This window comes from Chlorocebus sabaeus, chromosome 10 (genome assembly GCF_047675955.1).
Source record: "Chlorocebus sabaeus isolate Y175 chromosome 10, mChlSab1.0.hap1, whole genome shotgun sequence".
Lineage (NCBI taxonomy): Eukaryota > Metazoa > Chordata > Mammalia > Primates > Cercopithecidae > Chlorocebus > Chlorocebus sabaeus.
The window spans coordinates 97,978,711-98,122,889 of record NC_132913.1 but is presented as its reverse complement, the minus strand read 5'-3'; the positions used below and the strand labels follow the sequence as shown (position 1 = coordinate 98,122,889).

The 144,179-nt window shown below is 35.7% G+C and overlaps 1 protein-coding gene across 1 annotated transcript; it reads right to left on the bottom strand.

The window, feature by feature from the left end:
* Window positions 1-24,071: 24,071 nt before the first annotated feature.
* On the bottom strand, window positions 24,072-143,713 carry CPS1 (carbamoyl-phosphate synthase 1). The gene is made up of 38 exons (XM_007966137.3): window positions 143,399-143,713; window positions 126,851-126,960; window positions 123,483-123,627; window positions 122,460-122,549; window positions 120,229-120,285; window positions 117,307-117,399; window positions 111,893-111,982; window positions 109,726-109,854; window positions 109,055-109,161; window positions 108,066-108,204; window positions 107,092-107,169; window positions 105,444-105,542; window positions 104,510-104,605; window positions 100,508-100,697; window positions 98,626-98,783; window positions 96,937-97,065; window positions 93,377-93,521; window positions 91,675-91,885; window positions 89,901-90,099; window positions 86,505-86,681; window positions 82,177-82,295; window positions 61,455-61,596; window positions 60,082-60,147; window positions 59,562-59,625; window positions 56,983-57,164; window positions 53,310-53,504; window positions 52,830-52,897; window positions 50,928-51,003; window positions 46,680-46,757; window positions 44,172-44,279; window positions 42,435-42,524; window positions 40,480-40,650; window positions 37,970-38,044; window positions 34,947-35,045; window positions 28,226-28,285; window positions 27,356-27,468; window positions 26,052-26,181; window positions 24,072-25,299 (listed from the first exon to the last, which is right to left on the bottom strand). The coding sequence occupies exons 1-38, from the start codon at window positions 143,522-143,524 to the stop codon at window positions 25,201-25,203; spliced, it is 4,503 nt and encodes a 1,500-aa protein (XP_007964328.1). The 5' UTR covers window positions 143,525-143,713; the 3' UTR covers window positions 24,072-25,200.
* Window positions 143,714-144,179: the final 466 nt, after the last annotated feature.

Here is a 144,179-nt window from a genome sequence, read left to right as displayed (position 1 = left end):
TAGCCTCTTACAGCTAAGCTTAGGACGTCATAAATTCCCTGAAGGAAAAACTATGTTCTATATTATTTAATCCATTGTGCCTACCACACAGGCATTTCAGTATTTTAAAAAGCACTACATATTGAATATTAAGTAGAGAATGGAGGCAAATGACTAATTTTGAAAGACATATTAATTTCTTACTCTCAAATCCGCTTGTTGGCCTTTCCAATCATTGTTGTGAGGGATATCTTATTTAAGAGAATAGGATCACCTTAGTTGGAGCATCTACCAGAAAAGTAGAAAAATTTCTTCAACTAAGCAACAAAAGGTATGATGTTCTACAGAGATCAAACTAACTTCCCATGGTCAGGTCTTAATTATGTCAGAAACAGAGAGCACAGAAACTTTCTCCACCAAGCTGAGATGCCAGATTCATACCTTTTAATCTACTTCAGATGGCTACAAATTCCTGGAGAAAAATAATACAATGGAATATACTTGTGTTCACACAATTCATCAAGGCCACCCTCAAGATTGCCTGACTTGTTTTGTAACACCCTAAAAGGATGATTTCAGGTCTTCTGTATTATCCTCACTCTCTGACCTTTCTCCATCCTCTGCCATTTCAGAGAATGATCCTCTATTCTATCTTATTCTGCTGATAAATTAGAAACATCAGAGAAACATCTACAACTCTTATGACTAATTATGCATACCTACTCACACAGGCACTCAGATTCACCCATTTTCCTACTTTGAAAATGGAGGAAGTATCCCTCCTCCTGTCTTTCTTACTTCTAGCCTGTCATCAACTTCATGGCTGGAGATGATCTTCCCCTGCCTCCTACGCTGCATCTCTCCTCTACCAGATTCTATCTCTTAGCACTTAAGTATACCTTAATCCTTCCCTTAGAAAAAAAGAAATAAAGTCCTTAGATCCCACATTCTCCTAAGCTACTCTTCTATGGCTTTTGTGCCCTTCACTCTTAAAAAGAATTCTCTACCTTCACTGTCTCTACCTTCAGCTGACTCTTCAACCCATCCAGTGTGCTTCTGCTACACCACGCAGGAAAACAATATTCAATAAAGTCAATAACATTTGTGACTCAAAGTTTTGCTTCTTCATTTTATAAGACTTTTTAACAGCATTTGACAATGTTGAACTATCAGTCCTTTTTAAAACGGTTTTCCTTGGGCAGTAGCGCTCCAGATTTTTCTTCTTTTCCTCCCTCTTCACTATGACCAGCCTGTCTCAGTCTCCCTCATCTTCCTTTACTCAGCCTTTAAATGTAGGCAGGGGTGGGGAATGAAATCCGTGGTTCTCCACAGTGCTTTTCTTCTCCCTTGAAACTGTTACAAACTCATCTTATCCCCTCCTACAGCTTCAATTACCTTCTATATGATAGTAACATCCAAAATTATGTCTCCTACTCAGAACTCCCTTAGGAAGCTCAGATTGTTTATCTCACTGTTGAACTGAGGTCTGCACTTGGATAGCTCCTAGGTACATGAAACTCCATATGCCAAAACTAAACTTATGATTTTTATTCCCAAACCTACACCTTATCCAGTGTTTTCTGTGTAACCTGAGCCCTATATTCTTTATCTTATAGGGAGAAGGTATGACAATTATGAACAATAAACACTTTTCTGGACTAGTAACTTTTGCCCACTGACAAAATGTATGTATCTACTGCTGGTAGATCAGGGAGGCTTATGAAGTATGGCCTGCTCTCTTCCACATATTGTCAAATACACATACACACACACACACACACACACATGGCTCCCAGATTCCAAATAAGTTTGTGTTTCTTGAGGTTGAAGTAAGGACTGAGAAATGGTGAACTTAGTTTATCTTACCCAAGCACTGTGTACTCACCTCTGTACTTTTAGGGATAACCAACAAGGTCATACCCCCTTCATCTGCATGGAGAACATATCTTCTCTCCTGTCTAAGGCATTAGCCCTTTTAATATCTACTCACCATAAGGTCCGAACATTCACTTACATCACATCCTCTAGCATAATTGAGCCATTCACTGTTCTACCCCTTTCTACTGCTAGATGGAAAAGAGAGAGAAATTTAGTTCACAAAGTAGGAGGATATGTAGGAGCATTTCATCAACTTGTTTATACCTGGGAAATATACAAAATGTTTAGCCATATCCTACTCAAGGTTATAATCTTATTTTCTTACCTTCTAATCAAATTTATGTTTTTTTTAAAGTGTTACTTAATGTTACTTTAATGTTATTTTTAAAATTGCTATTTCCTTAAGTATGAGGAGCATAAGCCTCAAGAAGGAGTCTGAAGATGAGTTCATTTTTGTGAAACAACTTTCTTAGTAAATGGAATCACTATCCATATAGTTGCTCATGCTAGAAATGTGGAAGTTATCCATATTTTTTTCTACCTCACTCATCATCAACCAGTCAACCAAGTCCTGCTAAACATGTTATATATTTTAGAATTCATACACTTGTCACCATTTTTTTACAATCACCACCTAAATACAAGTCATTATCATCTATCACCTAGAATACTACAACAATCTTCCAGAAGTCTTCATGTCCAGTCCTGTGTTTTTGTAAATCATTGTCATACTCTAGTCAGAGTGATAAATTATTAACCTCAACTTCTTAGAAATCACCCAGTATAGCAAGAAACAAAATTCCAAAATTTACCTTTAATGAAATTCTTAAAAATCCATTAAAACAATGAAGAAGTCACCAAGTGCAGTGAAGATAAAACAAGAATGCAAAAGTACACCAAGGGGAAAAAAAAGTATTTCAGACGGTTTACCATGTTTTGTCTAAAATAACCAGCTAGTCTAAAATAACCAGCTAGTCTAAAATAGAAGTTAACCCCTGAAATTCAAAACCAAATGTACTTAAAAGCTTGATGTTGGGTTTGCTCCTGCAGATCCACTCTACACCTATTCCAAACTGTTCTGTCCTGCAGTTAGCTGACCTCTGTGGACTGCCAGGTGCCTCTGCCTTTAGCTTCCCATTAGCTTTGGTTAATAAAAATCATCTCAGAAGATGATAGAGTAGGAAGATAGTATGATTGAAATATTTATCCACCAGATTTTTTTTTCCTATTGAGCCACAAGTTTGGCAGAGGCCATGTTTCTTTACAAAAGGGACACAGACCCAATTAGGTGGCCAACAGGATCTTTCCCCATACCACCAACTCCATCTCCTATACCCTTGTCCTTCAGAGATTCTGGCTCCCTGTTGTTAGTCTTATGGTACCTTATCATCTCTTAGTGGTCTCCCTACGTAAGACTATACTCTTACAAGCAAACTCTATATTAAATTCTCCTCAGTTACTCCATTTAGATAGACCACTTGCTTTCTGTTGAGATCCTGCTTGGGAACATTGTTTAGAACAATAGGAAGAGAGTATATGGATGGAGGTGTGGACTTTCTCGAGAATAAATTTGGCATCACAGAATAAGAACATAGACACACCATCTTTACAAAAAGTAGTCCACAGATGAGTCTAGGGTGAGGCTGAATTATAGCCATTTTTGGTTGCTGAAAAGACAATTGTTGATGTGAGGATGGGACGGCAAATAAAGGCTGAACAACTCACATACAAATAAATCTCTGCCAGTTATAATATTGCCTAGGCACTGCCTCACATAGACTTTGTGCAAATGGGTGGCTCAAATGTGATTAGTCACCTCAATAAAAATGTGTTATAATAGAAAAAGAACACTGCACAGAATCATTTAAAAATACTTTTAAGAAGAAAGGAGCAGGGAAAACAAATGGTAGACCTAAAATACAATAACTGGAAAAAAATATTGCCACCAAGTAGATGGCAATGTGCCTGGCCATGATTTTCATGAATTCAAAATAACTAAGTGAATTAATCAAAGACTTCAAAGAAGAACTACAAGAACTCAGGGAAAAAAAGTAGAGAACAGAGGGAGATGAAACATAGTCTTACACAGCTCAGAAAAAAGTGAATTAGAATCACAAAAACAAAATCCATCAGAGAAGAAACAAAAAGGAGACAATACTGCTAAAAACACAGTAATTGATATAGAAAAGAGGTTTGGGAAAATTAATTGGAAATAATAGAAGTTGTAAAAAGGAGAGAGAGGCATGTAACACTAATATCCTCAATTTCATACACAGAATAGAAAATACATTATTTAAACTTAGTAAATCAAGTAAGGGATGTAAGTTTTTAAAGGAGGTAATCAATAGAGAACCTTATAAAAATAATGTTATCCATGGAAATCATTTCATAAGGAGAAGGGGATCAAAAGAAGAAAATATATACCAATTTTATTCATTCTGAAAAGTGATGGATAAAAACTAAAGATGTATTAATAAAAGATATCTATGACTTAACATGATATAAATGTGTCTATGTCCCTCTATGTGCAGGAATATAGGTGTAGATATAGATGTATTATTTTTAAAAAACTAGAAAAAGGGGGAAACCCAACCAATAGAAACTTGCCAAACTGAAAAGCAAGGAGAAAAAAAGAATAATATAGAAGAGAACAGAACATTCAAGACCTGTGGAACAATTTCAAAGGTAAAACACATGCAAAATTGGAATTACAAAAGAAAATTTTTAAAATAATTATAGCCTAGAATTTTCCAAAATTTGTGTTAGATAACAAAGCAAAGATCCAGGAAGTTCAGAGAACATCAAGCAGGCAGAATAAGTGCCACAGTCTATACCTAAGTATATCATATTCAAATTTCAGAAATTTAAACACAAAAAGAAAATTCTGAAAGAATGTAGAAAAAAATGCCTTTATCAATAGAAAAAGAATAATAATCACAATAAACTCATCAAAAATCATTTAAGCAAGAAATATAATGAAGTGTTGAAAGGAAAAAAAAAAATAACACCTAGAAATGTACTTCCAGCCAAATATCCTTCACAAGTGTAGGAGAAATAAAAAACTTTCCAAACAAAAACTGAAAGAACTCATTGCCACGAGACATGCTGTGAAACAAACATTAAAAGGACTTTTTCACGAATAGGTGTTAACCTAATAGCAAACAAATCAAGGAATTATAAAGAAGGAATCTACAGACCAATAATCCTCATGAACCTAGATACAAAATCCTCAATAAATTATTACCAAATCAAATCTAATGATGTATAAAAATTATACACCACAGCCAAGTGGAATTTGGACCCATTTGATATGCAACACTGGTTCAACATTTGAAAATTTATCATTGTAAATCCACCATTTTAATAGTTTCTTACATAGCTAAACACAGTCTTACCACATAATCTAGCAATTGTGCTTCTAGGTACTTATACAGCTATTTTAAATATGTATGTCCACAAGGAAACTTGCATGTCAATATTTATAGCCGCCAATTCTCTCTACTGAGGACTGGCAGCAACCAAGATATATTTCAATAAGTAAATGGAAAAAAAAACTGTGCTATATTAATCTAGTGGCTATTCAGTGACTGAAAAGAAATGAGGTATCTGTGTTAGCTTGCTAGGACTGCTATAACAAAATGCCACAAACTGGGTTGCTTAGAAAATAAATTGATTTTCTTATAGTTCTGGAGGATGGAAGTCCAAGGTCAATGTGTCTGTAGATTTGTCTTTCAACAAAAGCCATTCCTTGGTTTGCAGATGGCCACCTTCTCACTGTGTCATCACATGGTGCTTCTTTGTGTATGCATCCGTAGTGTCTCTCTGCTTGTCCAAATTTTATCTTCTTATAAAGAAACCAGTCATATTGGATAAGAGCCCAATCTAATGGCCTCATCTTAACTTAATTACCCCCTTTCAAGGACCTATATCCAAATAATCACATTCTGAGTTACTGTTGGTTTAGGGCTTAATATAGCTGTTAATATAACTCCATTAATATAGCTTAATATAGATACAGATGGCTATATATAACAATATTTATACATTTGTGTATATGCATACGTTAGCATGCACACAGATATTCCCTTGCTCTCTCAACTGAGAGGGCCAAGAAACAACGACACCCCATTAGTAATGATTACATAGCACGCAGATGTTGGTTTCTAATACTACTGTCCACAAAAAGTAATCAGGGCCCCTTGAAGAAATCGCTGATTCTAGGATTTTGTCAAGAAATATACCAGCTGAACATGGAGCATCTTCTAATCTTGTAGAGTCAGAAAGTAAGAAGTGCTTAGAAAAGGAAAAATCACAACAATAGGAATAGGTCAAAGAGAAAGGAATCAAATGAGAGAGTGCCCGATGGTCAATGCTGGAGTGATTTGAACAACGAAAGAAAGTTGTATTGAATTAAAAACCATTGTAAAAAATAGATATCCATGAGCCCATACTGATGTAAATAAATGGCAAATAAATTTTGGAGAAAAGGGACATCTTCAGTGCAGACCCTCTGCACTCAAAGGGAATGGAACTTAACTCCACGCTCAAGTGCGGGCTGCACATCCTGGTTTTCTTCCAAAGAAGATAGCACAGAATAGGGAAAGTAAGTAATTTTCTAAGGCAGATGTGATGAAAATGACATTTCACCTTTGTGGTCTTCCTCCCCATAACACATAATCTCATCTAATCATGAAGACAATTTCATAGAAATACAAAATCATATTAAAATTAAAACAGAATCTAAACAGAATGATTATGAGTTAACTAATTTTCAAAAGTCATCTTCTCAACAAAAAGCACTAATCCTAGAAGACTTCAAAGGGATTGATATCATGGCTTTAATTTTTAAAGTCCTAATATACCACAGGTGTGAAACCAGACTGAAATAAACCAAAAAAGAGCAAAACAGACTGATTTTTCATTTAAGAATATGGACATACATATTCTAAATACAATAAGAGGAACTGATGGATATTTTCTTAACATGATTATGTTTTATGGAAACACGCCTAGAAGTATCTGCTTAAGATTAGAAACACAACAAATATATCACCTATCACTAATATTAATATTTATAATTCTTTCGGAACAATCAGCTGAAAGAAAGTTGAGTGAAAAGTAGAAGTAAAAATTTCTACAAAAAAAAGAGAAAAATCACTATTTGCAGATTAAATCTTAGAGAACCCAAGAGAAACCATTGAAAATAATAACACTAAAAGACTTCAGTAAAATTGCTGCATACAAAATCAATATACAAAAATAATAGCCTCAATATATACAAATAAAAACCTGTTAGACGATATAATGGAAGAAAATATGTCATTTATAGACATAATTTTGAAAAATAACATAACTAGGAATAAGCCTGGGAAATGTACATATTTATGTAGAAAACATTAAAGTGTTACTGAAAAACCCAAGTAAGACTAGAATAAATGGAAAAGCAATCTCTGTTCTTGAATGTCAATGTTCCATAAATTAATGTATAAATTTAAAGTGACCCCAATACACTAAAAACAAGCAGTATAGTGAAGAAAGTATAGTCTTTTCAATGAACAAGACTGGGAAAGCAATGAATCTTACCTCTTACTTCACACCTCTAGATGGATTGCAAATGTAAATGTGAAAGGGAAAACTGTAATCAAATTAAAAACATAAATGAGCACATCATGACATTTGAATAGGACAAAAAATTTCTGTTTATATAATCAAAGCAGGCACAACTAATTTATGGTGTTAGAAACAGAATAATGGTTACCTTTGTGAGGAGGTAGAGATGAAAAGGGGCTTCTAGGGAACTGGTTCTATTCTGTTATTTGATCTGGGTGGTAATTACATGGGTGTGTTCACTATACAAAAATATCAAGCTGTGTATTTATGATATGTGCACTTTTCTGCATAGAATTATTTCGAAAACAAAGTTTACTAAAGCAAATTTTTGGAACAAAATAAGATAAACTTCATATAGAAAAATTAATAGCGTGAATTAAGTGGGAGCTTATGAAAGTTGAGTAATAATGACAAGGCACCAGCCTTTTAACAAATCATTTTAAAATTATGATAGTTAAAATCGTAGAATAAACTGGTCATTGTCTATTTTCTTCTCTAGAACCATCATCTGCCTTTCTCTACCCTGATTTGAGCCCCTGGGGGACTGAACCTCTGTGGATTTATCATCAGACATGCTAATGGTTGGATTCTACAATGGCAGGCACTAGCAGGAGAGATTTAGAGGGAAGGGAAGAGAAGGAAGTCAGGTTATGTATTTTCTTGGCTCGTGCTCCTCTTATGCTGGGGCTGTAATTGTGAAAGTGGTTGGAATCTTCTATGGCCACAGCCCCTTTTGGTCCAGTCTTTTCAATGGCTGCAGGCCTTCCTGGGTTATGGCAACAGTGATTCCTTTTGTGGTTCTCCAGGGCTGCAGGTATTAATGTCTTCCTATCGTTGCTACTCCCTGCTACTCAATATCCTTGTTAATTCCCTTAACTTTGCCCACTCCTGTGTATATAGTATGTTTCATTCTCTTCAAATAACCCTTTGAATGTCCACCGATCTCCTATGAGAGCCCTGACTAACATATACTAGAAACATTGCTTTTATAAATAGACAAATAGATTATTGGCGCAGATAAAGATGCTCAGAAACATACAGGAATGTAGTATATGGTAAATGTGACAAACATATAATAAGAGGAAATAAGAATTATTCACTAAATAGTTTCAGGGTATCTAGATAAACTTCCAAATTTAAAAAGAGAACTAATAATGGCTGCTTCTCTCTCTCCTAAATCGCCAAGTGGATCAAATACATTTTTAAAAAATGTTTTTCCGTAAGTAGTAATCTCAGACAGACAAAATCTGAACTGTACGTAAAACCCTTATTATATGAATTTGACAACTTAAAAGTAGCTGTTCTTTCTAGTCAGAGAAATAAATAAAATAAAAACCTACCATAGATGAAGTCAAGTGAAAAAACAACAAAAATCAAATGGAAAAAAATAATTGAGATATAAATAATGAACAAAGGCCCAATTTCCTCTATATATTAAAGCTTCTGCAAGTTAATTTTTCAAAGTACATGAAACTGTACATCAAGAAGGAAAATGGCATGTAAACATTCCCATTGACAGGTGAGGTCTCTTTCCGCACCTTAAGCAGAGTTTGGCTGTGTGGCTGGTTTGCTCAATGGGATTCTAGCAAACATAATGCATGCAAAAGCTCAACATGCGCTTGCTCATCAGGGCTTCCATTTTTTCTTGCTTTTAGAAACCAGCCACCATTTGGACACAGCACAGGCTAGCCTGTAAGCTACTAAGAACTTAGAACTCTATCACTTCCTTTAATCTAGCAACCTCCAGACATGGGAATGAACACATCTAGGACTAATCAGCCACCAGCTGACAGCAGCCACATGGAGGAATGCTCGAAAGACCATCAAAACTGCCCAGTTGAGCCCATCCTGACTGCCAGTCTACAGAATGTGAGTTAATAAAAGACTCTTGTTTTTTGCCAATAATTGGGGAGGTGGCTTGTTACACCACAAAGGCTAATTGATACAAATAGAGAACTGTTAGAAAGGGAAATTTTCAATAGCTATCAAAAATAAAAATGTACGTTCACTTTGATCCAGTAATATCATTTATGGGAAATTATTTTCTACATGTGGGTGGGGTATACCCATCTGTGTACAAATAGTTATTTCTACATTGTTTATAATAGCAAAATATTAAAAATGACCTACAAGTTCATCACTATAGGAATAATTAAATATGATCTATCTGACTTGTTTATACAATGATATTTTATGAAATAATTTAAAAGAATGGGGCAACTCTCAGTGTAATGATGTGGGAAAATCTCTGAAATGTGTTCTTAAGTGAAAAAAGTAATGAGTGGGACAGTATGCTGTAATTAGAGTTTAAAAGGTGTATTGTGGTATGTGTGTACTTTTGAATATTTTCATAAAAGTAGCTGCTCTGGAGAAGAGAAATGACTACCTGGGGGGCAGTTGTGAAAGGATGAGATTTGTTTTCATTGTATACTCTGTTTACATTTTGAATTTTGAACCATGTGCACAAATTACTTTAAAATTTTTTTAATTCATGATCTTTTAAAACAGTTCAATATTTTCCCATTGCTCTTGGGATATGATCTAAAATTCTATTACGACCCTGCCTGATCTGTCCTCCAACAAATTCTCCAGCCTCCTTGTAAGTTCCTTTTTACTTCCTGTATGTCAATCACACTGGCCTTTGTTAATACCTTTGTACGGGCCTTGCTTCTACCTGCCTCACGACTTTTACCCATGACTCTTGACTTTGTTTTCTTTCTTCTTCTTCCCCTTACAAACTCCATCATTCACCCCTTATCATTTCCTGATTAACTCTATTTTGGGTTTCAACATTAATATTACTTTCTCATGAAAGTCTTTTTGGATTCCTCAAATCAGCCTAACCCCTCCATATGTATTTTTTAGCATGCTTATATTGTTACATTCTAGTCATTTTCTAACAACGAATTATAAAACTTATTTGGTATATGTTGTCCCTGGTGGATTATAAACTCCATAAGGACAGTTAAGAAAATCATTTTTATCATTGAATCCTCAATAATAATGTTTGAAAAAGGTAGGCACTCAATAAGAACTTATTGAGGTAATAAATTAATAATGGCACACACCCTTATAGGCCAATCACTAATAAGCTTACCCTTGAGCAAGTTGTATAATTCACATAAGTCTTAATTTTCCCATTTCTAAAAGTTTTTTGAGAGACCTCTCCAAAGTACCTCTTCTCTCTGCTTCAAAATTTTATCAGTCTAAAAAATACTGTAAGATGGTGTGTTGCTTCCTCAAATCAGACTGAGATGAGTGGCCGAATCTAGACCAGAAATACGTTGTATTATTGACTCTTTCAGAAATGTGGCTGCCTCTTCACAAAATAAACATAAAAGCCAGACCTGGACCATTTTAGACTATGTCTTTGGACCTATGTAGTTAATATTTTTCATCTTCTCAACTGGTTTGGTGAGGTTGTCCAGTAGCTCAAATTCTCTCATCTGTTGAAAAACCTTAGCTAGACTAGAATAATTATCAAATTCTCACTCCCAAGGCAGCCGACTACCTAGAAGTCCCAAGAACCCAGGTTAGAGAAAGCAGACTTTCTATTGGCTGACTTGACTGATGAGAAAATTCCTTGTCTCTACCCCAGGCAAAAGACCCAAAGGGAGGGGAAGAATGGCTGTATGAGCCAATCACGTATTTCACTGTCATCAACTAGGAGTGGCCTCAGTGGATAACTGATCCTGTCACCTAATTACTGTCAGAAAGTATGGCTTAATGACACCCACTCTAAAGCTTTAATAATCATTTTGGCAGACCTCCAAAGATTAATTGGCTTATAGTTAACAACTTTATATCACAGGTCAATTCATTTAGTTACCTAGGGGTATATTTTTATAACCACTTTATCTTGGAGATGTACCAGGAAAATGTCTTTGATTAATATTAGGCATTCTGATGTTACCTTATTGATACGTTTATGGCTACCACGAATGATTTGAAACACCCGCTTTGACTTTTTTGTTTTTTTCAGAAGAAAATTATTATGACCATATTGTGTAAGTTTTATGCCAAATTTCACTTTGGCACACGATTTTGGGAACTTGAGTGTCCTTTTATTAATCTGTTGGAATAGACCTGACACTTAAAAATGCTCTGGAATCATATGGCTTGTCAAACATTGTACTCAAATTCAGATGGCAATTGCAATGAGAGGTGAGGAACCTGACATTCACTGATTTTCTTACTTTCAGGTTCCTGCCAGAAAAGATATTTTCAAATTATCTAATGTTCAATTTTTAAAAGTGTTTGACAAGTGGTGGAACTCAAAGAGGATTTCAGTTACCCATTTTTCCAGATATTCTAAATTGTTTGACCTGTTTCCCATTGCCCTTAGAATAAAATCAACATGTTTCACCATCAGTTACTATGACTTCTTATAATCGCATCTCAACTTCTCTTCATCTCACTCACTATGCTCTAGCCACACCAGCTTCCCTGTTATTTTTCCAACTCACCAATATTGTTTCCTCTTCTGAGGTCTCACAATTGCTGTTCTCTATACTTGCAATATCTTTCCTTCTAACCTTGTCATGATTGGTTTCTTGTCATTTAAATGTCCTCAAGTATCATCTTTCAGAGAGGTCTTTCTTATCTTCCTAGTTACTCCCCATCACATAATCCTGTTGTATCATCTTCATAACACTTATCATCATTTGAACCGAGTTTAATGATTCACCTATTCTCCCAACAGTATGTCATCTCTGATACCTTATCTGTCTTGTTCACCACTTTATCTTCAGTGCTCAGAACAGTGTCCAGCAAATTGCAAGTTCTCAATAAATATTTTAAATATTTCTTAGTTGAATGAATAAACAAAGCTGTGTTATGAAAGGAGCAACCTACACTGAGGAACACACAGCCATGAAATCTAGCTTTGATATTATATAAACAGCTTTGAGATTTAATACATTATATCCTTCAGTATTCCTCTTCAGAATTTATAAGAGATATTTATCTTGGGTATTTATATACAGGACTAACTAGCAACTCAAGTGCTAGCTAAGATAGTATTTCTCTTACACCCAATCTTGTTTCTATTCCTGGCTGCCAAGAAACTCAGGGCTAAATCTGAGACCCATCTCCAAAAATCAGACAGAAACTTATAGTGCATATTTGGAATCCTGAGCTCACCCCTGGAGTTATTGCATAGTGTTACATTTATTTATCTCTTTACTTTTGATCACAATGTACTGTGTACATTTCTGTAAGTTGTCTCAAATCCTATTTAGAATGAGATGAGCTGAAAAACAAAACACATAAATTATGCATGTCCATTTAATACCTGTGGGCAACTCCGGACCCCCCTCTGCAAATCCTTCAAGTGCCTATCCCTCTCGGAACTAAGATGGCCTTTCAAGTTCATTGGTTACAACTCAATATTTGATTAAATGCTGTTTTATAGTATGTTTTTGTCATTTCATAACTTAGAGGCCATAAGATGTTCAAGTTCTTGTGTATTTATATGTTCTTCATAGCACCTAGACTAGTACCTGCCACATAACAGGTGTTCAACAGACATTTGTTCAGTGAATGAATGTGCAAATGGCTTAATATGCTGTGTTACTCAATGAAGGGATACAACTACTTTTAAAACCTCTAGGGAAAAACAAAATAAGTTCAATCGCTGAAATATTTTGGAATTATACCTATCAAAGCAATGGAAAATTGGGGAAATTTTGTTTAACAGGTTTCTTACAAGAACAAAGAATTGATGATGTTTAACTATATAAATATTAACAGTCTAAGCCATGTTTTCAGGATGCAAAATTTTCCTAGACATAGATCATCAACTATGCCATGCCTTTGTATTGATTCTAAAGTGGTTTTTAGATGAAATGTAAAAGCCATTTGCTGAGTGTGAGATTTTGCAGGCTTGGGATTGTCAATAAATATGTTTTGCTATAATTAATAATGATATGTTCTTGCACCTGTGGAGAAGATGAAGCATCATTCTAATTTCATGTTCAGCAATAAACATGAGCAACTGTCTGCACGATTCCTCTTTTGATTCCAGCTGCCAACAGCTTGGAATAGTTTGAGTCCAGCTAACTCTACATTCTCTCATTAACTGGTGTCCCCATTTATTTTTCTGCCTAAATGGGTAGAGAAGTCATTTTGTTTAGCTCATTCGGATCTATTGAGAAAGATACCAGCAAATCAACACCTGTCACTTTTCAGTAAATCCTAAGAGGAACTGGGCTTTGTGGCAGATTTGCCTTGGCAGGAAACAAAATACTCTAGGATTGCAGTAAATGACTGAATTCTATGAAACTGTTATCTCCTCCCCTAAAGTGGGGAATGAGCATCAGTCTATTATGGGCGTAATTAATCCAAATCACTTATAAGACAATAAAATTTAATTATGGGTTCTTAGAAACTAATAACCCACCAATTATTGTTAATAGGCTTTTTCTTAATTGTAGCTAGTGAGTCAAATTTGTTGAGGCTATTTTTCCAACAGTTAATTTTTTTAAAATAAAATCACTATATTTTTAGCTAAGTAGCTATGATGTAACATTGCCTTGTAGTGGTAGACAAAATACTCCACTGACCTCAGTTTAGTTTTTGTATTTTAGAAAATAATTATTTAAGAACTAAATTCCTGGATGTGTTTTTATATGTTTGGCATTTATTGTACCTTAGAAACTTTCCATCTTTATTATCTGTTAAAAGAAGCATTTCCAGGCAGCTGGATATCTATCTCTACATTGATTTTCAGGTACCTTTGTGTTCAGGAGTGAAAACATGGAAAATATTTAAAAGTTCATTATTATTTTATCGGATCCTATGGTGGGTCAATTGTTGCATCCCTTGAATGTTTAGTAACAAAGACATTACGGATGTAATGATCCTTTTATCTACAAAGGGTTAAGCTGTCCCCAGCGATCAGTAATTTATTTTTAAAAGGGACTTTTTAAGAACTAGTATTTATTGAGCTTTTGCTATGTGGCATGTACTTTTCTATTGCAGTCTTCATGGATCATTTTATTTACCTACTTTACAATTCTATAAACTAGCTACTATTACTTCTGTCACTTCATCAATGAGTAGACTGAAGCACAGGGCGCTGAGATAGCTTGCCCAAAGTTAGGCAGCAAGTCAGCGGCGGAGACAGACTTTAAACCCAAGAAGGCTTGATTTTAACCATTATACTCTACTACTCTTTGTTGGCTAGAGGGTAAAAGGATGTGTATACATACACATGCACTAATTTCTTTAAAACCTATCATGTGCTTACTAAGTTGCAAAGAATTTTAATTGATACCAAAAAAAATCCCACATGTGTGCATGCTATGTATGGGTGCCTTGTTAGAAAAGTCTGTCCAAAGTAATGGTTAGAGCCAAGCAGACGTTATCTGTTATCTATTTCTAGCTATGCTACTATGTCAAAAATGTGTGCCTATAACTCTTCTAAACCTCATCCAAATCTTTCAGGCAATGATTCTGTTTTGCTTTAGAGTCAGTCAAAATTACTATCATTATAGACCTTGACCTGAATTGACTTTAAAGTATCACCTAGCCTTCAACAACAAAATATTATTTTCTGCTATTGGGAGATAGACATGTCTTCAAATGAAAAAGAAATGCTGTCCATACACTGATAAGATTTGTGCGCTGAATAGTGCTTACAGCTGTCATGGTGACCTGTGCACAGAAAACTTCAGAGTTTTGAATCAATTAAATTATTTGCAAGTCGTCTAATTGGAGTTAAAAGTATATGATTAAGTATATATGGCTGTAAATTCTTTGCTACTCCTTCCATTGAGAAATAGAGTTTAATTTTCCTCTCCTTGAATATGAGCTGACTCAGGGTTGTGTTTGACCAACAGAGTGCAGGGAAAGTGACATTCTGGAAGGTCTAAGGCTAGGTCATAATAAGACTTCCCACTTCTACTAAGGTCTCTCCAAATGCTCACTTTAGGAGGAGCCAACTGGCTTGAGACTTCCACATTAGAGAGGTCAAGTGAAGGCACCCTGGTCAAAGCCTCACCGAGGCCCATGCCCCCAATCATTCTGCCCAAGGCACTATACATGTGAGTGAAGCTGTCTTGGACCTTCAAGACTACCCAGAATACCAGCTGAGTACACCAAATGACATCAGCCAATGTCACAAGAGCAGAGGAATTATACAAGTCTGGTCCAAATTTCTAACCAAATAATTATGAAATACAATAAAAGGGTTATTTTAACTCACTAAGTTTTAGGGTAGCTTGTTATACAGCAATGATAACCAAAAGAGTATCATATGTGACTCTGCCACAAGGAAATCACACCTGACATTGTGATTCTATTATCACAACCCCAAAGCCCTTGGGCCCCAAAGGAGTCACTTCACACTTATAACCAGATTTCACTTTCATATTTGGATCCATCTAAAGAAACATAGGGCTCTGACTCTCCCTTGTAACTGGGCCATCAGTGTTTCCAGTGTGAGATGGTTTAGCTATGTGTCCCCACGCAAATATCATGTTGAATTATAATTCCCAGGGTTGGGGGAGGGACCTGGTAGGAGGTGATTGAATTATGGGGTTAGATTTCCCTCGTGCTGTTCTCATGATAGTGAGTGAGGTCTCATGAGATCTGATGCTTTAAAAGTGTCTGGCACTTGACCCTTCACTGTCTCCCTCTCCTGCTCTGCCAGGTGAAGAACATGCTAGCTTCCCCTTTGCCCTTCTGCCATGATTGTAAGTTTCCTGAGGCCTACCCAACCATGCTTCCTGTACAGCCTGCAGAACCGTGAGTCAATTAAACCTCTTTTCTTCATAATTACCCAGTCTCAGGTAGTTCTTTATAGCAACGTGAGAATGGACAAATACTGCATTCAGGAATGAGTCTGGACAAGCTGGCTACTCTCTGGGAACATTTCTCTATCCTCTGGGTCCACTGAAAGGCCTCTAGCTCCCAATGCTTCTGAGTGTAGCTCACATTTTCACTGACATCTTCAAAAGGATCCAAAATTCAGTTTGTGTGACTGAATGAGTATTCAGACATCATCCATTCCTTCCTGATTTGTCCATCCCTCCTTCCCACTTCTCTCTACTCCTTTGATCTCCCTCCTGCTCTTGTTTACTCTTTCCCCTGCTGCCGCAGACTCATTGCTTTTCTACGCCTCCCTTCACCTTCTGTGTGACCTCAGGTGGCTGCTTCACCTCTCTAAACCTCAGCTTCACATCTATAAATTTAGGGATGCTGTAAGCATTAAAATGAGATCACATAATTAAAGCATTAGCATAGCTCATAATAGAGTAAGTGCTGAAAACATGTTCATTATTAATATCACTATCATACTTCAGCACTTTTCCATCAAAATCTGAATTTCCTTGAGCTCATTCAAGTCTACCTCTACCATAATCAGAATGTCTCAGTAAAAGTAACCACACTGCCCAGAAAATCACAGCATCACATGCTGTGAAGAAGAATATCCAGCCCCATCACACAGAGACACTGCCTACCAAACTGTCACTGAAGCCATTCCAGAAATCCAAATTTGTGCCAACTAAATTATGCTTTATAATTTTATGATTATGCTCAAAAAAGCTATATTACTTCTGATGAACACATTAACGTTATTTAAAATTGGGTCTATTTTAGAATATTAAAACTTGCTATGGTACTGACATATATATTTAATGTTCAACCAAAAGTAATAATTTTTAGTTTTGTATTTCTAGAAGTTTTTTAAATTCAAGAATCTCTAAACATCTTAACATTGAATCAATTTCACTTTTACATTGTTAAGGAGTCAGTGATGACTATTAGGACTTTCTGTTTTAGGGGTCAAAGTTTCTCAAAATATAATATTTGGTAAGATATGTACTTATAACCAAAAGCTTTCCAATTTTTAAAACTAAGTATACAACTGCCTACTAGATATCTCTGTTTGGACATTCCATAGAAATAATAACAATAATAATGGCTAACACTTACCGTAGCACTTGGTCTGTACCCAGTGATATTCAAAGTGCCTAACTCACATTTTCTCAATCCAATCCTCATAATAACATTATGGGCAGGTATTATTATTCTCACATGAGAGAAGGGAAGCTGAGATATGGGGAATTTAAGCAACCTACTTAAGATTATGCAGCTACTGTCAGAGCCTGGACAACTCAAGAAGACTAGCTCTAATGTCTGGCTTTTAATCACTGACTGGATATTATTGTTATTCTACCTCTCATAGACACCTGAAGTTCACATGTTGGAAACAGAACTTACCATTTTCAGCCTTTTCTCACTCCCAGGTTCTCTGGGGCCAATAAAATCAGGTGACTTCTCACTGTTTTCCCAAGCCAGAAATGTGTAACTCTGAATCTGAGTACCTCCTCTCACTCATCCAAATACATTATAACAGTTCTTTCTCCCAAAAATATCATTCCTCAAATTGGTTTCTCTTTCCTACTCTAGTCCAAGCAATCTCTCTCTATCCTCTCCTCCCTTTCTCTCTTTCTCTCCCTCTCTCTTTCTCCCCTTCTTTCTTCCTCCTGTATCATGATAATGGCTTCCTAACTAGTCTCTCTGCCTCTAATCCTAGTTTATTTCATTCATTCTTCATTCTGTAGTCAAATTGAATTTTCCCAAAATGCAAAAGTAATTGTCACCTTCTAACTTAAAATGCTTCAACAGCTTCTTCTTACCCTTAGCAAAGTGTTCACACTCAACATGGTTTACAAGGCTCCATGATTTCCCTACCGTCATCATCAAACCTGTATGCACAATGCTCCAGTTATGCTCAGCTTCCTTCAATTCTTCAAACACAGGATGTTTTTCTTGCCTTGGGTCTTCATCCGCATTGTTGTCACTGTATAGAACACATCCACACTTCTTGACCTGGCAAATTTTTATTTATCCCTTGGGTTTCAGCTTAGATGTTACTTTCTCATGGAAGCCTGCCTTGATCTGCCCCATCATTTATTAACATAGCCCCCTAAAGTTTCCTTACAATCTCTAAAATCCCTTAAAACCAAGCTCTATTGTAATGGGTTTTTTTTTTTTCCTCTCTGTATTCATCACTAGGCTATAAGCTTTGTAAGTCCAAAAATATTCTATTTTATTAAAGGTACTCAATAAGTATTTGTGAACTTAATGAATGAAGGTTAAGACACAAAGAAGCTTAGAAAAGTGATGCATGAAATGACACACTCCTAAATTGTCTATTTTCTATAAAAATATAGATTTAAGTGAATATACTGTATGAAATATTCTATAAATTGAAATTAAAAAGTAAAAGGAACAGTAAGTGGTCATGAGCAAACCATAATGGAGAAAGAATAAGGGAAAATATAAATACATTTTTAGAGATCATAAGTACCTATTTAATACTATGGGCACAGAGATATACATCAGTCTTCATTAAATGACTGGAACAATAACTAAGATTGAAGATAACAGATCTATTTGTAGTATCAAATAGATTAAATATTTGCAACAATTAAGGTTTATCAATGTTTCCTACATAAGGGCACATAAACTGCGCTAGTTTCTTGAGTACCTACAGAGCAAGGCTGAGGCTGAAGGCTTAACACAAACTGGTTTGAGATCCCTGCAGTCAAGAGAGGACATAAGAACTTGGAACTAAAAGAGAGGACCAAACACATCTCCCTACAATCATTTTCTAGTATCAAAATTTTGTAGATTCAATAGTTTTTGACATCAACTATATTTAAGTTCTGGGAACACAACAGTCAATAAAATAAATACGTCCTTACCTTCTATAGATTTGAATTATGTACCAGAGACTCATGATTATCTCTTAGCTTGTAAGTATCAGGCTGAAGAGATGCTTAAATGATGTGGAATGATTTATAGTGGCAACCTTAATGGACCAAAGAAAACCACCATTGATTAAAACCCACCTCATCACATCAATGTTAGTACAATGAGTACAACAACCAAAGCAGCTTTGCATTTCTTTTATTCTTGAGAATATCAGCCTTCCAGAGGTTAGCATAGCAAAACCCGATAAGGTGAATAAGCCAGGGACCATACGAGGAGGAGTCAGTCCGCCATGTACCATCCATTTGCGTTAAGAAGTCCCTGGGGCTCCACAGATCCACAGATTTCAGCAGCACCAGGGCACTAGAGTTAGTGAGGTACCTCCGAAGCAAGCAGGGCTTTGCTCAGGATTCTAACGCACGTAATGATAGATGTGGCACAAATAATTATTTGCCCTGGAGGCATCCTCAATGTTGAGAAAGTTAACTCCGTGTTGCCTTATCTTATTCCAACCCAATTAATAAAACGTGAGCCTAATTCACATCAAATGCTTAGGCCTCATAGTTATTAAAAATCTCTACAGGGCCGTGCGTGGTGGCTCACGCCTGTAATCCCAGCACTTTAGGAGGCTGAGGCCGGCGGATCACGAGGTCAGGAGATCGAGACAATCCTGGATAACATGGTGAAACCTCCTCTCTACTAAAAATACAAAAAGTTAGCCAGGTGCAAACTAGCCGGGCGAGGCGCCTGTAGTCCCAGCTACTCAGGAGGCTGAGGCAGGAGAATGGCGTGAACCCGGGAGGCGGAGCTTGCAGTGAGCCGAGATTGCGCCACTGTACCCCAGCCTGGGCGACTGAACGAGACTCCATCTCAAAAAAAAAAAAAAAAAAAAACTCTACAAACTCCTACTCACTTTTTAACTACAACAATACTATTTTTCCCCTCCAGCTCCCTATATATTTTAGTTATGAGTGGGAAAGGAAGTATATCGAACCTGGAAAATAATATTGTGTCCTCAGTTTAATTAGAAAACATTTTTTAAAAAGGATCCATATGTAATTCGTCTTGAATGGGGAGTTCAGCGAATTTTACAGTCTGATTATATTATTCCATATACATTTCATTTGCAGTATTCTATGAGGAAATTTCTAGAGTTATGGAAAACACTTAGCAAGATACTTCTTTTATGACAGAGTCCTCAAACTCCTGCCATATTTCAACCTTCGAGGACTTGCATAGGCAGAGAGAAGAAAGAGCACTAAAGAGATTACTGAATGCCTTTAAATTTCAGACAGGAAAACATAGTTGTCTGGGCCCTGGATATTAGAATGTATCCTTTATTAGTAAAACACATTTTCAAGTGATTTATGTCCTTTAATAACATTTTGATCTTGTTGAATTCTCACTCCTTTCTAAATGTTGATCATATTTTGTCTGTCCTCACTATGGCTGCCCCACAATACCGAGCTTTGTGTGCGAAATTATCATTTGGGGACACACACACATCTTTCCTCCTTTTTTTGTGAGGCTGCTGGTGTTGCTTCTTCTGAACAAAAGCTCCTCACTGTGGTGTGTGTGATTCTAATAGGGAACACCTTAGCAAAATAATTAGGTAGGCTGGTCGTTTCAGGAGAAAGTAGACCTTTAGTCCTACTGGAAAACCCTATTTTGTTTGTTTGTTTTGGTCAACAATCAATGGTTTTCTTTGTGGATGTAAGTCCTTTATAAAATGAAAGTTGTAAAGACTCAAAAATGATCTTTAAGCAACAAGAAGCAGACACAAATGGTGCTAATTTTGACTTGCTGAGCCTTTTTTTCATAGCTGCATTGATCTCAACAGCTGTAGGTACTTAAATTCTCTTTCTGGAACCCTTGCACCCTACATTATGCACAAGAAAAGAAGTAGGAACGATTATTACCAATTTTTCCCAGAGCCCAGGGAGCCACTCAGGGAGGAAAGACATTCTTCCTACCACCACATTACCTTCACACTCGCCAATTGTAACAGCTTCTCATGAAATAGCACAGTAATATTAATTAGGAAAAATGGAATTTTTATATATAAGAACAAAGAGAAATAACTAAACTTGAGCTAGTCTTTTTTAAGTTAAGGGTGTCTCAAATGATATGTAATGAAAGGTCTTTGTGGATTTGATTGGGTGTGTGTGAGCATTTATGGCACCTGTGCCCACAGGAGACTACACCAGCCGCCAAATGGCAACACTGGCGTGTAATTACAGAGCACTTAACTGCATTCAGCCATGGTTTGTTTCTCTGATAATTTCCACGTTCATTGTTCAAGAGGCTGTGGACATTGTGGAAGCTGAGGTTCAAGTACCTGCAGCTGTTGAGATAAATGACTGTTATAGTTGTTTTTAAAAGTTTCCAGTAGGAATTCTGTTTAAGAGGAAAGTTTGACAGAAGTAAAGTTAAAGTATTATACTTACCTTTCCAAAGCTATAAAATCCTAAATCTATAAATGGATCATTCTTTATTCCTCTTAATTTCAAAAGCTGGCTGAGCTCCTTTTCTCCCTCTTCAATAGAACCCATCCTTCTTACATGCTATTAAATTATCAGTATGGAAAGTTACTTAGATTTGCTATTCAGCTCTACAGACATAGACCCTGTGTTGTCTGAACTTGTGATATATAATAGATTTGGATATTTAAAACTGTGTTAACATGTTTATATGAAATAATATGTTCCAAAAGGACAAAGCCTTGCCAAATCCGAACACAAATGTTTCCAATTTTTGCATTTCTCTCCTCCAACCAAAGCTCTTAAATGTGTTATTTATCTGTAGTTAAGTCTTTTTAAAGTTTGGAATGTTGGAAAACAGAAAGGCAACCAAAACAAAAATTAATGTAATTCCATTTTTAGCACCATGAGGTCTATCCTGTCTTCTGGTTTTCCAAAGGCCTTTTGTCAACCAAAAACATAGAGTTTATATAGACACAATGCTAAATTAATTATTATTAATTTAACCATATTTAACCAATTATTATTAATTTAACCAAATTTTACCATATCTTACAAATATCCAACTCACATTAATATAAAAATTAGGACCCTTTATTAAATTCTCACAACACAATAATTAACTCATTGAGTTTTTGATAGTTTCAGCAAACAATTGTTTATTTAAGACATTGAGTTAGATATCTAAATTGGTCACTAACAGCCTGCTCATTTTTAGTCAACATGTAATTTTTATCTTCCTCTGTGAATATATACGTGTGTGCAAGTGTGTTTAGATAGACAAATAGATGATTGATAGAGTAGAATAAAGCAAATGAAGTAAAATATTACCAATAGGTAAATCTGGGGATTTTTTTTACTTTTAAAATTTAAATCCAAAATTATTTCCAAATAAAAAGTTTTAAAACTTCTACCTAGTTTAAACATCCATCATTAAGAGTCCAGTCTCAGCTAAAGCTACTAGCTCTTTCCCTGCACACATACCCTGAGCTCCAGTCATAACAACGTCCTTGTCATTTTCTTAAATGTCCTTACCTTCTAGTCTTCCTTGGGAACTACAAGACATTATTCAAGACAACACATGAATTCATCTCCTTAAAATGCCCTTCCCTGATCTCTGCAGGCAAATTTAGTATTTTCTTCACTGTGAGGAATGATTTCTTTTTACATGTCTACCTTCACCAGAATATGATACAAAAAAGTGAGACTGCATTTTGTGTGACCTTGAGCATATTACTTAACTTCGGTATGCCTATGTTTTCTTATTTATAATATGGAGATAACAGCACCTAGTCATAGGGATATTTTGTGGATTAACCAGGTTAACTCATGTAAAGTACTTACAAATGCCTGAAAAATAGTATGGACTCCATAATGTTAATTATTATGGTGATGGTGGTTGTGGTGCTGGTGATATGTAACAGAAACATGCTAGAATAACAGGAGTAGGAGAGACTGTGATATATTCTACATGAAACATGGAAGAAACTCATTAAATATTTTCAGGTGAATGAATCAAAGTGATCAGGGATTACACAATTATAAGATTACAGGGGACCAGCCTGCCCAACATGGCGAAACCCCGTCTCTATTAAAAATACAAAATATTAGCCAGGCATGTTGGCTGGTGCCTGTAATCTCAGCTACTCAGGAGGCTGAGGCAGGAGAATCGCTTGAACCCGGGAGGTGGAAGTTGCAGTGAACTGAGATCGCACCACTGCACTCCAGCCTGGGTGACAAGAGAGAAACTCCATCTCAAAAAAAAAAAGATTACAGGGAAGAAGTAATGAAAGTCTTGACCACAGGAAGAACAAGGAAGAGAGAGAAAGAAAAGATGAATCTTAAAACATTCATATAGAGCTATACAAAGTGGTAATCAATTGACTGTGAGGTAACAAGGAAGAAATAAAAGCTGTTATAGCATAATTATCTTAGGACCTTCACAAAGCCATAGTTTCTGTGGTAAATTGGGGATATGGCATCAATGTGATCATTGGCACTATTTCCATTAGACAATGTTGGTCAGCCTCTGATGGGGTTAAGTTACTTTTCTGAGTTATGTAAGACATTTGTTTGAAAGTTGACTATACATTTGTGGCAATCTTTAATCAGTATGTGGTTGTACTTATACATTAGAAAGGATCCGGGTCAAAGATGGTTTATAGCCATATAACCACATAATGTTATGATGAGACTTAAAAGTAAGGGGGGGGACAAGAAAAAATGAAACGTAACAGCTGAAACTTATTTTTAATGTTAATTTTCTCATACCCTATATGGGTTTGCATGGAAAAAATTAATAAGCAATGCAATCCTGGCCCAAAACTCTGTTTAATCATAGAAGTAAACTGATTTTTGTACATTAATGTAAAATAAAAACAGATACAACTGCATTACCTCTTAATAGTATTTTATTTAAAAGTTCACAATTAGCGCACTTGTAATAACAGAAAACATTTAAAGGTAACAAAGGCTGCCCTTCGGGAAAGACTTTTTTCTTATATGTAGAAGGAATGGTGTCTTTGCCCTTACAGTAGGTGGAATTCATAGTGCAGTGTGGGACCCCACAGTTAACAGAATCCATCATCTTAAGGGAATGAACCTTACTTCCAAGTTATTCCAAAACGGGGGGAGAGTGTGAATGATAGAAATCTGATTGTTTCACTTGGGCCAAGTTGAAATCCAGTGACGAAAACAACAACAAATCTACATAAACACTGTCTACCATCTGCTGATACAGTCCAGAAAACAAAACCAATATTCCTTAAAGAAATCCATACTCTAAAGCAGGAGAATCGCTTGAACCTGGGAGACAGAGATTGCAGTCAGCCGAGATCATGCCACTGTACTCCAGCCTGGAGACAGAGTGAGACTTCTATCTCAAAAAAAAAAAAAAAAAAAAAAAAAGGAAAGAAAAGAAAAGAAATCCATACTCTAAACACCTCTGTCACATTTCTCAACTTCAATATCATGGGAAGGGATAATAATATTCCTGGATTAGCCAAATGGGTGAGAATGAGGATCAAAAAAGAAGAAATACACAAACATCATGATGGAAGGTTCATAAGTTAAATCTATATTTCATTTTAGCAAGTTTTTAGAGTATTCTGCTCTGTTAAAGTGTCCTGAGTTTGCAGATACTGTTTTAAAAATAGAGTATCTTAAAGTATAGAAAGAATTCAGAAGATAGGACAGCAACTTCTCCTACCTTGATCACCATTAATCAGCACCATAAAATGTAAAAAGCTACAAATAAGCACATAGGCAAGCCTAGTCCACCAAAAATACGGTATTAGTAAATGGATGAAATCTCATGAAGAGTAAGTAACTTACAAAGGACTGTAAGGTTTTGAAGAAGTGACTGACACTTTAATTGCAAAAGATACAGAATATTAAGGCATAACAAAGTAAACTGAAATAAAGTTTAGGTATCGATATTCATCTCTGGGAAAACCAAGTTGTGAATCAGTTCCTTTCGATAACATGTGGCTCAGGTGGATTTAACAGTGGGGCTGTGGTGTCTGCATCTCTATGCCGCTTTTCCAGCACTGTACTGCCTGTAGTGGAAAAGACTCTTGGAGTCCACCTTGCGAGATTTCTGCACGGCTTCAGCAAAAAGTTTGGTCACCTGAAAATATAATGGTAGGAATCAGCAACCTCCATGAGATGAAAGTGAATTTTTAATGAATCAAGACTGAGAAGTCACAAGTGTCTGTCCCCAGTTTTCAAAGGGGTATGGGATAAAAGGCATAAAATTTTCTTATTTGATGGAGACTTTCTCCCGCATCTCAGACCTCACCATGGGAAATCTCTTTCATATCTCGGACGTCACTGTGAATAAGCTTGTTTCTCCTCCCGTAGGGATTAAAACTGATTTTGGATAAAAAATAAATATGATGGGCAGAAAGTTAATGGGTCTCCACTCTGTTTCTCCCTGTGATAAATTTGATGGGTCATGTCCAAGTGAAACTGAACATACCTCATGCAATCATTTTTTGTGAATTGAACAAGCACTTGTGCTACATCTGGACCACCATTAACCTGTTGCTTTTATGTGGTGGCTTTCATTTATAAACAATGAAATAAAAGTCTGTATCTTTATTCCATGTCATGCTGTCACTTTTTATTCAAAGGATAATTGTAAGGAGAGAGCCATGGCCATTCATAGCCTTTGATTATCTCAATTGCTTGATCACCAACTGTCCCATTTAAGCCAGGACCTACCATGTTAGCATCATTATTTTAGATTACTAAAAATTCCTCTCTACTCTGAAAATTACAAAGAGGGGAAAAGAGAGATGTGCATCTACTGATTACACTCTTAAGGGAGGCACAGAAATAAAATTCCCATCCAGTCTATATCCAAGGAAAATATTATACCTGAAAATTAGTGAGGAGAGGGATTCCACTATCAACAGCTGTCCTCCGAATCACATAATTATCATGGACAAATTTAGTGTTGTTGTTAGGAAGGTTAATCACTAGGTCAATGCTGCCATCTCTAATCAATCTGGAAAAATAAACAAATAAAAACTTATAGATGACAAGGCATATTTTATAGTTTATAAAATACCAACATAAATTGCTGTCTTAGCCATTCAAGTCAATGCCATTCTGAGTTGACTGCCATCTGCCCTCCTCTATTGCTAAGTCAATGTTTAAATTATACTTACACAGGGATTATAATTTTTATTGTGTTCTTGAAGGAATTCTGGTGCAAGTCTAATGGAATGCAGATGTTTGTTTCTGTTTAAAATGCTATCTGTTCACTCATTAAGAATTGGTAATTTGATAGATATTTACTTATTTTTTAAAAAGAGGTGATCCCTCCACCACTGAATGCCCTTTCACCCCCATGCTCCCACTCTCACATTAAGTCTATTGCCTCCTAAGTAGTGCTAATTATTGTTTTACAATGCCCCAAACAAGGAGCTATTACATCCTTGGAAGCCTGCTAAGGTTTGAACACAATGCCATTATTTTATTAAAGTGATAATAATTTATGTGTTGGCTTCTCAAGACCACTAACAGATAATATATTGCATAGAATGGCACAGCCATTCTGTAGACTGTAATATCTTAAAATAGTCGAGAATTATCTCCCATGCACTTATGCCACATAGATCTTTAAGGGCTGATGCAATGGTATTCCTGCAGATTCACACAATCCACTGAAATAAAATATCTTATAAAATCTATAGTGATGACATGGTCTAAGGCATAAAAACCTGGTCAAGGAATGACCAATTAGGTAATCCAATGGATGACATCATCATAACACTCAACATAGGTTCCTGTATGTAGTAAGTGCTCAACAAATTGATTTATTATGCACAACCTTAGTGAAATATAGCTGGTCATCTTATACTTGATATGCATATGTATACACAATATAAGTTTGACATGAAATATAAAGTGCTGCATTACATTCTTCATGCTCTCACTTGTTTCCATCAAGGAAGCATCTTTTTACTAAGAAGTATTTTGAAACACGTTTCATATAACCACGTACACATGATGTTATATATTCCATAGTAATGGAGAGTGAAGCTTTACGATCATCCACAAATGTGTTCATTTTAAAATTTGTTTTAAAAGACTTGCAACCAAGTAAGGTGAAATATTCATGTACTGGTTCTGAAATCCTCTAAATTATTTCAGAAAACAGTATGCCTAGTTCTTACTTTCTGATGGAAGAGAGGCTGGGATTCTGTCCGTCTTGAGACGGCCATGCCACTGGGGTGGCGGGGACATTGTTGGCGTTGAGCCAGTCTGATGTGGCTTCCGTGGCAAAGAGCTGCATTTAAAATGAAAAGATCAATTACTGTATCACAGTGATTTCTTATTTTTATAGAACATGTAATTTACAACAGAAGAAGAAATTACTGAACATGAGGAGTAGTATAATGCCATGGATAGAGACTTGGACTCAGAGTCCAGAGGCATAGGCACTTTAAATATTTTTTTATATATTTGCAGTGATTTAAAAAACTTAACCTCAATTTTATTTGCTTTTGCATTTTAATAATTATACATTTAATTTGAATTTAATAATTCAATGACAATTTCTCATACATTTAATAATTTCTCAATTATTCATGGCTAATTCCTTGTTATCAGGTCAACAAATCCCCATGGCCACAGGCCCATCATAAGCCTTGAAAATAATTTGTTTTACTCAACCAGGCTTTGTGTGGAGGTATTCACTGCAAGAAGTTTTGCCTGTAAATGTCACACTAGAATCTATAACCTCATATGAAAACAAAAAAAGGAAAAACATATGGAAATGTATTGGAACTTTATCTCAATTGTGCTTAAGCTAAACTTCCTCAGTTTTTAGCTGGCAACGTCTATTGAATTTGTGGTAATTTTGTTAAAAGTTAAAACCAGTCTTTTCAATGATTTTACTCTAAGTTTTGAAACTACCAAGTTAGTTAAAGCTTTCATATCAAAAGGACATATTTTGGGCTATTTCTTTTCCAATATCCTGCAATATTTTCTTTTGTGGACTGATTCCATGCTGACAGAAAACAACTTAAAACTAATGAATGTACCTTGAAACCTTCATTGTGTAATTGTTCAGCCACACCAAGGAATCTTGGCCGGAATGATTGCTGAAAAGGAATTTCACAAAATTCACTTTCTGGATATACATGTTCTTCATTTAGTCATATACAACATGGTATTTCCTTACAACATCTTAAAAGACAATGCCACCTGCTTCCAGATGCTTTATATTCAAAAATGACACGTTTTATCCTTTTATCCTTCTATGGTGGGTATGAGTTTTAGCTATATCCCAATGTCAATGAAATTCCATCCACATTATCTTGATCTCCGCTTTTCACCTTGTTTTTAACTCCCTTTATTCTCTATTTAATCCACTTGGTCTTTGTAAGTTCAGATCCACCCCAGTTCTACAAGGACCCTTTTCCTGGTCAGGGAGGACTTAAAAGACACGTGGGTTAGGAGCCAGTACCGAGTCAGGCTAGCTGTTTTACCTATTCGACCTGCTCTTCTTCTTCTTCTTCTTCTTCTTCTTCTTCTTCTTCTTCTTCTTCTTCTTTTTTTTTTTTGAGATGGGGTTGCTTGCTCTTGTTGCCCAGGCTGGAGTGCAATGGCATGATCTCGGCTCACTGCAACCTCCGCCTCCTGGGTTCAAGCGATTCTCCTGCCTCAGACTCCCGAGTAGCGGGGATTACAGGCATCCACCACCAGGCCCAGCTAATTTTGTATTTTTAGTAGACGGGCTGTTTCCATGTTGGTCAAGCTGCTCTCAAATGCCCGACCTCATGTGATCCGCCCGCCTTGGCCTCCCAAAGTGCTGGGATTACAGGCGTGAGCCACTGCGCCCGGCCTCAACCTGCTCTTATTTCTAAATTCTAATTTTGTACTGCTCTTCAATAACTAGGCCATTTTCCTACTAGCTCATGTACAAGTCCCTGCAATAATTCAATCATTGGAACTTATTTTTTCATTTACTAGGAGGCAATAAAAAGTTGTAGCTAAAGTATGAGCTCTAAAGTCAGTTAGCTGCATTTCAAATCTTGGCTTTCATCATTCACTAGTGGTGTGTGCTTCAAAATGTTAATGACTTTGGTCTTCATTTCTTCATTTCTAAAACAGTGATGATAATAGTAGTATTTCTACTTTTTGAGGCTCCACACCTTATTAAACTGACCTTGAACATCTTACTTAACAAATCTACGATGCAGTTTCCTCATCTGTTACACAGGAATAGTAACAGTTCTTACATTAGTATGAGTGTTCAATAAACTAATTTAGAAGTAAGCACTACATAAGTGTTAGTACTATAATTTCTCACAGTTTTTTGCCTATTAATAGTTCTTAATAAATATTAATATAATTAAAATAATTGTTTTTTCAGCCCCCCTAAAGACTAGATTCCTGCCCTTACATCCGAGTTTCCAAGCATGGGTTCCTTTACCCACGATTACACTTACACCCAAACTGACTGCCCCCTCATTTATATGCATTTCATTTCCACACAGGCTTCTCTAATGCTCCATCTCACTGCTCAGATATTTTCCTACAGTCCATTGCTGTGTCCTTCCTAGGAACCCAGGTGGACCTGTCTAGTGTCCAGCCCTACCTTCCCTGGATTCCTGACCATTACCATCAGGGGTTCCCTAGTTCTGAATATACTTTCTGTGATCAAGAGCTAGTGCTTGCAAAGTAGTGGTCAGAATGAAAGAAAACAACACTAGGTGACCTACCCAAAGATCAAACCCTGACCTTGACTTCATTAACATGAGTGTCTGAGTAACTGAGCTGGCATATTTAAAATCATATACTGTTAAAAACATATCCATTCTTCTTTAAATAGGAACATTCTTGTTGGTTTCCCTTGTATAAAGGTTTTAAACAGATGACATAAGCTGGTTACTTCAGCAAATGTCTTGTAATCTGTTTACAAACCATATTAGCGATGGCTGGAAAAAATCAAATGATCTTATTTCAGAGTCAGAAACTAAGAACTGTGACAATAAAACACATATGATCCTTGCACAATTTTGATAATGTTTAGCCCATAACACCCTCTAATATTTACTTGCAGAGGCTTTCTGAGCATGGATCTAAATCCTAAGAAAAGACCCCAAAGACTATGTTCAAATATAAAATTCTTTCAGATTCTGGCCCTCTCAATCCCAGAACTGCAGTTTTATAAGAGGAAACTATTGGCAAATAGAAAAGATAAATGCAACTGGATGAATTTCAGCTGAGGCAGGCTGAGGGGTTATTCATGACTGCCTTATAGAACATGAATTGTAACCATGCCCAGGACGGTAGCTTTTCATTTCCACTTAGGGCCAAACAGAAAAAATGAGCTTAGGTGCAAGAAGCTCATGGTTAGATATTAAAAAAACAAAACAAAACAAAAAAAGTAAAAAATTAAATAACTTTTAGTGACATCAAGACAATTGGTTAGACAGAAGAATAAGACAATTCAAGTTTGATTCTCCTCAGAAAAGTCAAAGGGCTAAATTTGATGGCATATAAAATTTTTTTCATGTTTTAAGATTCCTTGGTATATAACAAATATATATATGAAATGTCTCTATATGAAATGTCCAAAATGAACTTCTGAATGTTGTTAAATTCCCCTAATATGGAACATTACATTGTGAGCCTCTGCTAAACACAGAATAGACTTCAGTAAGTACCAAATCACATTAGAAGGCTTAGCATAATGATCTCCAACGCTTACTACTTGATACATTAATCATGCACTCAACTTTTCTCAATCTTTTATACTTTCCCCTAGCAAAAATTCCCTGATAACATGTTTGACAATAATAAGTGCTAACATAACTTTTAACTAGGTTTCTAAAGTACCATTGCTCAAGTAGAGTGGTTCTCAAATTGTGGTCCCTGGGAGAGCAGCATCAGCATTACCTGGGAATTTATTAAAAATATGAAAATTTGAACCCCACCCCAGATCTATTGAATCAGGAACTCTGGGAGTGCATCCTAGCCATTTGTTGTTTTACAAACCCTCCAGGTGATTTTGATGCATACTTAAGTTTAAGAAAGGGGGGAATAGGAGATAGGAAGACTATCCTCCACTCATTGTGTAATATGAGGTCAAGATTGCATTAACCTTGGCTAAAATCACCATGAAAACCATTGAGGGAGGAGTACTAGAATGTAATTTTTTTTTTGCCATTTTAAAGTAAAATAAGTCAGCAAGTCCTCTAAGACCTGCAGACACCAGGCAGAACCTCATTATGGAGCTGTTTCAGTGTTGTCCCCCAGGTGGAAAAGATAAATATCCAACATGACAGTATTGACAGTTCCCAGCCAGGGAACCACTCTACCTTCTGGTCTGGGTGTTGGCTTCCATAGGCACATTATAAACTTCTATCAAACATGTATTGAACACTTGTGACACATAAAACAGCCTCTCTACAAAAAGAAATTATAGCTGTCAGCTTGCATCTGAGTAGCCTCAGATTTAAAGGCTGATTGAAAATACCTGTGTAAGAAACCATTTGTTACTAAAGGTGAAAAGTACAACCTGATTTATTTTCTTGGAAATGTTTATAAAGAAGACAGTCCTTTAAAAGGGAAAAATGTATATATATTTCCTCCAATGATCATTTTCACATTTATCCAATGCCTGGCTACAGAAAAGAAAGCCAAGCTAATACTATGTGATGCCTGTGGATTCTCCGGGGACCTCGGGACTGGCAACTCTATGGTTGTTCCTAATGATTCCATATTAAAGATAAAAGGTTATTCATGCCACTTGGAGTTGTCTTTTCAGATAAAATGCTTGCTTTGTGTTTCTGAGCGATGCTGAAGCGCAGATGTCAGATTGGTGCTTGCCACTCCACAAGCATCACTGAATAGCCCAATCAGAGAGGAAAACACTGAGTGCTCTTGATCTACTCTAGAGTAAATCATTTATTGTTAAAGGGTCTTCCAGAAAACTTCAAAACAAGGCAGATTGCCTATTCACGGCAACTAAAAATAAATCCTAATGCAATGAAAGGTGGCTAGAAATATTACAGGAAAATCAAAGATGATTTTTGTTGCCACATAAACCTCTATTATGCCTGTCTTATGTTAGAAATGCCTTGGTAGAGACACAGGGCATGTAATAGATTTACAAGAATCCTTTGACAAAATCTACATCTTGATTCTTTTATTCTAAGTCCTAGGTATAAGATTGATGTTATGAATATTTTAAACTTCCCAGGTACTTTGACCCATCAGATTTAACTTTGGAAGACCAGAAACGGAGAGTCGGTATGTGTTAAGGAGTAGGGTGGAAAATAGAAAAGAAATTTAAAAGTTAGAAAGACTGCCATATAACAAGTTCTCCTGGAACTTCGTAAGATAACTGACCTTCAACTAGATGCCTTCCATTGGATTTACTATCCCTAACCCCCATTTATATATTAGCAGTCCTTTTTTGTGCTATTTTCAGTTCTAACTTCAGATATCCAAAGTGTTTATACGAGTTCTTCTGACCAAGTGGGATCACGTTAAATAAAATGTTTTTTAAAAGTACAATGTATCCTAAAATATGGAACCCTAATTACTTTGTCTGCAATTGGCTATAAAGCTGCAGTAAGAAGTTGAGATTAGATTTGGCCCCATTCTAAGAAGTAGTCCAGTAAGTTTTATAGCTATTAACTCTCTATTTAGTATATTCTGTCATGCTTTTTCAGTTTATTAGACTAAGCATTTTTAAAAACATCATTAATGAAAATTCTTCATGTAGTAATGAAGAAACTATGCATTAGCTGATCAATTTTACCATGGCTGTACATATTTTCATAAGTATAATTTTAAGTATTCTTTAAATACTTTTTAATATATTTTTAAGTCTGTGTCTGTATGCTCTCATGTACAGAAAGTTCTTCTCAACAACTCATGTAGCTGCTAGAACATTTATTTATTTAAAAAGAAAAGCATTGAAAGGTAGACTTTCAACAGACAGCACTCACTGCTTTAAGAAAACATTATTTTTTCTAACAAACCCTTTTTTCCCCTACAAAGCAAAATTCTGTCCACTAATGCCCAAATTATGCAAATACTTCATAGGGATCAAATTAATTTTTGCTTCACATTTCCCTGCAGCACTAGAACCAAACAAGGCACAATTTTATACATCACTGCCTTCTTAAGCTGGCATTTTAAGATGTTAGCACTATTATGATTAGATGTGAAGATGTGGACTAAGGGCATGGTCTCCTCTGAATGCCCCCAGGTCTCACATTAAACTTTAAGCCATAACTGGAAGTTGGGCAAATATTCTCCTACTTGGGACTTAATAATACTTAATATCCATTTATAACGTGATGAGTCTATCATATGGTGTGATTTGTCTCTAAACTGCCATTAAGCTTCACAATTGCAAGTCATCTTGTTAGCCTCTGCTCTAACTATTCACCATTGTCCTTCTGGTACCTTCATAAAGCAAAATCCCAAGTTACTCTTTGCAGAAACTTCTCCAAAGCCACTACCTGTATAGTCTCCAGAGTCTAATTTGCTAATATTAAGACACCCTAATGAGATGGAATCTAAAATAATCACCCACTGGCTTGAGAATACCTGGTACTGTTCTAATTATATTTTTATTGATTTTTATGTAGCCATGCAGAGTTTGAGCTTATTAAAAGCACAGCGGGGATATTATATGACCATTTGTTGTTTTTTTATAGGAGCCAAGAATTACTAATCTCAAATAAAAATGAATGACCAGTTGGGAAGCCTCTAGTATTTTTTCAGGAAATTTATAAACAGGACAGTTTGTACACACTTGCAATTAGTAATAGTAACAGAAGTAGTTCCAAATAGTAATAAAAAGCATTCCAAATAGTAATAGAAGTTTCCTATCATTTTGCCCTAAGATTTATATTTAACTTACATCAGTAAATTGATAATGCCTTTTTTTATTGCATAAAGATATCCATTTCACCCTACTTTGACCTAGAAGGCTTACCAATGAATAATATTTCAAGAACTTCCACAGTATACTATGAAATAAGCTGACTGTATCAGGCCCAGTAAATCACTACCCTTCAAAAATTTTCAATCTGGAGTGTTAAGTTGAGAAATTTTATTAAATCACGTCCATGTATTCAACTTCGAATCCTTGGCATTTGATAGTGATTGAAATGTGAAGGACTGAATGAATGAAAGGAAGGAAGGGGAGATGGTCAGGAGAGAACAGATATGATTTCAGTTTGAGAAAAGTTGGATTTGAGATATTCAAGTGGAGGTATGCAGCAGATTGTTGGAAATATGGGATGGCTGAGGATGTAAATTTACAGGTGGTAGTTATAGATAGAAGAGTACTATAGACGTGGATAAGTTGGCAAGGGGGAAAATCAAGAGACAGAGAGATATCAAGAGAAACAAACAGGAAGTGAGACCCAACCTCATTATAATGCCTATGTTCAGGAACTAAGGATGAAGAGCTAAGAGGAAAACATATAGAAAAGACAAAACCAAAGAATAAGAGATTCATTTTTTAAGGTACCTTGCATCCCATTTAGAATAAATATCCCTTCACTAGAAACATTTTCTTTCTGTCTGTATTTTATTTTTGCATGGACTGATGCAACAGAAGGCAAAATCAAGAAGCAAATAGAGAACAAATGTCCCTTCTTCCTGTAAGTTGCCATAAATGGAAACGTAAAACAAATCTCCCTTCTTCTATACCACAATTAACATTCTACCCTGCTTCTCCCCAATTACCGTGTATGACCATGGGCAAGCACACAGCCACAAACCACTTACCTGGATGCCAATCAGGATGCCTTTCTGAGGTATCTTAAATCCTGTGGAAAGCATTGCCTTTAGGAAGGCTGTATGAATACCTTCACCAAAGCAAGCCACCTGTTTAGAATAAATAAAACATTAAAATAGAGGATGCAAAGAATAGTCAACCCCTCCTACCAGAAATTAAAATTAAAATACACACACATACACACACACACACACACAAATGGAAAGTACTTTACTCACAGACGCTTTCTGTAGATTTTATTAATGTTGCCCAAAGACCATGCAATCTGAATCCAGGGATTAAAAGGCTGGCCAGGGCAGATGTATCTTATGTTTTTAATTAAGCATAATGAATGAATAAGCAATTCTTTCTCTATCCAACAACACTCAATGGAGAAACATAACTGGATTCTACTGTGAGTTATTTGGATACAAATCACAGCTTCTGGTCCATAATGTGGTAAGTTTCCAAATGTTAATATGACTTACTGTTTAAATAACAGTATGTGTCATATATACTATGCAGCCGTGCATGAATTTACTGGTCAGTAGCTGAAATGCATAACTGCTGAATTGGTTTGGAGTCATTTCATAGAGCTTATGAGACAGCCTTCCGAGAAATTTAATAACTCCATGAAAACCTCAAAGGAACTTGTTTTTTTTTTTTAAAAAAAAATCATTTTTATAAAATGAGCCAAAATATCCTGCTACTAGTCCTGAATACCACAGTCATATGGGGAAAAAACAATTCCAAACAAACTAATATATATAGTAATGTTAGAGTATACAGAAGTTTCATTTAGGTTTACGGTAATTGTGCTACAGTATAACTACAAGTCAAATAGCCAATGTAATTATAGAACAAGTGGTATATTTGAACCTGATAGGAGTCAATTCTGCCATGTATATCATCATTTGGCACAGGTACGGAACCACCATTAGAGTAAATACCACTGATGGCTAAATTCATTTCTTAAGCAAATTACCATTTCTGTGCAAGAAAAGTTCTTATGACTATAACCTTCAGTCGGTCACCAGTACGTACAACTGCTGCTTTTCTCTCCAGAGCAAACATTTTGCTCAGTCAAGTACTGGGCAACTAACTTAAATAAGGTCAACCTAAGTTAATGAGTCTCAAATTCTACTGAAAAGAATTGGGTAATCCCATCATAAGTGCAGATGCTTCAACACAGACAAGGTTTTAAAAATTGTCTACAGAACCACAGAAAATATTTAAATGTGCCATTAAAGATCAGGACTAACATCCCCACTTTACCACTAGGAACATAAAATGTCCCTTACTTATATCAGTAGCTAGATGTTTAATCCTACAACAAGCCATTTGGACACTGAAAATGTCTCTTTGAAGCATAATTGAGATTTTACTAAGCTAGAATTCTGATTTCAGTAATAAAACAGACCTCGTAATATTTTACTTTATGACACTTGGAAATATGACCCTTTCAAATAATGGAAGAACTCTCTTTATACTTGAGAAACACATATAACAAAGGGGAGCTGAATTTCTCATTCTTTTCCTATTTTTATATTTCAATAACTCCCATAATGTATGTGTGGATGCAGAATGAACATAAGCAGTGAAAACAAATTTGCCATGCTAAAGAAAACAGCAAGGACCGGGCGCGGTGGCTCATGTCTGTCGCGGGCGGATCACCTTAGGTCGGGAGTTTGAGACCAGCCTGACCCACATGGAGAAACCTCGTCTCTACTAAAAATACAAAATTAGCCAGGCATAGTGGCACGTGCCTGTAATCCCAGCTACTCAGGAGGTGAGGCAGGAGAATCGCTTGAACCCAGGAGGCGGAGGTTGCAGTGAACCGAGATCGCACCACTGCACTCCAGCCTGGGCAACAAGAGCGAAACTCCGTTTCAAAAAAAAGGGAGGAAAGAAAACAGTATTAGGGAAAATACGTCTTTCTCTCTGATCTGAACCCTGGGCCAGCTAAATCAGCATTACTAGTAGTAGTGACCATGGGATCAAGAAGAACCTGAAGACTGTCTCCTTAAACCGACTGGAGATGTAACATTCATAGCGCCTTCTTTTAAAAGTAAGGGGTTTTTTGCCCTTAAATTAAAAGAAGCAACAAAGAGGCAAATAGTCCCCTTTCTAAGAGTCGAAATACAAACAGGACAGCCATTTATTCCTGACTGCCTGCCTTCTTGTTTCACTTGGTTTCTCACCACAAATCTTGCTTGTAACCAGGCAACCATATAAAACATCACATACTTTGTTGCAATTAAGTATCTTCTCCTTTTAGGTTTTCCTTAATACCAAGAGGAAACAATGATTGCTTCCAGTCTGATATTGCCACTCGGATGTGCACTGATGAGAATCTGAAGGTTGTATCTAGTAAGTCTGTCAAGGGCTAGGTGATTCACAAAATGTCCTGACACTGACATCGAGAGAACTTTCTAGAATCTGACAGCTCTTTATAAGAAACACATTTCACAATCCTAAAGAAACCTTCAGCTGACACAGCCTCAACACAAGTGAAGAGGGACATCCAGTGGCCAATTCCATTATAGTTTTTAGATAATCCCCAGGAGGTTAAAAGTAGTCCTGAAATTTTGTATGTATCTGCAGATTCCACAATGTTTAGGTCTATGATCTTTACAATGCTGTCATTCTCCATATTACTAGTAAAAATCAAATGATCTAATTTTGGCAGTGAGGCAGGGAATGAGGTGCTATTACAGAGAGACCTGAGAACCTTTAAATAAAAAGACATAGAAGATACTTACTTGGATGTCTAGATAAATACTTGGAAGATGTTCTCATGTGAAAATGAATTAGGAACACGTGTATTATATTCCCATGTTAAAATAGAAATAAGAATTTAGACCCTATTCCAAATAGAAGTAAAATATTTTTCAAATTCAAAATTCATAAGCCCTCTGAGTCTTACTCTGATGGCAGAAGTTTTTATTCCCTTTATTTTACTGTATTCAAATCGTAAAACCTTAGATTTCAAAGTAGATTTAATGAACGCGTCCATGGATTATTAACTAGTTACCTCTCCAGTGGAAGCCATTTCACATCTCAGAATGGGGTCAGCATCCCTCAACCGGGGCCAGGAAAACATGGGAGCCTGTCGGAAAAAAAACAGGGAGAAAAATTATGTGAGGGAAAAGCAGAAAATGAATAAGAGAGGATAAATATATTTAGCGAATCATCTCTCACAGGGTTCACTTAGGCTACAGTAGACATGTAAAAAATCTCTTGGGTCCAAGCATCTGACTTGAAAAATAGCTTTAAAACTCCATTCCAAGAATTTCTTGAGCTCTTGGCCAAAACTTTAGGTTAAATAATCACAAATTAATTCTGTAAATAGGGCCCCTGAGACCAGTCGGGACCAGTGTTTCTAATCTGGCCCATGCATATTCCTATTGGAATGATTTCAAAGTCCACTGGGCATTGGTCTCTCCAGACAGAGTTCAAACACATTTTTTCTCTTTGATAGGCTTTGGAAACATTCCTCTTCTTGTTCTGATCATTTGAACTTGCAACAAGCCACCTTGCCAGAAATGACTGTCTGTAAGCCAGCTTCTGAGACATTAAACTGTTGTTGACACCTCTTAAAGGCTTTGAAAAACATTCTGCTTGGAAACACTTTTGTGCAGAACATTCATATGAACTAAAATATAGGAGTGCCTCCTTTTCATTTATTTTGATGAAATTCATGAAGAACCAAGTTTTCGTTTCTTGCTATATATCCATTTATCTGGTACATGGAGGAATTTTATCAATTTCTCCATCGATTCTGGCACCCAATCTAAATTACGATGGGAATTCTAGCTTGGGAGTCATTTCACTAGATCATCTTGGTCAAGTTACATATTTCTGCACTTCAGCTTCCATATTTCCCCATCTGTTGATACCCACTAGCCTCACTAGGCTATTAAGATTGACAATGAATAAGTAATTTGAAAAAACTTAAGATTTATATACAATGCTAACTAGGGAATGAGTAAGCTGGAAGACACAGTGCATTTAAAAAGTGCGTATCTACCTGTAATCCCAGTACTTTGGGAGGCCGAGGCAGGTGGATTACCAGAGTTCAGGAGTTTAAGACCAGCCTTGCCAAAATGGCAACACCCTATCTCTACTAAAAATATAAAAATTAGCTAGTTGTGGTGGCATATGCCTGTAATCCCAGTTACTTGGGGGGCTGAGGAGGGAGATTCACTTGTACCTGGAAGGTAGAGGTTACAGTGAGCTGAGATCATGGCACTGCACTCCAGCCAGGGTGACAGAGTGAGACTCCATCTCAAAACAAAACCAAAAAAAAATGCGTATCTATCCATCAATATTATTTTTAGTTAAAAATTCATTTATCAATTTACTAAAATATATAAGCATACTCCTATAACTATGAATAAAGAAACATGAACTTAAAATCCATATATAGAATCTCCAGTGGAAAAAAATTTTTTCTCTGTTTTTCTACTAAAAGATTTAACGATATATTTGTGTCATAGTCTCCAGGAATAAAATGCCACCCCTCCTCCCAACATAAAAAGTCACATTCCATCTCAATGCACTATAAAATTCAAGGCATCCTACATTATCAGCTTAAGCAAGATTAATACAGATTTTTAAATTCACAGCTTCAACTTAAAGTTCCCATCATAAAAATCAAAAGTCCAAGTCTGAGCTTAACACAATTATGGCTGAGGTCACTAGCACATATAGGAACAGAAACCTTTTGAAAACATCAGAAATTTGTCAATTTTACATAAATATATCAATATTAATGTTACATAAATATTAATTTCATTGTGCTCTTCATCTACGTAATTCAAATACGTTTATATATCACCAATCCTTATTCCTGTCCAGCCAAGTAGTTAAAGGTCATAGTTCTGTGCACAATCATAATGATGCAGCTAGAAGATCACAATGGCATTATTAAGGTATTACTTAAAATACACATACGTACTGGAAATTTGTGAACAAACTTTAAATTTTCCTGGTTACTCTTTATAAAGGTGTCATCAATTTCAACAACCTCACAGCACCATATACAGCAACAGCTGTCTCAATTTTTCAAATGGAAAAATCACACCACTGAAGAAAATATGTACTAAGCAAAGGTGGTCAATGTGGTAGGAATTTAGCCAACCCCCACAGGGTAACCCTCTTTACAAAGGTCATGTAAGACTGGGCACAATTCAAGCTTTATCCTAACAAAGTATGTCCTGGATTTCTATTTACCAGCTAAACTAGCATCATCATGTGTCAGCTGCATAAAAAGCTGATAATTCACTCAGTTACTTGGTTTTGAAGTTATACAATTCTAGATGGTTTGTAAAAAATTTTTGAAATGTACAATAGTTCACATAAAGTTGCCTATAGTACAACTGCAGTACATTATCGAAAGGAAACATAAATCTCTAGTCCAACCCTTTAGTTAGGTTTTAAAAGTAACAAGATTTTTGATGACAAATTGTTCCTTTAATTTCACTAGAACTCATAAAATGACTAATACATTTCAAAAATGACTAACATTTTTGAAAATGTTACCTTAATTGCAACATAGTCAGCAGGAATTATGGGATGGTCCAATGTTGGAAGAGGTTTCTCATCAACATTCTCTCCAATCATCACCTTGGTGGCCACATCAATGAAGTCAACCCCGAGAGTCTTGGAAACAAAGGGGAAGGATCGAGAAGCTCTCAAGTTACACTCAATCACCTGAAGAGATAAAGTTCAAAATGAGAAAGAGGACATTGAGAGCCAGTAACAACAATATTAATATTCTCTCTACCACTGGTTTCCAGCTGTTATTAACTGGGGACCAGCTCTTGTTTTGCTAATCTTATCTCTTTTATCCTCACTGCTTAGATTTTTCCTGATACTTTCAGTCAGTATCTCTGAACTCTGACTTTTCTCATGCCTTTTTCCAGATTGCATTCCCATGCACTGCTGATGGGTTTCGTTTAATGCAGAGCTCAAATAATGCTATACCCCTCCTGAAAACCTTCGCTGGATGTCCACTGGCATCAGATTAAAGTCTAATCCCTGAAGGGCTTCTGTCCTCTTGCTTCAATGCACCTCACTATCTTTATCTTATACTACTCTCCTGGACTCAATCTTACTTTCCCAGTTCATTCGTTTTACTCAGTAAAATCATCTGATTCAACTGAACTATTTACTGTCTCTAAATATGCTCTTTTTTCACCTTTACAGATGATGTTCTATCTCTATGTAATAATCTCTCTACCATCCTTAACTTGTCAAAATTCCAACCATTTTGCAAGATCCAGTTCTACAAAATCTACCCTGAAGTCTTTTATAATCTACTCCTAACCAAGCATAGGATGCTCAAATACATGTTCATGCACACACACACTGGTGAATATGCCCTCTCTGCTCTATAAGTCCAATACCATTTTATTTGTACATCCCCCCTAGCAACTATGATACTGTACTTTAACGTTTTCTACAAATTTATCTTCTTCCAAACATTCACTAAATTACAGGATTTTTGAGAGCAGAGGCTTGCCTAATACAGTTTTGCAGCCACCATATGACTGCGAGTAGGAGGTAAATCAATGTTGGTTACTACTGTGGTTTGGATGTGGTTTGGTCCCCATCAAAACTCGTGTTGCAATTTGGTCCCCAATGTGGCTGTGATGGAAACTGGAGCCTAGTGGGAGGTTTTTGGGTCACAGGGGTGGATTTTTCATGAATAAATTAATGCTCTCCTGTTGGGGTGAGTTCTCAGTCTGGTAGGAGTAAATTAATTCTCGTAACAGTGGGCTGTTAAAAAGTATGGTTTCTTCAGTTTCTCTCCCTCACTTTCTCCCTCACCATCTGATTTCCCTTTCCACTCTCCACCATGAATGGAAGCAGCCTGAGACCCTTACCAGATGCAGCTTTCCAATCTTAGACTTTCTAGCCACCAGAATCATAAGCCAAGTAAACCCCTTTTCTCTGTAAGTTATACCCAGACTCAGGTATTCTGTTATAGCAACACAAAACAGACTAAGGTAGTTACTGATTAGCTAAACTAAGTAGACTAAATTAATTAGGACTAATCTAGTTCATTTATCTTTTTTTTTTTTTTTTTTTTTTTTTTTTTTTTTTTTTTTTTGCAAATGGTATCATCTCTGGGTAAGGAGTAAAGGAGAATTTCAGTACATGTAATTTATGACTACTCTACACATTCAGTATATTTATGATAGTCTGTCTCACCGTATCCATCTATACTATACTGTAGGTGCCATACAGTGACCTTCCCAATGGATCAGTGTGCTTTACAAAGCTGTAACTGACTTATCAGTGCCACCAAGAGCCTGGGCCTTCAAATAAGGTAGACGTTATATGCTATGCATCATTCCACACTCATACACAAACAGATCCAGGGGTCTCGGTTGCTCTTTGTCTGGTGTTCACAGAGAAGATTACCAGAGAGATGCAAACCAACATGAGTAACATAGTGGTGGTGTCCTCTCAGGCACCTTGGCATTTCTTACCAAGACATCATTTCCTTTGACAAGAAATTGGACGTTGAATGGACCAGAGATGGCAAAAGCCTTTGCAATCTTCCGGGTAGCATCCTTCACCTAAATTAAAAAGGATAATCATATAGTGTGCTAAAGAGCATATCTCAGTTTTTGAAAACGTTCTAAAAGGCACAGTACCTTAAATTTGGATATCTTTAATTTCTCTTTACAGAGAGCTATATATCTACATTAATAATTATAATGGAGGGCACTATTAGGCTTCTATTAACAAAATAATATGCAATAAATACACACCAAATAATAGGAAGGAAAAGAACAAATAATTTTACATGATTATCTCTCTGCCAAATTCCCCTATCTGCCTACAATTATATAACCTGGTTTTACATTGAGGGCTAAATGGAATCCTTTCAGTCTCATTGCTTTAGCACCAGAAACTGCAGACCAGCCTCTATATCAATGTAATGACCTACCTGCTGGGAGGTACAGGCCCTGAAATTACATGGTACTGCAAAGAGACCAGAGAGATTTCTTTTATGTTGCTTTTCTGTTGCCCTGGACTCTACAAGGTTAGATATTATGTTCGGAAGGAAACAGGGTTTCCCTGCAGGGAGGCCCTGCATGTCACATACAGGAATCCCTGTATTCAACCAGAGCCAGAATGTCCCCATGCCAAGAGGGGGCATTGATTACAAAAAGCAAGAGCTCCTCTCTCATTATGCTCACAAGAGTGGTTCAGCAATGTAATTGGGTATAAAAGGAAGTAGAGTCTACGACACGTTGAGCTCTGAGAGATTTCGAAAATCCTGAGTTCTGAGGATCATTTATCCTGACATGAGAAACTGCCGTGTATTTGAGATCCAAGGATTTCTTTTCTTTCATGCCTCTGCTATTACAAAGTATCCTGCTACCTGTACCTTCTAGAACAAAGACCTTCAGAATCCAGCCCAATGTACAACCAGAGAGACGGGTCTGCCTGGATTCTGATGGCAGGGTCACTGGAAAAGCTCACTAAAAGGAGCTGAGCCTGATCTAATATACCTAAAGACTAATGGGACCACCTCAAAGGTTATTTAAGATGATAGGTTCTAAATGTACACCTAGCAGTGCATATTGGGAACTAAGGCAGAGTCATTATTTTTGGGACGTTCTTTATAAGACTGGCTCTCAAAGAAAGCTCAAACGAGATATCAGAAAGTGCTGTTTGGAGGTGAAATCAAGGGTGAGGAGGGAAAACATAGATTCCAGAAAGTTCTCAAGTGACTGGTCCACACCTGTTTCCCCACTCCTAACTGAGAAGCATTGCTTCACATGCTGCTCACCTGTGTGTGGCCCTGAAACATTAGAATTGCCAGGAGCAGCAGTTCTCTATCATCCCCAGACTAGCAGCGATAGCGTCACCTTAGGACTTGTGAGAAACGCAAATTCTGGGGCCTGATCCAGAAATATGAAATCAGAAACTGGGGGATGGAGTCCAGCAGTGTGTTTAACAAGCTCTCCAGGTGTCTGTGATGCACATTCAAGTTTGACAAGCCCTGTACTCACATACAACCAAAGGGGCTCAAAAGGACAGTGAAGAAAATTGTTATCTTTAGAATACCCAGATGACTCAGAGCAAGGAAGTTAGCCTCATCATTAAATTTAACCTGCAGCATATCTTACATTGCTATCTAGCTTAAAAAAAAAAATAGGTGTTATTTTTTCCTCATTGTTGCCTTTTCCCTTCCACTTTTATTTATAAATGACCTTTTCAATGGCCCCTTGGCTGATGGTTTGTGTGGGCAGCATCAGAGTGGCATCTCCCGAGTGGACACCTGCATCTTCAACATGTTCGGAGATGGCATGAGAGATAACCTGGCCAAAAAAAAGAAAAGCATTTTAGAAAGAGTTTTCAGGTACCTCCTTCAAGAATGCTATTCCCTCATCCTCCCCTTTGGTCCTAACAGATGCACTGAGCATGGACCAGTTCCCTTGCTGCATTCCTGATGAGAGCAGTAGAAAGTGCTGCCTCCTTGTGCAGTAACAGATTGCCTCTAGAGGCAGCTAAGAGTGGCTGAGAGCCTACCTCCCTCATCTACTGATTAGCATTGGTATAAGTAATAGGAAAAGAGTACAACTAAACAAATTCATATTGACGTTTAAGAATGGGATAGGAAACTAAAGCATTTGAAAAGCACTGAAAATATCTTTATCTTTTAGGCACTGGGAAAGAAAAGAAGGTGGGAGAGCTCAATATCTATCTAGGTAAATGGCACAACTTAGGTGGACTAAAAATAAGTCTCAAAGATCTCATCAAGAGATCATTAAATGGAAGTTTGAAAGAGGAAGGAGTTGAAAGGAAAATATTTTAGTTCTTTTTTAGAAGTAAGGAAACAAAAGCAATGTAATAATAAATAACCCAGGTTCATGTGACTGGTATGTGACTAAGTTAGGATTTTGAATCTTATCTGTCAGATTCCAAAGTCTATGGTCTCAATCACTATAACCCACGTGTTAATAATATGTGTGTCCTTGGGAAATGGCGAAGCTGAGAGTAAGGGAGAATAATTGGGTGGGTATAAAAGACTTAAGCAAATCTCTTATGTAATTTATTTATCAGATTTATAAACGTCTTAAAACAGAGTGACATTTGAGTTTCCATCCTTCTGTTCTGTGACCTGGGCAAAGTGCTTTACTTGCTTACCGTTGGTTTATGATAAGATAGGAATAACCTGCTCATAGCATGTTGGTGAGGATAAAAGAGACCACATATAAGTAAGAGCTCATTTTTTACAAGAGCTTATTTATAAAATAATAAGAGCTCCTTTTTGGTGAAGTGTCTAGAAAAGGGGAGGCATTCACCCCACCGAGCTCAGCAACAATCATAATAGACCTGCAGTTCTATGTCCATTTCTTAGCATGGCAATTTTAAAACTATGTGAATAACCTGCAACATTTCCAAACCAGGGAGTACAGGACTATATGCAATAGTTGATATCTGAGAAAACCTTAGGGAAAGCACATATCCTGGCAACCTAGAGCCAAATAAAGACAACAGACCAGCCTTATTTTACTAGTACAGTATTTGAAAAAGTACAAATGTCTCCAGGCCAGTCTTACATTCTCCACTTCCATATATAGGTATCACATTCCTCTTATTTTATATCTCAACCTTCAAATACTTAAGACGTTGAAAAGGAAAGAGATAAGGTTTTTGCTCTGAAACTCAGAAAATCAGGGATAAGAGTCCCAAGGAAACAGGACTTAGTTCAAGATAACGAATACCTGAGATGTCAAAAAAAAAAAAAAGTGACCACAGTATGTAATCCTACAATGTGTTGTGTTTTGTATCACCAAAGTGCTTAAAAGAAAACATATGACCACCTTCCAGGGATGCTGTAAAGAAAATTTCAGACTTGGAGGGTGGAGGGCTGGGAAAAATTCTCTCTAAGGGTGTTTCAACTCAAGATTATGTGATTCTGTTGTAAGTACATACCATTACCATTTCTATTAACAAGATCTACTCTGAACTGCTAATCTGGAAGGAAAAGAAGAAAAGATTTAACATCTTCAGTAGTGTTTTGAAGTATTTGCAAAGCAAAAGATGAACGCCAACTTCGTATTTTTCCTTAAAGCAAGTAAAATGGCATAGACTCCCTACAACATAACTTACTACATTTTAAGAGAAGTCACAAATGCATTATTAATACAACCATAAAACTAAAGTAAAACATTCCTCATATTTTCATTTCTCCTTGAAGTTGGAGGTATTCATTGTATTAGAAATACAAGATGTGATATGGTAAGCCAATTTCATATTATTATCCTTATCCACTTTGTTTGACTTTGCCTTTATTAACCCAATAAAAAGGGAGGAGAGAAATGAAGAAAGAAGAAAAACCAGGATTCAATTGGGAACTTCAGAAAGAAAAGTATTAGATGTTTTCATAATATCCATTGAAATATAAAAGGAAAGCCACAGACAAAAGAAAATGAGAGAGAAAATCTATTCGAAAGGAATGATGAGTACAGGATGATAATTACTTTTGAATATCATCAGAGAAATTCTAACAGTATGAAACATAGGAAATATTATACCCATGACACCTCAACTGAATTGTCAGAGAATTTGATTTTTTTAACAGGTTCTCCACTATTACTGGAGATCTATTTTATAGATATCATGAATTCTAACTTGTCAATATTTCAAGATTGTTAAAGAAAAAAAAAATGATCAGAAGGCAGGAATGAAGGAGATGAGAATAAAGCACTTACCCTTCCATCTTTGCCAACAGCATCCATTTCTACTTCTCGGGCCCCTTCAATAAATTTCGTCAGCACCACTGGGTGCTCCTGTCACGAAGGAAAACAGAGGAGCAGAATATTTAGCTAACAGTATGTATATAGTGTCAATAAACCATGTATCTTAAGTATTATAAGTATCAGGGCAATACTTGCAAAACACTCAAGGTTGAACATACTACATAAACTCATTACCTAATCTGTGCTGTAAGAACAAGGTTGTTGTCTGCTTACAGTGAGGCAGAGGGTCTTTCTCCGACTTTGAGCGCTCAGCAAACTGACCATGAATCCTCAAGTATAGGCATCCAGGCCAATTAGAGAAAAGAGGGGACTAAGGAGGAAGCAGAATATGGCTTCTTTCTCTGCTACCAGAATCATGAATATTTCTCTACTTTATTATTATATAGTATTATTGTTCAGAATATTTCTTTTTATTATTATTATTATACTTTGAGTTCTAGGGTACATGTGCATAACGTGCAGGTTTGTTACATATGTATACTTGTGCCATGTTGGTGTGCTGCAGCCATCATCTCGTCAGCACCCATCAACTCGTCATTTACATCAGGTATAACTCCCAGTGCAATCCCTCGCCCCTCCCCCCTCCCCATGATAGGCCCCGGTGTGTGATGTTCCCCTTCCCGAGTCCAAGTGATCTCATTGTTCAGTTCCCACCTATGAGTGAGAACATGCGGTGTTTGGTTTTCTGTTCTTGTGATAGTTTGCTAAGAATGATGGTTTCCAGCTGCATCCATGTCCCTACAAAGGACACAAACTCATCCTTTTTTATGGCTGCAAAGTATTCCATGGTGTATATGTGCCACATTTTCTTAATCCAGTCTGTCACTGATGGACATTTGGGTTGATTCCAAGTCTTTGCTATTGTGAATAGTGCCGCAATAAACATACGTGTGCATGTGTCTTTATAGCAGCATGATTTAGAATCCTTTGGGTATATACCCAGTAATGGGATGGCTGGGTCATATGGTACATCTAGTTCTAGATCCTTGAGGAATCGCCATACTGTTTTCCATAATGGTTGAACTAGTTTACAATCCCACCAACCCTTATCTTTTCTAAGCACTACAACTCCCAAATCAGATCTCTCTTTGAGAATTGTGGGAGAACTCAGAATGAGAGTTTCCTTTTGGTCTTATTGGGCCAAAGATGAAATCCTTTACCTCGAGTTGATTTGTCTTATGCCACTTCTAGAGTATGACATTTGGAACTGTAAAACCAAGTATTTTTATTTACTAATCTTAAAACATCCTTCCTTTCTTGGCTGTTTCAGACCCTTCTCATCCCGAAGTACTTCCCACACTCAGTTCCTCCATGTTAGGGTTGGGATGCCCTCCACAACCTAACCCGCACTTGCTTTTCTCCAGACTAAATGAAGAGGTTGAGGGAAGATCTCCAGGGTTTAGATATCTTCTCCTCTGTGCCATAGGCTAAAACAACCTGGGCCACTGTCTTCTTACCAGGCCCTGTATTCATTTGCTTCCATGAGTCTCTTCCCCACATGCATTCTATCTTTTCTCCTCAGCTTCATCTTTCAAATCTCAACTCACCCTTCAAGGCCTAGGTCATACGCCATCTCCTCCCTGAATCCTTCTCTGAATATCCCTTTTTCCTCTGAACACAAACCCCTTCTGACCACTATCATGAAATACAGCATTATACAAGGCTGGCCTTCAGAAAAAAACACTTTCTTCCTTTGGTATCTGTAAACTACATTTTTGGGCTTCTTTCTTCAGCTCATCTGTGGTTCTTTCTTCTCCTCTCTGCCTTAAATGCCAGTATTCCTCTGGTGTCTGTCTTAGCTGTTCCTTTTCTTCTATACTCTCTCCCTCAGTGATTGCTTTCATTTTCTAATCTTCAATTAAAATGATATGCTATTTATTTCAAAATCTATATTTACTTCTCTATCTCTAGCCATGATCTTGGCACTCAATTCCAAACCTATTATAATAACCCTTGCGTTTAAATCATCTCCACTTGGATTCCTCACAGGCAGTTCATATTCAAAAGGTTAAAAAATAAATATATAATTCCTCCCTCTAGACTTTTCTCCTTCCTCAGTGTTCCCTATCTCAATAAATGGCATCACTGTCTACCCCGTTATCCAAGGCAGAAGACTCAGGAGTTATCCTTTATCCTCTTTCACCCTCCTCCTCCATTCATTCACTAATTCTTTTCAATGCACATTCTTATCATTTCTCTCCATCTTTAGTGTCATTACTCTTATCCCAGGCACTGTCATCTCTACCCTGAGCTATACCAACAACTCACTCACCTCTTTCCATGAATTTGGTCTTCCCCATAATTCACTCTGTGTACTACAGCACACTAATGTTTTTAAAATTAAAAATATGACTAAAATTCAAACTCATTATAATGACCAATAAAGTCTACTTTATCTGGTCCCTGACTACTTCTACACCATCATTAATAATCAGCATCACGTTTGATGTCCTAGCCGTATAAAGAATGCTTTATCAGTTTTGAGAAACTCCCTACTGTTTCTCCCCTTCAGGCCTTCAAACATGCTGTTCCTTTCTTCCTCCTACTCCCACAATGTAAGCCATTTGCCCAGTTAATTCTGAATCAACCATTAGGTATCAATTAAAAGTCCCTTCCTCAGGGACTAGAGCCCAAGACTTTCACACTCTCCCTCAACATCCTGTATTTTTTCTATTGCAACGTTCATTGCTCATCATATTTAATTGTAATTATTTGAAGTTTGTTGAGCCTAGCAAAAAGAAGTCCTATGTGACAGTAAAGACCGTATCTTTCTTTACATGAGTATAATTCCTGATACTGAGATCAAGGCCACCATATAACAGGTGTTATAAATAAATGAATGCATACATAGATTAGTGATTGATTGGGGCTGGTTTTACTCTAGAGTCATTTAATTTAGTATCCCAGATGCTGCTGTAGTTTGACAGGGAACATTGAGCTATATTCAATCACAACATCTCTATTATTAAACTTTGGTCCCCTGTGGATTCTATCCATATGCTAATGAAAAAATACTTTAAAAATATTGTACTGAGATCCTATGAGGAGTGTTCGAGGCAGACAAGACGGGACACCTGCCTCATCACTCATGTGAGACCAGCTGAGTACAGTAGTCAGTCCCTGAAAAGGGCCACATGGCAGGACCCCTGACCAGGAATAAAATAGAGGAGAAGACAATTGATGTCTCACTCCATTAATGAAAACTGGCCCATTGGAAAGATTCCCTTCTCAGCTATCTGATTTGCACACAAACATGAATTCAAAATCTACCTGGTTTTCTTTTTTTACACTCTTTGCCTTTTCTCACTCTTTATTCTTATCTACTCTCTTACCACCCAAACATCCTTGGGAGCAGCTATCATACACAGAAGAGGGATCCAGTGTCATGTGTGCAGAAACAGTCCATGCACTTTATTCCTCTTTGAAGTGCTCCTGATTTCACTCTTCCTCCCTCCAAATTCCACTTGCCTAACATCAAACTCCTCTCTATGAATTGTTCCTCCCCTTTAAAAAAAAAAAAAAAAAAAAAAAAAAAAAAAAGCCCCAACAAGCTTTTGAAAGCTTTTAAAAGGAAAACATTACTTTTATCCTCTACAATACAAGATCAATAACCCCACTGGGTAAATCTTAAATGGATCATGCTGAGGTAATACTGAAGGAGAAAGTAAAGGTTGAGAGGAAGTGGAGGAAGGCGGTTGAGTTGCCACAAAATAAGAAATGTTTGTATTAACTCACAAATTGAATGTGCCAACATGAAAAAATAAAAAATAGTTGAGTGAGGGACTATTAAAATTGCATGTTTGACTAAGGCAAAGTTCCCAGATGTGAAAATTAAAAATCAGGAAAGCTTTCACTTGTTAATGGTGAGCAGGGTTGAGCAGCCCTTGAGACTGGGAATTCCAGAAATACCCTGACCAGCATCTAATTCATGAGAAGAACAAAAATCATTGTCCTTTTAGACTCCTGGAGTCTAAAATCTGTTTTGATTAAAATATGTACAGGTATTCCTCTTTTTCCACCAACCTTAAAAATCTAGTTATAATTTAATACCTTCAAGTTTACTCATTCTTATATATAGGAGACTAGAGGGTAGAAGAGGAAAAAAAGAAAACTCATTCTAACACATTGTGTGAAAAGAAAACATACAAAGTAAGGTTGCATTTAAGACACAAAAGTCACTACAAAGAAATCGGACACTACCTGAGAAACTCTAGTGGCCTCTTCTAGGAATTTTTTCATCTCATCCTCAGAGAATACCACATTCATAGCAGACCCACTGGAAAAGGAGGGGGAAAAAAAAGCAGGTCAGGTTTATGATAATATTAGATTTAACTGGTTCTCAGAACAGTTCCAGACAACTTTTAGTTCCAGTCCGGGCAGAATAACAAGGTGCCTCTTGCTAAATTGAGACTTTTCTCCATTTAATCACCAGGACAATCAACCAAAGTATAAAACTGACAAAGTCGAGGATAGAAGAAGGTAAAGTGTTGGGGTCGGTAAATCTGTATTAATTCCCAAAGGGAATCCTGGTAGCTCCAGTAATTATACTTCTCCAAGGTTTTCCCTTTCTGATTTACTATATTAACACTCTGCTGGTTCCAGGGAATTCTTAAGCCTTAGCAGGATTCAGCCCAGAACCTGATTTCCCCAACCTGTTTCTTCAGAGTTCATTATCAACAGCTGATCTAGGCCCACTGCTCTGTTGTCAAAGCAGGTTATGCTACTCCCTCAACCAGATTGCAGATGAATCAATTTTTAAAGTATTATTTGCTAACATAATGTACAGTATCTTAATAAAATATTTTCAACTATATCCTTTCTTTTTACATACTTGAGAAAAAATTCTATCTGAAACCAACTTACTCTGAATTTCAACATTTTCAAAATGGGTTGGGAGGGGAGGAGAGGAGGAGTAACAGAAAGCAAAAAAAAAAGGAAAAAGAAAAATATTACTTTGCTTTTAAACAGAAGCATTTACCTCCTTTACACTACTACAAATTTCTCTTTTAAAGTTAAAATATATTTTTAATTGGCAAATAGTAATTGCATATATTTATGAGGTATTATGTGATGTTTTGATCTATGTTTTGACATTATCGAAAGTCAATCAAGTTATTTATATATCCATCACCTCACCAGTTTATCATCCTATTACAAATTTCTGCCTAAAGGGCTTTCAATTGCTTCATTTGTTTAAGAGAGGAAGGCTAGAGCAATAATGCTTATCATTCAGAGTATATGAAACTGGAACAAAAATATAGATTGCAAAAAGGGAAAAGAAGTGTGATAGTCAAAGCTGTTTTTTTAATCCTTCCTTAAATGTGTGCATGTTTAAATTAATTTACATTAACTCCTCAAAGAGGTAGTATTATTAGACTATGGTTTACACATAATGATATTTAAATAAAAAGATTTCCACCTCATTTGAAATTTTTCATTTTCATCATTTTAAAGGAACCCATATCAAATTCCATTTACACTTTCAAATTGTGCAGAGCAAATTGTGTTTCTTTTATTATCCCCTGTTTAGTGAAGTCATTCCTTACATGTGGTAACATCTGAAGAAAGTAAGTGATAATTCACAACTTCTCCTTTCATGATAAAACTTTGTTTTAAAGTTTAATATAAAAGATCCTAACTGTCCCTGTTCCTCACCATTATAATTTATCTATTAAACACTCTTATCTCAAAAACTTAAAATTTTAAAACAAAGGCACTATCAGAAGGTGCTGACAATAGTGAAAGATAAGCTGTCGTTACTGGGTATCAGAAAACATGCTGGTGAGAGATACCTCAATTTGTGTGTGTCTTTTTTTAATTGTCCTGTTCTTTAATATAAAGCTACCCTCTCTGGTAAGGGGATGCCTTCCACTACACTTCTAGATGAAGAACTGTAGTCTCTTCCTATGGCCACTCCCTGAAAGGAAAGCATTAAACTAGAAGACCACACATTGGTCCTACAACTGGCTGTGATGGTTTGGAAATTGTCAATGGATTTATAAATTACTACATATAGAACCCTAGTGTTATTAGCATACAGCATGCATTTCTGTATCTCCCAATTTTTGAATCATTGTTTTGAAAAACAATATACAGTGTTACCTCAAAACATAGGAAGGCCTCAACAAGCAGGGGTAGTCCACAGACTTTGCAAATTCCAGTGCTTCATTCTAATTAATAGAAACAACAACAAAAATGTATGAATAGTTTAAAATACACAATAAAATTATAGAATGTATCATTAGCTCAAGTGGTAACCCAGCTTCTTTATTCTCTAAAAGACACCATTAAAATGTAAATTGGACACTGAAATACATAAAATTCCTAGCTTTTGATTCTAAATATCAAATCTTGTTCAAAACTGGTTTGAAATTATTTTCATTGTCTGAATCTTAATGAGAATACTGCTATCAATTCATAATCACCATTTAACTGCAATCATGGATATACAACAACTTTAAAGAAAATTCACTAAGTGTATGCATTCTATCAGCCCTATAGTTAACATATCCAATAGTCAACATTCAGGTTACAGCTCTTCAAAATAGAACGTTAAAAACAGATACTTGTTTCTCTCCTTACCAAAGTATTAACAGCTTTCCAAGGTGCCTGAGCCACCTTCAGCTCATCCAAGACGGCTGAGAAGATGGAGCGATCCTCAGCCCTGTCAATCTGCAGGGGGCTTGTGCCCATGATCTTGACACCATTCTTGTATAGAGGAACTGCCAGGTTGTTTGGAATCTGGCCTCCAACTGATATGATGCAGCCACCACATGCCTGAAAAAGACACGCACAATATCAGCCATTGGAGTAACTTCATTATGAATGGACAACTATGCTAATATTGCATCTATTTTCTTACTGATAATTCTTAACCTGATTGTGATATTTACATCTCTCCTACCAATTAATACTGTTAAATGATGCCACAAAGTTTTGACTTTCCAGGCACTTAGATGCTAATATCTGTGCCAGATTTCCATACAAGTACACATGAATATCATTTGTGACATTCATATGTGTGGCAAATGGAAAGGAAAATCAAGCCAATAAATGTTTGCCACGTACTCTATGCTATAATCAATTAATTCCCGGACTACTGCTGGAATTTCCTAACTGAATACAGATTTCTCCTTTTAACACTCCCTTCTCCTGCACACCTGCACCCCAGCACTTCACATTAAGATTAAGCAAGACTGCTTCATCAAATTGCTCCTACACTCAGAGTTCTCCAAAGGTTTCCATTGCCTAGAGAATAAAGTATAAACTTTTGACCCCCAGGGCACTTAAGACTTTCCAATCTTATCTATTATCACCCCTCTCAGCCTCAAAAAGACTACTCATTAGCCCCAACTACCTACTTTCCCACTAGCAAATTCTTTGCACCACTGAAACTTCCCTGGCTGTTGTTTCCTTTCTCTTCTCTTCCAGCTTATCTAACCTTTAGCTACCCCTTAGGTCCAGCCTAGATCTCAGGTCCCACTTTGATGACCTTCCGCTTTGATGACCTTCCACCTTCCCCTCTCCTTTGCTGCAGCCTTAGTACCTGTCCACAGTACCTAGTGACTGATTTTAGTTCCTACTGCCTTACTACTTGCTTTACAAACAGTGCCAGAATCTTTAGCCTTATTCAGATGTTGTTTTGGATAAGATTTTCTTACATAAGCCCAAAGCTCCTATTAGCAGTGTGATGGTGTCGTGCAGGTCTTGCCCACACAGCAAAAGGAATTCAGTATGAGAACATATTTGTAAGATGTTAATATAGCATAGTTTTATGGAATAATCCAATCTTAAATTGATCCAACACCAAATATCACGGGACCTGTAGGAACATAGGGATGAGACCCTGGTAACCCACACAGGTAAATCATCATCCTTATCCTAGCCATTATGCCTGAATAGTTTCAAGAAACCTACTGAAATAAAATCTTCTAACTTTTGAATATTGTTTAGTAGATTTCTAAAATATTTAGGCCCAAAATTCCATTAAGCTCCCCAAATTCCATTAATCATACCTAGATCTGTTTGCATCCTTTTTACCCATGTTAGTTTTCTGTTTTTTTAAACCTGATAGCACTAACCTACCACAGCACAAGAATATTTCTGAAACAATATCCAAGTTGCAACCATACCAGAAACATATTTTCAATAGAAAAACATTAAAAGGAAATACTTCAAGTTTATTTGAGAATATCTTAACTTATCCCGGCCACTAATCACTTTGGTTAGTCCTTATTTTTATGCACAAATTAGATGTATTATAGAAAGAATGCAACGTGAGAAAATTTATCTTTCTAACAGAAATAGTATTTGCCTCATTACAAACGGCCCTGGTTTTTGGAATGTTATGAATTATCTCCAATTTATAAAATTCTATCTGTACACCTGCCAATGAGAAGGATGATGCTTTGTATTGTACTAATTTATATTTTAGTAAAAGATGTTTTATAGTTTAGGCAGTATTTTAGGATTACATTAATTACAATTAAACCAAATGCTATAAATGAACCTCAATTCTGTCTTGAGTCATGCGTTCTCTAATGGGTTTTGCCTATCACTAATTAATGTCTGTCATTAATCCATTCATTTAACTTGTTTTGTGACAGAAGTACCATTGTCTACATTTACATATGTACATCATATTATGTCCTCTAGCATATTTTAAATTACCTCCTAATATATAGTAATACTATATTTTAAATACAAATTAGTTTCAAAGAAGGCCCAACTTAATTCTTTCTGTAACACTGACTTCAGTTTTAGTAAACAAATCTCATTAAGAGCCATGTATAAGTGTATCCAAAAGCAGTCACAGAGGTTTCTCATCTTTCTTTAAACCATTTCATGAGGACATAATTAATTATATGCAAAAATGCCTGCTGCTATCATCTGTAATGTTTTTTAATATTTTTAAATTAGTATTTGATTTTTCACATTTATATCACAGATACTAGTTTTATTGTTAATGTCTTGAACCTGTTTTTTTAGCTGTCTATCATACTGAACCTGGATTTACAAAACATTCAAGAAATATTTGTAGGGTACACTTATTTTGATGCCCACCTGTCTCTGAAATGAATATTAAGGAGTGATTTAAAAACAACCATGTCAGAGATAGGTCTAAAAAATGCTGTATATTCTATTTAATGGATCAATTTTATGAAAGGATTAGTAGGCCAGGCCCAAGTAGACAACTATAATTATACATCCTTCCTAAACTTGTCTACTTTCTTTTGTAATAGTAAAATAATAGCATTATTCTAGCACTATACTTCATACTTTACAATCTGACTTCAGCCATAAACTCTATGTTAACTTCACAGTATTTGCAAGTGGCATGTGTTTATACTCATATGATTCATTTAAAATAAAGATAAAGCACAGAGAATTTATGTAACTTAAAGAAATCAATGAGGTTGTCAGTCAAAACTAAATTTTAAGTATTTTGGCTCCAATTTAGTAATTTTTTCCCTCTAATTGACCATATTTTCAACACAGAGATGATTTTCTGTTAAAAAGTAATAATAGTAACTATAATAATATCAAAGGCCTAACTACTGAACATCACTGTAAAATTTTCCAGTAGTTTTTAATTATAAGATAATTTAATTTGTGCTGCAGTCTTATAGTAATCTGCAATCCCATGAATTCACAGTGAAGATACTCAGTAATATTGGGATGGGAATGGAGGAGCAACTGTAAATGAAAGCTATAAAAGAAGCAAAATTATTCACAATGAACTCATTGATCTTAAACTGAAGACTAATGGCTTCATCTGATGGAACAAGGAATTAACTGGTCTTTTGTGAACAACTGACTATTTTCAGTGAACTGTTCATCATTAAACCACATCACACAAACTAGAAAGAGGCTGTTTATTGTATGTGTAGATGACCAATTAAATCACTCTGCAAGATATTTATGAGGGATCATCTTGCATTAGTTAGTATGTATCTGGCACATGTTACCAAGTAGAGTTTTCAATCTAGCTGAAACTCTTAGAAAGAAAAAGTAAACTTTATGTGAAAAATAATCACTCTGTGCCAGGGGCTCAAAAATATAAGAATGGAGTGATTTTTTTTTTTTTTTTTTTTTAGAGTTTTACTACAAAATAAGACAATGGATGCCACTGGCAGTTCTTTCTTCTAAGGGGAATTATAATATATATCTACATACCTGAATGCATATATATAAAGTGTATACTGCATATAGCTATCTTCTTTTTTTCTTTTTTTTTCTGTTTTTCTTTTCTTACCTCCTGATGGTAGATGTCTAGGATTCTCTCCAAGGACAACTCTTCAAAGTACAGTTTGTCACACTCATCAAAGTCTGTGCTCACAGTCTCAGGATTGCAATTCACCACCACCGTCTTCTTGCCAAGTTGACGCAGTGTGCGGATACTAGAGACAGCACACCAATCAAATTCCACACTGCTGCCTGCAGAGACAATGAGATTGGCAAAAGGGGTAAGAGAAGCACAAAGTTACAATACAAAAAGAAGCAGAAATGTATCACCCGTCAGTCCAGGCTAAGGAAGCTAATGACTTTCAATTCAATGTTTAAACTCCAAAATATAAATTTCAAATCCATGATGAATGCTATATTAGTAGTAGGAGAAACAGGTACAAATTAAACAGCAAGGAAATATTGGCTTGTCATATATGCTAAATTCTGCAATAGAAAATCTAAATATTTGAAATATTTAGAACTTCAATGTTAATGGCAGGTAATTTTAATGATAAAAATAACCCTCACCTACTGAAAAGGAATTCAAAGTGAATATATTGACCTCAATACACAAAAATAGTTAATCCAGTGATCAGGATACTTGAGCTCTTTTTTCAGCCTTTCCATTTAATCTACTGTCTGAGGGCTGAACCTAATGATCCCTGAGGTGCCTTGCAGCTCTGACATATCCTGATTGATAGAAGAGTCCTATCCTTTCCAAGCATATCCTTTTAAACTTGGCAAGGCCACCCATGCAGAGTGAGTGACCTTCTATAAAGAAATCTGAAGTGTAATAATGGCCTAAACACCTCGAAATATCACGTCTACTGGGATGCCATAGAATTGAAAGTGCACAGACTTGTACTAATTCTTTGCATTAAGATATTGTCTTCTAAAAATTCTTGTGAAAATACGTTATTCAAATATACTGGCATATTAATGCTAAGTAAGCACACACTTGATTATTAGCTTGATTAGTCTTTGGATCCTGATATAATGAAGAATTACTGCATAAATAGGTAAAATTTGAAAAGGAAGAAAAAGTACTCCAGAGAGTAGACAGGTAGATGCTGGTGAAATGGTCAGGCTATTTAGCCATAAGATAACTGCCATGGTCTAAACATGTCCCCTGAAATCCATGTGTTGGAACACTTAGTCACCAGTGCAACAGTGCTGGGAGGTGGGGCCTTGTAGGAGGGTTTTAGTTCGTAAGTGCAGATCCCTCATGAATAGATTAATTCCATTATAGAAAGCTTGCTGGACATAGTGGCTCCTGCCTGTAATACCAGCACTTTGGGAGGCTGAGGCAGGAGGATCTCATGAGTCCAGAAGTGTGAGACTAGCCTGGTCAACACAGAAAAATTCCATCTCTACAAAAAATAAAAATAAAAATAAATTAGCCAAGCATGATGGCACACGCCTACAGGCCCAGCTTCTAAGGAGGCTGAGGTGGGAGGAGTGCTTGAGCCTAGGACATCAAGGCTACAGTGAACCATGATCATACCACTGCATTCCAGCCCAGGTGACACAGTAAGACCTTGTCTCAGAAAAAACTGGGGGTGAGGGTTTGATGGAGGGAACTTGTTCCCTTTGTGCTCCTGTACCTTCTGCCATGTAAAGACAGCATTCCTTGTGGGGAGCACAAGTGCCATCTTAGAAGCAGAAACCTATGTCTTACCAGACAACTGAACTGCCTGGCACTCGATTTTGGACTTCCCAGCCCCTATAACTGTGAGAATTTATTGATAAATTACCCAATCTCAGGTATTTTGTTACAGCAGCACAAATGGACTAAGACAATGACTAGGGTGGTAAAGATAAACATTTTTGTCCTACTTCAAGATTTGTCCAATGATTGGTAAACTAACATATCCTGAACCTCTTAGTTCATTGTAAAAACTAAAGTAAACTATGCTTAAAGTAATAGAGTAAGACTTACATATATTTAAACCATAGATTCTATCATTTCCATATTACAATGCTTTGTGGAGATTAAATATTAAATCCATATGTTGACTAATATCACTGTCCATTAAAATACATACTTGCATTTGTAATCATCTTTAGTGGTTATTTAATTGGCTGGAGAGAAATGTCATAATTTCTGGTGATTATGTTTTAATTTGCCTATATAATGCTCTACCTGTGCACCAAAGAAACAAGATTTTTGCATTTGATGTAAACAAAAGTCATATATGTTACATAGGATGAGGTCAGAGATGGTATCTGTGATATAATTTCTGGCTAATGTATAAAGTTCTTGAGTAAATGTAGATCCTTATGAAAACTATGCTAGAAGATAAAAGATCAATGTCTAATCCAATCCCAACTCCAGTGAGAGGCTCAATTCAGTTAAAAAGGGTGAAAATGAAGTTGCACAGTGAAATGAGAGGAGATAGAATTTGTAGTTGAGACCTGCATTTGAATCCCACTCTACTACTAAATAGCTGTATATATTTGGGTTTTATTTTTCTGAACCCCAGTTTCCTAATGTGCAAAACATATAGCATTTATTTGACACAGTTCTTGGAATAATGAAATTAACATACATGAATAAAACTATATAAATTGTGTAAAGTCCTATATACATATAATTTATTATTTTACCAATGTGATATGGACCACAGCCTAGCACCATCATTCCATGGTCATCAAAATTGATATCATGCTCCTGAGAAAATAAGAAAAGGAAGATGTGGAAATCATTATGTGTTATTATTCCATTTAATTAAACTATTTGTCCTATCATTAAGTATGTATTTCTCATTCTTCCTCTTGTTAACGTGTATTCTCTATTAGTCTCTGGAAACCCATAAGTATAAAGTTATACAAGCCCTACTTATTTATAAAAAATAGATATGGCACAATATTTTAAAATTAAATAGTCATGAGAACATGGCATAATTGTATGATCACATAGTCATTGTCCTTAATTTTTCACTTGTTTGATTTCATTATCTTAAGGCAGTTCTTAAAAGACTGAGTACAGGAACATATAATCATATCTCACACATGATGCCATTTTTTATTACCTAGATATCGAAAGAGGTAAAAAATATATATTCCCTAGTGTGAACTGTCTACCAAATCTAGTGCTTTCTGGATATGCCAGTTTGCCCATTCCTACCTGACCATTGTAGGTAACATAGAGATAGTTTGTTACTGACGGGTATTCTGCAGCCAGTGTATCAATCTGTAAGAGAAAACAAATAAACAAGAATGTTATTATAATTTGTTCAAGACTAAATGTTTTTTGCTTTATATATGTATATATTCCTTTAATTCCTATTACTGTAAAGTATGCAGACAAGAAAATGTATGACCCATGGAATTGCTTTCTAATTCTGAAAATAAGAGAGAGATAATAGTGATATGATCTAGTTATCACTTGAGAAACACGGCGTTGGATCACTAGTAGTAGTAGTAGTATCTCTCATGAACATCGCAAAGTGGTCCTATAGTCAACTGGTTACTAGGAAGACTTACCCCACCAGCTCTCTAAAAGCAGCTGTATATGAAATCTAAAATCTGAGTAAAATAACCTTTATGTAAGGATCTCTTTGGTTTGCAAATTAATGCGCAGGATTTAAGTTGCCTGTGGCACTAAGTGTTCGGATGACACAAATAACATAAAGCCATAGGGGATGAACAGGGGGGAGAACAAGATCTCATTGAACATATTTGGAAATCAATTCCACTCTCAAAGGCCAGTAACTCAGCTTAGTGAGCAAGAATTTGGGGCCGACAGGGCAAGTTGGTGTAAAGCAGGTGACAAGGAAGAAAGATAATCGCTGAGTGGAAAATATTTAGCATCAAGCTTGAGACCTAAGGGTATGCATGTGCCCCTTGAGCATGCAGAGACAAGTCAATGATTTTAAAGGACAAAAACCAGCTGGTAGTACTTTAAACCAAGACATACCTTCCATTAAAGGCCAAAGGAAAAAAAAATCACAACAGCACACCTATGAATGTTCATGCGTGATTGTCATGAATACTAGATGAGCTCATTATGCCCAGCCCTATCACAATGAACACTAAATGAACCATAATGATGGGGCACTTAATATAAAGTATTACCCTGTAAAAAGTTAGTGCCAAAGGAGATAACTATTATTTTCAAGAGGGTCAGCCACCACGCTAGGAAATTTCAAGTCCTTCTATTACACTAAGGATTTCTTAACTACTTACATATTTGAACACAGGTCAAAAAGCAGAGGAGAGAGAGTTTAAATTTTTGTTCTGTTTTGTTCAGTTAGGCCAAGAAAATCAGGTACTCACTCTTATCTTTACAACCTAGTGCCCTTTCCTTCTTTCCCTTTTAGGTAAAAATTAATCATGTGCTCAATAAAATTGGTGACATTATGAGCATCAACCAGATGAGTAGTGTCACTTCTTAATCCCACTCCTCTTTTTATTGACAATGGCCTTTTGAATGGGTGCCTACATTTTACCACAGAAATCCTGTTGGTGCGGGTTGGAGGGAAAGGGAAACTCTTTTACCTGTTTAACCCAAGGGTGGATGTTTTTCTTTAGCCTCAGCTCCCTCGTCTGGGCCTCAGTTAGCCCAAGGCATTTGGAAATCTGCTTATCTGAGAACCCAATCTCCTTTGCTCTTTTCAGGGTTTCTTCGGTAATGGACTCACTAGGATTTAATAGAAAAGAGAGATTCAAGTTTAGACCAAACACAATAAAAAGCAGTGACAAGTTCAATTTCAAAAACACCAAGGCTTCTTATTTTCCACCTTCAAACATATTTAAGTCCTGTTGTCTTTTAAAAATACACAAATAATGACGAACCCACTCAATCTTCCAGCCTCTATGAAGTCTTCTATTTGCAAAGCTGACAATCTCTGATCGCCTGCTTTCACACTCTATGTGACCTCTTCCCTGCTGCTTTTATAAAAAATGGCAAGTGCATTTACTGTTCTAATAAATGTGCTCATTAGTAATAATCGGAGACCTCACTCTCTAAATCCAGGAGCCCTTTCTCAGTTTTCATTTTCCTCAACCTGTTATCACAAGACCCTTTTGATTATTTATTTTTTAAAAAGATATTCTGGCTTCTACTAAGTGACTCCTCACTCTACTTTATTACTCACAACTACCATTTACTAGTTTGGGTTTCCCCCACCAGGGCTCTACTCTTTGTTACCTGCTTTTGTCTTCCCTCTCTCCCTCTCTAAATTCAGCCACTGTCATGGGTGCAAGTTGCACGGTTGGTTGGCGATTCCCAAATCCATGGCCTATTCTCCAACATGTAACCTGTGCTCCAGGTCTTTATGCATATGAGCTTTGAGAATCATCTCCACCTAGGCGTCCCAACATTGCATCAGGTTGGATATCCTCTCCATAAATTACCTCTACTTACTAATATCACCCATCGGTCTACGTTGAGAAGATAGTTTTGTCATTTTATAATTGTTTTCTGCTCAAACTAGATTTGTCTTATTTTCCCCCTGCTCCTGTCCATAGCGTAGACTTTATTTGTATTGCTTCTCTCATCTGTAACACCTTTGACATTCCTTTTACCTTCTCAACTTCTCCCCGACCCTCAGCAGCCCTTTAAAGTCCAACCAAAGCCAAGCTTCATTTGTGAAGCCTTTTGGTTTGCTCTCATCCATGCTGAACTTCTTGTGCTTTTGACTGCCTCTTTTGCTTGCAGCGATGGACACAGAACCATACAGTTTAGCATGTCCGTTATCACCTGATACTTTTAATGTCTCTTAACTTTTATTCATCAATCAGGCTTTTTCCTGCTAGATTTAAGTTCCATAAAGGTAAAGAAGACATTTGGCTTATTTACCAGATTACTCCCCAAATCGACCACATTATCTGGCCCACAGAGAGTATTCAATAAACATTGATGAAAATAAATAAATGAAGGATAAATATAAGTAATATAAACACAAATAAAATGCATATATTTTATAAATTATAAATATAATTTATGAATATAAATAAATGAAGGATAAATATAAAAACTTCAATTCCCTAGGTTTTTATGTTATAGAAAAGACAAAGAAGTGATTGAAATTAGCTCATAACTAGATTTCAAAATGCATGCAAAAATAATTTGTAAAGAACTAAGGGAAAGAAAAATAAAATACTACTGTAAAAGGATCTTTAACCACATACCTGTGGGCCAGCTATTTCATGTAATAGTTAATACAATACAATTCAATTATAATAGTTTGATAGTCAATACAATGAAATTAAAATAGTGTATTGCCAGAAGAACTAACTTGCATTAAGAAAACATTTTCATGAAATGCTGTTAATAAAATGTAATTGGATTAAATCTATTGCATTTTGTTCATTCTAATCATTAATCTGCTTTAATTAATTCATATTGTGAGTTTGGAGAAGAAAAATCAAGCTGGCGTATATAATGGCTATTTCTCTGACTTTCCAGTGTCAGTATTAGTTTAAATTTTTGCAGCTACAGTTCTTCCTAGTCAATTTTCTTTTCCTATTGCACCTAAATTCCCTTCTGTCTCAAATCAGTGTGTTAAATCTCCCATTGAATTTAATTTCTTCTCTTTTTATTCTTATTTTGAATTTAGTTTTCCCAAGTATTTGATAAGCATTCTCTCAGAGCAATACATTTTCCTGTTAAATTCTTGAATGCAATCCAATATTAAGTATTATTGCTGACTTAGTATGTGTGCCAAGCCCTGTGCTTTGGAACTGTGCCATCCAACATAGCAGCCCCTAGCCACATGTGGTTATTTAAATTGAAAAGTTAATTAAATCTTTTACAACTAAAAATTTAGATCTACAGTCACCAAAGCCAGGTTTCAAGTGCTCAATAGCCACACATGGTCAGTGGCTCCAGTGTCAGGCAGTGCAGATTACAGAATATTTCATCATCCCAGAAATTTCTACTGAACAGTGCTGCCCCAGAAGATACGGGAGCAATATTTGAGACAATGAAATGATAGTGATTCAAAACACTTTATGGAGGGATAAGCTATGTGGTGCTACGTGAGCCCAGAGAAAGATAATCGTGTGTAAGACTGTACTTGAGAAATGCTATGGCAGTGGAGGGATGAGAACAGATCTATAAAGAAAGTTCCATTCGGCCGGGTGCGGTGGCTCACACCTGTAATCCCAGCACTTTGGGAGGCCGAGGCGGGCAAATCACAAGGTCAGGAGTTTGAGACCAGCCTGGCCAACATGGTGAAACCCCATCCCTACTAAAAACACAAAAAATTAGCTGGGCATTGTGGCAGGTATCTGTTAATCCCAGCTACTTGAGAGGCTGAGGCAAAAGAATCACTTGAACCCAGGAGGTGGGGGTTGCAGTGAGCTGAGATCACGCCACTGCACTGCAACCCAGACAATGGAGTGAGACTCCACCTCAAAAAAAAAAGAAAAAAGAAAGTTCAACTATATATAGATAAAAGAGTTGACAGATGTACAATAGACAATGGCAATAGTATTGGCTATTGTTTGAGAGCAACAGTGGACATGGCACGTATGGGAAACATACTGAGGATTTGTAGTTGGAAAGAGTGTACAGGAAAGTGGATGGTGAGGGTAGAGCCACATTCATTATCATTCTTTCATTAGTGCTTTAACATTTAGTGAATATGTGCTCTGTATCAGACCTGTGCTGCCTATATTAATGATGGAAGATGAAATATTGTATTCTTACATTTAGGAGGTCAGAGTATGTTAGGAAGCACAAATAGCCATTGATATGTCTACATCATGAGAGGTGCCATGAGAGAAGTGTGCACAAGTTGATGTCGTGGCTTACGGCAGGGGCCCCCAGCTTCCAATGGGGAAGTCTGGAAAGGCTTTACCCCAGAGGGGACTTTTGAGCTTCAGAGAGCCTTGGAAACACCAAAGTTTGTGGTTACTTTTAGTTTCGGGAAAAAAAAAAAAAGAGAGAGATAAATTAATTTTAAAAGTAGAGGAAAGATTTTCTTTTTTTTGTTATTGTTGCTATTTGTTTTAGAAGCGTATGTTTCTACTTCCCTTGCCAAGAATATGCTCCCAAACCAATTACTCATTTGTTTATGTGCAAGTATGCACTCAGCCTTTCAGTGGAAGTGCTTGACAAATAAGCTATTTTTCTAAATTAGAACAATAACCACTTTTACTTAATGACTAAAATCCTAACTCTGAAGAACAGTCATCTAGATACACGTAAGACACATGCCTTGAAAAGAACCATCACATCTATAATTGTGACCATGGGCGAACACAGCAGCACCACAAGTGCAGGTTCTTCAAGTGCTAAGATAACCAGAAGTCATGTAGTTATCTTTAGCTTTTTCAGTCAGGTTTTTCTATTTGTTTGTTGTGATAATTTTTAGGGGGTCTTTAGTTATTTGTTTGCATTCATTCTTACATGGAATATCAGTCAGTTCTTCAAAGGTCGCTATGTTGTTTAAAATGAAAATTACAAGTAATGGTATTAAATAAGAAAAATTTAGATTCTTCACATTTCTATTAGGGATGCAATAAATTTGCATTTATTTCATCTACATTCAGCAATGCAGTATTTTCATGCAGGAATGTAGTACTTTCACTTCTGGAATACACATAATTTCTCTTGTTCTTTTTCACCACAAGAGTCTAACAGAATATATGTAGACAACTCTAGAAAATATACAAAGTCTTCCTCCTCTACCTACTAAATAAAACTGGACACACTTACCAGCAAAGAAATAAAAATAATAAGAAAGAAGGGACAACGAGAAAGAAAAGAAAAGTTTGATAAGAATTGGCCTTGTGCATTAAAAAGTGAAGTGAGTTAATTTTGTACTCAGCTCTGGTGACGAAAAAAAAAGTCATCTGTAAATCAGACTAACTCAATTGTTACTGCTCCCCCATCCATAGCATTTCCCACACCAGAGAGTTTTCATAATTTAAAGGAAATGTCTGAGAAGAGTAACAGTAACACAAAATAATGATTGTGAATGATACTTCAGAATGGGAGTGAAAACTTTCTACATAGCCATCCCCTTAAATCATACCAGGTGAGAATTTTGAAACAGATGTACCAAGCTAGACCTGCACATTGCATATTTTAATCTCACTAGTTGATTCTTAGGACATTTTCTTGGCGAGCCAAAAACTGCCTTAACATCTGCCCAATTTTCAAATAACTAGATCAATAACATAATACGATATTTTAAAATGTCTTGAAAATTAGAATTATTAAATTGAAATGGTATATTAGTACATTCATGTTCATCTACCTTAACTTGAATACAGATATTGGGTATGTGTGATCATTGGATGTTCAAAGTGATATAATTTCTATAGTATTCATGGTCTCTCTGGTTATTTCTGCTCTTTAGAAATAGTGCAAAGTACTTAGCAATCCTCCTCACTGAGAAATCATTGTTGATCCTGACCCACCACGGCCATTAGAGAGGCACAGACAAGTTAGATCCCTTCCCACAGTCTGTGCTGCCTAGTTCCACAAGGTACTCCTAACGCCAAGACAGGAAGCCGGTCAATTCTCTGTATTGTCCTCACCTTTCCTCTCCTTTGTTTTCTCTCTTCTGTGTAACACCAGGCTGGCTGATATGTCATTACACACAGAAGAAAATTCACTTTAGTCCCAGCTTGTTCTGATACAAAATTTTATTTTGTGTCCCATTATAATCAAAGAAAAAAAAAGACAGTTCAAAGACACAATTCATTAGTTGTGGGGCAGTGATTTAGATCAGGTAAAATCTCCCCAGAGTCAGATACAAGATGAATAATCTTAAGCAAACACAAAGCTCATTTAATAATGTGGAGACTCAGATAGATGCTCCTCATCTTTATCTGCCCACATTGTGCTCCCTCCATTTTGTTTGCCAAAAAGAATTTCCATCACGGTGGGTTTTTGTTTTTGTTTTTTAAATTAAGCTAGGTAAAAGCTTATTTTTGAAACAAGGCTATAACATTTTTATTTTTCTGAAGGAAAAATAAAAACCTTAATTTGAAACAAACTCAAAACAGAATAATTACTAAAGGAAATATAAATACTGAATTTCTAATTCAACACTGCTTTTTGAAACCTCAATAGGGAATACTCCGTTTATATTATGTTGTAAATCAAGACAGCTTTATGCCCAGCTAGAAATGTGATCAGCTGAAGAAAGCATATTGCACAAAAGCACACAATTTTAAAATATGCATAATAAATTATCCTTCTGTTATTTTATATGTGTTTGTATGTACTAGTATTTTATGTTTATTTTTACTCTTTTGAACATGTACACATTAAATCTGTATTTCAGAACAATGTCCTCTAAAATATGCTATTATATACACAACTTTTCTTTCCCTTGCCAGTTTGCTTTGCTTTGAGAGTTCAAGGACAAACTTTACAAAAGGTTAGACTTTCATCATTGCATAATAGAATGTATACAATAAAACAACACACCAAATGGCTGTGATGCTGGCCTTTTCATAATCTTCAGTTTCTTTCTACTTAGCAGCACCAAATGACAGTTTGAAATTTTAGAAGGGGAAAAAAATGTCTTAAACCCAGACCATCAGACTTTTACACACTCTGCCATAATCTTCAAATGGTGAGACAGCATGGTTCGGCTTCTACAGCAAGAAGTCTCTGGTGTGTTCTCTGGTTTACAAACAATACAAGTCTTTCTCTTCGCTCTCTAAGACTTCCAATGTAGATACTGTTGTTGTTGTTGTTTAAAATTCCTCCCTGTCATCTCTGAAACTTCCTCCACTCACAGTCTTCAATAATAAATGATAAAAGGAAATGGAATAAATTCCCCTTAATGAGGAAATTTTCACCTGGCACAGAGGAGCTGGGGAAATCTATTAGCTGACTGGAGGAACGCCTGCAGCATTCTAATTATCAGGGGAGCCGGCGCACTTCACACAGTCCTCTCTTCCACTTGACTGGCTTTTATCTGATCCACCAACTCACAAGTAATACTAAACCAAATTTCCCTCCAGATTGCACAAGCTCTAATGTGAAAATGAGCACTCCACCTGGCCTACAATTATGGGATGGGTTTGCAATTTTATTATTATCCTCTTTAAAAAGAAAAAAATAAACACTCCAAAATGGCAGAAAAAAACTAAGCCTGATGTTCAGTAATGACATCTGCTTTAATAAGAGAATTGAGTAAGATATATGTTCTCTGCCTCATGAACCCTCACTAGCCTCTCTTGAGTTTTTTACTGCTTCACTTATTATTTTTGGCATTTCATAGGTTCAAGACCATGCCACAATCACGATAATGCTATCAGTGGAGAAATTATTTGCCACCTCTCTTCATTCAGGGAGACAAGTTACTATGTATTTCCTTAAGAGAAATGCAAAAGACAATTTTCAAAAATAGGAGTGGCATTTAGAAAAGCAAAGTATACAAACCCAGGCAATTGGGTAGACACTACTATTTTGTCTTAATTTTTGAGTACCACAGCTGTTTCTATACAGGAATGAGGTCTTTGAAGAAATTTAAGAAGACCTGAATCTTTAAATTTCTTGTACAGAGCAAACAATATCTAGATCCAATGTTCACATGAAAATATGGCAACGAGAAAATTATCTAATAGTGCTAAGTGGACCCAGATTCTATCACAATAAGGCTAAAATGTTATAAGTAATAGTTTTCAAAAAATGGCATACATAAAACTATATTTCACCTTAAAGGCTAGTAATAATAACAGCAAAATCAACATTAAGAAGGAAACCTTATGAGAAACTGATAAAGTAGACATCTTTAAATAGGCAAGTTTTAATTTTCTGAATTTCATCTTCTTTTTTGCTAATCTTTAATGACCCTAATAATCCAGAAATATCATAATATTACTTTTAATGTGGTAAAGCCACTCATTTAGTATTAAATATAATGTCATAATTATGCTCTATGAATAAAAGGAATAATGATGGAAAAAAAAGCTTAATGTGGGTTAATTGCAATTTTTGAGCCTTAATAAACCACATTTTGTTTTTTCATGGTTTTTTTTTTTTTTTTTTTTTTTGAAATAGAGTCTCGCTCTGTTGCCCAGGCTAGAGTGCAGTGGCATGATCTCTGCTCACTGCAAGCTCTGCCTCCTGGGTTCATGCCATTCTCCTGCCTTAGCCTCCCGAGTAGCTGGGACTACAGGCGCCCGCCACCACGCCCAGCTAATTTTTTTTTTTTTTTTTTTTTGTATATTTAGTAGAGATGGGGTTTCACCATGTTAGCCAGGATGGTCTCAATCTCCTGACCTCATGATCCACCCGCCTTGGCCTCCCAAAGTGCTGGGATTACAGGCGTGAACCACCACCCCTGGGCCACGGCTCTTAATTTAAGATGCAGTGACTCTCTCTCTGCCCTTGATTTTACCAAATTTGAATTTTACCTTTCATCTTTACCAAAATGAAAAACAAATGGAAACCGCCTAACCAAAGCAGTAAGTTATGTCAATTCATAGATAAGAAAGTGTTCTGTTATATTCAAAAGAAGCATGCTGATACCAATCAAATAGCTTTTGCTTGAGCTAACTGGACTAAAGGGTTAAGTCCATACTATGAAATATTGTTTCTGTTATTTCTGATGAATACATTTATTTATAATTTTAAATCTATTCAATGTATGCCTTCCCCAAAATAAAGATGTATTCAGTAAGCAAAAGTCTTGATTTTCCCCTGAATATAAGATTTTTATGAGTACAGAATTTAAATCTAGCAGATAAAAAGAAACACTTTATAAGGTCTCATAGAAAATAGGGATTGAATGGGCACTCTTTGATGTTTTACAATTTGTTATTGCAAATACATTTATTCGAAAGTCCTATATTTTAAAACATCTCTATCATCTTTGTTTAAATCATCATGTTTCCACAGAGCAGTTTTCCAAACATCACGTAGGTTGTACCAAGCAGCAACTACATAAATATAACTTTGAATATATCTTTCTTTGACTTCTAGAAAGAATTCCTTAGAGCCTTGTTAAAATAAATAACTTTTTTTTTTTTTTTTTTTTGAGATAGAGTCTCGTTCTGTTCCCCACATTGGAGTGCAGTGGTGTGATCTCAGCTCACTGCAATCTCGGCCTCCCCAGTTCAGGCGATTCTCCTGCCTCAGCCTCCCAAGTAGCTGGGACTACAGGCGCCCGCCACCATGCCCAGCTAATTTTTGTATTTTTAGTAGAGACAGGGTTTCACTATGTTGACCAAGCTGGTCTCAAACTCCTGACCTTGTGATCCGCCTGTTTTGGCCTCCCAAAAACTTAACAGAAGCCTATTTACTAATAACTACTGCATATTTTTTTCCTAGAAAAATGTAACATACATAAGAATAATTTTTGACTACATTTTTCTAGTTCTTGAAGGAAAAAATGTAAGCCATTTTTAGAAAGGAGGAAAAGGAGAAGTTATTTTTAGGAGGATATGGGAAAATTCTAGAATTAAATTCCCAGTGACATGTCACATTCAATCAATGTTGATATGAGGCTTACTACCTACATGGAAAGCAGATACCTTTATTATCTGGGGTTTTTCATAAGAAGACATATAAAATACACATTAATATCCATGAGAGCAAAAATTATCCACTTGGCACTACAACTATATACTCATCAGTTTATCAGCTGAAGAGTGGGTAGAAGGGGAGGGGTAGAAGAAGTAGCTGCAATTTGATACTGCCAGATGGATATTGCTGTGATGGCCATTACATTATCATCAGTATAGTTATGCAGGCAAATAGTGTCAAAATGCCTACTTCAACCTCAGAAAGGCTAATACCTTTGCCCAAAACCTGCAGTCATGCTCCACCATCCTGAGAAAAAGACTCATCAGTCAGATAAAATAATAAATGTGGTAAGTGTTCAGCACAACACCAAGAAGGTAATAAGTGCTTAATAGATGCAATTGCTGGAGGAAAAGGAAGAAGGGAAAGAAACAGACCAACAGGGAGGAGAAAGAGGAAGAGGAAGAAGAGAAGAAGCAGGAGAAGTTTAGCAGAGCAAAACTAGCAAGTCACCTACATTTGGCCCAGCACCTCAGCTCTCTTTGTTTTCTTTCCTCTCCTGTGGAGTATTTCTGTACTCACACCTTGAGGTGGTGAGGGGCCATCATACTTTTGACTCCCTGCAAATCAAAATTGATCTTCTGGAGAGAAAGCACTCTCCAGAAGGCATTTACTCCACTGTTGGGAGGCGTGGTCGCTGCCTTATACTCTTTGGATACGAAATGGGTGACTATCTGAAGGTCAGACTCAAAGGTTTTATGCCCCATAAAGGCATCTCAAGTATAAATTACTAGGTGAAGAAATTCTGGGGTCAGCAACTAATTATCCAGCTTCTGTAATTATAGCTCTGGCAGCCTATTTTGTGTAAATTTAATTTCCATTCTACGCTCAAGAGTTGTTTTACTCATACCTGCCTAAACATGGAAGACAAGGTACTTGTATTTTAAAGAAAATCTATCTATAGACTTATATTGTGTATAAATATATGCAATCTTTTATTACAAATAAAGTAAAACTTAAAAAGAAAATTCTCATCCTGGGTCTTTGTACCCTTGAAAATACTGTTTACATTTTTCAAAGGTGACTTGCTGGGGCTTTCTCCCTGCCAGACTTCCTGTGTTTTCCCCCAAGAGTTTTGGAAAAGGGCAAATTCCTCACAATGTTTCCCCTCTAAGTGGGGTCAACAATGCAGGCAGCTCACAACTTGACAGCTAAGGAGGAACTGATCTCCAGCTGTCTGATTTAAAAGTCATATCTCGAAAAAGAAGCTTTTGAAAAGCGTTAGTGACTAAAACTGAAACTGAGAGCCGTGGGCTAGATTCCTTGCTTTCCTGTGACTGGTGAGACATAAAGTATGACACACACCTCGTGTGATTCAGTTTCACCATCCAGAAAAATAGTATAGTGATATTTTTCACCTTTATTATAATAGAAATGTACTTTAACATCACCAGAGAAATACAGTAGATATCTGTATTTTAAATAAGTATTTATTTTTGCCTTAACCTTCTTCACTGGTTAATAAAATAATATCCTTTCATATAGTTGAAAATGTCTATGAATACTTCTCACAAAAACTTCTCAGAAAATGCAAAAATTTGAAAACGTGGATAATTTTTGAAGATCAAGAGTACACAAACACTGGTTAGTTCTCACCAAGAATTACAGATTTCACAATATACCTATAATGCCTACATGTATATAATCTTTGACAATATAAAACAATTAGATAAATCTACTTTTATTAAAAAACAGTTTATTCAGAGCCTTCCTAGCTAATTAGTAGATACATAACTACTTTAAAAAATTAAAACCTAGAGATGTTTGTTTACAATATTTCCCAACACAGTCAGTAAGGTTTATATATTGGGCTATGTATTTTCTAATTAATAATTTTGTGAATTTTGTGAATTCAATCCCTTTGAACAACCAGGAATCATCTGCATTTTGCTCCACTACAATTCTCCCTCCTTTCCCATCACTAAGAAATGATGATTTTCACTTTCTACCAAGAATATTTATTTGTTTTATTATCATACAAATATTTTTGATGTTTATACAAAGCACCATATATCAATTCCCAAGAAAATATATGGTAAATAATGAATTGGAAACCATTTGTATCTGTTTCAGAAATTATGACTTATACCTTATGCCACAGTGAACTCTATTCTGCACTCATACAAATTAACAAAATTTCTTGCTAAGAAAGACCTATAATAAAAGTATATTAAGATATTATGGTATTGGGTACTTTCCCTAATGAAAATTACAACTTAATTGGGGGATGATATTAGTATATATGCAATATTTACAGAACAATGAAGTAAGACTGTGTGGCACCCACTGTTTCACCCAATGAACAAACAGGTAGCTAATATCCAACTTAATTTTTCTTCTTATATTATCTTAATTTCCTCATAGTCAGATTTTCACTGTTATGAAAAATAGCATAAATAAGATAAAGAGCAAACACAAATTGTCAGTTCCTGAGTAGAATTCATACCTTTACCTACTTCTTCTTTCTCACTATATATTTGGTCCTGATAGTCTAGCTTCCACTCCTACCTACCCAACATCAAACGAGGACTTAATTCTGTTTCTCTCTTCTCTCTCTAAACCATACAATCCTCTTGAAACTGTCCTCCTATTTCATTTATTTTAAATTCTCTCTTCCTTTGGCTCCTATGACAGTGGGATATATTGAAGGAAAGAATATTGTCCTTGGATTGAGAAATTCCTGATCTTAAAATCCGGCTCCAACATGTACTACCTGTAAAACTTTGGAGAATTTATTTGAACATTCTGAGTCATCATTTCTTTCATAAAATATGGGATAGAGACACATACCTTCTAAAAACTATACATTGAGACTTGTATGAGATAACATGTGTAAGTTAGCTCAGAGCTTTTGTTTCTAACCTCCACTAAACTTTCATGAATTCACATTTCTGCTTCTCACATGTCCATTAATCTGTCCTGTTTATGTGTAGCTATTTGCATAGGTTATAAACCTATACTATAGGTTCAATGACTAGTGATTATTCATCAACAAATGGCTTTGGAACTAGCACATAGTAGGTACCCAATAAATAATGACTGAATAGAAGAACAAATACCATTTGGTCTAATAACTAGTGATTATTCACCAACAAATGGCTTTGGAACTAGCACAAAACCTTACACATAGTAGGTACCCAGTACATAATGACTGAATAGAAGAACAAACACCATTTGGTCTAATAACAGTTCCTAATAAAAATAAATGGCATCAAGTAAATATATATCCCATCATGCTTAGTTCAGAGATATTAACATAGGAATAATGTATTAATTATTGACTATAGATATATATACACATATTCTGAGTATGTGCTATTTTAAATCAACTTAAAATTTTTAAGTTCTATACTCTTATGAACTATCAAACATACAATAATTAATATACAGAAACATAATAGGCACTTTATGAGTCATCTGAATATTACTCTGAAAACCTTTTAAGCAAAACATTCATCTTGTCCATGCCAGACTCGTAAGTACTCTCTCACACATTCAAAAATGCACAATTATTTGCCAAAACTATGAAAACACTATTTAAATAACAAATGAAGACTCTCAGACCATTAAATATTTGATGTAAAATGTTACATCTATCTCAATAAATTATTACTTTAAAAATTAATGGAGTCCTATCAAACCTATGACATCACCTAAAAGATCTTTTTATTACATGGAACATAGAAGCAAATTAAAAATAAAATGTATTTTTGGCATTGGTTCACAGAGTTATAAAATTTCCCATGGTAATACTCTTCTCTTACAAATAAATAAGTACTTGTATATGTACGCCCCAATTTTTAGCATTCCTGAAGAGGTTTATTATATAAATGGCTTGCAGTATGAAGACTGAAAGCATAGAATGGTAATATGTAGTAACTGGTAAGATTGTTTTTCTTTAAAGTTTGTTACTTTACATATAGTATATATTCAGCTAGCTGCATGACTGACCAGTAAAATAAGAAGGGAGTTTTTGTTGTTTCCTTTTGTTTTGTTTTCACTAGGGTGAAACTGAGGCTTAGACTATTGTATGAGTTAGTAGTAACATGAGAAGACATAAGACCATTTTCTGCAAGTCAAATTAATGGGTTCCATTAAAGTGTTCAATCATCTCCATTCTCATTTCTATATCCAAAATAATAGATGCTACCACAAAAATATGTCATAGTAAAGTACCACAAACATTATAATGTAATTATATGTTATATTATCTTTCTCTAAATTACTTGTATATTTAGTAGTTTAAGATGAAAATTGTTGATTTTTTTTCTACCAGAAAGTACACATTGTCATCAGAAAGTGCTGACCCTTCTGTTCCTTATATCTAAGTTCTAACAACTCTTAGGTGACACTTTTCCCCCAGAAGCTTCAATCAAGCATAAGCACAAAACATTCTTGCCCAATTTTTGCCATGCCTCGTGAGCAAGTTAAATAAAAAGTCAATAGAAGCTAGCATGTGTAGGAGAGGACATTCAAAGGGAGTGTTCCAGCTAAGGTGACACCTGCATTATTACATCTGCCAGAAGTTTGTGGCTGCAGGGAAATGGCCAACTTTACTGAGCTCAATTTAGCACTTGAATGCCCAAGTGGAACTCACCAGGGTTGTCCTAGATTGTTTTCCTAAGCAATAGGCACACCTATGATTTTTCACCACTCACCAATGGACATAGTTTATCACACTGAACGTAGTGATTTCGGATGGAAATTGGACCCTTCAAAAGTGCACTTTACTCTTTTTTCTTTAACTACATTGACTATAAGCAGTAAAGAGGAAAGAGAATATTAAAGTTATTAGAGTGAGGATAGCAAAAAAAAAAAAAAAAACCATGAAACCTATAGAATATTACACAAAAGCAATATCTGGATAATTTGTAAATAAATCCATAGTAAAGTTTATGTCAACAATAGGGAAACAAATACAAATCTTAGCTTCCAATACTTATATGGTATAAATTGTATCACAATGTTTATATCTCCTACTTTTGAACATGTAAAATGAATGAAAATAGATGTTTTTTAAGTAGTCATCTACAACATTGCTAACATAAATAGCAGCATTGTACATAAAAACCAGAGAGCAAAATGGACCATTCCAGGAAAATTGCCCAAAATGAATGGAATGCACAAGAACAAACAATCATCATAAATGGTGGAAAACCTTCACTTTGATAATTTAACATGGTATAGCACAAGCAGAGGCTGGCCGTCTCCTTTAAGCTCATCACTTGAAGCAAGGATTCAAAACTTAATTCAGCTTAGTTTTAACCAGTAAAAGAACAAAATTATACAATTTAGGCAGGTATAATAAAATCCCCAAGCTGGATATGTCAGTCAGAAATAGCTAAAGAACCCCCCCGAAAAAAATAAGGAAATAAAAAATTTAAAAAGAGTTACAGCCAGAGGGAGAAGCAGATGCTTAAAGCTGGTAATTAGTACTCTCACTTTTTTTTCTTGCCTGTTCATGTGTCTTATTTTTTAAGTATCATGATTGTCTTTCAATATAAAATTGCCAATCCAGATTGGTATTATAAATAATAATTTTGGGGTGTAAAGTCCTGAAATAGTTCTTTCTCACAAGCTCTATTATAGTTGAATTCCTTACATACTTATAGTAAGAGGGTTCCAACGGAAGGATGTTTGTACCTGTGCTTATTTATTAATAATATAATAGAAACCTTCATTTTATATGCTGGTTCTACCATGATAGGACTATAACCCCTTTATTGACTACTGTTCCTATACTGAAGGTGTCTGTTTTAGGTTGTCTTATTTCTTATTTCCTCTAGATGTCATCTACACCCCTAAACAAATCTGTTTCTATACCCCTAAGCAAACCTGTTCCTGTGTGTATATATATACTTACGTTTACATGTATTTAATATATTTACATGCATATTTATATACCATATACTTGATATGTAAGTATATAAGCATGTACATATATATAAAAGTATTATTTTTAAGCAGTCATCTATCATATATAGAAATACAAATATATTGTATTTGATATGTAAGTATGTAAGTATATACTTACATGTAAGTAAGTATTCTTAAGCATCATCTACAACATTGCTCACATAAATAGCAACATTGTACATAAAAACAATGTTTCCTTTTTAATAAAAAAAGTAAAAAGTATATAAGTATGTACTTAGATATCAAATACAAGGGGTTAAATAGTAAGTATCCTGGGCTCTGGAGTCCTACCTAGGCTTGATCCCAATTCTGACACTTATTAGTACGTGATGTAGAGGAAACTGCTGAATCTCTCAGTGCCTCAGTTTACTATCAATAAAATTAGGATGATCACGGATTTCTTAATGTTGTGTTAGGAATTAAACAAACTAATGTGCTTAGAACAGTGTTTAATATGTAGTCCAAAAATTTGGTGATTATTATCTTTACTTGGAAGGCATTCAGAATTATTAAAATAAATCAAAATTCAAGTTTCAGTATTAAGAGTTATAAATTCATTATTTGGTTACAGTAGGGAATTGGCTATATTAGAAGAACCTAGTTGGTGAAGACATTTGACATCTTTATTTGATTTATCATACCTGCACTTCCTCTCTCCAGGCAGGAGATCTTTATATGACCAAAATTGAATTTATGCACTAATGGGAAAAAAAGAACTAGAGGTGAGATTTTTATAATTTCTAACAGATCAGTGTAAAGATATTTTTCTTTTAGTATTTATTAAAATGCTACATGGGAAGGGCACAATGAGTGAAAGAGTCGGCAGTGGGAGACTGAGTATGGGAAAAATAGACTAAAATCTGAGTAGTTTAGCAGTGAAGGCTAATGGACAGAGATTATGCACATGTTGTGGTTCCACTAAAAATTTATATAGACTTAACTTTCCTCAAACTCCTTGCAGGGTGATCTGACAATGTGAAGTTAAAAGACCTCTGGTGACCATTAAACATCTAAATTCCAAAGCATACACATAACAAGTATTCGAATCCTACATGATACAACTTATATCACATTGAGTGAAAAGAAACTTCTCAAATCCTAAAGAAATCCACTGTAAATATGCTATCACCCTAGGTCAGTGAATGCTACTACACCAGCCTATAAATCTGGGGAACTGCCTACAACAGTCAGCTTCCCTAGCATACCCTTGGGTAGCAATAAGCAGTTTAAGTGGAAAAGGAGAAAGTCAGTGAGCGTAAGTGGGAAAGAGATTTTTTTTTGGCTAAAGCTGTCTAAATAATGGTTATTACCTAAGCTGGAAAGGATAGATATTGCTTCAGAAGTCTTGCGAGGGTTGCCATTGCTACTATATTCAGGTATTAAAGACAGCATACTGAGTTCTGAGGGGGCAAGCACTCAAAGCTAGGATGCTGAGTTGATTATTCTGATACCTATTATAGATTTTGTGTTTGTCCCCGCCCCAAATCTCAGATTGATATTTAATCCCCAGTGTTGGAGATGGGGACTGGTGGGAGGTGACTGGATTATGGGAGCAGATTTCTCATGAATGATTTAGCACCATCCCCTTGGTGCTCTCCTGGCAATAGTGAGTGAATTCTTGCATAATCTGGTTATATAAAAGTATGTGGCATCTCCCCCACCGACTCTCTCTCTCTGGCTGGCTCCTGCTTTTTCCATAGGACACAGCTGCTTTCCTTTTGCCTTCCACGATGAATGTAAGATTTCTGAGGCCTCCCTAGAAGCCAAGCAGATGCTAGCACCACGCTTCCTGTAAAGTTTACAGAATCGTGAGCTGATTAAACCTCTTCATAAACTACCCAGTCTCCGATATTTCTTTATAGCAATGCAAGAATGGCCTAATATACGTATCCCTCTGGTCTCATCACCCTGCAGAAAGATGAGACTTCACACATCACCACCAGCATGAATCATGTTTATCTCTCCCCTTCAAGGAGGGGATTTCTCATTGTGATTTCTACTGTCTCACAGACATAGAAAACTCATCAGTTATTTCCATGATGCCTACCTAGTTACAATCATTCTTTTGTTTTCCCTATCTCAATCTGTGAATATTTATATATACTAAATATGTGAGTATATTCATTTTTACTATTTTCCCTTGTATTTTATTTTAAAATACACTGTTTGAAGTTATTGCTTAAATAAGTGCATTTATTGTTTACATTTCAAACATAAAACCCTATGTTCTTGTTTTTATATTTCTTTTTTTATATTATTATATTTTAAGTTTTGGGATACATGTACAGAACGTGCAGGCTTGTTACATAGGTATACACGTGCCATGGTGGTTTGCTGCACCCATCAACCCGTCATCTACATTAGGTATTTCTCCTAATACTATCCCTCCCCTAGCCCCCCACCCCCCGACAGGCCCCGTTGTGTGATGTTCCCCTCCCTATGTCCATGTGTGGGTATATTCTATTTTGGACTCAAATTCTGAACTTCATTTCAGATGACTATATGTAAACACAAGTCAGAGGCTGACCATCAATTTAGCGACATGCTCATCCTCTGCTACTAAATGTGTTTATCGGACTTTAGAATTTGAGCTTGATTAACAACTGTAGAGTAGGAATTTTTATTCATTAGCATAAAGGAGTGCTATTTATCTTTTGATAAGAATAGCATTTGCATCAGTAGCTATCATTAATTGCTTCCTTTAAAAAACAGGTCTGATATTAAAATAAGTGATGCATCATAAAGGAAAATAAGAAATGATACATTGCAAAATATATAAGCAAATGAAAATTGTGAGTCTGAAAATGAATCTTTAAATATCTATCATATCTACGTATCTAAAATCATAATACATAATACATATCTAAAATCATAAAGTTACCTTTATTATAACAAATAGTACTTTTTATTTTCAGGGGAAAAGAAAAATTTTCTTGGGCCCTCACAATATGTCAGATGTCGTTTATACTTACATAAATTAGGCTTAACAAAGAAAACTAGAAGTAGAGATTAAGAGAAAGAACATGAAGCTGGAGAAATGAAAGAGGTAATGTACATCTGATTCTATAGTGGGGAGGACTGCGCACCAATCTCTCTGGCTCTGTAGTCTGCTCCTTCCAGTGCACAAGGATGGAACCAGAAAACCCACGTCTAGCATTCTTACTTTTCTCTTAAGTTACTTCTCTTTTCCCAAGTGAGATCCCCACTGCCTGTCTTCCCAAGGATCTATATGAAAAGTACAAAGGGAGTGTGGCACATTGGCACCAGAGATGGATGATGAGGCAGGAGAATTCTTGAGTTCTCTCAACACACAACAAATGAATCACTAGCTCCTAGGTCTACAGCTAAAGACAGCTATTCTAACACAGAAGCAGTTGAGATCTTCAAAGTAAACCATAAATAAATACAAATGAAAAAGAACAACTAATCTTCTCAGCCCTTCTCCAAACTGGCAATATGTAAGTCAGCTGCAGATCATTAATAGGGAGCTCTTATTACTGTTGGAGCAGTACATACCTTGATGATTAAGCCTCCCTGGATATTGAGGGGCTGAGAAAAAGCAGAGCACTTATGACCCAGACTAATGGTGAGTATAATTAAAATACGGCAAGGAAACTCAAGACCTACATACTTAATATTCCATCAGCTGTCATATCCTTTCAACTTCAGACCCCTATGTGCCACGAAATGATTGAGACAGGTAGCTTTAGTGGCCATCTATTCTTGTTATTTATCTAATACCACTACATAACAATCATTATCAAATTGCTGTGTGTGAATCAATGACACTTCAAAAAGAAAGGAATTAAACCATAAAGTGACACTCAGATAATGAGCTCAGGGTTTAGGTTTGCTAATGCCATGGATCATCTGTGAGGTCCACTCCAGGTTTACTTTAGCTTTTGCTATATAATAGACACTTCAACCTCCTTGGATCAAAAACAAATTTATACCGTAGAGATGGTTTTAAGTATATGGTTTTTTTTTTTATTTTTGAAATGATATAAAGCTTTTCATAAAGAGTTTTAAATGTAGATCATTATGAACAATAGAAAATATCTCTATTTACAAATATATTTATGCCAGAAAAATGAAGATTGAAAATGTCAAATTGCAGGCAAATAAATGCAACAGAATGTGGAAGTCAGAAAAATATTGTAAGTGATCTGTAACAGTGTGTTGTTTTAATCCTCCAAGGACCTTTTTCACTATCAATATACCCTTATTTATGCTTAGTTAGAATCTCAACCTGCCTTCTGGTTGTAACGAAAACTATTCAATTAAAACATTGAATTTGTCCAAAAATCAGAACGTATATCAAGTGGAAATTTAAATCACAATAACATCTGTTATTTTCCACCCCAGGTCTTTTCCACTGCTGTGACTGGCATACTGTAAGTTTCTAGCACCCCCATGTGGCTTAACTGGAGTGGTTTCATAAGCATTTGAACTCAGTTGCTTGAAACTGAGAACAGTGGAAGAGACTATAATTCAAGACAGAAGTTCTGCTGGCATCATAAACCAAGAAAGAAAACTTAAGTCAGCAAAATTGTAAGATAAATGTATAGGCTCAATTCCTAACTTATTTGCTATCTACTGTTCATTTTATGTGATGACTAGAAAGGATGATTTACAAGCAACAATAGCTAGTTTCATCTTCGTCAGGTAGAATTCCTCAGTTTTCAAAACCAAGCATTTGACATGGGCAATAATTAAATAGATGAAAAAGAACCTAATTTTTCTCAAGAAGAAAAGCAAGTGCTTTATTGCCCAGTTTGTCCACATATTGATCAGGCAAATACAGCAACCCAATTATATGTTGCAATTGCTGAATAGTTGAGCAATCCAGGTTTTGAGATCTTCCACTGTCCTCAAAGATATTTTAAGTGATTAAAGTATCTACATTTTGTCAAATCATTTGAGAACAATTTTTATACAAACAAAATTTTTCCTTCTCTAAGCACATCCTTAGTTTGCAGGTGAGACGTCTTTTCAATAGTAGTGTGTTTCAGAGTGCTTTTAGAGGGAAGAAGTTCAAGAAGACTATCTTGTCTTTCTTAATCTGCTAATAAATGCTCCTCTTATCGAAGATAGATGTTTAAAACTGATCCATGATTTCATCAGCGTAAGGTGCCCCAGCAAACAGTTTTCTCATGAAAAATTTAAAAGCAGATTTTAAGGCACCTACATTATCAAAATATTCTCAACATAAAGTGAAGTTTAAAAATAATTGGCCCTGATGGAGGTAAAAATGTAAATGAGTCAGAAGTAAAGCGTCTGTTGAGAGAAACCTGAATGTGGCTTATTTGTATGCTGAACTGAATGTCCTAATTTAAAAATAATAGAACACAAAAGGAATACATTTTCTCCTCAATATACAGCAATGTATAGATTGATATTAAAAGGGGAAAACAGACTTCAGAATGTAGAAGAAAATTTTTAGAAAACAGAAATATTCATTTAATTGATTAATAAAATCTAAATCTAGACAGTATTTCATAATTAAATAATACTCGTTCATAAATGTATACCAATTTCGTGCATTCAAGAGACCTTCTTACTATGTCTGATGACAAGGGTGGGAATAGAAGATGATTAAAATGATTAATGGATACATTTCTAAAGATAAACATCTAAAAAAAAAAAAACTGCGATTTGTCTCCTGGCTGCAGGTACTATTTTCCAACATTGGCACTGTCTACCTCATTGAATCACAATGTTGACCAAATGCTTAAAAGTAGGAAGAATACTCTTCAAAAACTGCACTGAAGGTGTCTGGCATGAATGAGAGCAACACTGCCTTACCTGTTGAGCCCTTTCAGTGTCTTTTCCATGTTTAAAATGTCACGCATCTTATACAAAAACCACTTGTCAATGTATGTGAGCTTCTCAATCTCATCAAGGGACATGTTGTCATCAATGGCCTGCCAAGAGGAGAAGAGATACTTTCTTTGGCAAACATTTTTCTAAATGTCTTACTTGGTTGAAAACACATAGCAGTCATGCCTCTGTGTGTTATTTAGAGAGCCTGAGACTACAGACTGAGTTACGAAACATGAAACTGACATCATTGACATTCCTTCCAATAAACATAAAGATGGTGCCAACTATATCCACAAATGGCATACATTGGAGGTGCCTGCCTTGAGTTATCAGAGCAGTGTGTTCTCAGAAAAATCGCCTCACAGGTTTTGACTCACTCCTCTTTATTTGATCGTGTTACCCATTATACCCTAAATTTGGTACATCTCTTCGGAACTAAAGAGAGCCTCCTGAAACTACAGTTAAGCCAAATTGGTAAGAAAAACTAGAATTACTATAATGATCACTTAACTTGTATTGTTGGTAGTTACCCTGTAGGAGATAGCATATTTTTATCACCTCACTCCACATTCACACAAACATACAACAGTCAGTGAGAATTTATGGGTCAGATCTGGCTTGGCATTATTCCTCCAGAATATTTCCTCACGGATGGCTTCAAACAAAAAATTGTTTTGAATCAGTCACTGTGATTTTTGCACTAAGGCAGGCATTTTTAAAAATCCTAATATATTCCAAAACAATGTAGTAATAACTTCTGTTCTGATAGGCAGCTCAGCCTCTTCCTCAAGCTCACTTTAGCAATTTCTCAAAAGTAAAACTACAACTATGGGTCATTAAGCTGAGTAGAAATTTCAACTGCAAGAAGAGATAAACTCTCAAAACCAAAATCTTTGTACTAAAAGATGTCTATTTTTATTCTTGTATGTATGTATGTGTATATGTACATATACCCAGCGAAAAAAATCAGAAAATATTCCAGGAAAACATATTTTAGAATAGCACACTGCGTTTTTAAGATCCATTAATATTATGTAACTAGTAACTCTGCCATTATAATTCAGCCCAGGGAGCTTACTTTTCTTACAGCTTTTACATAATTGTAGTATCAGAGAGACCATGATTATAATTGTTGAGCTATGGCATGGCTCATAATTTTGTTGACTAGAGTAAGATGACATTTAATAGAAATACTCAAAGCCATGTTCATTTCCTAAGTCAATTGATGTTTCTTTTGTTTAATTCTCCCTGTAATTACAGTCAGGTTCCCAAAGACTTAACATTCTGTCTTACTTTCTAAGCGATTAAAGGCACAATTAGCTGTTGGCCATCAACACTGTGAGGTAGAGAGAACCTTAAGTTACTGAAACTTTTAACAGATCAAAGGAGATTTTCACACAAGCACATACAGTGAGGGAGGGCCTAGAATCCTGTAGTCATTTCACTGGAAGGAAGGAAAGGACAACTACAGTCAAATTCATGATTTCTTTCATGAATATATATTTCTTTCATATATATATATAGAGAGAGAGAGAGATCTGGGATACATGTGCAGGAGGTGCAGGTTTGTTACATAGGTTTACACGTGCCATGATGGTTTACTGCACCCATCAACCCGTCATCTACATTAGGTATTTCTCCTAATGCTATCCCTCCCCTACCTCCACACTTGCCAACAGGCCCCAGTGTGTGATGTTCCCCTCCTGTGCTCATATGTTCTCATTGTTCCCCTCCCACTTATGAGTGAGAACATGCGGTGTTTGGTTTTCTGTTCCTGTGTTAATTTGCTGTGAATGGTGGTTTCCAGCTTCATCCATGTCCCTGTAAAGGACATGAACTCATCCTTTTTATGGCTGCATAGTATTCCATGGTGTATATGTGCCACATTTAAAAGTTCATCATCACTGGTCATTAGAGAAATGCAAATCAAAATCACAATGAGATACCATGTAATGCCAGTGAGAATGGCAATCATTAAAAACTCAGTAAACAACAGATGCTGGAGAGGATGTTGAGAAATAGGAATGCTTTTACACTGCTGGTAGGAGTGTAAATTAGTTCAACCATTGTGAAAGACTGTGTGGCGATTCCTCAAGGATCTAGAACCAGAAATACCATTTGACCCAGCAATCCCATTACTGGGTATATACCCAAAGGATTATAAATCATTCTACTATAGAAACAAATACATACATATGTTTATTACAGCACTTTTCGTGATAGCAAAGACTTAGAACCAACCCAGATGCCCATCAATGATAGACTGGATAAAAAAAATCCATGATTTCTAACAGCAAGCAAGAGCCTGCCAGTCCTAAGACCTCATCTCCAAGCACTGCAGCTTTGCTATATAACACCGCTGTAATGAAGTCTATAATGACCCCAAACAAGTTTAAGGTTACTTTAATGTTCCAAAAATCAAAAATAATGCCCTGCATTCTGCCCAAATTAAAAGAGGTGATGATCCAGTCATCCTGAAATAAGACTGCTGTAAAAATCAGACCTCAGAGCAAGTTGCTCTTTTCTAAGAATCATGAAAGCAAGCAAAGATTTACACACTCCCTTCATTCTTTTTCCCCTTCAGCCCTCCACGGTCCTTACACTCTTTGTCAAAATCACCAAGTTCCTGGTTGCTGTGGAAATGAACAGTAATGATGACCTCTAACAAACAGAAATCAGTTCCTTCTCCCAGCACTCCAACAGATCATAATTTATACGCAGACCCGCAGACCCTGTACTTCTTGTTCATACATAGGGTACCCTGTGAACGAAAGAACCTCCACACGTTTTTCCCAGATTCTCATCCTTTATAAGTCTGTTAGAAAAGAATGAGAGATTTGCTTGAGTTTTACAGATTAGCTGGGAACTTGGAAATGCTTTCCTTTTTCATCTCCTTCAAAGTGGCAGAAATATGATTGCTAGACATAAGGAAAAAATCTATTTACTGTCCTTTGAGAAAAAATTATTTGCATATGTACACACACACACACACAAACACACACACATATGAATGTCATGAGCTGCTTAAGTAAAAGACTGAAATAGGGGCAATAAATGATGAAGGTGAAATGGTTTTCTAAAATAACTTCTTATCACTGCTATCCCACCCACCAGCACCAGAGAAAAATTCTAATTACCTTGAAACTCAACATGGGAAAATGCCCATTAAGAGATAATAGCAACTCCCAGAATTTCAGTAGGGTTTAAATATTTTCCATTTAGAAACCATAAAAGTGAGGAGAATATGCATTGGAGGCAATGAAGGAAATATCCCTTCCTCTCCTTCTGGTCTCTTAAGGACTCAAAATATGGACATAAAAGTTGCAACGAGTTGAAAATCACTAACAGCATTTTTCTGTTTCTCCACAGGCAAATCACAAAGATGGGAATCCCTTTAAAGAGAAAGTTCATGTTTTCATCTACTCATTCCACATGCACGCACACACACACTGACATACATACACACACACACACACACACACACACACACACACACACACACAATGGTCAGTGGAGCTTTGTAGAACCAGTGCAGTTTGATACTGTTGGAGGATTAATGCTTGCGCTTCTTTAAATGTCAAAAAGCCTTTCAGGGATTTCTGACCAGACAGATTCCAGCTGCCCAAGTCACCTTTTATAAAATCAGATGAGCTGAAACTTCAAAACTCTAAGCACAGTAAATATGAAAGGAGATTAACATGGCATTTAATTTACATGAGAAGCAAGTAGTGGAGGGAAGTGAGAAATGTAGAGCCTTTTTTCCTGAAAGTAAGACCAATAAAATAATTACATGGAAAACCCTATAATCATGGGGCCCTTTATAGTCTGTTGCTGTTTTTTAAACACAGAAAGAGAAGCAAATAAATTAAGATTATTCTAGACTCAAGTAGCACATACTAAGGGACATTATTGTATGCACCTTCCTTTCTACAATACAATTTTACACATTCAAGGAACATGTAATAAAGTTAATAGGAAAGGACAAGTCAACATTATCAAATCTATTTAAGAGTAATAGTACTAAGTATACTTAAAAGGGGGGACATTTTATCTATTTAATCATCCTTTAAAACTGCAATGTGCCCTTAAATCCAGGCTTAAAGTCAAATAAAAAATGATAATTTATAATTAATTGTAGAAGACCCTAATGAAATCTATAGACATTTCCAGTTTAATAATATAAAAGAATTAAAATTTTTCCAAAAATCCCTGATTTAAAACCACTTTGTGATTCAGTTTTATTTGCATGTCCAGACTGACTACATTCTGGAAAAACAACTAGTAGCTCTGGGCCCCTTGTAACATCTTACCTTGGCAATGGCATAGATACGGGTGCTGCTTGGTTCAGACAACTCTTTTCTAACATCTAAGTTAGATGGCCATTCTTTGTTCATTGGGAGACGGGGAGTGAAACCTTCTATAGATGGGTGGCACATCCGTAAAGCTTTCTGGAAACTCTCCTCAAAGGTACGACCAATAGCCATGACCTGTAAAACATATTTAAGATCTCATACTGAAAGAAAGAGCTTATTTAATTTGTAACTGAACTGGATGTAAAATATGTTTCATAAGACAAGAACAAAAAATATATCATAACGCCTCTCAAAAAAAGGTGATCCTTTTTTTCTTCCTCGTTCACTTTCTCCACGGTTTTGGTATAATGCATCTTCATTAGGTCAGTCTTTTACCACTCAGGGAGTTCAGCTGTATTTGCGGAGATTGATGAGGAAATCACCTGTATCTGCTCTGGACCATAGTATTAAAATAAGAAATTCAAAGTTGAAGATAGAGACCTTTTCTTAGTAAGATCTTGCTTTATGCATATGTTCTTTAGAATGGAAGGCAAATAAAGAGAAACCAGAAATATATTAACACAAAAACAGACCTATTCGTAAATGAGTATCAGTCAGTATTCAAGACAGGCTGGCTTTCCTTATAGCTAAGCATTAATATTAATAGAACCTTGAGAGTCATAACAAATACTGATGATTATGATTTTGAACATAGGAGGAGACTAAACTTCCTATGACAAATTCAATGTGTCTTTCCGCAATCTTTACAGCTCATCTTACACTAATCAATTAGAAAAATTATGTGGTGATTTAGTTTGGACAAGTTGCATGTCAGAACTAAACTTAAATTGATCTTGCAACCTACCCAGTTATTTTCACTGGATAAATATTGTCTTTGAATCTTTTCATAGAATAGTAGATTGCTATGCATTTTTGGTCTCCAACTTAAAACAACAGCAGTCATAATGCTATCTTCGGTAAACTTTTGTGATTCCTCAAATAGACTCAAATTACTACTAATGTCAGTTTAGGAAATCTTCATGTCAATTATGTGACAAGATACATATTCAGTGATCACTAAAGCCAAACAGATAACCTTTTCACACTGTTCCAAATTTAATTAGAAATAAGGGAAAATTCACAAGAGCAGGAATAAACAACCTGTTAACGCAATTCAGATATGCAATTTGCAAGTCATAGTGGTATCTTGAAGAGTTAGACAATATGTTTATAGATTGTCTAGCCTGGGCATGGAAAAGACTGCCGGAAATCAGACATTTTATGGTTCTGTAAAATTAAGGAAATATTTTGGGTATATTTAAGAAAATTTGAGGTATTACATATTTAAAATTTGGCTGAAATTAGTTATATAAGTAACTCTCCGTATATTTTTATTATTCTTAAGCAATTCTATATAATGATACATGGGATCCATTAAAAAAGATACTTATATAATAAAGGAATATATAACTATAAATGTTTGCTCACAAATTGTGCTTTTCAATACTCTCTCTATATATTTTTGCTTTTTGAAACAGGTTCTCACTCTGTTACCCAGGCTGGAGTGTAGTGGCACCATAGAGCTCACTATAGGCTGGACCCCCTGGGCTCAAGTCATCCTCCCACCACATTTGCCCTAAACTATTAAAATGCACCTTCCTTGAGTGACTATTCCACATTTTTCAGTGGAATGACTGTAATGAGCTTCCTCAACCCTATTCTACTATATTCTCATAGCACCTATATATAAATACTATCTTTTAATATTTACCAGAGATTAATAATCATCATATATTTGTGTGAGTTTAGATATTCTGAATATACCAATTGCAGACAATGTATCTCAATTACCTATAATCTATTCTTTCTTTATCCTCAGTGTCTTGCATGTAGTAAGAATTCAGGAAATGTTTGCTCACTTTTTGAACTAAATGTAAGGTGTTAGACAACAAAACTCCACCTGACCTTTTATTTTTTGTTTGATGACAAAATTATTTTAAAATCTTTCATTAGTATCTTACAAATTAAGGAAGACAAAATGTAATAATTCTGCCTTTCATGTGTGAATATGACTGACCAGTAAAATATTTCTTTTTCTTTTTCCCTGTATTGGTGACAGATTTAATCTATATTTTCTGTGATTAGTGACATGCATTTCTGAAATGGCTGGCCTGGGTTTAGCCTATCATCTGTGTTATGGGACAAATAAAGAACAATATGGAACAATATGTCATAAGCCTTTTACTCTGTACTCTAACCAGCTTAGATACATAGACTAAAAGCTTCCACACTGGCCACAACAGAAACAGAGATGAGATACAGATAAACTAAGATAAATGGTAGATAGACAAACAATAGAGAAAGACTGAGATTTGTTCATACTTCCGCACTTAAAACCTCTACCCCTATGCAACATTTATGAATACTAATTTAATAACAACAATAATGATGGATTACATTTATTAAGGGGGGTATTATAAGAATCTTGCAAGGTAGGTATTATTATTTCTATTTTGTAGGTGTAGATCCTGAAACTCAGTGTCTTGCCTGAGAGTCTGTAGCTAATAAGTGGCAATGCCAAGAGTAATATCCAAGTCAAGCTGGTTTTGAGGTTCACGTTTTCTCCCCTATCCCAAACCTTCTGGATGCATACAATGATCAGGACTTGGTGGAAGGAGGCAAGGGAGTGAATCTCAGCAAAGATATGAATTCCTTTCTTTCCTCCCACACAGAAGAACACTGCATCTTTGAAGATGCAATAATCAAAGGCTAACTTTAATTTCAAATAGTATAACACAGCACATTCTAAAAAATCTTCTAAAGATGTTAAAAGCTTAGAACTTTTTAGTATAATTAAAGGGGGCTTAATAATCCACTATGCTCGTATCAATTTAGAATTTTAGAGCTAGAAGGACCTTGAGAGATGATCTGGTCCAGCCTATTCTTTTATAGATGTGGGAAATGAGGTCTCAGGAAGTTAAAGCCACAGTTTGCATGAATGGACTAAAGTTGAATTCTTAAACTCAGTTCAGTGGTCTTTTTAAATATATTATATTCTATATTACTTTCTGGATTTGGTTATAAAATATATTACAACTCAGTTATATATATGAATGTGTTTTCATATATGTATCTATATTATATACCCAGACATATAGCCTCACCTTTTGAACAGGGAGGCCTTCAAATCCAGCAAAATGGCCACGTAACATATGTAATACGTTAACAGTCAAATAAAGACTGTTGGCATATTGGTATGCTAATATCCAAGCAACTTTAACACTGTCAATTGCACCTTTAACACTGTCCATGTGTTGACAGTATCCAGGCAACTTTAACACTGTCAATGGTGTCACACATTTGATAAAATAACTGAGAACAAGAAGAAAATAGATTAATAAACCAAGGACTCACCTCTCCTACACTTTTCATAGAGCTACCAATTCGGCTGGATGTTCCATGAAAACGGTCAAGATCCCAGCGGGGAATCTTGGTGACCATGTAATCCAGACTAGGTTCAAAGCAGGCCGATGTCTTCCCAGATACAACGTTCTTAATTTCTGGAAGTGGGATTCCTAGGGCAATCTTTGCAGCAATGAATGCCAATGGGTAGCTATGAAAAGAAGACAATTTTTTTTTTCCTTTGAGCAATTATTGAAAACAGACCAAAACATAAATTGGTCTTTCTTAAAATTTCTGGTATTATTCTACTTCAGGGTATAAGATACTTGACTCTCTGTTCTGCATCAATATTTAGTAGCCACTTGCGGAATAATAGGAGTCATGATACAAAGTACAGAGGCACAGGTCACAGGAGAATTTACTCTCTTTGCACTACATGCATTGCTACAAATCTCAACCTTCACCTCTTCAACCTAAAATCAATAGCTTTGTTGATAAAGTTTAACCTCCATTTGTGTTTAACCTCCACTAAGATGAGAATCTGCAAAATATTTTTTAAGAAAATATATACATATCTGTACCTAAGAAGACAGTGGAGTTAGCTAGTACAAGGGAGTAGGCATTTCAAGTTTGGGTCCTTGCTCTGTCTCCAAATTATAAATGATAGCAGTATCATTTACCTCAATCAGAAAACAGTTGAAGACTAAAATTAAGGATTAACCTGCACTTTTAACAACATCTGCAAAGTGCAGTTAAGAAGCAGGTTTTTCACAGCCTGCTTTGGCCACCTAGATTTTCATTCGTTTGTGATTAGCCAGCAAACAAAGCCAGTTAGCTATATCATTTACCTCAATTGTAGCCTTTGAACTTGGGACTCCTTACAAAACTAACACTTTGAGAACTTGGCTGTCTTTATCCAGAATGTCAGTTTGGGTTATTTTGTTTGAGAAAAGAATTCATAGAACTATAGAATTAAAAATGAGTTCTTTAGTACAACTTCCATCTAACAAATGAGGAAAGTGATAAAGACAATGAGTGATGTGCCCCAAATCACATGGTCAATAGAAGAACCAAATGAGAATTCAGAATTGTGACTGCTACGCAGAGGGCAACATGCCTTTCGCCACTCCATGCAGTGCTGTGGAACTACATAAAAAAATCTAAAGAAGTAAATATTTTGTTCATTTAAATGCCATAATTTAAGTGTAAGATGCTAAATATATTATTAGAAACAAAAGGTTTTGATTAACTTTCCCTCCAGTCATGCCTGCTAGTGGCTGTTACATAGAAGCAGATTTGTTTGGTTGTAACATTTACTTGTGAAAAAATTCCACACTGTTCAGTCTTGTGGAGTTTTGATAAAATAAAAGTAATGTGTATTGCATGCTTGAGTCAAGTGAACTATATTTTCTGTCAACTATTTGCTATAGGGCTATATACCTGAAGAAAACAGTTGAAATCTAAAATTAAGGATTAATCTGCACTTTTAACAACATCTGCAAAGTGCAATTAAGAAGCAGATTTTTCACGGCTTGCTTTGGCCACCTAGATTTTGATTCATTTATGATTAGCCAGCAAACAAAGCCAGCTAGCAGTATCATTTACCTCAATCTGGCAACAAGCTCATTAATAATCATGTCCTCAGGGTCCTATAAATGATTTGGAGCTAACATACAGAAAAGGGGAACATAGTTTGTAAATGCAGCACAGTCTTCCACTATCTGTCAATTTTTCATTTCTGTCTGCAAAGAATCTGCAAACTCATGGTCAATTATTCCGGTCTTACCCAGTGGCTTTTGAGGCCAGAGCAGAGCTTCGGGACAGTCTGGCATTCACTTCAATGATGCAGTATTCCATTGAGGTAGGATGAAGGGCAAACTGAATGTTGCATTCACCCACAATGCCCAAGTGGCGAACAACATTGATTGAAGTACGTCTCAACATCTGAAACTCAGCATTGGAGAGTGTCTGGGCAGGAGCCACAACAACTGAGTCACCTGTATATCCAAGAAGCACCCATTACTTGGTGGCATATTGAAATAACCAACTTCAGCAACTTAACCATCTACTTGCATGATGTAAGACACAGAACAGTCTGAGGGTTTGTTGGGATATATATGTGAAATCAAGTATTCCCCCAATTCCTGTTTCCCCGTGTTATTCTGATACAGTACTTTTAGAAACCTCTCTAACTTTTCCCAAGTTCATCTATCTAATAAGTAGCTATCAAGGCTTCAATCATCTACTTACTAGAATGACTTCAACTTCCCTGCTGTTCATCTCAAATTATTTCTCAAGTTCTTCCTTTCATAGAATATTATCACTCAGACTGGCTCATCAGTTGGCTTTCTGTATCTCATCCCTTTCCATCCTCACTTCTCTCATCATAGCCCCTTATATCTGCAATCTTAGTCTCCATCCCTTCTGCCTTCAAACACGGTCAGATCTTCATTGCCTCCAGAAGTCTTCTCCCAACGTTGTCAGAGGACCATACAAAGCTTCTCTCTCATTCTTTACATAAATGAGCTTCTTGAAAGTTTGCCAATTCTGCTTACCACTCGATACCATGTAATTCCTTTCAACAGAGCTCCCAGAACTGACTTTGCAATGAAATTGTTCTCTTGGACATCCAAAAGAGCCAAATTAGTTAATCAGCCTTGGTCTTGCATAGCATTTGAAACGGCCAAAAACAAAGCTCTTTGATAAAATAGTTCTTGCATTGGCTTAGTTGTTACAGTTCTACCCTGATTTTCCTCTTAACTCTTTATTCTCCCCTTCTATCTTCAACAGTAATACTTCCTCTTTCCCCTGCCCTATAAATCTAAATGTTTCCCAGAGTTCAAAGTTCAACCCTATTCTCTCCTCTTTCTATACCTATGCCCTTGAATACTTTGTCTATGCCTATGACTTCAATTTTCCCCTTTATGCCAACAGTTTCCAATGTCTTTGTATCAATTTCTTTATTTCTATTTTATTTCTTAAATTCCATCTCCACATTCTCAACTCCCTTTTTTGACAGTTCTGCTCACACCTCAAATTTAGCACTTTTGAATCCTAAGTTATCATATTTGCCCTCTTATCTAACTAGTGTACTTCCCTGAAAAACTTATTTCTATTATTGTGCCTATTTTCTCATTTACTGGGTGACTAACATCTCAGTCTGCTTTAAACCTTCTCAACCTCCCTTCTTATTTTTCAACATCAGGTTTTATGGATCTTATTTCTACCATATTGCTTTGGCTTTTCCTCAATTAAATCAGTATAATAATATCTTCCTTACTTCACAGGGTTTGTGTAAAGATCAAATTAAATGTGAGAATATTTTCAGTACTGTAAAACACTATACTTGTCCAAAATGTTATCACTAGTCTGTCTACTAGAAATAGTAATTTAAAGACAACAACTTTATAAAGACTGCCATGGCCATCAAAGACATTGCTAAAATGAGCTGAAAGCATTGCTATAGTTCTTGAATACACTTTGCCTACCTGTGTGAACACCCATGGCGTCAACATTTTCCATGTTACAGACAGTGACACAGTTGTCATCAGCATCTCGAACCACTTCATATTCTATTTCTTTCCAACCTGTCACTGACTTCTCCACCAGAATTTGGTTGGTCATAGCAAAGGCCTAGAAATTGGTGACAAAAGATATCAAAGAGTAAGAAAAATCTCTGGCTTCAACAAGGATATTTGGCAAAATATCCTGGCATAAATCCTGGTCAGCACTGAACTCTCAAACCCCATCTCCATTCTCTCCTGCACAGAAGGCACAATGTGTCAGAAAATCAGTGAGGTACTAGGAATAGCATCCTGCAGTGAATATGCTTGATTTACATTATTGAGGCTTGCCATTCAAAGTGCTGATATGACATTAAATCAAACTAATTTAGGAAAAAGAGAAAATAATTGAGCAATCAGGCAGAGGGAAATGAAATTATTTCAGCAGCTAGGCTTCTGTGAAACCAGAAAATGTGATAAGTGTGAATAAATATGGAAAAATAAGTCTAAAGACTCTGGCTCTCTCTAAAATAGCTGAGGGTGCTTTGTGCAGTGACACACACAATAAAAGTTAGTTGATGTTGATGAGGAGGAGAAAGGAGATGATGATGGTTGTAAACAGCCAAGATGGCATGTAAAACTTGAGAATTAGAAGAATCATATGGTACTATTATTATGGTTAATCACTGCCTAAATGCTTAAATACTCTGAGTCATATATCATGTATGCCTGATTAGACAGATATGAATTAGCATACATGAATTAGCATAATTATCGTTTCATATTTATGGCACACCCACAATGGGTAGAATACTGAACCCAAAATAGGAAAGCAGTAATCTCTGACCTTAGGACATGCAGTGGCTGATAATCCAAGAGAGGAATGTCTCATTGTCTTGTAATATATTTGATGTGGAATGGCAGTGAAAGGGAAAGTCATTTGAATTTTTTCAAATTATTAATAGGCATTAAAATAACAACAATGTAAATTTTTCTGTTATGTGCCTTAATATGATTTTTTTAACTTCAGTCATCACTACAGGCTCCAGCACGTGCAACTGAAAATGTGACACATTTGTCCCCACAGCTGCCCACGATGAGGTTGTCAAAGTGGTTAGAAAAATCAGTAGCCAATGTTAACAATTTAATAATGATTAATTTGTCATTCCGGTTGCCTGCTAAAAGAAGAAATCTAGGAAACAAAGGGTATAAATTTGGAAAAGTATTTTGCATTATAAAGAAGTGAAACGGGTATTTAGATACAGGGAAAATTGAAATTATCTTCACCTGTTTTCTCAGCTTGTTTTTATTTTTATGTTTTAAAGTCTTTGATTTTATACAAAAAGTTAACTTAGGGACCTGGGTAAGTTAATGCAGCTTTTAATGGTGCGAATTATAACCTCAAGAGAATAAGGGGATTGTTTAGGACATAAGGATACAACTAATTATTCTCAAGGGAAGAGTAAGGGTTTTTTTTTTTCAACAAGAAAAACCATTTAAAGGACTATTGATTATTTGAGCACAACGTAAATACTTGAAAACTATATCATTCCAAAATCATCTTCATTATAAACTTTCTTACATGAAAAGTTCAGTCTTCAGATTGGTTTTTTAATAGAGTAAAAAAAAATTAATAGAGAAAAAGTATGCATTGCCACTATTGGCAGTTATGAAGGTGTTAATATTGAAAATATTTGGAGCATCTAACATGCTAGAGGAAATAAGCTTTTCATCTTCAAAAGCATGTTTTTGCTTTAAATATATGATTCCTATGTCCAGGATGGAAACAAGAAACATTTATGTTAGGTATGTTTCCCTTTTTGTAATTTTCACAACTTTAGAAAAATGAAACCCAAGTTATTTATATGTAAGTCTGCCACTGTAGTTATTTAAATATGCTGAATTGCACTTACCTGTTTTCAAAATTCTATGTTAACAATTCAAAGGTCTCATTTCACTTCAGTTCAAAAAGTAAGATAAAGCAATAAGCTGTCCTTGAGCTATTTCCTAAATAATCCCCAAAATAGCCCTCACAGTAATTCTGTCAAATTCACTTCTATGACTGCCATGTAGGTTACACAGGTTTCTTGGCTGTATGTGTAATCATTCTTCAAAGGCATTATTGAGCTGCTGGTATTTCCACGCACTGTTCTGTTTTGTGGAAATAGAATATAGACGAAAGTCTCTGTTTTCCTGGAGCATATTTTTCTGTGTTAGTCTCTAATTTAGTTTTTGTAGCATATCTTACTTTTCTCAAGGGTTTTCCTCCAATATGCAAAAAACAGAAGTAGTTCCTAATATGTTAAAGTGATTTTGATAGAAAATGAATTATAGCCGGGTGCGGTGGCTCAAGCCTGTAATCCCAGCACTTTGGGAGGCCGAGACGGGCAGATCACGAGGTCAGGAGATGGAGACTATCCTGGCTAACATGGTGAAACCCCGTCTCTACTAAAAAATACAAAAAACTAGCCGGGCGAGGTGGCGGGCACCTGTAGTCCCAGCTACTCGGGAGGCTGAGACAGGAGAATGGTGTGAACCCGGGAGGCGGAGCTTGCAGTGAGCCGAGATCCGGCCACTGCACTCCAGCGTAGGCGACAGAGTGAGACTCCGTCTCAAAAAAAAAAAAAAAAAACACAAAGAAAATAAATTATAAACCCTCAAATCTCTCATGTTTTTATGAATATATGGCAGTTGGTAGAGTTCAGTCATTTACTGTACTGAGAGGTTTATACCATGTATATTTTAGACACCTTAATTTTGAGTAAAGTCAAACTACTCAATGGGCTTTGTTTCACTTTCTGGATGTCATCCATGCCAGCCACATTATTTCAAAAAAAAATTAAAAATGAGACATTATGTCCTATTTTTCCTTAACCACTAAAACATATTTTAGCATTTTAAATATTTAGGAGTAGATTGTGAAACAAAGGAAGAAGGAGTTGAATTAAGTTCATCTTACTGAAGTCGATAGATTGTACTATAAAGGTGGAATTTGAGGTAAAGTGACCACTGATTTACCTGGAACCATGTGGTTTATCATCGCATCCTGGCATGGACAGTTACACTGCACTACTCTCTCAAAAGTGTCATCTTGGCCGGGTGCGGTGGCTCATGCCTGTAATCCCAGCACGTTGGGAGGTCAAGGCAGGCAGATCACGAGGTCAGAAGATCGAGACCATCCTGGCTAAAAAGGTGAAACCCCATCTCTACTAACAATACAAAAAATCAGCCAGGCGTGGTGGCGGGCACCTGTAGTCCCAGCAACTTGGGAGGCTGAGGCAGGAGAATGACATGAACCCAGGAGGTGGAGCTTGCAGTGAGCCAAGATCACGCCACTGCACTCCAGCCTGGGCAACAGAGCGAGACTCTGTCTCAAAAAAAAAAAAAAAAAGTGTCATCTTTTGGAAGACACTTTTGGAGAACATGATCATGATTTAATAAGTAAAGAAAATGTAATTTCTCATCTACATAACTTTCTCTAGTTGAAAAGGTATATCAAGCCAGTTGTTTTGGTTGGTAAGAATATTGTCTACAAAAATACACACCTTTGTGCTGAGGTCCATCAAAGTCTCTCTGTTAGGACAGATGCCTGAGCCTAATCCACCCAGCGCATAGGCGGAACGGATCATCACTGGGTAGCCAATGGTGTCTGCTGCCTTCAGGGCATCCTCAATCTGTCAACAAGAACAAGGACTCAACATTTTAAAAGCTGAGCACACTGGCAGAATAGACCACACCAAGGGAGTCTGGCAATCAGGTAAACCAACTTATCTGGGGAGAGTGAATATGGAAATGTTCTCTTATTCCCTCACATTATGAAAAGCAAATGCTGTTATTCAAATGTTAAGTAAAATTCTAGAAGAGAGGAGATATATATATATACACACATACACACACACATATATACACACATATACATATATATGTGTGTGTGTATGTGTGTATATATATATATGGCTTTTAAGAAATATACTTTTGTGGTAAATTTTATCCTGTCCTATTGAAACAGAACCATGGTCAAAGCAGAAATAATCATCATTCATTTGAGCATGGGAACCATATTGAATGGCTGGATTTTTACACGCAGCTTAAAAGTCTCTGTCTTAATGAAACCAGGTTCTCTGCTGCTGAAGCTAACTTGATGTTACCGCAATAAACCATTAGGAACACTGTATATAAAGAGATTTTTCATTTTCAGGCTCAGTCTGAGAATAGTCCCAGAAGCTTGGAATTCTTTTTTTAACTTACAGAATACAACATATGGTGGCTATATTTTTCTGTCATGGAATATTATTACACTACCAATGGGAATGTAATTACACCTTTCCCATATGCCTGTTTCTTATCCTGAGGAAGCAAGGACATAATTAAATCTGGCAATGAAAGAATAAATGTATGGCAAGAGCTTCCCAAATTGTGCAGCAGAGTTATCCTGGGATTATTTGATTGACAAGTTTGTAACACAAAAGATACTTGGTAGCATTGTTTTCTGAAACATACAGAGCCCATTTTTAGTTGTCCCAGCAGTACCTGCTTTATTCCTAAGGGCGTGCCTGTTTCTACCATGGAGAAGTTGCATTTAACACTACCCTTAGCACTTCCACTTCACCAACTATAAGCCTGAAGTCAAAAATAAAGTCAGGGGCAAAAACAGATATAAAGTGAGTTGATTCTTTTTCCTGATAACTGGTAATAGCTTACTGATAGGCATAAGAGGCAATGGAAATAAATAATAGAAAAGTAAATCTATCTTTCTTAAATACCTAAACTACAGGTTTTCCAGTCATTTTACTGACTGGATCCATTTTATTCTAAAATGTTTATTTTATTTCAAAAAAAATTTAAAAGCCAATTTCTCATTTGCAGGGCATTCACACATGCAAAATATGTGACTGACCCCAGAAACAAGGTAAAACTTGCTTTGGTATTGCAAGTTGATATGGTTCTGAGTTTCAGTTCAGGAGATTGGAGATTCGTTGGCACTTCAAGCCTTGATAAACCACTTCATCTCTGGACTTAGGTTTCTCTTTTCATAAAGTAAAATGCTAATACCTATCATTTCAGCATTGAGTGCTGTAATTAATATACAATATTTCTAAACTATTAACACTTTTCTAGAAGAAAATGCATACAACTATAATCATCTTAACTATTATTATTGGGCATGAAAAATCATTCTCCCTACAACCCAAGACAAATAATGCCCTCGTTTCTCCAAAGCAAAGAATCCTTACCGATTCCACTGCAAAACTTGGAGCAATCTTTTCATTGATCTCATTTAGTTTATCTGAAAATAGCTGCCTGTCCTCCGTGGCCATAATGGACTCAACTGAAGTTCCCAGGACTTTCACACCGTATTCCTTGAGCACACCTCTCTTGAATAGTTCCACTCCTAAACAAGAACCAAATAGGATTAGTTTTTAAAATCTCGAAATTTTATGCCTTTTTAAACAGACAACTGAATACAACTATACAACTATTTTTTTTTTTATCTTAAAATCCAAGAAGTTACTACTGTCTACAATAGAATTGCACTTAGGGAAAAAAATTGAAATAAAAATTCTGAAGATAGTCTGACAACATATGTTACTGATGCTACTATTACTTATATTACCATCTTCTGAAAATCATTTTTATCCTTATTAATAAATGTCATAATATTATACTGAGTCTTAAGATTTCAATATATTCCCTTTCCTCCTAAAGTCCATTTCTATAATGAGATTGTATAATTTAAAAAATCCTAAATATATGAGTACCTACCTGGGTTAAAAAATTATCATCAAAATGGTTTGTGTTTTCACTATCTAGCCATCTAATTTTGCCTGTGTTTTTTTTTTTTTTTTGACATACAAATTATATAACCAATTGCTTACCCAAACTAGCTAAAGAGATTCTTATTCATGATCCAGTTCCAAAGATTTGAAGAATGTTTTTTATTATTATACTTTATGTTCTAGGGTGCATGTGCACAATGCACAGGTTCGTTACATATGTATACATGTGCCATGTTGGTGTGCTGCACCCATTAACTCGTCATTCACATTAGGTATATCTCATAATGCTATCCTTCCCCCATCCCCCCACCCCACAACAGGCCCCAGTGTGTGATGTTCCCCTTCCCATGTCCAAGTATTCTCATTGATCAATTCCCACCTATGAGTGAGAACATGCAGTGTTTGGTTTTCTGTTCTCGCGATAGTTTGCTGAGAATGATGGTTTCCAGCTGCATACATGTCCTTACAAAGGACGTGGACTCATCCTTTTTTATGGCTGCATAGTATTCCATGGTGTATATATGCCACATTTTCTTAATCCAGTCTGTCATTGATGGACATCTGGGTTGGTTCCAAGTCTTTGCTATTGTGAATAGTGCTGCAGTAAACATACGTGTGCATGTGTCTTTATAGCAGCATGATTTATAATCCTTTGGGTATATCCCCAGTAAAGGGATGGCTGGGTCAAATGGTATTTCTAGTTCTAGATCCTTGAGGAATCGCCACGCTGTCTTCCACAATGGTTGAACTAGTTTACAGTCCCACCAACAGTGTAAAAGTGTTCCTATTTCTCCACATCCTCTCCAGCACCTGTTGTTTCCTGACTTTTTAATGATCGCCGTTCTAACTGGTATGAGATGGTATCTGAAGAATTTTAAAGAGAACAAAGCAGTAGACTCAGAAGATGTATGTAGTAATAGTAGAAAGACTGATCTATGTTATTATGAAAACATGTTTGAGAGGCAAATGCTACAGGGCTGATACCTAAGAGCACTTAACTAATGTTAATTCTCATTTTTCATTCATAATAGTTCTCATGACCTCAATAGCAACAGAGAAAAGCAATATCCTGAGATAGAGTAGAGAAAGTTAAGAAACCTACTGGCTACTCTGGAGCATTAAAGTGAAAGGTTTCTTTGTCTCTCAGCTATTTTGTGAAATTAACTAGTAATATTCATCATATGACTATTTTAAGTGGCTGTTTGCTAACTGCTTCCTCACACATTAGAGGAAAGGTTTTATGAACACACAAAGCACAATTGTTAGATGAGTTCAAATAAAATATGTTACACAGCAGTGCATATGTCAAAACTCTGCAACTAAGCTTATAAGAACTCACCACAGTTCAGAGCTGTCTGGCCACCCATGCCCAGAATTAAGCCATCTGGCCGTTCTGCCTTGATGACCTCTGTGACAAACTGAGGGGTGATGGGAAGAAAGTAGACAGTATCGGCTTGCTTTAAGCCCACCTCATTGGTCTGGACTGATGCAATGTTTGGGTTCATCAGAACAGTTTTGACATTTTCTTCCTGAAAGAAGCAAAAGAATCCAGTACATGAATATATGTTCTAAAGAAGAGAATGACCACACTTAAATAAAGAAACATGGGGTAACTAAGCTTTTAGGTTATCTGTGGGCTGTAGAGATCCATAATAGGACATATGAATAGAAGTTAAAGGAAGACAAGCATTTGGTGAAAGAAATGAAGATATTCTTGAAAATGAAACTACACAAAAGAATTGACTGCCTCATGAAGATCACCACGAGGTGATCTTTGCCACTGTTGGCAAAGCTGGAGACCATTTCTATACAATTTGTCTAGAGATCCACAAATATTACTGAACTCTGTAGTTCAATCAACTTTAAAAGAATAACATATTCCAAAAATTTTAAATTAGTAAATGTAAAATAGAACTAAAAGCAATATGAAAGCTGCTTACAATTTAGAGTATGTGTCATGTGGTGATGAGAAGAATGTATATTCTGTTTTGGGGTGGAGAGTTCTTACAAAGGTCTATCAGATCCATTTGGTCCAATGTCAAATTTAGGTCCTGAATATCTTTGTTAAATTTCTGCCTCAATGGTCTGTCTAATACAGTGGAGTGTTGATGTCTCCCACTATTAATGTGTGAGAGTCTAAGTCTCTTTGCAGGTCTCTAAGAACTTGCTTTATGAAACTGGGTACTCCTGTGTTGGGTGCAAATATATTTAGGATAGTTAGATCTTCTTGAATTGAACCCATTACCATTATGTAATGCCCTTCCTTGTCTTTTTTTAAATCTTTGTTCATTTGAAATCTGTTTTTTCTGAAATTAGGATTGTATCCCTTGTTTTTTTTTTTGTTTTTGTTTTTTTTTCTGTTTTCCATTTGCTTGGTAGATTTTCCTCTATCCCTTTATTTTGAGCATAGGGGTGTCACTACATGTGAGATGGGTATCTTGAAGACAGCATACCACTGGGTTTTGCTTTTATATCCAGCTTGCCACTCCATTCCTTTTAAGTGGGGCATTTAGCCAGTTTATATTCAAGGTTAGTATTGATATGTGGATTTGATCCTGCCATTGTGCTATTAGCTGGTTATTATGTTGGTTTGTTTGTGTGGTTGCTTTATAGTGACACTGGTCTGTGTGTCTAAGTGCATTTTTGTATCAGCTGGTAGCGTTCTTTCCTTTCTATACTTAGTGTTCCTTTCAAGATCTTTTGTAAGTCAAGCCTGGTGGTAATGAATTCCCTCAATATTTGCTTATTCAAAAAGGATCTTATTTCACCTTCACATGTTACCCCCAAACCTAAAATAAAAGTTAAATAAAGCTGCTCCCCCTTCTATTTATTTGTCTAAGAGGAACATTGAATGTACATTTAAAATGCAGAATAATGTGCTCCCTTCTTGCTGGAAGCACTGAGAGCCTTCTGCTGGTTTCCATTTATTTTCCAGATTTTCATGCTTGCTGTAGTGTTTTAACAAAGAACATTATACAACTGTTTGTACATATTATATTTAAAAAACCATATGGCAAAAGAAATAAAACTATGTATGTGCATGCATGCATGTGTGTGTGTGTCTGTGTGTGTGTATGTATGCATATATCTATATGAAGGTATTCATAGCTCGATCTTATTCCTTACATCAGGAGAGACCTTCAAAATACTTCTTTTTGTAGGCTACTAAGGATAATTGCATTATAAACCAGGATGAGGGTGACACTTAGCAAAATAATTATTATACAATACAGCCAGATGGTTCTAATTATTTCATACATTAGAAGGTCAATTTTAAGTTCTCCTAAAATGTCAACAACATATTCAGATAAAGGTATAGAAATTATTATTGAAAACCCTACATATCTTTGGGGAGGATCTGAATAAAACATTAAATATATTTTATGCTGCTTTAAATTCAAATAGTAACTTAATGCTTGTAATGTACTTTTAGTAATGTATTTGATTTTTATACCAAGACTATGAAAGAGATTTCAACTTTTTGGATGAAGAAACTGAGATTCAGTAAGGTTAAATGGCTTGCTAAAGGTCATATAGCTAATAAGTGGCAATATTAGGGCTCTAATTCAAGTGTTATGATTCAAATCCTATGTTCTTTCCTCAATATGAGTCATCTCTCAAGATTTTAAGAGTAATATTATTAATAAAATGTCAGGAAGATACAAACAGATAAGCAAATGCTTTTATAATATGGGATGAATTTTAATAATTGAGTCCCAACTGACAACACATCAGCAACAGAAGTTATAGAAAGCCTCACTACTAAAGAAAAGTGACAACAAATGTTAGTATATTTAAGTATTTTTCTGAATGTGCTATACAATGAATATGGTGATTTTTTTATAAGTCAAATTATACAGGAAAAGATCCTATACATACACATGAGTGTTCATTTATTTTAAAACTTATTTCAAGCCATCTTAATTTTAAATCATTTTGCTTTATTTTTCTAATTCTTGTTACAATATATGCACCAATTATAATATTTTTAGTTTAAAAATTCCTCTCTAGTTATTAACTTTCTAAGTGATCACAATATAATCTAATAATTCCTGTTCTTTAGTTAAAAATGTATAACTTTACCCAGTTGATGTAAAACACATTAAAATGCAAACTATAAAAATTCTAATTATTTGTAAAACTCCCAAATAGAATAAAAACTGTATACTAGTTAAATGTATTCTAAACTCTGAACACACTTAGATTGTGTTCTAACTAATCTAAACCACTGGACAGTCTCCAATTATCTAATGAGAAATTAAAGCATAATACAAAGAAGTGAAACATCATTTTGAAAATGTATTCCAAAAAATATGTGAGTATGCATGTACGTAAATGGAGGAGAGTATTAAAAAAAAAGAAAACAAATGAGAAAAAGAGTAAAGTCATTGAGACTGTGTTCTACCTCTTCAACAGACACCCATCAGGTGAAAATCTTTGATTTTAGAATATTAACAAAAAGAAAACCTTTGGCCAACTGTTTGTCCCATGTTTGCTGTCCCAGTCTTCTGCTGCCATTCTATGCTGCCCTCTACTAGCTTGGTCTCTGGTGAATGGCTTTACACTGCAAAGCCTGAGGCAATGTCACCAAGAGCTCACATTGCCTCTGAATGGCCTGATTAGCACGATGAGGGTTACCAACTGAACTCCTCAAGAGAAATACCTTAAATATACAATACAATTTTTCTAAAGTTTTATTTTACTGCAGTAAGTGTTGGGAGATCTCCAGAGGATTTAAAGAAACAGGGAGGATGTCCTTCCACACCTGTATATCAAATCCTCTTTTCTACTTGAAAGTGTTGCCATATCATCCCATTTTCCAGGCACTGATGGGAGAACTGTGTCCCCTAGTGACAGATAATAATTTCTAAAACCTGAACAAAATGTACTGTTGCCCTTGCTCCTCCAACCAGAGTTTCCCATTTCAACCACAGAGATGCCCACAGCATCCTGTAGAGCACTTGAAGGATTGTAAAGCAACAAAGATGTCCAAAATTTCTCTTTCACATAAAAGACAAGTATATTTGAAAAGCTCACTGCCTCAAAAGAAATAAACAACATCAATAAATGTGGCTTTATATATGTTTTCACTATAAGTAGGCAATCACCTAAATAATTTTGGAGATTAATCTAACCTCAATTTACAGATGTGCACATTTGAGAAAGTTGAAATTCTTGCTCATGATCAAACTTCTTTAATACAAGATTTATAAAGGCACAGTTAAGGAAAATAATTACAGCAACTTTGAAAAGAGGTAGTGTCATAAATCTAAATTATAAAATACTAATTAGACTCATTAAAGGAAGCATATTAATTCTAACGAAGATCATATTCTCTCACCTTCATGGCTTTTACAGCTTGAGATCCTGAGTAATCAAATTCTCCAGCCTGACCAATGGACAGACCTCCTGATCCTAGGATAAGGACTTTGGAAACCTATAAGCAATAAGAAAACGACATTGTTATTACTGCTAAAATGGGGAAAATAAGGCATTTTCAAGAGTGGAGAAGACAAACCACATTGTCTGAGTTTATGTGGTCATTTAAGGTCTAATGTTATGAAAAATATGTAATAGATAGGGAAAAAGACTAATAATTTAAAACATCTCTAATTTCAATGTGACTTCCAAAGTTTGTTAAGGTTTTTCACTTAAGTAAAAAATTTTTGGAAGAGGTTTACATTTTATTAAACATATATAAATATCCAAAAATATGTACATATATATAAATTCATCTATGTGTGGTATTTTTTCAAATACACATACATCCTTCTAAATTTTAAATAATGATGTACGTGTACAGTTTACAAAGGAAATGGGTAAAAACCTTATCACACTAATATACATATTCAACATAAGGATTCAAGTGTTATATTAATCCTTGAATAACAGGTATTCCAGTTGAAACAAAAAGAACTCTATCATCTATAATGCTTCTGTAGTCTGAAATGTATCTCATGTTTACATAGAACTATGGCTTTGTAGATAATGGGAAATAAATTCTAAACTAAACTCTATTCTTTGTTATGTTATTACAACTACTCTGGAAGAAGTAAACTTTAGAAAAGACATTATTTTAACTTAAACTATGAAAGTTCCATAAAACATCATCAAGAAGGAACCAAATAATTAGTTGCAAAATGACAGATTATTACAATCTTATCAGTCATCTTTTATTAAACACTAGTATACCTTATATCATTCAATTTTTAAAAATCATCAAAAGATAGGGACAATCCAAAATTCATAAACCAAAGACAAGCCCATATACTGACCTCAACTCGAGATGCAACTAGTGCTGGCTTCGGTAAGACTGACGTAATGGTGGTACCTTTTCCTTTCTTCATCAGTGAGAAAAAGGAATCAAACAGGTACTAGAAGAAAATATAACTAGTTAGAAGCTTCAAAATTCTTAAGTTCACCAGATGAAACACAAGATGCCCAGTTAAATTTGAACTTCAGATAAGCAACAAATAATTTTTAGTATAGCATATGTATTTTTTTGCTTTTTTGTCAATAACTACATATCTTACTAGTATAAGAATTTAATCAAATAAACACTTCTGTTCACCTCCAGTGTTATAAAAAAGAAGTTTCCAACAAGCAATAAACATATCAGATGCCTTCTGAGAATACCAAGTTTATGGCAACTTGTATATCATTTGCTTCTTCTAAATCGAATTCTAGGTGGATATAACAATTGAAGCTATATCACTTAAGATATAGAAAATTAGAAATACTAATTTAAATTTAAATTTCTATCAGCTCTAAAAAACAATTTCTGAAGATTATTCTTAAACTTTGCCAAAGGATTTACTTCTGTTGTTTCACTAGATATGACAAATTACAGCAAAGAATATTCATTTTGCAATTATTGGAAAGACAAAAAAGAAGAATTATGTGAGAGCGGATATTATTACATATCTTAATTGCAATGTTCCTAATCCAAAGTACTAATATATGCTAATTTAAATTTTAAATTATAAAACTACTTAGCATGTGTTAGATGATGCACATAACTAAATTTGATTTATGAGTTTCATCATGGGTTGGTAATATAATACTGATTTTGGCTATTAAGAATCAGTATTTCCTAATAATATTAAAACAAGAACAAAATACAGATATCTAAAAAGGCAATTCAGACATGAGAGGGTAGAGCAGAGTTTGCAGAAAGAAAGCTCTTATTCTCTTCCCCATTTTACCTAGAAGACATTTCTGAGAGTTCTGACAATGAAGATTTTGCTACTGGAGGTCCCTGGGTGTGGGGAAGTCATAATAGACTTCAGATTTTTCTGGATGTCACCCGAAGAATTTATTTGGAAAGATGTGCTTGAAAAATGAACTAAGAGCTCACACAAAAAAAGTGAAAATATTTAGATTAAATACAAAACTCCTCTAAGCATTCTTTGTGGTTGGTTCTTTTCTGAAGCTGTCTGAATTATCTATGTATGTGCACGCATGCCCTCTCTCCCCTGCACACCCCTTCCCCTCCTTCTCCTGCTGCTGTTTATTCTCCCTTAGTGGCTACACAACCAGTTGCCATAGGGATTTTTGTGAAGTCACAGATGGGGGATTAAAATTTCATTTCAGTCATGAGACCGAGAGAGAGCAATAGGGAATTCATTTGCATAGTACAACAATTGTAAATTTCAGGACTAAATATATTAGAATGATAATGGGTTTAAATAAAAATAGCATCGCTTCGGGTTTCTTAAGGGCTTTCCCACTTTAAATTTTAAAAAAGATAAAAATTTCCTCTGTGACATTCATGGGGAGATTTTAATACAAAATGTGTGTTACCAAAGCACTCTTCTTGAGAATGTTCTGCTCAAGATCATCTGGGGTGATTATTTTGGTTTTTTTGAATTTCCACATTTTTTTTTTTTTACATACATAATAGGCCTCATCTTTCTAACATACCTCAGTGTCTGTTGGCCCTGGGGTGACCTCTGGGTGGAACTGCACAGCGAAGAAGGGTTTGCTCTCATGCATAATCCCCTAAAGGAATAAGAAATGGGAAGAAATTCCTTCTGTAATAGTGAACGTCAAGTGTGGCTATGTATTATTCAGGGGACAATAAAGCTCAAATTTAAAAACTGAGTTAGATACTTAATAAAATTTTTTTAACTAACAGTACTATTAAGTAACACGGTCTGATATCTTAAGGACTTACATATCTGACCATTTTGATAAGTATGGAAAATGGGTCAATGAAGACTCAACTGAATGTATTTTCCTTTAAAATAAATAAATAACAAATTTGGTCTATAGCCTTTGGGACCCTTCTGGGTTCTATTCAGAATAAACCCAAGTCCTCATCTTATCCCCAGGTCCTAAATTACTTTTCCAAGGGTCTTCTTGAAGACTACACCAATCCCAAGTAAGTCCCAGAGACCCACCTAGACTGGGCTCAAACAGATTTGGATCAACAGCCCACTAACATTGAACGTATAAGATAGTTGTTGATTAATGACTCAAATAGCTTAACAAGTCAACTGATGAGAGAATAAGAGAGAGAAATGACTTTTTAAAACACAGAGGGCTATGGGAGAAAACCTATAACTGTTTTTCAACACTCAACCAAATCACCAACAAACAGTAGAAAGGTATTTGCATCACAGTGTACTTAAAAATTCTGGGTGAATATTCTGAGTGAATAATTTATTGCACATTTCAAAACAGCTAGAAGAGAAGATTTGAAATGTCCTCAATACAAATCAATTAAAAAAATGTTTGAGGTGATGGTCATCCTAGTCTGATTTGATTACATATGATATGCATGTGTCAAAATATCACATGTATGTCATAAATATATACAATGCTTATGTATCAATTATTTTTAAAAACCCTGCATTTCTCATCACCAACTGAACAGGTTTATTGACATCATTTACCTCATTTGTTTGATCGTTGACATTCACAAAAAGTGGTTTCCAGCCAGCAGGGAGGGCGTTGTCCAAGGCATAGCCATGATTCTGAGCAGTAATGAAAGCCTGTCTGTTTGTGATATTCAAAACAGGCTGATTCTGCCCTCTGGAAAGAAAAGGAGAAAAACAATAGGGAAAAGGGAAAGTGAAGAGGATAATATAAACGTATTCCTTATAAAGTAGTGAAAAAGTAAAGTCTATTAAAATTTAAAATTTCAATTGCTTAGTGAAAATCAGTCTGTGAGAAAAGTCACAGATTGTTAATCCCAATAATTTTCCCAACAAAAATCAATTCAGGAAGCTTTGTTGAGTGTTAAATACACAGGTCTATTAAATTCTATAATCAGTTTTAGAAAAGGGGACATTGCGCTCATAACAAAAAGGGTTGCTCACCAGCTTAACAGAAACTAAGAAATACGAGTGACTTATTTTAAGAGAACTACAATAATTTTAAAGCCAGAGAGTTATTGGGAGATAACAAATAGAGGACTGCTTAGACCTGAATTGTACTTTATGTAGAGGGTGGACCATGGGGGAAAGCCTGATGTTTAATAAATTAATATTGTTTGAGGCAAAAAAAAAAAAAAAAAGAGAAACCGAGAGGATCTAAAGATTTCTCGGTTCTAAAGTCACACTTACTTTCTGAAAATGTTACAATGTTCTGAAGTCAGGCTTAAAATCAGAACAATTTCCCTTGAAGTATCATTTGATTGAGTATTATAACCTCAATTTATGCCAAGGGAAGGAAAATAACTTTAAATTATAGCAAGGTTATCATTAGAGAAGCCTGCTTTCCGAAAATGCAATAAAAGTGGTATCAGGTACTCAACTGTCAACCATGTAAGGTATGGCTATTTATTTACTCTAAAGAAATGGCAGGTAAGTTTTCTGAGTTCTTTGTACTTAGTTAGTATGTCAGAACTGGTTTACTGTAAGCAAAAGTGAAACTACCTCACCTGTTGGCCATGGACATCTTGTAGGTTTTGGCACCAGCAGCCAATCCTGTTATTAAGTTTCCTGTACTTATTCCAAACAATGGCTCCTTGCGATCACTCTCCAAAATCTAAATCAGGGAGAATTTTTATTAACCAATTAGTACAGTTCCAAAAAATGTTGCTTCTGAATGAATAAAAACAAGGTATCCTTTTTTCTTAAGAAGGTAAAGAGAATAGTAACTGAATTAAAGGGGAATATAAAAAAGGACATGATTGACAAACTTGTAGCATTAGAATTCAATAAGATGTACTTTACATTCAGACTAAACTAAACCTGATTTAATATTTCTTTAGAGACCTGCAGGTCTTAGGGTCCCAAGGTCATGATGAGGAAACATGAGTTGCCAGTTCACAACTGTAGGGCAAAATACATTTGACCATTGGACTCCAGTTCTTTTAACTCAAGGACATGATCCCAAAGTTACTTTGCCTGAAGAAAAGCCCTATTTTCTCTGATATTCTCTCCTCATTGGTTCCCCTATAGAATATCTCTACTGACACTGCCTCAGAAGTCACAAATACCAGCATTGAAAAATGCCTAAATAAATAAAATGTATCACAGCCCTTTCAGGGTACAGAGCAGAAGCCCCCACCTCCCACACAGACACATGTTAATTCCAGGTTCACTGCACCTTTCTGACATTCTGAATTAGTGGTTCTGCAAGAGCTGGGTTTCCCGGTCCTCCTGCGATCAAAATCCCATCATATTCCATCTTGGTGAAATCGTGATTCCAAGGAACTAAGTGCACTTCAGCTCCTCGCTGGAAAAGAGACACAAGAATGACGAATTTAATAACATGTTTCTTTGCCAAAGTATAATTTTGCTAGACTTTCTCTTGACTAAACATTCCTTAAAGGGAAGGAAAAATTTGTAAACATTTCAAACAATGCTGTGCAAAAATTTCTTTGGGGCCGGGCTTGGTGGCTCATGCCGGTGATCCTAGCACATAGGGAAGTTCAAGGTATGGGGGAATTGCTTGATCCCAGGAGGTCGAGACTAGCCTGGGAAACAGGGCAAAAACCCTATCTCTACCAAAAAAGATAAAACAAAAATTAGCCAGGTATGGTCCCAGCTACCCAGAAAACTGAGATGGAAGTATCACCTGAGCCCAGGAGTCACAGGTCCCAGCGAGCCAAGATCACACCATTGCACTCTAGGCTGGACAACAAAGTGAGACCCTGTCTCGAAAAAAAAAAAAAAAAAAAAAAGAAAGAAAGAAAAAAAAGGAAAACAATCACCATTAAAAGTTTTGATCCTGAAAAAATAGATAATGCACCGTCCTGCACTCAAGAGAAGTTTCAGTGCCTATAAATGCCATGATTGGACTGACAGGAGAGTAGGTTACCTTCACACTACCAATTGCAAAAAAGTACAAATCCATTTTCTGCAAATGTTAAGTTGGCCCACATCAGAACTTTTTCAGTCTTGCCTTTTTGTCTTATCAAATTTTAACCAGCCTTCTTTCCTAGGGTTTTCTCATTATCTGTAAGATTTATATTCGAATGGAAAAATTAGAAATTTGTTTTAATATAAAAGCACATAGGAAGGTGTCTTTGAGGGTTTCCCATGAAGCATTTCCTGAAACAAGGATTTGAGAGAATAAAAGCTTATTTGGAAGGTACTTCCTTCTAATCAGAGAGGAAGTGACATCATGAAACACCCCAATAAAGTATGCATTAGCGAGAAGTTACCACTAGGGATAAGTGAAGTTTAAGCCCACTAGGGCACTCTGAGAGCCCATATGGAATAGTTACCTTAGAGACTGTCTATCCATGGGACAAAGGAGCCACGGTAGTTAAACACTGGCTCTTCCTGAGTTTTGGTTGGGGGCTACTCCAGAGATCATTAATTCTATGCCATTTACTGCCTGCCAGTAGGCTCCAGCCATCAGGCAAAGAGATATAGATATTAGAAATTGGAAGATGGGCAACATGAATTAAAATGGTAACTTGAGAGTGAGATACCATTTCACTCTTAGAGTGACCTGTGTAAGGTCTTAGAGTGACCTTAGAGTGACCTGTCTAAGGTCATCCACAGCATCTGCTACCATGCATGCTATCCATGCAAATGTTTGTTAATAAAATTGAAAAGAATTTGAAATCATGATTTGAATATTGCTGATATTCTCTAATAAGGAGGTCCAATGAAGAATCTCCCAATATGCATGCTAATTTGGTGTTATGCAAATGTGTGTGTGTGTGTGTGTGTGTGTACGGAGGGGAGATGTGTAGATAGAGACAGACTGAGAGAGGAGTGAGGAGAAGGAAAAATCCTAACCAAACTTTGTTTAAGAAACATTATTATGATGGTTAAGTTCTCCTTGAGAATTGTTAAGGTTTAATTTTAACTGGTTGTCTAACAGTTGATATAAAATCACTGTGACAGTTCACACTGTGTCAGGGCATGATTCCTACAAACATGTGGTGCATAATAAATGTAGGCCCAAAGAAGACGCTATCAGACAGGCTCTAGCTTTTTGGTCATCTCTATACCACAAAGAAAGTGAACACGATGCATCTTAGACTGTCAGTCAATTAATGACAAGAAAAGTCATCATTTTCTTCCACGTTTTAGTGGCCCTTGAGGTTTTTTTTTTTTTTTAAGAAAAACCAAAGCAGTCTATATCTTTAATTTGAACAGGGATAAATGTGTTATTTTGTAAATCAAAAGCAACAAGAAGAGTGTAGACCCCCGACATTCTGAAAGAATGCATAAGTTCCCCTGTGACAGAGGAAATTGGCTGAACACTAATGGTCAATATGGCAAACCCTCACCTTTGAGATGAACAAATTACTTACCTTTACTAGCAGGCGGATTACATTGTTTTTAATCCCACAGTCTACAGCTACCACTTTTGTGGGGTTTCCTTTGCCGTACACCTTGACGTCCTGCCATTTTAAAAACCAGAGAATGAGAGGGAAGTCCCAGCTATGGGCAACAGACCAAAACCATAAACACATCTGACAATGCTTTGCACTTAGATTGGTAACAGATTGACTGTTAACTACTAGGGAGTGACTGGCAGTTAACAAACAATTTGTAAGAAAGGCACAGCAAGTGCCACAGACTGTATCTTTTTTATGAGAAAAAAAAGACTTTACTGTTTTATATAAACTGTTGATTACAGTAATAACAATGATCTCTAAGAAACTGGTTGCGTCCATAGTTAACCATCTTTCCCATGTTTTGCCTCATTAACAACTACTAGCAATGAAATTTTTAAGTATTATTGCCTGATTCAGCACTAGACAGATGCGGCAATAGACACATTGTGCTTTAAATACCACTTGATCCTCAACTTGCACTAAAGATCGAATGGGGTAAAGCTGAATTACTGTACATTAGGCTTCTTCAGTGGGGCCTAATGGATAAAATCAGTATGAGAGTCACAGGAATTGCTAGGCAGGTATAGACCACCAGTTCCTTTAGGTTGCTGTGCAATTGTTTGCATTTAAATGGTAGATTTCATGAAAAGACCCCAGAGCATATCATAATCATTATGATGTCTAAAGCACGGCTGGGAGGCAGATCTATTTTCACAGGCATTAACCCAAGAAGCAGCTCCCCAAAGTCATAAAAGGAGAAATAATAGAAATAGAGAGAAAGCCTAGAAGGCTGGGCACACACACTGGTTCCTGCTTTGAGAGTTGTTAGCTAGCACACTGTGAATTTAGGATGATTTCATCATTTTTGAAAAATTTCAGATCAAACTGAATATTTGAAAGAACAGTTTATTTTGACTGAAATATCTACCTCTCCATTAAGTCTATATAGAATGTGAAATTATAATCCTTAGACTGTAGTTGAGGAAAAAATATATAAACTATATGTGTTTTTTTCCCTCCCACTGACTATTCTGAAGGAAAAAAACATACCCCCATCCTTTCATAATCTGGGGGAGTTATTGCTGAATTGAATGCCACAGGTATTCTTTCCCACCAAATAATTTGAAAAAGTTTAGATCTATTCTTAACCTTAGGCTTCTGCTGTAAAATAAAGCAATATTACCATCTAGTTGTAGCTACAGAAAATTGTAATTACAAGACAATGAATGAAGTTATCAACATTTCCAAGGCATGTAGCCAAACAAAACTCACAAAATATATGTAATCTCCTGATACAAATGCACATTTTATCATAGCTATAGTAACATTATTTAATTGCACTGGCATTAAGAAACAACAGAGCCAGCTTTCACCATTGCAGCATCTCCTTTGATTTGACATAGATAAAAACACAGATATGCTCATTTTTGCTGGTCTCTACACAAATACATTAAATACTATCCAGAAGAATAACAGAATTTACACAAGACCTCATGAATACTTGCATATATGGATTTGTGTTTGTACTTACGAGAGAGGAATATATTATGCAGCATTTTTCAACCTTGCTTGACCACAGAATTTTTTCAGATGAACTGCTCCACACCACTGTTTTCCAATTTAGGAAATGGTAGACTAAACCACCAAGGCAGTTCTCAATTCTAACATTCTATCATCTATCATCACCCTCTATCATGCTATGTTTCAAACTAAATCATTTCACAGGGAAATATGTAAAACAAAGGGAAGTCATATGAATAGGACCAATTTTAAAGTTAAAAATCAGAAGTGAATATTGCAAACACCATGATCAAATTCCATACATATAAGTAATTACATATCTAACTTAAAATTCATTTTCTTTAACAACACATGTTTTGAATGCACATCCCTGCCCGACATGGACATCACGACTCAGTACTAATTTATAGGAACCCCAAACCCTTGTCTCTCATTTTCATATGACAGGAGCCGGAATACCAGATAATATCAATGTGTGCTTCCTCTGAGTCTTACATGTTACTGATCAGACTATTTGACTCTTTGAATAACTTTTTTTTAAAAGCCTTTAAAAACTCTCATGCTGGAACTCTTCCTTACGAAATGTTCTCTATACTCCTTCTGATTGGTGCTGTATCACAGCATGAATATTTTCCCAGATGAACAGGTGTCAGGAAGGGCATGGGAACATCCTTTCTAAAGACTCTCAGTGACAAGGTTTGGTCACAGGAGGGGGTAGGATACCCATACAAGCAGAGTCTGTTTCCAGCATATTCACATATTCACATATTTTACCATTTCTGATTTAAAATTCTTGAATCCTTACTCTGAGTATGTAAAAGGTAGGAGTGAAACAATGCAAACTTATTTGAATATCATTACATGGTAGTATAGCGATGGTTACTAATAGTATAACTGTTAGTAGTATAACCATTATTTGTAGTATGTTGAAAGGCAGTATGAGATGATGTTTTCTGAAAGGTAGACATTAGACCAAGCCTTCCTACATATAAATCCTGTGGCCATTCACACTGAGGAAGGTATTTAATCTCTCTACACCCCAGTTTCTTCATCAGTAAATGAGTTCCTAATAATATCCATCTCATATAATTGCTTTGAAGATGGAATAAGTTAATCAGTGTAAAGCATTTAGAAGAAACCTAGCAGATAATAAGTACTCAACAGATCGTGCCTATTTTTTATTAATAAGACATAGTTATTAATAATGATAAATTTATTATATGAATAATGGAGATCATAGAACCATAAGAAACACTGATTAAAGGATTTGAAGGGAAAATAAGAAGGTGCAATTTCTTTACCACCAACTTTAACTACCATTTACTGGCTTTGTATATTCCTTTATCTATTCACTATTTGTTTACCATGTACTATGTGAAAGGTACTATGGACAGTGCTGGGGATTCAAGTAAGTAAACCATGGCCTCTCCTCTCAAAAAGCCAACCAAGACAAGTGAGACAGACAATCTTTCCAGAGAGTTAAATTCAATATGTTCCTGGTTATACTGAAGCTATTTATTAAATGACATGGAATCCAAAGGTTAGCTGAGTCATGGAAGCTTCACACAGGAACAATGAGCTGACTCTTGAAACTGACTTCTTCAGACAAGAAGGGGAAGAAGCAAGCATGAGAAAAGGTTCGTAGGTAGAGAAGCAAACATATTCAGACCTTGTAAGATGCAGGCCAAATAGAAAATAGGTTCACAGGGAGTCTTGAAGAGGTTTCTTGAATTCATGCAGCAGAAATCTAGAAATTGAGCTTTTTAAGGCTTTTCCATCAAACCCCCATCAAAATGCAAAGAAAAATAGCATGAGGTTAGCCACAGAGACTCTGGAGTCACTTGAATTCAAATTGATGCTAAATTTGGGCAAGTTACATTTGATTTTATATAGACTTACTTGCTAAGCTTATTTCTTCATCTATGACATGGAGTTTTTACAAAAATTAACTGAGTGTTCAAAATACTTGGTTGTTATTATTTTCCTCAAAGACCAGAGCTACCACGTTGAATAGACCATGATAATTATGAAATATCATAGGCAAAAAAGTGTATGTTTGCTATATCTAGGAATAAAATGTTGTAGTGAATAAACATATTTAAAATCAAACTTTGTGTCCACATGTACTTTTTCTATTCCTTCCTGTCAAAGAATTTCAATCGCCTTTGTTGAAATAACACTCACTTTCTACTTGGATAAAGTAGAGTTTCTCTGAGAGACTCCATTGCCACACTGGTGATGGAAGAGAAGTTTGCAGCCATCTCTGCTATAGTATAAATAAACCCCAAGGTAGAACCAGCCAATAACAATGATGCCACACAGACTTTCACAGGGCTAAATTCTCCACATGTAAAGCCCCGTGGTAACCAAATACATAGTCCTTGGAAAGAGAAGCTCTATTTTTATCTCCCATTGTATGTAGTAAAAACAAAAGGTAGCAATTCTTCCTTTAAGTTTCAAAGTGGATCAAAAACTTTTCTTTAAAAAAATTTTATAGCAGTATCCCATAAACATCTCAGATATTGAATGACATAATCACTATGCTCAACCAAACTAGTTGAAATCCTTAGGTGAGAAAATAGGATGATCTTTTACCTGGCCACATTCAGCGCCTCCTTCTCCCATTTGTATAAGCCGCCTAGGCTGCTATATCTGTTCTTGCTATTACTGCTCGGTTCAGGGTCTCATAAGTTTTGTTCCAATAAGTTACAATAACCTTCTAGTTCCTTGCTCTTTTATTCAGTTTTACTTTGCCTCAAAATGACACTGAATGAGTTGGCAATAGTTTCTGGAAGTGCTGATTAGCCAATGATATGAAACCTTCTAGACGTAGCTTCATTCAGTCCATCTCCACTCATCCTTGCCCAAGTGTGTAAACCAATAGGTGTGAACCCCTTTGTTCAGCCATCCCAAACTGTGCGTAACTCTTCAAACATCTGTACCTCTATGCCTCTTGGCAAACCATCCCTTCTGCCTGAAACAAAGTTCTTCTGGTTCTCCATCGACCTAACTGTTACTATCTATCTGCTCTTTGTGTCTCGGAACGAGGCTCACTCTTCCACAGAGCCTTCTCTGATCCACCTATCCCATTTCAATGCTGCCCCATGCATGCCCTTGCAGCATGCTATGCACACTCCAAGGACAGCATTTATCACAGGACTCTGCACATGGTGATTTACTTGCTTGCTTGTTCCACAAAGCTCTATGTTCCCCCAAGGACAGAGACTGCAGCTCAAGAAACTCACTCACACCTACATTCGAAACATTGGTTTCGATCAAAACCAATGAACTTCTTTCTAAAATGTATTCTGTACCATTTTATAAATGTATACTAAAGGAATTTCACTTTAGGGTGACTCAGTCATCATTATGAACATCAATTTTGAAACAAAGCTATAACACAACAAATCTTTAGTGTATGAATAAATATTTTTCCTGCACAAAATGCCCCAGACTCTGATTACTGTACCTCATTTCTGTAAAATTCTCTTGGCTATCTGGCAGGTTACTAGCTCTGACTCCTCATCATCACTGTACCTATCTTTGGCAATTCAGTGCTCCCTTTATTTGACATTGTTAAAATCCTAAGCTGAAGAATCAGAAAGGGTGGAGGGAACACTAAAATAATAGTAAAAATCCTCTAAATCGGGGCATGAAGTTTCCCATGTAAGCCTGTAGTAAAACTTACCAGCTTTAAATGCACTGATTTTGTAACGTGTATTTTAGCCGCTAAAAAAAGGTCCCTTTTTTCCCTCAACACTGGTGCTTCTGGAAGATAAATTCTGCCTAAATGAAGATTTTGATATTTCAAGAAAGGTCTAAACAGGATCAAATAAAACTTAAAAATATAAAGGAAAACCCCTCACCTTGGTTGAAACCTCAGCAATCAAATTCTGTTTATTTGGATCCACAAAATCCACAGGCTGACCTTCAAATTCAATCTTCCCAAGCATGGTACCCTATCAAATTAAAAAATTTAGTTAAAAGGAAGCAACGATGAAGGTGTTGACAAGATAAACTCAAAGGGACTTTAAACAGCTGCTCCAAGATTTAGATGTCTTTATAACCACTCATAATCATCAGTGGAAGATATTCGTCTTCTCAAACTGAAAAGATTAAGTAATTTGCACATGCATTTTGGGAAATACTCTTGGAAATATAATTAGTTCTTCTAGGGCTGACACCATTGCCTGATGTAGGCAAAGTCAAAAGGCATCAGAATTCAGGTCTCTAGGCTCTGGGCTGATGCAAATTGGGATATTTAGTAAACTTACACTCCTCGGTGTATATGACCTAAAGACATTTCATGAGAGAAGTGGACAAAAAAAATCTATTGAGACAATAAGGAATCTAAAAATACCAAAAAAATAAAAAGAATGAGAATTCATTTATTGTGATAGTAATATTAATTCACAAAGATGAAATGCAACATAAGTCATAAACTTCTAGAATTTGCAACGAAAATATTCACTATTTTAGACATGTTCATGTCCAAGTGTTCCCAAGGGCCTGAATTTACAGAATGTTCAACCCTTTGTAAAGTTTTCGCAAACTACTCTTGCTAGCTTGAACATGACAATGTCATCTTTTCTCAGCTATATCTTGAGATTTAATTATTTGTTAGTAAGTCTGCTTTTAGAAAAATGATATGCTATATTTAGTAGTCAAGATTTTATTGAGGGGTAAAAATTCAAAATAATTCATTGATTTGCCCTTCTCTGACAAAATTATTGCATTGAAGGAAATAGAAGGAATCCTTCATTTCCCTTTTAAATGTATTTCTTGGGGGAGAAGTCACTTGGGGGTAAGTGAGAGTAGAAAGTACCTATGTGTCATGCAAGCATGATGGTTATTTCAGTGCTATTATTAAATTCAGAGTGCTGCCTCTAAGTCTGGGAACATTACCTCAAAAACACCTTTCACTTCCATAGTAAATTACTAAATTTCGTGGTGGCCTGTATTTACTTTTAGAATCCAAGTCACATAATCCCTTGTCTATATTTATGTATCCCTAATTTTGAAATTTGATTTTCAATTCTCCTTCCCCTTTTCTTAAAACATTCTGAATGAAATACGATCTTATTTTTCAAACTAAGATTAATAGAAGTGAAAGCCATAATATACATTTTAATACGAACCACCATCACTGATAAACAAATATGAGGCAATACTATTTTGTCTATGCCAATCTATTCAGCCAATTTTGAAAACCTAACTACCTATGATAAAAGGAGGGCTCATTTTAACCTAACATATCACATGAAAGACAAGTGTGGTCTTGTAAAGTTTTCCTGAATCATTAGGCCTGACTATATTTTATTCAACCTGCCAATTCTGCCATCTGAATTGATTTTTTCAACTGTATTCCTTTCCCACCTTTATAGTCTCGTCATTGTTTACTGCTCACACACATCATTAGGCTGAGAGAACACAAGAATCTCCCTGGGATATATAATTTCACTAACACCTATTCTCAGAAAAATCATGGTAGAGTGAATAAAATCAGAGGTGGGATAGAATGATGGCGTAAACGCTGTCTTCCTTCTGGTCATGGGTATTTGGACATGTTTTTATTTTCAAAGCTGTTTTTCCTTCTGTTTACAGAGAGCCTGTATCCTAACAAGAAATCTGCAAAAGATTTTTTTGAAGATTCCTTTTCCCATATGTACTTTTTTTTTTTTTTTTTTTTTTTTTGAGACAGGCTCTTGTTGCCCAGGTTGGAGTGCAGTGGCATGATCTCAGCTCGTTGCAACCTCTGCCTCCTGGGTTCAAGTGATTCTTCTGTCTCAGCCTCCTGAGTAGCTGGGATTACAGGTATGTGCCACTACACCTGGCTAATTTTTGTATATTTAGTGGAGATGCGTTTCACCATGTTGGTCAGGCTGTTCTCGAACTCCTGACCTCAAGTGATCCGTTTGCCTCAGCCTCCCAAAGTGCTGGGATTACAGGCGTGAGCCACTGCACCCAGCCCACATGGGTAGTTTCAAATTGTATCATTCATCTTTTTATTTTTATGTAATTATATTTAGCAAGAAAACTTTAGTTGCATTTGGGGCATTTAGTTAACATTAGTGAAGTAATGTTTCTTTCTGATTTGGAATGTGGAAATTTCAAGTAAAATAACAATAAACTCAACAAGCAGATGGTGATGAGATATTCTCAGAGGAGGGGTCAGATGTTGTAGCAATCAGACATGAAAGCAAAAGATAACCTTCCGTTTTATCACCTTGGTCATTGATATGGCCTCAACAAAGACTATATAATTGAAGTAACGCATGCAGGACTTATTTGGCACATTCATGAAAGATAATGCATTAATTTAACAGATAACTCTTTCACAAGGACAAAACAAATAATAGTAACAATGCTGTACACTTCTTGGAGTGTATTTTTCAGCATGTAGGTTTTCATTTCAGGCAACATTGTTATGCAATTTGTTACCTTTTCCACTTGTTTCACTAAAGTTCTATCACATGAGCTGAATTATAAATGCCTTGACTTGTTAGTATAATAAACACATAGTGGATACTCAATAAACTGCCAGGTGAATGAATATCAAGTCCATTTAGTTAAAAACATACCAATCAAATATTCAATCTTGAAAATTACACTGAAAATAGTAAAGCAAAATAACAGAGACCCAAATAGCAGAAGCTGGCCAGGTTCACTCCTTTACATATTAATGGATCCCTTAGGCATTGAGGGAAACATACATACATACACACACACACACACACACACACACACACACAGAGAAACATAGATTTGGCTAAAGATGATGATTATACCTTATCCCGAATTATTTTAGTCAGCATTCTTGTGTCCACTCCATAAATTGCAGGAACCTATAAGAAAAAAATTGTAGTGACAGTGAAATTGGAGGAAATTAAATCCAGCATATTGTTTCCAAGTTACAAACTTGGCCTCATCTATCTTCTTGGGCAGTAAATAATTTCTCCACTCTTTCTTTTCTCTGACCCAGGGTGACTGTGTTGTCAGAACACGGTAAATTGTTGCTACAGTTAGGCACAGGACTCTTAATACCTAGGTTCTTTCTCAGAGTAAAAAATGAGAAATTCTGAACATCAATCTTCTGCTACACTTCGGTTGCTTTTAACCCAGGATGTTAAGTAAGTTAAATCACACTGGTGAACTTCATAAGCAATAATATGCAAATCTATGTTTTGAGCCAAACGTTCCTGGCACAGAGTAGGCCCTCAACACATTTTTCTGAAGGGCCATGTTGAGTAGTCATGTTGTTCTAAAACATGATCATTCTATTAGTCCATCATGCAAGACTACCATTTGTTTTGTTTCTTTGACTAGGTTGGATAGAGACACATGTAGTATAAAGAAAGAGTAATGAGTTAGGAATCAAGAAAACAGGCTCTATTCCCCTGGAGGCTTTTTATTAAAACAAAAATTTTTAAAGAAGTTAGAAGAATGAAAACAAGTTTTAGTTTTTTTTTCTTCCACTAATTATCTGAGAAATGTTTAAGCAATGTATTTGTTCTCACCTGTAAATTGAAGGAGGTGAACTGGTTATTATTTTGGATTCTTTGCTACTCTACATGTCTGTGATCATGGAAGAAGATCCAAAGCACATTTTAAAAACGAACTTACAAGCCATTGGTTAGGCTTACACTAAAATATTAGTTCTGACATGGAGAACCTATGAGAACAAGGGTCAAATAACAAAAGGGAAAAGGAAATCTTGGGTTGTGGGGGCCGGGGGGAGAAAAGTGTGTCTCCCAAATGACAATTACAGAAATTAGCTGCCTGGATAAGGAAGATAAATTCAGATAATAGTTGAGAAGAAAATGACGATGGCCCAGGATATGATATGGATGCCTTCTTCTCCCTTTTAACATTTAGAAAGAATGAGATCTAAAAAGCCAGGATCAAGATATTTTTTTTTATTTGTCAGAAAGAAGCAATGTTTAGACCCCATGGAGAGACACTCATTGGAGAGGCAGCACTTTCTTAGAATAAAATTCTGTCAATATCAGGCCCAGCAGTTGAACAAAAATCAGCTACAGCAAAACTGGAGATGAAGTTAATGGATGTAAGTCCATACTTCTAACATCCAAACAAGGCAAATGCTGTTATCTCATTAGAAATTAATATTTACGGCTGGGCGCAGTGGCTCACGCCTGTAATCCCTGCACTTTGGGAGGCCGAGGCTGGTGGATCACCTGAGGTCAGGAGTTCGAGACCAGCCTGGCTGACATGGTGAAACCCACTCTCTACTAAAAATACAAAAAATTAGCCAGGCATGGTGGCAGGCTCCTGTACTCCCAGCTGCTGGGGGCGCTGAAGCAGGTGAATCGCTTGAACCCAGGAGGCAGAGGTTGCAGTGAGCTGAGATTGCCCCATTGCACTCCAGCCTGGGCAACAAGAGTGAAAGACCGCCTCAAAAAAAAAAAGAAATTAATATTTAAACTAAAAGTGTAAGATAAAGTTTTATAACCCTTTTCTGATATTATTAATACTTCAAATGAAATTATATATAATTACATGTCATAATGTTGAAGCCCAATGAAACTTGATGGTAATCTGCTTATAAGAATTAGAGATGACACAAGTATTGTATAGCATGATTATGTGACCCGCACAAAGTGACACAACCAGTTAACAGTAGAGCTGGTACTAGAACACTAGAACCCATGAAGCAAGTTCCATAACTACATTCTAGATAAAACGGTGAAGGAGAGTAAAAGACTCAATTGCTAAAAAGAGAAAATGCTGAAATTTTATCTTACCCCCTTTCTCCCAAAAGTGAAATGCTACCAAGCATGTATGAGTGCCACCTAGTGGATAAACTGAAAATATGTGCTCATCAGCACTTCAGGAGGAATCCAGATATTTCAGCCTTTACATAGTAAGAGAAGGAATCCCTCTCTGAAATGCAAAGATCCCAAACTACATGATCTTCCTCTGCCTGCTTGTCACTTCTGAATCCACAGGCACCTTCTCAATCTTCCTTAGGTGATGATGGATGCCCTATTACATTTCTCACCTTTTCTTCCTGTAGCCATTGCCCTAAACTCTTGGTAGCCAGCCAGTGGTTGTAGTCTTTACTATAATCCAGCACCAGCAAACCTGCAACCTAGAAAGACAGGCAATCATTTTAAAGAGGTTATCACAAAATATTATCTAACTCTTGTGAGTCAATTTGCATTTGTTTTTAAGTTTTATGATATCCACTGACATGAGACTTAGGATTTTTGAAAACAAGAAGAGGCAAAAAAAAAAAAAAAAAAGCCCTTTTTTTAAAATATGTAATTGTTGCATTCACCATCATGAGAGGGAGCAGGCTTACCTGTCTTGGTAAATCCTGAGGCTAAACTAGGTCCCCCTTCTGACATGCATGGCAAAAAAAATCAAGAATTTAATGAACAATTACTGGTTTAATGCACATGATGAACAAAATCATTTTTAATTTACATTTAAGGGAGAGAAAAAATTGGTGGAAAATTGTGAGAAATAGTGAAAACTAAGTTAAATGATCAGTTGAAGTCATTCAAAAATGAAATGGTAAAAAAATAGGATTGAATTTGGAATATAAATTTTTGAATTGTTCATATGATATATATTCCTAAGACAGTATTCAAAGTTACCTTGTTTAGGAAATCTTAATATGTTTACTTTTAGACTGGCATAAAAGCTATCTTTAAATCATCCCCTAGAGAATAAGCTTAAAAAGCAAATAATTGATACAGAATTGATTACTAAACTCCTTTTAAAAGGTGATTCTTCCCCAATTATTTTATAGCACAGTTGTTATTTGAACTTATAACAACATTTTTTTCAAGTTAAGCCAAGTTTCATCCAATGCATTAAAATTCAAAGTGCCCTAAGAAATGAAACTCAAAATACTGTCAAGTTAAAGATTATTCTCATATACCTAGGAATAAGATTGAATACTTGAGCTTAATGATTTGTACTACCATATTGAGGAAGAAACTTTGGCCATCCTAATTCTTAAGTTAACTATATTCCCTCAAATTGAGACTTTTTAAATGGCCATCACTGGTACTACCTTGATTCCATTAGACTCCAAATATTTGCTAAGTCCCAGTTCATCTAGAGCAGTAGTATCAGGAGCTCCACCATTCCCAATAATAGGGTTGGCCATTGTGAGAATCTGTCCCTTGTAGGCAGGGTCAGTAATAGCTTCTGGGTACCTGGGTAAACATGCCAAAAAATTATCAACGAGTAACGTATGTAACTACAAAGCTATAATCTGCATACATACTCTGAATTATGTAACCCTTGAAAATGAGAAGAATCCAACAAGAATGTCTCTAGATTTTAGCAAACCTAGGGAAATTTTATGACAGAATGTAAAAATTTATACCATGATATAATTGATATAAAGAAAAACCAACTCATGAATACCAAGGTATATTTTCATATGAGTTTTATCCCCTCAATTTCTTTATATGTTTAAATTCCTTTAAAAATCCCTTTCTAACATCTTAATTTTTAAAATATTACTGCTCTATTTAAAGTTTGCAGATACTCTAAAGACTTCCCTGGCCTACTAGATATCATTGAGCACAAACTGATATTTACTGTTGAGGGCTGCCAGTTTCACCAAGATAGTAACCATCAAAAAATTGAAAAGCTTTTCCTGATAATTTTTAGGATACTGAAGAGTATCCTGATTGTGTTAGTGGTGGTTGCATGAGTATATATAATTATTAAAATTCAATGAATATTTAAAATAACTAAGTTAATTTATATGAAAGAATAACTCAATAAAGTTGATTTTTAAAATATTTTAATTTTAGAAAGAAGCATATAAGTTTGGGAGTTATTATCTGCTAAGAAAAAAAATTCATCTGACAGACCTGACTTGAGGCCTTTCTGACTTCTAAGTTAAAAGATGCTGATATGTAATTAGGGAGGAACGCAGGAGGGCTATATTTTAAAGTTTGGGTGAGAAGAAAAATACAAATATATCATGTGTGTGTATGTGTGTGCATATACATATCATATGTGTACATATGCACACACACACACACATTTCTTATTCTTGTTTTTGTTTTTGTTTTTTGAGACGGAGTCTTGCTCAGTCGCCCAGGCTGGAGTGCAGTGGCCGGATCGCAGCTCACTGCAAGCTCCGCCCCCCCGGGTTCACGCCATTCTCCTGCCTCAGCCTCCCGAGTAGCTGGGACTACAGGCGCCCGCCACTACGGCCGGCTAATTTTTCTGTATTTTTAGTAGAGACGGGGTTTCACTGTGTTAGCCAGGATGGTCTCGATCTCCTGACCTCGTGATCCGCCCGTCTCGGCCTCCCAAAGTGCTGGGATTACAGGCGTGAGCCACCGCGCCCGGCCTCATTTCTTATTCTTAAGAAGAAGAAACATTATTCCCATAAATACCAGGAGCATCTACACTTTTTCTATGCACTGGAATACATTGCAATTCAGGGGGTTTTTTCCTGCTCTCTCCCATGTTCACTTTCTGCAAAATGAGTTAAGCCAAATCTTTTTTGTGGATTACAACTGAAAGTGAATTTAGGTGTTCAGGGGGACAGAATCAACGCTTTTGAAACCAATAAAGTTTAACACAGGCAGTAGTCAACGTAAATTCTTCAACACCATCCAGACTAGCGCCTACCAGAACTAACTTTGTCAACAACATACTTACTCTTCCAGCTCTGCAATCCCTAAGGTGACTCGAGGGCTGTGTTATTTATCCACAGCTTCCATCAGTTAATTTCTCAGCTGTCTCTTATCTGTCAGGAACTGATAATTTTTTAACCAAGGCCTGCCCACAATGTAAATGCATTGCTTGAAGATGAAAAACAAAATAACCCCTTTAATTATCAACCACCTTACTGAGTGAGGCACGTAATGAATGAAAGCAGCATTTCTCAATGGAAAAATAGGGTCTATGGACTAATCTTATAAATGAATGCCTTTTCCTACATCAAAAAAAAACTTTAATTAATTTGATTTTACTTCTCTTTCTTCTTTCTTTCCATAAAAGAACTGACCATTCCCTTTAAACATATGCTTACAATACTCTTCAGTAAATGAATAAATACACTTTGTTTTGGAGAACTACAATGTTGGAAGCAAATTAATCCATCAGCTCCTGTTTGACTTGTGTGATGTGACAAGATTTATTACCTGTAATCTATCACAGAGAAGAAAACTCTAGTGCCCTCCATCATTCTGATCTATATTAAACAGTTGTTTGTTGGCAGGTATATTAACACAGCTAGTAATTAGTGCTGTCGAAAAGCTTAAATAATTGCCTGGTGAAGCAAAACTTTGCAAACAGGTTTCAATACACTGTAATTTAATGTTCTCACCAGTGGAACTATTTAAAAACCCATCTAATATTCTTCATTTCACACAGGGAGGCAAGAGTTTAAGAAAGAATATAAATTAATAATATAATGGAAGTTTGGTCAATTAGTATCGGTGAACCTAATGCCCCCCTTGTCTTTATGAGGCTAACTCAAATTTCTCTAAAGAATTTATCAAATATTTCATAGAATACTAGCTAGTTGGATTGAATCTCTATTGGAAACCCCTTCAATCAATCTAGTCATGTTTTTACATGTTTAAATCCTCAGTTTAAATTAGTATCTAATCCAGCCCCCTCACTTTTTATATGAAGAAACTAGAACTCAAAAAGCTTAAGTGATGTTCCCAATATTATATAATTAGTTATCCTTAGAACTAAGACTAGAACTTTAGCCTCCTGATTCCCAGGTGAACAAACATTTATTAACTAGGTAAAACCAGCCACTTAATTTCTGTAGCAACTCTCATTTTCATTGCTGTACATGTTAGCAGGTCTTAAATACTAAGGCAGGTCACAGTTGATAATTACTGAAAATATTAGATCTACACAGCTGCTCTCTCATTGATTAAAGATAATAAATGTATCTGTTATTTCAACTTTCTTACTAGAGTGCAAAATTACATAAAATACCCAAGGACTTTCTTATCTCCTTATAGTATTTCATATTAGATGTGCAAAATTGATTCTTTCCTAATGAAATGACACTAGAATGTACTATCCATTCTTTTCCTTGCTCCAATTTTCACCTTAATTAGACCCATACCTCCCCTTAGAGAAACCATTTGGTAATCTCACATAACCTGTGTCCTCACAATCTAAGTTTCTAGAATTCATTTTGTTCTCTTTATCCAGGGGATCACCAGCATGCCCATGTTGTCTTTCATTTACAGTAGCAGGACGTTCATGTCTAACTTTCTTTCAAGGATCACTGCAGTAGGCTATGCACAAGGCACGGTGCAACTTCAGGACAATATGAAATCTTATTATGATGCAGTGATTTCAACTTGCCACCACGAGTGAGATCATCCGGTTATTTCTCTACATAGAGGAAGAATAAAGCCTTGGAAAAGAAGCATTACTCACCCTCCGAGGCCAGTATTAAAAACCACTTCACCAGCAACAGAGGATGGATGGCCAAAGGAGTAACCTTTCATCTTAGTTCCATCTTCCAGGACAATGTGTGCTGTCTGTGCCTGAAGAAACAGTTGCATGAATCTTAGAAGAATACACAATACAAAACACAAAAAAATATTCCAAAGGTAAAATACACAGATATATTAAATAAAGGCATAGTATATTTAATGAAACCACAATGCCCAGATTTCCAGTTGCTTTCCTATTGCTTGTCACTTTTCTTCAGATATATGGCTCCTGTAACTGGCAGATGTTTTGTTTTGTTTTCTTGGAAGAGGAACTGAAGCATGCAGATACATTGTTTATTCTAAGTTTACTTGTAGAGTTGTTGACAAGCCAGAAATACTTCACTTTAGCTGAAATGTTATATGTCTATCTTTTCCCCTTTATCATTCTCTAGCTTTGCTCAAGAACAGCTTTAAGGAAAGTTCATGAGTTTGCAAAAACATTGTGAATTGTACTATACAGCTCATCATCACTCTGAGATTTAGAGCCAGAAGGAATCTTCAAGATTATCTATCAAATTGTGTTCTGTAGAGCTCTTGTGTTTGATGGAGTTGTCCTAAGGGTTGCCCTCTCCATGCCAGAATTATGTTCATGAAGAAACTGAAACTTTATCACTCTCTTAATACTGACACAAAACCAAGCACTGTGGAACATTCTAGAAGTATATTGTATTTTGCTTTTTATTAGAGTTAATTATATCCATGTCTACTTCCTTCTCTATACTATGGCATTCAGAATTGGATAACTTTGCCATAATAATCTTTGAGCCAGGGTCTACCAAATTCTTAGCTAAGAAGAGGAACAACTGGAAAAACATCTAAGAAGCAGACATCATTTACTCCTTATAAATACCTAAATTCTGTTGTTGAAACCATTTAAATCTAACTCTCAATTTCCATAAAATTCAGGGGAGAAAGAAATGTTTTCAACTACACCTTGGGAGACAAAATATAGACTCCCTAAGAAACTCTATAGGACAAGCTAATTAGAATGTGATTTTTTAAAATTAAACTATAAAGAAAAACATATCTGAAATAATTGAGGAAATTAGAATCATAAATTGATATTTGATTATATGAAGTGTAATTTTTTAAGATTGATCTTAGGATTGTAGTTATATTTTTAGTCATTGCCTTTAAAAGATATACACTGTAAGATTCAAGGATAAAATAGTATGATATCTGAGATTTGCTTCAAAGTAATCAGCAGTCAAGGGGCTGGACAGGGACATAGAGAAAAGAAATCTGGCCATGAGTCGAATTTCCTGAAGTAAGGAAGATCATTGGGCTATTCTTTCTGGAAGGTTTAAGTGTAATCATCGAAGACAAAAAAAAATACTAATTCTTCATTTTACTTCCCTTATAGTTTTAGGACTGAGGCCAAAGTGCCTAATCCTTTTAAATCTTGCCATCCCACCTCCACTCCCATTACACATACACATACACATACATACAAACACACACACACACACACACACACACACACACACACACACAAACTTTAGTAGGCAGCAGGAACTCCATAAATGATTTCTAGACCTTTGTTTCTATGCTCCTCTTGCTTTATAACATGCACTAAACTTTTCAAATGTTAAAATGAAGAAAGCCCGTTATTTTTCTATAATAATTCTCTCTGTAGAAATAAGATGCCTCTTTCAGATCCGAAGCACCCGAGTCTCTTGTTATTAGAATGATTGTGTTCTGCAATGTAAAATAATGTCTTGATTACCTTTAAACCAATATACTATGTTCCAACATCTTGTTTATGTGTGAGTGTGTATACATATTAACTTACATTTACACACAAAACTATGTCAATGTTTTCCATTAAAATTGATGGGATATGTTTAAGATGTTCCTCTCAACAGATAATTTTATTAGTTTCTTTTTTAAATCAGAGGTACAATATGTGAATTTCAAGTTTGTATTTCTGAGAAAGATTGAACAATGTACTGTACTGCACATTTTATGTGTGTTTGTATATGTGTGAGTGAGCATATACGTGTGTTCCTGGGCAACATTAACCAAAAATATCTTGTCCTTTACTTGACTTATCAAATTATCTTTGAGTTAAAGTTTTATCTATCTCCTTCGACCCAGTGTTTGAAATCTCAAGCTTGACACTTGAAATAGTTGGAGTTTGTCTTCATTAAATTTAAAAATATTTTAGAATTACTCAGCACAAAGGAAACCACAATTATTTATTTATTTACTATGAGTGATGACCAGACTTCTATGGAAGAGATGATCTTATACAGAAGTCTGAATTCTGCTTCTGTACCCAGGAAATCAACTTACATGTCACTTCTGAGAACATGCTATTCTGATTCTAAATTTTGTTTTAATTTGCCAATTTTTGTCTAATTATAATTCAAGACAGAAGTTGAAGATTTTAGAAAGTAAGAGTGATAGTATTCGGTGTATTTCCAAAGATTATTATAAGCTATTCAAATATCTCTGCTAATGGGTCTGAGTAGAAGTGTGTTTGTTAGGAAAACTCCCCAGGTAACTCTGATGTGTTTTATTAGGTGAAACCTTTGGTCTAAGTAATGAAAATTTACCATCGAAATATATTTTCTACTGGAAATACTGTTTTTTAGTTCTTGAGGAAATCATGTGTAAACCTACATGCTTTTACAAAACGAAAAGAAAAGGAAAAAAATTTTAGATAAGATGTAACTTTGATAGAACCTAAAACAACTGTATTTAGTTGGCAAAATGTGGGCGTAAATTGTAAATTTCACTCGTTTTCTGTGTATCAGTTTATCTATGCTACTCTGAACCATGCTTGCTTAAGATATTACCTTGGTTTATATTTTTATTTTGCTTGTCTCTATTCTCATCTGAGAATTTCAAATTATCCGATATCTGGGTTAGACACTTTCTAATCATTTTAAAGAAAGGTAAAAAATAACATAAGAAAATCAACACTTGTGAGCCTATTCCTATAATTTTGTTTGGGATTTTTCTCACTCTCTTCATGAAACTAGTTTTCTATTTTACTTTCCGTCTCTATATTTGAAGAGACATTTGCTATTGCCTGAAATAGTCCCTGAGATTGTGTTCAATATGTCTTTTTGTTGCTTTAATTATATTTTTGGTTCTTTTGGCAGTTTTTATAGATCTTCCAATCCTCTTTCCTACTACGCATTATATTGTAACAAGGCCTCTGTTTATTGCTAAAGTACTCTTTATATTCCTCTTAACTACACTGGCCCCTGATGAATTTAAAATGATGAGTGCCAGTTGACTTATCTATGAATTGATGGACGAACTCTGAACAAAGAGCTATTATTTGGAATCCTTTCTTCTAACTAACAGTTCCCCAAATGCTATTTCATTCCAAGGAGTATAAAAGAAATCACCTTGTTACCATCATAAGATACTTTAGTATCCTCAGTCCTAGTTGACAGAGGTCTGCAGGCGAGGAATTAGATTATAACATTAAATTATAATTTAAGTGCTTACTGCCAGAGCACTTTACACTTTGAAAAGGGGAAATACAAAGGAAATCTTAAAGAAAAGAAGTGTATATTCTTGTAGAATGTCAGGAAAAGTAACCAAAGGATTATATAAATGTGAGTTCTATAAAATAAAGGACCTTAGCATGACATGATCCCTATGTGTTTAATAAAAATGTATATGCCAATAAGAGCATTTAGACATTCAAGTCTCAGACAGTGAACTCCTACCAGGTGTCAAGCACCTTGCTAGGCTCTGTAGGTAAATGGATGAATGTCTCCAGTCTTCTCGTTTAGTAAAAGGCTAGATAAGGGAATGGATTACAAAACAGAGAAAACTTCAGTAAGGATATCACTGAGGCATCACTAAAACACGTGGAAATACAAAGATAAATATTTTTCCCTTGAGAGATTAAGCTTTAACACAAGAATTTGCCCTTTCTTTTCCACTGATATTTTAAGCAATAAAAATAAAAATTTCAATAAAAAAGCTTGCCAAATTTTGAATTTAAAATCCAAAATTTAAAGATTCCTTCCTCCTGGCTTAGATGTCATTTTCTCGGAGAGGTCTACCTTGACGCCCTCATTTAAAATTACAATATGTTCCCCAGCCCTCTTTCTCCTTGGTCTGCTCTTTCTTCATAGCACTCATTACCTTTTAACATACCATCTAGTGATTTATTTATTATCTATTTCATCACATTAGAAAGTGAACCTCATGTGGGCAGAGTATTGGGTCTGCTTCATTCACTATTGCACCTCCAGCCTATATCGGTGGCTAGCACAGAGTAGACAAGTAACTAAGCTTTGTTCACACTTTAGTGAAATTATTTTAGTCAGATAATCTACTATTTAGCAGAATATTTCTAAATGATTAAATAATGACTTTGATAAGAGAGGAAAAGTTATAATAGAAAAAATATACAAGCATATGCTCTCCTACCCACACCCATCATCCTGATTATTTCTTTCAATGCTGAAAATATTAAACACTTATTTTTTCATCTTACACTGCATAGAATTTTTTATTTTAACCATGTTTCAAATTCTTAATTCACTTTTCTTATTATTGGTGGGATTGTTATCTAAAATGTAGATATCTAATGCAACGTTTTTTCTAGCAGTGGTTAGTCTTACAAATATTTTAAAACCTGAAACATTAAGTTTCTTGGAGTCTCAATCCCTCTCTCTTTGTTATATTTTCCCAGTATATCTTGGAGTTACAACTGTCAAGTCACACCTGGTCCTACAGGCTAGTTACTTAAATAATACTCCAATTAAAAATAGTTCTTCTTCATCACATAGTATCTAATAATGATAATGGCTATAACTAATAAATAGTCACCTATTTGCTTTTAGAATTAACTTCACACTATATGAAATTGCATGACCACCCAAGACAAAAATCCCATCATCACCTAGTATTGCCTCCTAATTGTTTTGGCTGCCTCCAATCTCTCCCTGCTTCTACCCATCCTATGAAGTAGAGTCAAGGTTTTCTTAAACATTAATTGGATGACACTAATCCCCAAATTCCTCAATTCACATTCAAAGTCCTTTCATCTGGCCCGCTCTCTATATGGAATACCTTAGATTCCCCACCTGTCTTTGTCAGTCCTTTGTGCATAAATGTCTTCCTTGTTGCCTTTTTATATCCTGGCAATGCTTCCTAGTACCCATGGTATGTACTAAGTCAGAATTAATCACTGATTTTCTTGTGCTTCCACTGACTGTGTTTGGTGTATACTGTTGTGTATTACCTTTTAATTGCTAAAGGTATTTTTCTACCATACTAGATTCTAACTTCTCAGTGTTGCATCTAGAAAGCACAATGCCTAATTCCATGTTGTATCCCCACTGAAATACCCCACTGTTGTCCACACAGTAATATTCTCACTACACAGTTGCTGAATGCATAGAAATGTACTTCATTATGGGATATTAGCATGTGACAGTGCTGACACTATGGTGTTTTCAAAATAATTCTTTGATGCTCACTGACTTCTGGTTATTTTACCAATTTTCATCTTCTCTTGAAAGCAAAGACAAATATTTCACACAGGTATAGTTCATGCTAAAAGATAGAAGATGAAAGTAAGGAATGAGTTAAGGCTGGGTGGCAATTACTGCCCAAAAAGTACCCTTAGGCTTTCATCTACCAGTCAGGTGTCATATAAGTAATGTCTTCAGAAGAAGACCCTAAAAGGTGATTTCTAAATGTCATTCTTTAGGTTTCCTCATGAATTGTTTCTATCATTAATATTAATAATTATCTATGTTATGTAGAAATCTAATCCTCCATCACTAGGAAAAAGAATAAAGCTGCATTAAGTATATATAACCCAAGCATTCTCTTTTTCTTCCTTTACTTTTCATCTAAAATGCTTGCCAAATTTTACCGTATGTCAGCAATAAATCTGTTTTAATTCACTGATGTGGTTTCATGCTTACAACATTGCATTTCTATACCAAGTCCCCAACTATGTTATAACTAATAATTATCCCATTTTCTCCCTCTATTAAAAATACCAAGGCTATTATATTTTTATTGTTTTTGTTGTTGAGGTATATGTATAATCCTGGTACATCTTTGGCATTCAATAAATGTTGGTATAATTAATTTTGGAAATAGTAACTAAAGATAATGTATACTTTAAGCTTTCTCTAGTGTGAGTTCAAATGTTAAAATGCCTCCCTTAATAAAAACTGTAATACTGATATTTGGATAAAGTAAAGCATTAACATTTCTTAAGCATGTCTGGTAGAAGTAGATTGTCCTGTCACTATCCTATTTCTACCTTCTGCCATTACTTTACTGATAACCTATTAAGACATAAACTGGGTTGCATAAATACTTATCTATGTTTATTAAAGTCTATATGCAATTGTACAAATAAGTTGAGAATTTGGATTTGAATAATAAATTTATACTGTCCTGGGAAAGGTATCTTACTTCAAATAGAATTATGAAGCTATGTTGAAAAAGTAGGGTTTGGGAGCATGTTGTGTCACTGAGAACTCCATTCTGATCAATTCCCTATGACATCTTTAATAATAGTTAACATGAGCGTACTGAATACTATCTTTAAAGCCATTAGTGGGTTTTCTTATCTAATCTTCACCAAAAAAAAATGATGTAGGTAATATCGGAATCTCTATTTTACACTTGAGCTAACTGAGCCTCAGAGAAGTAAAGATCATTCTACTAGCAATTGGAGGAGCAGCGGTTTCTGAACCCAGTCTGACTTATAACCTCTTTTTCTTTTTCTAAGGTTACTTTTATTTCTGCTTTCCAATTTCTTAAGTGAGGATAAAAAGAAATTTAAGCGGCCTGACGTGGTGACTCACGCCAGTAATCCCAACACTTTAGGAGTCTGAGACGGGTGGATCACGAGGTCAGGAGATGGAGACCATCCTGGCTAACACGGTGAAACCCCGTCTCTACTAAAAAATCTAAGAAATTAGCCAGGCGTGGTGGTGGGCGCCTGTAGTCCCAGCTACTCGGGAGGCTGAGGCAGGAGAATGGTGTGAACCTGGGAGGCAGAGCTTGCAGTGAGCCGAGATCCCGCCACTGCACTCCAGCCTAGGCGACAGAGTGAGACTCTGTCTCAAAAAGAAAAAAGAAGAAAAGAAATTTAAGCATGAACTCTATTTAAATTTATTATAAGAGCCTTAATTCAAAATTGCCATGGATAAGCCACAACAGGTCCAGGTCAACCAAGAGCTACCTATCTATAAATCTGTAAACTGTCAGAGTGAAATGTCAAGTCATTAATTATCTGAGTCATTAAAGTCTGATGAGAACCAGCAGGTTTTGAGAACAATTTGCACTGATCCTAGGCCCTTGATTTCTCAAGCTTTGAAGATTGTTAGAACCCTAGATGCTGTGATGAATAAGGAGATCTACCTCTCCATCCCCCCTCCCTTTTCCGCAGTGATAGAGGATTCAATTTCTAGATAACATAGATAATTATTCATATTAATAATGGAAAGACTTGCTGCCCTGCTGTGAGGAGTGAGGTCAGCAAACCATCTCCTGCTGTCGAATTGTTCAGGGTCTGTCTCAGCTGTAGAGGGCTGCATTGCCCCATGACCTTCCTGGAATACCCCATGGCCAGTGACTGAGTCAGGTCCAGATAGAAAGGCTCAGGCCCCGTCCAGGGAAGTCTGGTGGGCAACAGCTTCCTATCCAGTTGGCCATGGCTTTATCAAAACTGCATTACAGTTTAGTTCTCTGTCCAGTTCTACTTTCTGAAGCTTCACAGAGGCTGATCCCTAATAGACAGCATGCTCCCCAAACATCATCTCAGCATGTGTTTACAGAGAACCTAACTCATGCTAGGCACTTAAACCAAATGATCAAAGTCCTTATGCCAAAGTTAATGTTACTTCCAAGTGACCTGATGTTCAAGAGTGGAGGCCACATGTGAACATTCACTTAATTTGAACAACTAAGCACAAGTTTAGCATGCAACTGCCTAAAATAAAACTCATACAGAGAGAAAGAGAGATTTTTCTGTACTTTCTAAAAATCTTACGTTTTTATGAGATTTTGTTTGAATCTCATAAAACACACAAATATGTTTAAATTTTTGAACCAATATGTTTAAATTGTGGCTACAATTAATAACATTATCTCCACCTTTTTGGAATTAGGTTTGTATGTTTTTCTTCTCCCACCCATGTAGTTATATTCATAAAACATGTAAACATACCCCAAAGAAATAGGCCAGGGATTGTAGCTAATATGGATATCAAGAAAAATGCCTTAAGGCTAGTTTCCACTAACAGTCTGGCATTTTTTAGTATGGAGCCTACAGGTATTGTGAATCTGGGAGTCAATCAGGTTATAAAATAAGTAGTGAAAAATTGTGTTCTCTTGTTACTTCATATGAATTTAAAAATTAAAGATTAAATTACTAGTCTCTACGGCCTAGTAATACTAAATGTTTCTTTTGTCTGCAAATTTATTGGAGGAAGATTCATAAGACTGTAGATTTTTTCACACACAATATTTAGGACTAAAACTGAATTTTCCTGTGTATATGTAATTGCTCCATGTTTAATCTTACTTTATAATTTTATTTAGTGCTCCTATTTCTAAATTAAACTGAATTACAAAAATAACTATATGATCTCCATTCTTATATTACTTTTATTTTTTATTTCTTTATTTATTTATTGAGATGAAATCTCTCTGTCGCCCAAGCTGGAGTGCAGTGGCACAATCTTGGCTCACTGCAACCTCTGCCTCCTAGGTTCAAGCAATTCTCCTGTTTCAGCCTCCCTAGTAGCTGAGATTACAGGTATTTTGCGCCACCACACCCAGCTAATTTTGCATTTGTAGTAGAGGTGGGGTTTCACCATGTTGGCCGTGCTGGTCTTAAACACCTGACCTCAAGAGATCCACCTGCTTTGGCTTCCCAAAGTGCTGGAATTACAGGTGTGAGCCACCACGCCCGGTCCCCATTCTTAAATTACTTTTACAATGAGCATTCTAAACTAAATTTAATGCTGCAATTCTTAATATTTGTACAGTCTGAGGATTCCTTCACAAGTTATAAGTCATTTTTAATGAAAATACATTTTTGTGAGGGGGGTTATATATAAGTAGAAATTCCAATAAACTCTCAATGGCTATTTGTTGGTTTGTCTGCTGTGGATGTTGGTATTATTGTTTCACCATTGTCATACAATATTTCAATTTTCTAATGATGTTGCAAAATAGAATACTGCAAGATCTGAAATTTCTCTAAGCATCTCATCTCTTTTAGGGGTTTTAAATTTTCCTCACAATTAAAATTCATTGTAAGCCTACATTTATGGGTCTATTTTCCTTTCTTAGTAAGATAATTGATTAACTTTATGGGACCACAAAGAAGTGACTCCAATTTCTCACTTTAATACTCTCAGTTTGAGAATCAGTTTAAAAGGGTAGATGTTTCAAAGTCTTTTCCAGAATAGGAATAATGCAACAGCTATTAATGAGAGTCACACAGCTACATTCCCCTTGAAAAGGGTTTGAACATGTGTCCCTGGTGCTATGCTAAACTGATTTAGAGGGCTTAGTCTTAGGAAGTAACAGCCAAGATTCAAACATAATTTATAATTTAATCTATAAAAGTTTTTGAAGCAGCCTAGTGTTTATCATTTTTGTTAGGTTTTCCTTTGCATTCAGTATTATGCTATTAAAAATCATCTATTCATTGTTCATATATTGTTTCCAACCCATCAGCATTCTGAACTAATTCTAAGGATATCGATCCTTTACTTTGAACCAGTTTTCTTTGGGTCTTTTATATTAAGACGGAAAACAAGTCAAAATGAGACTTTTCTTGCAGGCTAAAATTGCATTAGGTTTTTGTATATGTGGAGCTTACAGGACTATAAGAGGAAGAAACACATTGAAACTGAAAAACAGCGTGTTATGTTACAAACACATGACAATATTTAGGTTGAAGTGGAAGAAATATGTCAACTATAAACAGCATTGCCCTAAAATGTCCTATTTGTAGAATTGTTGACAGCCATATAAAGCAAGAATCCTTACTTATTCTGTGATTTAAACAACCTATTCTCAAAAAAAGAAAAGGAAAGGAAAATTAAATTTGTGTTGTATCGTGATAACGTTCACTATGTAAATGAGCTCTTGAGTAAGCAATAAAATAACAGCAGAAGAAATGACTTAGAACATTCTGAAGCCAGGTTAAACAACAACTATGGCATCAGATATATAAGTACAATAACAAAACTTCAAATTAAAAAGACCCATCTGTTGTTTGAAGCCTAATTAAAATTCTAACCAGATTTGCTAATGTTTATTTTGTTTTATGTACAAAAACAGGCAACCATATGTCCTTGTTTTAACTGCAGCACTTACATATCTGTAAAATGGGAAGAACAGAAATGTTTCTTCTCCTGGATAAGAGACTCCACCACTAAAATGTTCTGGATGTAAAGCCTTAAGCTAATTTAGCAATAGATTTCATAAAAGGTTTGAAAAAAAAACAAAACACCATTATAAAGTCAATAATCCCCTTAAGCTAGTAGTAAAAATGAAAAAAATTTACTCTGGGATTGCTGTATCGCTGTTGAATCATTTATCTACGTAAATTATTTGCACATCAGAAAAAGTAGAGGCCCCCACATGTTTTTTTTTCCATTTTCACCAAGGCCTAAAGCTATCTAACATACTTGCCTTCTGGCTTACCTGATGTTTCTTAACTATTAGTACGCCTCAGTACTCATCCTCTTAAAAAATAAATCTGAACTAAGCGCTGGAAAGTAGAAAGCCTAAAGCTAGAATTTATTTCGGGTAATTATTGTGTAGATAATACAGTAAAAAGTTACAATCAAGTAAATGAAATCTTATTTTTTTATTGTTGGAGTTATACTATTAAGATACGGATATTTGAAATTTAGAATTTCAGCACAATTTGTCTCTGAAATATTTCATGAGACTTCTCTGCAGTTACAAGGTCTAACACTTCAAAATTTGAAGCACTGTAACAGCAGTAATCAATTAGGCCTTACCACATTCTAAGTTAATAATCTTACAACATTCTAAGTTAATATTAAGTCATCGGTCTTTGGTTAAACATAAGCCAACATTAGGGGTACAAAATCACAAGGTTAATTTACTTGAGTGTTTTATTTTTGAACATTAATAAACAAAAGATTTAGATTCATGAATCGTTTTATTCTAATAAGATTTCTCATTGTAAATGAAATATATCACTTATAAAAACTTCATTACAAAGTATGTTCATAAAGTGTAGGATTATTAATATGCCTTACTGAGCATCTGCTATGTGGCAAGTTGTTCAGAATCCTGGAGGAACCTACATATCATAAGCTAATTTTTACTGTATAGTGATAAATTAAAATGGTCTTATATTTCATTCTGCATTATAGAAGAAACTTAGAAAAATTCTATAGTAATGTAGCAACCCTACTGATTCATTTACGAGAACTTCAAATTAGTCAATTACCTCCCTGTGAAATCTAAAAGATCAATGTATAGCATTTAACAAGTTGAAAAAAATAAAAAGAAAACAGAGTAGTCTTGAAAATATTTTTATAAGTTAAACTCATTTAGATCACATGAAGAAAATCAAATGGAAGCTAAAGATCCCTAGGGCTGAGGAGCCTAACACAAACTTTGACCTTGGCCCGTGCAGCTTTCTTCGGGCCTCCATTCATTGCAAATGCCCCAGGAACTACGAGTCACATCAAGGGCAGTCAGTATGGCATACCAAACTCCTCCTGAAGGCTCGAAGTAAATTCTAGCATGACCATTGCATAAGAGATATTGAAAACTTTCTACAGCACCCCTCAATTTTTGGAACAAGTTGGAAATACGAAGAAAATCTAATAGAGATGTAAAGGCAGAGGAATAGTCTCCATTTCCATAGCAATAAGACCTAATGTCACCTCTAGATCATCAGAAAGTCTGGCTAGACATGAGCAAATTGGAATGAGGGAGAGGAAAGCATAGGTCAAGATGAGTACTAGTCCCTTAGGCAGTTCTATAGCCAGAATGCTTAGCTTCTGACCCAAAGCTGGGACTGGGGTACTGAGTGATATGCTTAGGGCCTAACACCCAAAGAGGTACTCCATGACACTAACAGTGACAGCCTCCTTAAATTTTGCATCTCAGGTGTCTATCTCACTCACTTAACCTAGTCTATGACATTTAACCTATAGTTTTTTCAAGGGTTTTATGTCAAGCAGCACATAATTTTGAGGCATTGTTGGTAACAAATAAATGAATCTATATTTTAGAAAATTGGGGATATAAAAAATGGAGAAAATAAAAATGTTCAAAAGAAAGGCCATCTCCCAATTAGAGAAATATTGCACCCCAAAAATATGTAAAGTTGTCCATCAGGCAAACTAATTCTGCAACAGCTTATTTGGGACTGAACCCAATTAATATTTCAAAAATGTAGATTGCCATAGATGAAATCCAGTCCTAAAAATGTGTCTATATGTAGTAAAAGTCCAATAAAATAGTTATTTTTAAAAGTGTGTGATAACCCTATCCCCACTCTTACATCTAATGTGTACAGAGGCGCCAATATAATAATGAGTTATATTTCCTGTGAATATCTATAAAGCTACTACAATATAAGTAAATGATTCTAATTGTAGGAGTTTTTATAGTTGCCAATTTCTAATCAAATGACAGTAGCTCCTTAAGACTGAACTGAATAGATACTTCTATGTGAAAATCAGAATATAAAATCTTACAAAATGAATGCCTTTCAAAAGAAATAATGACTCCCAGTGCTTATTCATAGCTGAAGTATCAGAGAGGACACTTAGATTGTTAGGTTCCTAGCTTAATTATAACACAGGTCACCATTGTTAAAAAATGAATGGATTAATGTTAGAAGGAGTACTTATTGAACACTTTTCTATTCATAGGGAATTTAACCTTTACAATTTAATACCTTTGATTTCCAAATTCATTTACAAGTAAAAATAAAACTATTTAGTCTTGATGACTTTCCCAGATTTGAGAACTCAGAATTCTTAAGTCTGTAAGTTTCTTGAAATCAGAGACTATCCTCTTCCCACTTACTTCTATTTATCATTCTTCCTGTATACTCCCATGGTAGAGGTTTCATGTTTACTAAAGAATAAATGAATGAATAAAAGAATGAATGAATGAATGAATGAATGAAATAGGTTATTATGGTGTCTATTCTGCCTTTTGGAATTAAATTTGCCATACCAGAAAAAAAAAAAGATTATTTGCTTCATTTTCCTTGAGTCTGATTTATTATAAGAAATATCTTCTTAGAGATGTTTAATATAAGGCAAAGGTGAACAAATCATTATTATAAACATTTGAGAATTCTTATCAAATACCTTGTCATTGCAACAACTTGAAAAACCTAAGGACTCTTTGACATAACCCTCTACTAACTCCTCCTACTGTATAGAATGGAATTTTTTAAAAATATCCAGCTTTTGCTTAAAAACATTCAGTTTAATGGTTTAAATTTAAAACTTTAAAGATTTTTAAAAATTGTTCATGTGTGACAATCACAAACTTTTTCGAGTAAATCAGTCATCATTTCCACTATACAGATGACAAAACTTAGGTTCAGAGAACATGTGACTTGTCCAAGATCAGAGCATTAGGAAATGTGTAACAGGGGTTAGAATCCAGATCTTTTTTTGTGCCCTATCCAGGGTATATCCCACTATATTGTTGCAACTTGTAATAATGAGTGCTGAACCTTTTCAATACTAATGGAAAAAGATTATGGTCTCTCAAACTTCTTAGTATTTACAATTTTATGGTTGTTGATCATTTACACCCCTGATATCAACTTTCTTTAAAATACAGAGAACCTTGAAATTCTTTCCTCTTTCCTGTAAGTAAAATACAACTGTGTCGATTGACAAGGCACTCTATAAATATTAGCCACCGACAAATACCCAGGGAAGGGCCCCATAAAATTATAAGTGCGTCATTGCTGTTGCCAAACCCACCCTCTCTGTCTGTCATCAAAGAGAGAGGAAAAGCGACCCAATTTACAGGGCAATGATTATAGATGTGACCACAGGGTGTCTTTCACAATCCATTTACAGTCTATAACTAGACATAATGCTACTAACCTTTAAAGTGACTGTTCTCAGTGCCCTTCACTGACCATTATGTAACTACATCCCAATGATTTTAACTGTCTTTAAAATATGATGTCGATCTAAAAATAGTAAATTTGGCTATATTTTTCTTAGACAGTTGAGTTTTTAAAGTGAAGGCAGGAAGAAAAGTAGGTAGAGGACTATTTAAAATAAGTGAATAATAACACAAGTCCCCTTGGGCTGCTCTATGGAATTTTAATTCTCTATTGTGAAGTTCAAGAACTTCTATTTTTTGTGCTTGGCATTCCTCCAAAACTCTGGCCAGTAATGATTGAATGTGAGTAATGGCTTTTACACCATGAAATGATGGCTTAGTCCTCCTACAAATTTGTCATTCTTAGCTGTGCACTGTGACAGACCCTTGAAACAGATCTGTCACCATGAGCTAGAACTGCTTTCACAGTAATCCATCCACATAATTAGACCATTTTGTCGTGGTTGTAATTGTGGTGGTGGTTGTATGGAGCACTTATTGTGATCTTGGAGAATTGGATTCTAATCTCAATCATATCTCTGCCATTTTAAGTCAGTACTCACTCAATTTCGCGGTTTCTGGTGTCTGATGAAGATGCGCCTATCCTTACCTACATATCTACCTTCTCACAGAGTGAGAAGAAGATATTCCAAGTCACCTAACTTTGAAGTATTAGATGGCACATATAATCATAGGGGATGACTTTCATTACTATTGATTTTCTCTGAGCTGATACATGAGTACACTTGAGGTATTACTAACAATAAATTCTCATAGTTTACATCTAGTTACAATGTCTTTGATGTTAGTTAGGCTTTCCCATCTTTTTCTATAATGAAACTAAATTCAAGAAAATGTCTATAACTAGACATAATGCCACTAACTTTTAGTGACTGTTCTCAGTGCCCTTTATGGCCACATGTAACTACATCCTAATGATTTCAACTATCTTTAAAGCATGATATCCATCTAAAAAGAGTAAATTTGGATATATTTGAACATATAACTATATAAAAGACATTTTCTTTTCTGGTTTTGTTAATTTAAAATGGTAATTTCCTACCCTCTTGTTAGCATCTTCTCAATGTTAAAGGCTGACATTGTTAACACACCACTAAGGCTACTATATGTATTTCTTCCTTTTTCCTGGGATCTTGAGCTTGTTTCTCTCTCTCTCTCTCTCTCTCTCTCTCTCTCTCTCTCTCTCTCTCTCTCTCCCCCCCTCCCCCACCATCCCTCACACTTCTCCCCTCCCCCTCTCCCTGTCTCCATCTCTCTTCCTTTTCTTTTACTCCCATTCCTTTCCCATTCCTATCCCTGGTGGCCACAAGAATCTATGAGTATCCCTTGGCCTTGCAGGTGTCAGGACCAAAACCCCACTGAATCCTGACTTGAGCAACTGAAACAATAGAAGATTAGTCAACTCAATGAGCATATAAAGTATAAGCACAACACTCCAAACTGTGAAATCCCATTTTCACATCAATAGAGGTTTTCTTTTGTTTTTTCTATTTCAAATTTTACAGCTTTTACTACTAAAGAAGCAATGTATCTAAAGATAATATGATTGCTTAAACTTATAGTCACTAAAGATTCTTTTCATTGGCAAAGTTCCTATGGAGTAATTTCAGGTTTCTCTGATAATGAACGTCTTCATAAAGTTATAGGAAGGAGCAGAGGTTCCTACAGGAATTTCATAATTTAATGCTGGGGGGCAGGAAGAAGGGCAATTAATGTTTCTTTCCTGGGCTTGCCCCCTCAATTATAGATACCTCTGGAGGGAGAGAATTATCAGCTGCTATCTGCCTCCATGTATTACTCTACAAAATGAAAATAATAAATTTGGCCTGTCCAAAAAAACAGCCAGAAGGAAAAGGAAAAAGCTAAAGCAGTGTCTACATGATGACCTGCAAATATCAAAACCACATATTTTCTTATTATATTTTAAAATTTTTTTAATGATATTTCAAAAGAGAACTTTTCAGTAAGCCCTTTTTACAGAACAGAGCTTAACACACTATATACCATAATGTGGCTCACACACATATGAGCAGCCCTATTTTTTAAAATCCAAACTGTAAGCAATAGTATCTAGGCACAGAAAGCTATCTGTGAAAGAGAAGATGTTTCTTTTCCAAGCAGTGCACTTACGTTTTACATGGTCACAGGAATTGTCATCATTCTTTATGTTGGGTAAAAATTACTGTCATTTTACTCAGATAAGATAAAAACTAGCATTTGCTAACTCAGTAGGTTCCATAGTAAAGGAAATATTAATACATTAGTACTTCGGAGCTACATTCAAAACTATATTTGCTTTGTAAGGGATACCTTTGCTTCACTGCTAAACTGTACCCCATACTATTTTATCAGAAACAATCAATATGGGTATTACCTTGACAGAAAGGAGTCTGATGCCAGGTCTTGAAAATTTCCAGTTTTGGTGTGCAGTCACATTGGTAAAGCCAAAACCAGTCTTCACTGTCCTCACCACTTTGCAAGCTGTCAAAATCCTCGTCATTTTGAAGATAATTTATGACTAAAATTAAATGAAATTACATATATTTTATGAGATTGTGTGATAAGACTTTTTTTAGTTAATGTAAAAGAAATCTGGGAGGGGGTGCAGTCAGTGTTTAAGGCTGACTGCACAGCGATCTTTGAATTTCCATTCATTCTGCCATTAAATGTCTTCAGCCACAGCTCCTCCTTCTCTTAACCCCTCCTCCTGAGGTAATGTCCAGAGATGTTCCATGGGCATGTAGCACAAATTGCAACACATCAAATACTACCTTCTCCTGCTAAAATAATGCTGGGGTTGTAGAAAACCAGCCATCCATCAAAGGAATTGCTTATGCAGCTGAATGGAATGACATAGACATCATGGACAACCTTATTCTAAAGAGTAGCAACTTTCAAGATGCTAAGGATCATAGGCTTTTACTTGTGTCACACGTGATACCTAATATGCCTCATAAGAGATTGTAGATTCCCAAAGAAAGCTGAACCCTTGCCTTTTTCTGCTGGGGTAAAAAGACAATGTTCTTTTTACAAAAAGTAAAAATCAGAGCATCCTACAAGTAGCATTTTTACTATTTATAAAAAGAATGTTAGAATAAACTTTTCTCCACAAATATACAATATGTTTTGGGTTAATAGAGTAGTATACTACATTA

Excerpts from the sequence above, each read along its gene's own strand:
- CPS1 (XM_007966137.3), bottom strand. The coding sequence starts at position 143,524 with ATGACGAGGATTTTGACAGCTTGCAAAGTGGTGAGGACAGTGAAGACT. Across the intron at positions 57,165-59,561 it reads CTGTGGTCCATATCACATTG|GCAGCAGTGTGGAATTTGAT; the intron begins GTAAAATAATAA and ends TTGTCTCTGCAG. Across the intron at positions 51,004-52,829 it reads AGGCCTTCCTATGTTTTGAG|TGGGTCTGCTATGAATGTGG; the intron begins GTAACACTGTAT and ends CTCCTTTTCCAG.